A 144,179-nucleotide genomic window follows, 5' to 3' on the forward strand; every position below is an offset into this window, starting at 1 on the left:
AAACTGCTAGCTATACTACAAAACTCAAAAAATCACCCATTATGTACCACTTCTATAAGCCATGAAGGTCTGAGATTCACCCCTCCTTCCAGAATTAATCCTGGTTTTGCACCGGCTACTGTTCTCCACCGTGCATCTCAAAACTCTTTCCTTAGATAGCTCCCCTACAACTATCTTGTTTCCTTTTCATTGATGATCTGTGTAATAGAAACATACTCACTATTCCCTAGTGTTAAAAGCAATTCCCAGCTTTTGGAATCCACGACAATTATAGACATAACCCTACAGATGAGTTCAAATGAAACGGTAAATATCTGAACTTGATATATTTCATTTAAATCTGAAAGCCTACTGAATGACCACTTAGCAAGGACAAGTAACATCTACAACACTACGTATGAAGTGGAAACTACTGACAAATATAAGATCAAAATAACATATCAAATTTAATGGGTATTAGCAGCTCAAACCTAGTAAATCCCATGCACTTAAGGATACACTTCATTGCAAATACACATATAGGCAGATCTACGCACACCCTTAAACACAAACAGATGTTCACTGGACTGGGGCAAAGCATTCAATGCCTTCCCAGACTGCACTTCAAGCACTGTATTTTTTGGTCCTCAGAGACCATACTGGAAAAACAGTTTAGAAACGATGTATTACTTAAGCCATGCAAAGAGCAAATCAGTGGTCAGACAAGGGAATTAGCAATTCTTTTACTGTGAAATTATAAAAGTGACCAGAACCACACATTGCAGAGAATCTGAAGTAGCTACATGCCTCTAACTACACGAACCTCATACTAGAAAAGGTTCTCACTTCTTCAGAGATAGAAGGGCTCTGAACAGTCCAGAGAAAAACAAAACTCTTTTTCAAACAACAACTCTTACATAACTTGACAAGGGAACTGCCTAGTCCAAAACTGCAAAAGTGATGATCCTTTTACAAAGAGATTATTGAGGGAATAATGGATGGATTGCAGGTCTCAGAAACACCTGCCAAATATTATTTACATACCATTTTCCTAAAACACGTTTAATTTTGCAGCGCATGAGGGAAAATGGCTCTAATTATTTAATAAGGCTACTATGACTTTTTATGGCATACCTTAGAAGCCTTGTGAAGGGCATCTCAAACAAAGCAAACACTTTTTTCCCTCTTCCGAATCTCAAGGAGTTTACAGAGCCAAAAGCTGGAACATATGGTCATATATGCAATTCATCAAGACTGATTCATTCTTAATCACTAGATGGTACTCTTGAAGTCATTCTTGCTATAAGTGCAATAGCTGTTGTGATAAGCATTTTACTCCATTTCTTCAAAAAATTGAAACTCCCATGATATTCTTAGATGAAAAATGCTATTTTATTCCTACTCAGATCAGACCTATCAACAGGTCTAATGGCATCCCCAGATGGCATCCTACCATCTTCCAAACTGAGAAAACATAAAGTAAAACAAACTAGTGACATTAAGTTGTAAACCATCTGCATATTTTTCAGGTCACTATGCTCTCCATGATATACAATACTGATGCAGTAAAACAGAAGCCGTTTGAGTCTGGTGATGCTTTCTAATACAAAGATCACTAAAAAAACCATCATGGCAGTTTTATTTTTGATAGCTTAGCTATAACAAAGACAGGACAACAAGGTCAGCATCTCTTCTCTCCCAAGACTACTGTATTAATGCAATCAGGTCACTCAAAAAATCTCTGAGGAATCACAGAATGACTGAGGTTGGAAGGGACCTCTGGAGATCATCTAGTCCAATCCTCCTGCTCAAGCAGGGTCATCTGGAGCACGCTGCACAGGACTGTATCCAGGACAGGTTTTGAATATCTCCAGGGAAGGAGACTCCACAACCTCTCTGGGTAACCTGGTCCAGTGCTCTGTCACCCTCACAGGAAACAACTTTTTCCTCATGTTCAGATGGAACTTCCTGTGTTTCAGTTTGTGCCCACTGCCTCTTGTCCTATCTCTGGGTACTACTGAGAAGACCCTGGCCCCATCCTCTTCACACCCTCCCTTCAGATACTTACACACGTTGATAAGATCCCCCCCTCAGTCTTCTCTTCTCCAGGCTGAACAGGCCCGGCTCTCAGTACTTCCTCATAGGAGAGATGCTCCAGTCCCTTCAACATCTTAGTAGCCCTTCGCTGGACTCTCCCCAGTAGTGCCATGTCTCTCTTGTAGTGGGGAGCCCAGAACTGGACACAGCCCTCCAGGTGAGGCCTCCCCAGGGCTGAGGAGAGGGGCACGATCACCTCCCTCGACCTGCTGGCAACACTCTGCCTAATGCACCCCAGGAGACCATTGGCCTTCTTGGCCACAAGGGCACACTGCTGCCTCATGCTTAACTTGTTGGCCACCAGGACACCGAGGTCCTTCTCTGTAGAGCTGCTTTCCAGCAGGTCAACCCCCAGCCTGTACTGGTGCATGGGATTATTCCTCCCCAGGTGCAGGACCCTGCACTTGCCTTCGTTGAACTTCAGGAGGTTCCCCTCTGCCTATCTCTCCAGCCTATCGAGGTCCCTCTGAATGGCAGCACAGCCCTCTAGGGTAGCAGCCACTCCTCCCAGTTTTGTATCATCGACAGACTTGCTGAGGCTGCACTCTGCTCCTTCATCCCAGTCACTGAGGAAAAACGTGAACAAGACTGGACCCAGCATTGACCCCTGGGAGACGCCACTAGCTACAGGCCTCCAACTAGACTCTGTACCGTTGATCACAACCCTCTGAGCTCTGCCATTCAGCCAGTTCTCAATCCACCTTACCATCCACTCCTCTAGCCCACGCTTCCTGAGCTTGCCTAGGAGGATGTTATGAGAGACTTGTCCTGCTAATCAGGCAGTGGAGACCACCGGCGCATCAGCAGTGTGACAAAGGCTTCTCTCCCGTACAGGTACTGACTCTTGCCAAATGCCCACTCATTTCCCATCAGTATCGCTATGGGAATAATGGAGGGTGTTTGCCATTCAGTGAAACAAAATCATGTGTATTTTCTGTGCTGAAAGCCTCATTTACGCACAAGTAAGCTCATTTCATTTTATTTAATACAGTAACGTGTTGACTTAGCTATTGCTACTGAAACATGGTGCTTGCTAGGGAGGCATGTATATGCATATATGTAGGCATTTTTCTCTGTGTCATTTCACCTTTCTGAGGTTTATTTTGGAATGGAACAGTTTAAGAAGTTCTTCATCAACTTATAATACATGTGACTCCAGAGATGCAACTGCCCTGAAAGACTGAACCTACCCATTCGCAGTTTTTGGAGAACGGAAGTCTTTGCCTCAGATCATTCTGCAGAGGTGAAACCTTCTCAGCCTCACCATGATTGCCATCTTCAACTGCTTCTTACAAAACAGATCATACATTATTAAAATAAAAATAAACACTTTGCCAAAGATTAATCACTTGACTGTGGTTGATTTCTGTACAAGTAAGAAAAACAAAAGAACACCTTTCTGCCCAATTTTATAACGCAAAAACATATGCTTGTACGTTTGTAGCAAACAAGGGATTTCTTCTGCTTCTGACTGTCAGGATAGTCTTGGAAACAGATACAGCATACTACTTCTTGGCACAGCACTGCTTAGAAGCAAGAAAAAAGGAAAGTCTTATCTGAACTTTTGGGACAAAGTCCACAATTATCAGAAGCCTCTTCTTTCTTTGACTTTCAGACGTGACAGAGTGAAGATGTTCCAAATGCATATGCTGAAACAAACACACTATCAAATAAACCCATTATTTACTGCCTTCATATATCTGATGCCTTCAGATATAAGTAGCAACATGCCTTTCTTCTGATCTATAAATGAAACCTGTACTATCTTCATGCACAGTCTTTAGGAAAAACAAGACTTCAGCAATTATGGGAAGAGATTACTAATTACTCCCCCCTTGAAAATTAAACATCTGACATTAAACTTTGGTTAATAACGTGTTCAGTCACTGGCAGAGAGTTATTTTACAGGCGAATACTCCCCATTAAAAACAAATATGTGGGCTTTTTCATAAGAAACTCCAAATAAACCAATACCCTAAACGTGTTACGAAGCTCATTGCCTGCTGCAATGCAGTGAAGGGTGCTTTCCCAACAGGACCTAACACAGCAGTTTTAACAAATTCAGCAAATTTCAGGGGGGGATTCAAAGAATTCCTGCAAAAGGAACCAATTAAAGATCCAGTGCAAAAAGGAATTCTGAATGTATTGCTGTTGAATAAAACAATGTTTGAAGAAGGAAGTGAATTTGTTTATGAGACACATTGTTGGCTTTGCAGAGTTTTACCACCACAGCTTTCCTCCAACAGGAAATACAATATTAAACAAGAAGGAAGAAAGCCTCTATCAATCCCAGTAAGGCAGCTTAAAGTTAATATCAGCAATGACATTATAAGGCTCTTCTATCAGAGGTTTATTTGGTATTTTTAATTATAAACTCTCCAGAGCTGCCAATTTCTGATTTAGATCCAAATTCCTTCAAAAAGGTTGGGATTTTGACTTGAGCCTGTTACATAGACTTATCTGTTATTTTTAAACTTGGGTTCTTCAGGGCTTGGACTGGCCTTTTGTTATACAATTTACAGAGCCCAGTCCCCACCGCAATACAAATAATAATTTATTCAGCACAGAAATTTGACCCTTTAATGTACAGTTTTAGAAATTACGCTATCAGGTGCATCTACCAAGAAACAGGCCCCAGAAAACAGGTCAAAGACTACAAACTATATGCCAGAATCAGATAATTACATTGTATTATAATGAACTAGCACAGTTAAGCATCAGATCGGCCTTAGTGGTTCCTAACAGTAAAAAAACTGAATTAGTGTAACCTCAGAAGTGTGTCATTCTGCCACAGAAACACAGCACTAAGCTTCCGGCACTTCTCTGTTCCTGTCCTCCTGCTCCTTCCAGTAAGGAGACCGCAACGTGCTGCTGGTTCTGTAGATCAGACCCGTTTTCTCCTTCTCTCCCGTGGGGGCTGCAGGGAATTACCCAACGGGGGGGGTGAGGGGGGGACTGGAACAGGGGCCTGCTGAGACCAGCTCAGAAGAGGAAAAAAAGAATGAGGCTAAGAGAAAATAGGGAAAAGTATAAGAGAAATAATATTGGAGTGAATGATCAACATTAATGATTAGTTTCTTAAGCAAGAGAACATCAAATTGCTGTTGCTGTATCAAACCCTGCTGGTGCCTCCCTCCAGACACACAGAACAGCAGCCGCAGGGCTGATGGACTTTCCCTTAGCAAAGGCAGAGGCGGAGGACGACTGCAGCAGCTCCAGCACTGGAAGCAGCAGACCAGTTAGGCACCGATCCGGACAGCAAAATCCAGGTAGCTTTGCTTTCAGAAGCCTCCTCTCTGACGAGGTTATCAACCATACCAACTTAATCTGATTCAATCTTCTTTTTTTCTCTTCTCGTCTTTTTTAGTCAGCATATACTGACATAGCTAAACACATAACAGTCCTTCAAAGCACAATTTGCCTTTCAAATTTTACATGGGTCTGCTAGAGCACAGCCCAGTACTAAAAAAATGCAGGAAGCTTTATAGAAGTCCCACACTCAAACAAGTCACCCTCCTTTCCTCACTCTCTCCATAATTCCCTCTCTGCTTGTTCATTCATTTAAAGGACTCCTGTGCTACCGAGATCAGAATTCAGCAAATTCTCTAGCCTGTTCCTTTTTGCAACCAAAATAAATAGCTCAGCTCTTAGCTGTAAGCACATCCTAGTCAGAGTCTCAACCAAGCAGTACCTCTTCTTTTTTCTCTCTCTCTCTCTCAAAAAAAAAGATAAATAAATAAGAAAATAAAAAAACACACAAAGTTAGCCCAACTTCCTCTGAAAGTTTGGAGCCTTGCTCAGCTCATCTGCATCAGAGCCCTAGCTCAGAGCCCTCTCCGGAAGCACACTGAGCGCCTGGCTGCAGTTTAAGTCAAGGCAAACCGCACTGCTGTGTGGCCCGGCAGGAGTCCGAGCCCCTCATAAAGAGGCATTGAATAGATTCCACGCTCCCTCCCCATAAAAGCTGCACGCTGCTAACGAGATGCAGAAGCCAGGGATGAGATTGGCCCTTTGATTTCTTTCCGCAGAATGTATGGAAGCTAAGGGCATCAGCAGGGTTTGATACAGCTTGCTCATCTAAGCTTTGGAAATTAAAAAAAATATACCAGAAAATGCTAAGATCACAAGACTGTATTAAGAAATAGAACTGCTTAGATTAATAATATGCAGACTAATAATTAACAGCGGCTTAGCATTACAAGCAAAAGCTTCTTCTAGGAATTAGGAATGAGCACGTGGAAACAACGGTTGTTGAGAAAAGCGAAATTGGAGCTAGTGATACTGAGATAGATTGTGCCATGCAGGCAGGTTCTGCAGGAAGGGGCCAGGGCACATGGAGGTACACAAGCAGTTACTCCAAGCTTATCATAGTTGGACGTTAAGCCCACACACCTTCCCTATTTGCAGACAGCTCCTATATACTTATGGCAATACTTGTAGTCTGCTTGTCAGAGCTACAGAGCTCTTCCTCAGTGACTGGCGTAACTCCTCAGCGCTACAGTAGCTCACACTGCGTGCGCTAGCATGCCTTCATCTTCTGCAATAGCACGCAGCATGGATCAGTTTGCTTTTGGCTTGACATCCTTTCATACATAGCCAGCTCACTCTGCCCTCCCCCATTTTGTTATTTTTTAAACTTCCATGTGCTCCTTGTGCAGGAAATTTCTGCACTGCACAGCTCCAGGACAGCATAACTGAGCAGGACGTGGGTGTAATTAGGCCCTAATTCCCCTTGCTTCCCATCTCCACCTCCCTACCACAGCAGAACTAGAGAACATAAAATATCTCAAAAGGCTCCATGCTTGGGATGTGTCCCTGAATGCAGAGAGAGACTCAAGTGTTTTCCCTCTCCTGAAGAGTTTCAAAATTACACTAAAAAAACCCTCCTAAAACCATGTTTGTTTCTTTTCTTCTAAAAATAGTAAAGCATTTATTTTTATTACCATTCTGCTTTTGAGCCCTTCTGGTTCACATTCTCAGCTCAAGGGCTTGATATCTTTTTATTCCTGAATGAGAGTTGGGTTTCTACCAGAATAACACGAATTCAGGAGGTGGGATTTTAAGAAAATACTCTAAACAGTGTGAGGTTTGGGCAAATTGGCAGCCCTGGGGCCCACCCACAACGGAGGAGGATCCCTGGGGACTCGCAGTAGAGTGGCCCATCTGCACTGAGCCTTGCCACCCACCAGCGCTCTGAGCTCTGTTCCAACCAAACCTTGCTGCCAGGCACTCGCTGAGGCTGGCACATTCTCAAATCCTCTCTAAAAAGAGATTCCCTACTGCAGAAGATCCTTTCCAGAGCATGTAATACTCCATCTCATGTTCTTGTTTCTAGGTTCCTCTCTATGGTCAGAAGAGGGACTATCTTCATCTTGGTTCCTCCTCTTCTGTAGGACCCATTCCTCGTCCCAAATCCCATCCCATTCCCGCTGCACCGTCCTTTGCATGGTGTCACTTAAAACAGGAGGGAATGGTGTCATTTGGATTCCCGTTCTTTACCCTAGTTTTAAAGAATGGTGGTTGTGGTCCACGCAGATGCAAAAGCACAGATGAAGGGTGGATGGGTGTAACATACCATATTTGGAGACCAACTGCCTAGCAAGTCACCTCACCTTTCCAGTGCACGGTCATATTCTCCATGCCTAAATTTGAAAAATCCATATTGCAGATACAAGGAAGGGAGTCACCACACTCTTCTGCTGAGATTACATGGGCTAATCACAGTTAATACTGATGACCTGTGGAGATGTTCACTGCAGACTTATTATTACAAGGGATTTCTAGATTTTACTCTGAAACAAGTCACGAAATCCTCTTAGAAACAACATAGAAATTGTCAGTGACAGGATAGGTAAGCCATTCAGTATACTCAGTTTCCCCATCCTGCTGTCCTCATGGATTATTCTTTTTGACCTCAACCATGAAGATTCACATACCTTCTCTTCAAAATCATCAGACACCAAGAGAGGGCAACATGCAAGTCTCCAGAGAGTGAAAGAGAGACAGAGATTTTTAATGTTGAGGATACATCTGAATGCCCCATCCTTCCTTCAGAGTATGCCTCACAACGAATCTCATGTCAGTGAATCTTCCAGTATCACTACTCCTTCAGTGATAAAGAAAATCAAAGCTTTGACTGGACAAAGTATCATAATCTCTTTTTAATTACACAATTTTCTTTTCAGATATCTCTATGCTTATGCTTTACTGACAAGCAAGCAATATACTTTGATTAAGACCAATCTGAAAACTAAATAATCACAGCAAGAAGGGGTTCCTGCAGATTTACCTGCCGGTTACATCTCATCTCATCTCACTCTTTAGAGATAACAAAAGAACAACCAAGACAGGATCGTGACAGCATTTTGTAAATTTTGATTCCTTGAGTTTGCAATACGGACAGGCTTTTAACATTGCCATTCACAGGCCCTAAATATATGGTTTAAATCAGCATCTGTATCACTAAGGAAGTTTGTGTCCTCTATATCTTCAGAGCAGATGTCTTCAGTTTCTGCAGAAAACCATTGAGCTCTAGAGCTTTTGGAGGCCTCCAGTACTCCCTTAGGAGTAAGAGAACCAGCACATGAGCTGAGATCTAGGTTCCCCTGAGTAACATGTCTAGAGCGTTTGCGTTCAGCAGTATCTGAAAACCCACCTGCTGTGCATAGCCTTGTCTGCACGCCACAGTCTTCCCCTTCCAATCCCTGAAGCTGACGTGAACTGTAACCAGCAGATGGAGCTTCAGGGCAATCCAAAAAGAGACTTTTTCCCATTCCTTACACTGCATCTACTTTAAAGTTTCTGTTATGACATAGCCACAGCCACCCATGCAAACCTTCCTGCCAGAAAAGCAAACCAGTCCAGAAAACGGAAGCCAAAGTACTGTAATTATTATCTATCCAGACACTTAATCAATAACCTCGATCTAGACAAATGTAAGCCATTTTGGCAGCTGTTTTATCTGCTCCATTGAATGCATGGCAACAGAATGGGCTACAAAATTCCCAGCAAGGTGACATTGTCTCTACCAATTTACTGTGTGCCTCCTTTTCTCAGTTTAAACAGCGGCGCATGTTTAAGCTCATTTTACCACATGCACATCCAAAGCAATAATGGAAGTATTATCTCCATATCTTTTCCTTCCTCACAGAACAAAGGTTAATACCTACAAAACCACTTCTGCTTCAGCTGCAAGTGTGAAAAAGGAATTAGAAGTTAAAGTGAGTAACAGTGGGGAAATCCTGTCCTCTACTACCCTTGAATATTTCCATCTAGGTTAAATACATACCTACAAGTTTGTTTGAAGTTACTCTCACTGAGTAAAGTTTGTTTCTGATTTTTTAAAGCACAGAAATAGCTAGAAAAATATTGGTTTTGCTTGGTTCAGTTCTACAGCTCCCCACTCCAGCACCGCTCTGTTTATCAGCGTTCAGGCACTGTGTGCCTCCAGAGGGAATTTACTATATCCTACACTACCGGCCAACATTCAGTGCTACCTACTTCTTTTAATATACATACGCAGATATAGCACTCTTACAACATCAGCTGCTCCGTGCAGTTTTCTCTTTGCAGTACAGCCCTCCATTTAAATCCTGAAAGTTTAACTGAAATGAAGAGGCGCGTACAGGTATATACACGTGAGTGAGAGTGAGGGCTGTGGAATGGCTATGGTTTTCAAGTGACTAATGATTTTGGATGGCCAAATTAACCCAGAAAGGGCTACTTTTTTCACACTTGGAAAATCTGGCCCTTTTGCAGGCGTACGCAGTTTGCCCCTCCCCACGCTCCCCAGGACAACCCTGAACTCTTGCTGCTCTGCAAACTCTTAGCCAGAGCCAGAGCAAAGCACCCACTCTCCATTACCACATTCAGGACCTAAAAAAGTTAACTTGTTTTACCTAGGCTTGCTTTTTTCCAGGCCCACCTTCCTTCAGTTCAGCTTCTTTCTTCCAACCTTTCAGCTTATCAGCATTGATTTATTTAATATAAAGTAGTGAGGTTACCTTAGATCAATTATATCCTTTTTTCTGTGTAATTTCCAATGCTTAATACATCTGTTACTGCTCAGCCGCAGGGACAACTTGTCCAGCTGGATCCTAAATTATTTCAACCCTTAATTCAATTGTATTTTTGCCACAGCCCAGCCAATGAGCATAATTCTTTTATGGCTAAGAAGCCTCTTCAGAAATAATCCAATAGCCCATATTAAAATATAGGTCATTGTGAAAACTGCCAAGTGCCTGACTTGTCATAACTTCAAAGACAGCCTCTGAGTCTCCTTCGGCACTGTTGATTCTTACGGTGCTTGGAGGCTTAATTTTAAAACAATCAGCTCGACAAAAACAATTTACTTTTAACTGTCCAAATTAGTCAATGTTAGCTGGGAAGCTAATTTGCTACTTGGTGCTACACTTGAATAAATGCTACAACTGGGGGCAAGTGGAGGTTTCCACATACTGCATCAGTTCACAACCCTGCTTACCCGGCTGCTGCTATAGAACTGGAGAGGCTTTGGACAGAGAGAATAAGTAAAATCCGCTCAAACCCATACATGATGTGACCACGTGAAAATACATGCAAGATAAACACGCAAACTGACACTAGGCAAACACAAGCAAAAGTTTTTAAACACTGAGAAAAATTACTTTTGGCTCTTCAACTAATACCAGCGACTAGATCTGGACCTTTTGAATGTTTATAAATATTCACTTTGTTTTTAAAAGAGAGAAAGAACTGGTCTTGTTCAATGCTTCAGAGAAGACTATCTGCTATTAGCTACTGGTTTTTTCTCTAGAGATGGAACCACAATATCAAAAGCTTAAGGAAATCAGTGGCGTTATGACCACTGGCAGACTTTTTTTTTTTTTTTTAAACAAAATTTTACTTCCTTTCCCTCCAGCCACCCCGACTGGAAAGTTAATTGTTTCTAGGCAGATAAAGCGAACCTGTCTCCAGTGCACGTTCAGCGTTTAGCACAACAGAATCCTGACTTGGACATAACTGCAGTGGAAGTACCGGACAACAGAAGTGCCCCTGGCATGCCTTCTCTTACGGAAAAGGCAACTTGTTTATTGAGCACAATTCACTTGTCTACAAGCACTCTTAGAAAAGCCAAAAATGACAATTTAGACAAGTGACGCTTTCATATCTACATCTCCTCTTCAGATCTGTGCATACCATTCTCACTGGCCACTCTGTTTCCATACTAAAGGAAATAAATTGGTCCCAAATGTTAATATTAAGGCTAGTAGAAATCACCCTCATTGAATAACTTAAATGTTCTCACTGTTTGTTTGGGCTTTAGTGTAATCAGTGAGATCAGTTGTTTTGCATAGGGAAAAAGAATGATCTGTCAGTCCTATTGTGTCTTCAGATGTAGGTGCAGGATACCTCTTCAAATGAATGAGACTGTGTAAAGATTGGCTTTGAATGTGTTCAATAACCAGTGGAGTATACAATAAATTTAGGATCAGAAGCCTATGTTAAGGTGCCTGTTTCTAACTAAGCAAGCTATCAGTGCTCATTCTCAGTCTTTTTTTGCAGCCTGCACAACTGGACGCATTTTGCGTGCTGTACAAGCAGAGATATCAGTGAGGGACTGGCACCAAGAGAAAGGGCAGGTCCTCCCGGCAAGCAAGGATAGATTGTTTCTGGTTTTTTGCTTAGTCTTTTCAACGGGAAGAAAATAATTTCCAGCACCGTGTCATCAGCAGTGCAGTGAAAAAAAATTAAATATTAGGGTCATCTGAAATTCAGAGAGCTTTCATATGACATACTTTGGGTCATCTCTCAGCATGGCTTTGGACATTTTGAGAGGTGTCTTTTTTAGGGTCTGCAGGCAACAGAAATTATGAAGTATCTTATGAAAGCCTTGCTTGAGGGAAATAAACATAATCCTACAGCACCATGGTGTTCCCACAATTCTTACAAGCAACAAGTTAAAACACTTTTCAAGAACTCCCTCCACAGGCATACAAGGACAGAAGACTGCTACATGCAAAATAAGCTTCTCGAAGGAAGCCAGAACAATCCAGTGTCTTATTCTGATAATTGCTTTTTATAGAAACAAGGAAAATGTGGTAGACATAATCTATCATGACTTCAGAAAAGCAGCTGCTACAATGACACTTGTAATTGTTAGTTTGAGCACAGAAGAGGAGATAAATAGAATTGTTAAGACAGGAGAGGAACTGGCTAAAGAGCATATAATGCTATCTTGTGCTGTAAGGTTGATTACAGACTTGGAATGAGGTTACTAGCTCTGAAAGATCTGCTGTTGGGAATGGTCTTATTAAATATTTGCATTAATTACATGCACACAAAAAGTTTGTGTTTGCTAATGAAACTTGGAGATGAAGTTGGGAGGCCCTATCAAATCAGAGAAGAATGGGACTCACATAGGGAAAAGTGGACGTTCTAGAATCCTAGACTGAAAGAAATGGGAGGGAAGTGCATGGAATAAAATGTTAAACCTGGTCTTTAGGGATCAGAAACACGAATTTGTTTTGTAAGCTAAGGGTTCATCTTCTGGAAATGACAGAGGAAAGAGACTTGGGTATTTATAACCTGTCTCAGGACAAATATTTAATACAGGTGTGAAAAAGGCAAGCGAAATCCACAGATTATCAGCCACGAGTTTCACAACAAGGTGAAGTACTACTGTTTTGCTACATGATTGTAAGTCTTCATGTGACATCTAGGTCATCTTTGTTCAAGAAAGGTTTGTCCCACGTGGTAAAGAGAAAGCTTACGTGGAGATACAACATGGTGAGCCAAGAGGACGGACCACACCGCATCCAGATGTGCTATTTCTCTTACTGCTCAAAGCGGGGACTGGGTCAGTGCATGCCCTGGCTCCCTTCTGGACCTGGCACCTAGGTTTCCCTCCTGCACAAGCTGAGGTGAAGGGAGGTGGATGGTGTGCACCTCATGCAGGGTCAGATTGAAATGGGGAGTGCTCCCAGTTCCACCTCACTTATTCACCACTTTGCAAATCGCTCTCATTCAACCGTCCTCGGGGCAGGGAACAAAGCAGCTGTTAAAGCAGCACTCAGCAGCAACAGCTGGCAATTCAAAACAGGTAGTTAGCAAAAATATTGTTCAAGATGAAACTTTACTACCTCTGGAGTTGAATATTCCAAAGTAGATTTATAATTTGAAAAAGATAAGAAGCGTTGGCAGGCTGGAAAGAGACTGAAGTGAGGTGAAAAGTGTGTGTACGGAGAGAGGGGGCAGTGTGAAGTCCTGCAGGGTGAACCTGCTGGACTTCCACATCACCCTCCACACACACCCACACACAAAACTTATTTAGGGGCTCTGAACATAATTTTGGACCCCTGCAATGGGTGTTCTCCATGCTGATTGAATGGGTCCTGGCTACTTCAGCCATTTTGCAAAGAGCACTATGCAGCTACAGACTCCCCAGCTAGAGCCTGCTTTTCCTTAACTCTAAAATGAAAAAAGATACCATGGGATACCCTGCCTGAGTCATACTGATAGCTCCCTTGAAGAAGGCTCCCTCGTGCCCAGGTGTAGCGGATCTAAGCTTGGGTAGCTTGTAAGTTGCAGAGATCTCAGGTAACACGATAGTGGCTCAAGACTTCCCCTAGAGCTTTGGCTTCCTTGTGCAAGTGGAATACCACGACTTCTTGGAGAGCTTTTGTAATATTTATTTTCTGTTTGAAGGCACTTTGTAGCATGATACACTCAATTGTCAAAATATAGGGTTGGATCAAGAGGAAGGGGCAGAAGAGACACATTGCTTTGGCTTTAGGGAAGGGATACTATTACGACGTCCTACTAACAATACAACACAAAGCTTTAAAATACTAAGTAAACATTGCATTTGGAATCGCATCGTGATTGTAGGGATACTACTAAGCAAACCTGCCCAACCCACTCAAAACAGGCCAAGAAGCTGGAGCTGACATACTGACTGTCATCAAAAGGTGCCTGATACAGTCTACAGTATAGTACCCTTCACTTGCTAACCTAGAAAGATGGGTGCCCCTGCTACTGCCATGTTCCTGTCACCAAGAGATTGCTTTAACATTGATTCAGTAAGAAGGCTGTTGTCAACTTCGTTCCTACAGCAACTGGCTATTACCTGAGTTTCTTTTATCAAAGCACAACCAAACCTCACTTCATTCAGGTTATGCAGTTCATTTGAAAAATGTTTAGTCTTTCAGTGCTGGTGAGCCTCAAGGCCAGAATGAGCTCAGAGTCACTGTGGACACATCAGGGTTGGAAATTAAAGAAGCGGTATATACATCCCTTGTCCTTTTTTAATCTTTTCATTATATATGGGATTACAACAAAAAAGGAAATAATGCCCTGGGTCTACAAGTCCAGAACCCTGCAGTCACAGGCAACTTCATCATACAACCCTGCTCAAAAAGCAATTAAATTCCACCCTAAAACCCAGGTGTTTAGCTCCCACTGTACTCACTGCTCTGACAGTTAAAACTCTTCTCCTCATTTCCCAACTACGTTTATCACAATTATTTTGTCCTTTGGTTTAAATGTTTTTTTTTTTTGCTTAGTGATATTTATTTATAAAGCAATCATACCCCCTCTCAGTCATTGTTTTGATTGACTCAACTGCCAAGCTCCTTCATCAAATACATCAGACGTAACAGGAAGGCAAGAACCTCTCAGATGCACCAAGTGTGAAGTGCCAGTTCTAACACATCTGAACGCTGTTTGCTCTAGCCCTTCTTAACAGCAGCTCCTGCACTTCTGCAACATCAGTGACAGAGGGCTGGGCTGTGCTGCTGAAGGTTGTGAATTCAAACCCTACTGACCACAAACACAATGAGTCTTCACACCAGCTGCAAATGGAGATGTGAAAGGAAAACACTAAATTGCTGTCCATTAGTTTTCTCCTCATAGACACTAAGGTATGAAGGTTACATTCCCGGATTACTTTTACAGTATATTCCCCTAGCCTTGCAAAGAGAACGATAGACATGAATTTGAATAACGATGCCTAACCGAACAACACTTAATTGTTTTCTAAAGTAAACTACACTCTATTTCCCAGTCAATAGTGGAATATCACTAACAGCCTGCCATCTTGCCTGGCTCCATTGAGGTTTCTGAATACAATATTCCCTTTCCTGACTAACTCAAACCACTGTCAGGCTCTATTAAGCATAACAGGTTCCAGACAGATTCAAGATTAAGCAACTTTTTTTTCAAATCCAATTGAGGACTTTCTTACCTTGAGGGTGCAGCAGATATTACATTAACCAGATTGCGCACACTTTCCATGCAAGAGCTCAAGAACTGAAAGCATATATTTATACATATATATACACACATATATAGAGGCACAGTGATGTAATTCTCTTTGGAAATAAGCAGGGACTTTCTAGATTCCTCCCACCACACACATCATGATCAAGTTCAGGTAATTGAGACCCCTGTAGGAAAAAGGATGTTCCTTAGCAAGGCCTCGTTTTTCCAGAAGCAATGTGAGAGTGGTGGTGTCTCGCAAAGGAAGTCTGTGCAGACTATTAAGAGCGTAATAGTCACGTGGAGAGAGGGAAACCAGGTTTAAAAAGCTCCTTCCTGGCTAGGCTACAGCTCCAGCTCCCAGAGAGATTGCAGTTCCAGAGTGGTGGAACCACAAAGGAGAAAGCCCCTTTCATTCATCTTCCCCCGTCTCTTAGGCGCCAGGGAATGGGACAGAGACATCCCCAGTGCTACCTGGTGAGTTTGGCAGCAAGACGGCTTCAGCTGGGAGCAGAGGCTCTCCTTTCTCACACCCGGAGGCAGAGCTTGCCCTGTGTTTGATATGTGAGAATGGGGGTGCAGGCTCACTGAATCTCAGGGGAGCGTGGGCACTAGAGCTCTGGGGGCACTAAAGCATGGCACTCTGTTGCTCATGCCACTCACTGGCAACATGGTTATGTATTTGATGCATTTGATCGATACGATGGATGGTATGAAGATGGTGTTCTTAGGCAGTGGTGTAGTAAAGCAAATATAAATATGTAAATGTAAACATGTAAAAAGGTGGATTGTACAGCATGGGCAAACGGTGTTGATAGGACATTTTGTAATACTGTGCACGTGAGAAGTATTTGCAGCATCCATGGTGTGTGGTGTCAAAGGAGATACAGAAAATGGTTTTATGCGGTATATTCAGGGAAGATGAGGGCAGGAAATTGTGGAGTCACCAAGAGAGAGCATGCGAGCCATATGTTCTAAGCATGCAACTGTTCTACAACAGCTCAGCCACTGCTTATTTTGTCCAGATGCGGGCTTTAGGATGCAAGTCACAGCTGAGGCACACACAAGCTCCGGATGATGCCTTTTTGTGATGCCGAGAGCTTTTCGCAAAGGTAGAAAATCCCCAAATTTGCAATAGCTGTCTTACTAGCATCTTTTCGGTCTGGGGCCTAAAGCAGAGAGGGGAATATGTGAATTTGCAAACTTTAATTCTCTCTGAATTGGGGTTCTTTTTCACACTCTGAGTTGGGAGAGCAACCTGGTATTCCTTTCTACCTCTGACTAGCACCTCTAAATATATTAGTATTATAATAATATATTATCAGTCCCAGAAGAGTGAATAAGACTGGCAGGCTGTAACACTACAGAGAGTCCTCTGTGATCTGACCTGTTCTCCTGGATGCTAGGCAGAAGCAAAGCTATTTAACATCGCGGGTGGGTGGGTGGGTGGGGGGGGGCCTCCTATGCTCAAATTTTATTGCCTAAACAGGCACTGAACTGTCAGTTACTGCTCACAGCTGTAACAAGAAGTTCCTGAAAATCCCTTTCCACAGCTGTAGGAAGCTGACTTCTGGCCCCAAGCATTGTCATTCTGCTAGCTAATTCTTTGCTCATTTTACACCTAAAAGACCCAGGTCTCCTATGTTTGGAATAGCAGCAAACAGTTAATGACCTGCAAATACTTCACCCTGACAAATGAATCCTTCCAGGCCCACGCTTTCCAGGAACGAGAAGGCTGGACCTCCATCAATCCTGCTGTGCGAGCACTAGCAGTGTCCGGCTCTGCCGTTCACGCTGCATCCCGCTAGGGTCCGAGCTCGAAAGTCAAATTCTGCTGTTAACTACAGCCAAGCTGGCAGACGGGGAAAAGCTGCCTTTCCCACAGCAAAGGCAGGCACGGGGCAACCCAGCTGAGCTATACCTGTTGCCAGCCCAGCAGCCTGGGCAGCCTGCTTGAGCGGGGCTGGGTATTCCTCTTCGCGGGAAGGAGAGGCGCCGGGCGCCCGGCAGCCCCTTGCAGAGGAGCGCTCGTTTGCCGCCCCTCCGCTGCAAGCGCCGCCGGCGCCCCCGATGCAGCGTTGCGGCGGGTGAGCGCGGAGCGGGCCGGGGCCGGTGGCGGGCCGGGCGGGCAGCCTGCCCCAGGTGCGCCCGCGGTGCGGCGCGGCGCGGCGCCCGGCTCCCGCCCCGCTCCGCTCCCCCCGAGGCAGGGCTCGGCCAGGCCCGCTCCCCCGGGGGCGCCCCGGCGTGTGCGGGCGCTGCGGGTCCCCCCTCTCCCGCCTCATTTGCATGACTCTTATTACGGCCGCGCCGCGCTCCTGCCGCGCTGACACCGGCGGGCTGGGGCGCGGAGTCGCCGCCAGCGGGAAGTGCGCTCCCGGTAGCCCGCTCCGCACCCCGCCTGGCCGCCGCCCCTCCGCAGCTCGCTCTCTCCGGACCTTTCAGGCGAGGATGAACAAACAGCTCCAGCCCGACCGCAAAGTGTCGGTGGTGGCCCCCCTGCCGGAGCGCGCGGGGCAGCCGCCCCCGAAGAAGGACGTGGAGCTGCTGCTGGTGAAGGAGCACAACGGCGTGCAGTACACCAGCAGCAGCCTGCTGCCCGCCGCCCCCGCGCCGCGCCCCGCCGCCCGCCGCGACAGGGAGACCTGGGGCAAGAAGATCGACTTCCTCCTCTCCGTCATCGGCTTTGCCGTGGACCTGGCCAACGTCTGGAGGTTCCCCTACCTCTGCTACAAAAATGGAGGGGGTAAGAGCACCGCTTACGAGGCATTGCGCCCCGCGTCCCCCCCACCCGCCCCGGCCCCAAGCCCCAAGGCTGCAGCTGCGCCGGGCACGTCCCGGAGCCGGGAGGTGAAGCCGGGAGGGCCGCGGCCGCCCGGCGCCCTCGGTGCAGGAAGAGGGGCCGCGGCAGCGGCGCGGGGCAGCCCGCGGCCCCCGCGCCGCCCCAGCGCGCTCCCTGCGCCCCTGAAAGCCACCGGGGAGCCACCGCTCGCTCAGCCTTCCGAGTGCAACTTAGTTGTGAGCACAGGCGTATTTGCCTGCCGCAGCCACTTTAGCCTGCTTAACACTTTCTCATTTAAGAACAGTGTCAAGAAAAGAAAAAAGAAAAAAAAATAAAGGAGAAGCCTTGAGCAGTAAAACGGCATCTCGAAAAGTTACTGCTGGGCCAGTGAAAGGTTTCTTTTGGGCAGTTGCAAGGTGGGCTCTAGGTTTCTGCACCGGACTGTGCAGTTTGGGGGTTATTTTTCCCCTGGGTAGACAGAAAACTTGTTAAAAACAAAACCTCACCTCCTGCACGTTTTGGCAGGGACAGCAACAAATTAATGACACACAATAACTACAATTAGCTCAAATAGCCTGGCACATCTTTAAGAAGACCTTAATTCCACGAGGCCCTTTCATTCCCTGAAATACAGTGTGTTGTTGGCGGTGACTCCGCGCTGTGATGGAGTAACACCATCTGCAAGCTGGGCAGGTGCCTGGGGTGCTTGCAAATCACGCATAGGAAGAACAGACCATGCCTGGCAGATGGAGGACTGTTTGTGTGAATGGTGAATGATACAGATAGAAGAACTGCTAGATGGAAAGCGTGCTCTGTAAGATAGCTATGTATGTCTTGCTCATGTGGTTGCCTGGTGATAAAGGCTAATGGTTCGCACTTGTAACATAAAATATTTGCTTCCTATGAAAAAAGGAATGCAGGACAGGAAAATCCCTATCAATTAACACCGAGTTACACCAGGCCTTAGAACTTAAAAGGACTCTAGAAAGGGCTGGTACTGAAACACTTGGTCTGATTTGGTACCTCCAAAACCTCTGAGGAGAGCCAGATAACCTATCCACTTGCCACCCAGAGAGGCTGAAGGAAGTAGTTAGTATAGAAAAATAAACTCCGTCCTTATGTCCAAAAATAATTCAAGCAATTCACACTACAGCTGCACAATTCACATCCATTCCCCATGAAACCAGGAGGCTTCCATAGTGTCAAGTGCAAGTTTAACAGAAGTGTCATTCGTGCAACTCTCTCTGTGTGCCCCATTCCCTAAAGACTGCAAGATGACCAGATCTGAGAAAGAGATATATGCCCCTATTTCACACAGGACAAGGTGACACCCACAGCGCTTCAACTCCTTTCTGTCATACCTTGGAACACTTTTAATCAGATTCCTAACTCATTTCCTTTATCATTTGCTGCTAGTTCTGGCAGAGGAGGTAACAGTGCAGTCCCCTTGCATTTTGTTTACTCTCTGTGTGTTATCTTCTGTCAATTCAGCTAAAGAAACCTGGATCTTTGTTAGCGTCTTTTAATTTAAGTACTTCCAAACTAAAGTGGATAGACAGCTAGCTACTTCGCAGGTACAAGAGGCACTTTTCAGTGAAAAGTTTCCACAAAGTCTTCCACACCATCATACTGGATTCAGGACCTTTAAAAGCAATGGCGGAAGGCCCTATGCTATCTGACTCTACAGAATGATGGAGAACTGCTTACAGAAACTGAGATTATGAACAGTACTACATTTCCTCTGCCCTTCCATAGCAAATATATTGCAGTATGAAGCATCTCAATACCTAGGACACCATTTTTAAACACATACATAATGCCACAGCATTCTTTACTGGCACTTGAAAAGGTTTAATTTACCATGAAATCAAAGATAGAATAATCGTGAGGCTCAAAAATCATTAACAACAAGCTTTTCCAGAAGAGATGTTCCCAGGGAGGACATTAGCTAACAAAGCTGGATGAAGAACCACCAGCTTTTGCTAATATGAAGACAAACTAATTTTTATAATTTGATTGTGTTTGGTTTAGTGATGTTTGATCATATGTAGATATTAGAGATTATTTGTCTTTTTCTATGCTGTTTTATAAACCATGGCCACCAGCATATCAGCTCGTAGTATTCAATCATGACAGAATTTCCAGGGTAGACCTTACCTGAGAAGCAAGGAAAAGAAACACAAACAGGGACTGGTTAACAACTTGCTTCCATCTCTTTACAACAATTCTCTCTACGGTACCTTAAACATTTCCCATCCATTGCCTCCATGCTGGACATATATATCAATCTGATCTAGTACAAACTTTTGTTCTTGTTCTAAAAGTACTTTCTGAGTTCAAGCCAACTCAGTTCCTTCTCTCTGTCAAACTGGGTTTGGAGGGCTGTTTGCTCTATGGGCAATCTTACTGCAAGAGCAAAGAACAAGAGGCAACGAGCAGTGAGGGCAATGGAATATTGTTGGCTTTCATTGCCATCATTCCAGTCCTTTGTCCACAGATTCTCTTAAACATCTTTTTTTCACACTGCTCCTGCAGGAGGGAACCTTACTAGCACCGGAACAAGTTTTGCTAGCTCAAAGAAAGAATACAGCAGGTTTCATATAACTGCTGGCTTACGTATCTGTATGGGAGATGTCATAAAAATAGAGGCACTAACAGACATGGAGAATCATATGGTTACACTGTCTTAGTACTTTTGCTGGGCTGCTGAGCAAGCTAACGAGACAAAATCAGGCAAGGTTTCTGGTGCTGGAGATGATATGCTTTGTATAGACTGCTAAGAGCTGCTCTTTAAAAAAGTTTAAAAGCAGCTCACAATAGGGTTACAGTTCACCTTTCAATATTGATAAGGAGCTACTAGATAAAGGAAAATACTGAACAGATGAAACTTGAGTTGTATTAAATCAGTAGAAGGAAAAAAGTTTCCTTTCCTCTTCCTCCCTTAGTTTCTCTTTATTCTGAAGCCCACCAATTGCTTACAACTACAGCAGACTTCAAACAAAGGTAGTCAAATGCGGCTTACAGAGCTGTATCTTCAACAGATTGATTTGAAATAGGCAGTGAAAAGCAAGTTTCTTGCAATGCCAGAAGTTCTAAGCCACTAAGATATTTTAACACTTCTTTTGTTTTCAGCATAGCTTGTGCTATCTCAGCAAAAAGAAATTCTGTTATACTTGCAAAGTCTACACTCACGAAGGTTATACAAGGGCTGTTAGATGTTGTATCACAGCGTTTAAGGACATGTAAGCACACAAACCTAAAATAAGGCAGAAAATGCATCCCCCTTTACATTTGAAAAGGGTGACCTGGGTGACTTGACGACTGTTACATACATAGCCGTACACTGGCTATGATTAAGATGCCATGAGACACACTTCTGGCCTTTCCGTGCTTGTAACAATAAGTGGTTCTTGATAAAGGGTGAGAACTTAAGGGAACTTAGAAGGAAAGTATAAATACACACTGTATTCCCTCATTCAAAGTTGGATTTACAAGAATGTAGATGTATATACTCGCCCACCTCTTATTAGCCAAATCTTTGAGTTTCTTTCTTTGATGAGCTCCAGGGAAGTTTCCCGATTAAAAACTAGACACACAGCCGATTGGGTTAGATCTTGGGAGTTCCACACACACAAAAAAATTCCCGTTAGCTTATTTTAGTGAGTTTTACTCATTCTAGGTGTACACCACCCAGTGGCAGTTTTATAAACCTTTTTTAATGGTGTGTAACTTTGGAGACAGCACTGGTGGTGTTAATAAAAATCTATTTGCATTTTAATAAGCTCCTAGTAACAAAAAAATAGAGAGTAAGAAAGATCCAGCAGCACTCAAATGCTGAATGAATAGCCAGAAACATCTGTGTTTTGGGAGTAGCCTGCTGAGACACCCCAATGGGACTTCTGCACAAAGATAGATGGCAGAATGTAACCCTCATGTGAACAACTGTGATTTCTGGAAATATTCTTCTGCTATAAAAAATCTCCAAATCTTTAGTAAGATCTAAAAAGCTAGTGTGCTTATTTTTTATACTGGTTACTTTCTTTCATAGCACTTGTGTGCCTTACAGGGGCAGACACTCATACAGTGGCCGCTTTGTAACGTGAAACAGGCCGCAGAAAACTTTCAAGCCAGTTTAGTAATGAGCAGACTGGGTGAGATCTTGCCCTCACTGATTTCTTTGGAGCAGGATATGCCTATGTGCTCTAAACCACTTTATAAAACGGCAGGGAGGTGACATACAGATGGCAACTTTCGGCAAGTTCTCATTAAGCAGATAAGGTGATAGTCCAGAGGGGGGGATTCTTGCATGTTGCCTCATCAGCTTGGCTCATCAATAAACAGTGCAGATTACATACATTTGACTGCTCTTCACAACACAGAGAAAAAGTACGGCTTGCAGCAGATCAGACAGTTCTTGTGCAAACTGTTTCTGTGAGTTTAAAAGAGCAGGGCATGTCACTGGAGAAATCATCAAGTTCAATCATTTCTACTGGCTCCGCTATTCTCACAAGCGCTATATCCTCATTAGAATTCATTTCTGGCAAGAGCCTTCCTTAGGAAAAAAAAAAAAAAAAAGAAAAGAAAAAAAGACTTCCAAGCTGACTCCCAAGCTGTATGAGTCCGCTTTTAAGCATCACTGCTACAACATCACTGTATTTAAGATAAGTCTTTATAATACATCCAACCTCTTAAGTGTTCCCCAGTTCAGCAAGAGGCTATAGTGAAGTACAGAATGAGAGGAGTATTAAAATTGGATTCTCATCAACTTAGGGAAGGATTTACCCTGATAGTTTGGAATACATCTAAAATTATACTGCTGCCAAATGACATTGAGTAATGCCTGGTATGATTAACTCTCTGTGGGGGAGGACGATGCTCAGTCTTAGTTAACAAAGCTATTGTAGTTTCTGTACAAGACACTCTTAGTATTAACGTTCATTTTTATTTAGCTTTCCTGTAGCCATGGACAAAATTAATATTTCCCACTGAGATTTCTGAAGAAAGAATCTATAACAATATAGCACTTCTTTTTGTGAGCCAAACTATTAGCAAGGTCAGTCATGTTCAGGCTATTCATTAGGAAGCATGTAACTGTCAGATTAGTCACTAGAGACTTATTACATCATAAGAATCAGATTAAGCTTTTCATGAATTCAGAAAAGGGCTGCAGATAAATACTTAAACAGTTCTCTAGCTGTAATAACATATACTTTTAATCTCATCTGAGACGTTTTCTTGAATATCCTTAGAGAACAACATTTCTAGGACAAATTGTTTGCTTCACAGAACAGTCCACCAGCAATCAATACCTTTCAGAACAGAGGTATCCTATAGCTTGTCCCAATGCTCCCTTTCTTATTTCGTCCTTCCACAAGCTCTAATGTAGCACCTAGCAATCCACAGCACAGGTACCAAAGACAGCATACAACCAAATCTGAATATCCCTGAGCAGGGCCAGCGGGGAGCTGTTGCACGCTGAAACAACACCTGCGGAAGGAAGCATTGCCTCTCGCAGAGCTGGGAGCCTGGCCAGGGCGCCACCGCACACAAATACAAGATACTGCTCACCGACAGCACCTTGCCTTTTTAAGAGTCTCTCCTGCATTTTGCTGAGTCTCTGCCAGCAGATTTAATCACTCATTTGAGAAAGAATAATACAATCTGGCGCATAACCCTTCGAAGGTGGCTGACCCTAGTTTTGGGTTTTACCTTCCAAAATAACAACAACAATGATGATAAATCAACTTGGAAGTAGCTCACAGAAAAGCCTACGCCAAGAGTTTGATTCATCAGTCCATCAAAGCTTGCATGAATATCTAGTGACTTTGGTTTCCTAATACAGAGTTCTCAAATCTCATTTGTGTGCCAAAGCAGCGCTCTCATGCAGCCCCTAGACTGCTATGCTGATCTCCACAATGGAGACACAAGCTTTGGGCTCCAAGGCATCATGTGACATTTGGGACAACGCTCCCTCCGTTATGTCACGTTACAGTCCCTCCTGTCCCGAGCCAGACTCGTAGCCACCTCACAGTTGCTCTCCCTCTTTTCCCACAGGACTTCCATCACTTTCCTTTCCTTCCCTGGCTTCGTCACTAGGCTCCTGGCGGATACAGAGCGCTGTTTTCAGCTAGGCTCGCCAGGCTGGCCGCTCGAGTGCCAGAGGTGCCAGCTGCTCCTCAGCAGCTCCTTGCTATTCTCCTCCACTTGCTCAGCAGTCTTGGAGGCTGTGCAAAATAGCTCTGCAGAACTGCCATGCCTCCAGGGTTATGAGCTGCTGCACCTTACACGTATTACATAGGAAGCATCAGGAATACTCAATAAAGAGGAGCTGAATCTCTCTTCCCCAAACCCTTCATCACTTCTGAACCTAGTTTCTGACTGTGGCGTAAGGTGTTCCAAAATAGCGTACAAGTGATTAGCCCATAACAGAGGCTCCCAGCTAAATGACCTGCCTGAATGGAAAAATTATCTGTCCCAGACCAATTCTAATAACACTTAGTTTGGTGATTATACAGTTTCTAGAGAAAGTTCATGATATTTAAATTGAGGTTACACCTTCAGAGGACAGTCCTGTGATTGATGCAGGGCAAGGATTCGGAACGGATCTCAGGGGCGCGCTAATCAACCACCAAAAGCGGTGTACCACCTTCGCTATTCTGTATTAGCAGGGCAACAAATCAAGCAGGTGTGAACCGAACAAGCTGTTCTGACAAAAGCAAAGAAGTCCCATTTCTAACTATGCTGAATGAACACATTTGGATTATTATTCAGAAGTGCTTACTCCAAAGTCAGAGGCAAAAATAAATAAATAAATAAGGCATCACATAGCAAATCAGTGTCTTAGATCAGTTGTTTGGAAATTTAAAATTTTTATTTAGGGTCCCCTCCCTCCCATTCCTGTATGCTCTTGTCAGTTCTGCCAAGAAACTAAAGTACCAAGAGACCCCTAGAAAGCAATTCCAATAGGATGTATATCCATGTTGAAGAAGGCAGTTCTAAAAGTCACATTTGGAAGCCATCTATGTTCATATAGATAAAGGAGATTAAACAGATGCAGGAGGTTCCTTAGAGTTTGGCTAGGGATCTCAGGTTTTGGATACTTATCCAAGCTGAAACAACAAGCATCCAAGCTTCATCTATTTCTAGTCTATTTTCCCACTAATATCTTTTTAATCTATATATTAAATTCACTTGGAGCAATGGAAAATAGAAAGGCCGTATTAGGAGTGTAACAGTCAACAGCCCTTCTTTACTGCACAACCCAAAATACCCATAAGGAGGCTGAGACATAGTCTACATGGTTTTGAGCAGAATCTCTCTTTCAACTTTTGGCTAAATATCACAAACTTGTGTGTCAGTTCAGTGAATATGTGAGTACAGTTATAACAGTCTAAAGATGGTTATTTCAAGACAGATTACTTTCATCCCTGTACTTGCACCAGTACGAAACAGAATGCTAACACAACTACCTCCACATAAGATGAGGGAACATACAGCTTTAATGTGTGTTTAGATATGCTGTGAGAGAAATCATGATCAAAATCAGACCACAAAATAGTGAGCCTCTCGCTGTGAATTGAAAAGGAAACTAACGGATTAAAGAATTTCAAACAGTTCTGAGGAACAGCAGTCTTCAATAGGCCAACATCAAACAGCTCATACCTTCATTTTGCCTGTGTTTAATGGGAAGCACATCAGCTGCTGCCAGTTCTAATGCCTTTGTCCCAGGTGCCCCAATTGCTTAAATAGAGTTAAAAACCATAGTATAGCTTTCTCGTATCAGTTTCCACTGTAAACATCATAGCATTTAGATATACTGTAATTATTAGATAATTTTGTATCTAATTACTCTCATAACATTGCAAAGTAATAAACTGTGACCTAGCACATGCTATACTTAGGGACATATTTATTTTAAAATATTGTAATTCAGGCAGCAGGAGACAAGTTTAAAAGTCTTTTGTAATACAGCTCTAGATCTTTTAGTACTACCTCACTCCTACTATTTTCCATCAGCTCTGTATCAATCATATTCTTCATACAGAATATTTAAAAAAATGATAAAGAGTTATGATTAATTTGCAACTAACTCTTGACTTCTTGGCTTAAAATGTAACAACAAGAAATGGTTATTATTAAACTTGCAGTAAGTTGTATTCAGGACCACCTCCTTCCCTGCCCATCCAGCTCCAGTGACGATTATGTAAGGATTCCAGGATTATCGCAGTGATTATAAGCCTTCAGTTCCCTTCCTTAAGGCATCTGGAGACACAGGACCCATGCTAGCAGCCTATTAGCTGCGTCCTGACAACCTGTAATTCCCTCCTCCAACTACAGCTCCTTGATCTTCCCCTTTCCTTCTCCCTGCCTCTGAGTTAGGGACTGGGCCTTGCATGGCAGGATTTCATCCTGATTGTGTAAATCCTATGCACTGGTGCCAAAGTCAAAAGAGTTTCAGATGAAAGGCTTTATACTGACACTAACAAAACTTGGTTTCCTAAAGACCTAAGAAATTTAAAGCCTTCAGGAAAGCAGCACCAAAAGTGCCTAGCCTGCCAGTAATGCTGAGCAACCCCTGTTCTCGTGGAAATCCTGGGAAGGTAACTGTAGTGTAACTCACCATCTTAAATTTTATATGGATTCAATCTACTTAATTTTAGCCACACAAATTTTGAAACCTTTGTCTTCTTTCCATAAACAACCAGGGGAAGACGAGGGAAGGTGAGGGGAAGAGTTGAGTTCCTTGCATTGTGACATACCATTTTTTTCACATCTTCAAGAAATCTATTTCATGAAGATCATAGGAAAGAACCTCTAAACTACTTATCAAGGCTATTCTTTGTTTTATTTTCACTCTTCCTTCTCCTTTCCCCTGTTCTATATTTAAACGAGTTTTGCAATGTCCCTCCTGAAGCATGACAAAGGTGACAACACAGTGCTCCGCTTCAAGAATTCGGGTCTATCATTCAGAAGGAGAGTCTACAGAGCTCTGGCCACAAAAGCTATGTATTTCTTTATACTTATTTTCATCCAAAAGATGTTACCAAGTTTCCAGTGCACCGAATTCCACGATACCACCTTACTAAACAGAATTCAGACAGGAATGGACAGCCAGCTGTCTTTTGCCAGTCCATAAACGTTTTGTATGACTAAAGTTCTGGTTGCTGATAAGCAGTAAAGTAAGCTGCCCTTATTATATAATAATACTTTTGATAGAAGATGGTAACTTCCAATGCTCCTACTCTTTGTTTAAGGTTTTATGAGCACAATCACTCACTTGCAAAAATACAAATGCTCCCAAAAGCTGTGCTCCTAATGTGTATTAACTGGTTGCTATTGTTTGGCTATGTTACTATTGTTTAGGAATATATGCTAATTTAAACATTCAAAATAGGGATCAGACTGCTGTTGTTAGACTACTCAAATATAAAGCCTTTCTTAGGCTGCTTTGTTATAAGCTACTTCCCTAGAACATGCATGTCCCATTAGCATAACAAACACAGGCTCAGGAGAGCAGTACTGGTTTGATCCTGTCCCACTGAAGTGCACAGGAACTGTGATTTCAACAGCAGAAGAATATTATTCCTTTACAGTCTTTATTCCAGAGCTGGATAAAAGTATTGCACGATTTCCAAGCACTGCAATTACTGACAGTGAACAAAAAACCACAACTTGCTACAGTGCTGTTATTTGAGAAACAGCTTTTGGGGCACTGCTGGGCAGGCAGGATTGTGGCTGAGTAACTGCCCAGCATTCGTCTTTACTGAAGGCTGCAGGATTGCGGGAGGTCAGCAGCTGGTTTGCTGGCCCATCGGAAGCGTGGAAGGCTGCACTCTATCTGATCGTCTTCCTCACCATGCAAACAAACTGTTACCATGGGTCTATCGTATGTACTGAAAAAATCAGCCAAGTCTTGCTGTAGTGTGGTATCGTGTTTTTTGCTAGCTAATTATAATTTATTCTGTACCTTCTGAACTGTGTATACTGAATAGCACTCTTCACTGATTTAACTTTTGTTTCTCCTTCTCCCTTTTCTCTTCTGTAATCAAACATCTCTTGCAATGTCTATTGTGAAGCAGGCCAAAAGTGACAACACACAGCACTTCCCTTTAAAATCTACATTTCTTGGGGCAAGCATGATACTGATGTCAAATTCTAGTTTAATGAAAGGAGAGAGGCTAGGCTTGCTTTCTGACACGCTGCTCTACAGATAGAAAAACAGATCAAAACTTTTTTCAGACCACAAGGTGGAGTAGTAGATCCTTATAACCTGATAATTAACGTAAAGGCACTTTATTGCATATATAGAAACAAATGACTGGAGGACCTAATAAGGTGGCTCGTGGCTTTCAAATACAGAGCTGCCCAGTAATAGCAATGATTGTTCCCACACAGACTCTTCTTGGGTTTCCTGATTCATTTCATGTATTAATAAACTCCAGGAACAGCAGCTTTCAGTGATGCCTAATTCACGTCAAGGAGTTGGCTTCTCAGCGTTTCCACAGAGATAGCAACAGCCACAGATAAGATTAACTCCATGAACCCACCCTTTTTTAAATGAGTGCAACTTTAAAATGGAGATACTGTCTCTTCCCTCCAAAGAATGATACAGGAAGAAGTACTTCCTCAAAGACTTTAAATTCAGGAGGTTGGTTGTTGCAGTCCCCTTACCTACTCAAAAGATTTACCTTTCGAAAACAGGCAAGCTCCATGCAGACTTTCATGACCTTTCTAGAATAAAGAGCCATACCCTTCCATTTGCTTTTTGTCTTAATGTGCCTTTCACAGCACTTCTCAGCATGTTGCCTTTGGTGCAGAAGCATCATTATTTCAAAATACCAGAAAATGAAGCGTTTCAGTGAGCAAGAACAACTAACTATATCAGAATAACTATGATATTAAAAATTTCAAGTCAAGCGTTGTTGGAACATCAAGATTACAGGTTAGGAGCCATTCAAAAGTGTCTTTGTTACATGAGTCTTCCTCAGTACATAAGACACTATCTGGCCAGTGATGACCAATGAGCCTGATGCTAAAGAAAGCTCAAAAGCTCTTGTGCCCCAAAATGAAGAAGCGATTAGTGATGGGATTGTTGCAGAAATAGCTGCATATGGGCATTTTATTTATAAGTTTTATCACAAAACTAAGGAAGAGCTTGTGCTCTAGAGTGCTTTTGTCTCCTTTCCAAAGAGAAACGCAGATGTATCAATGAGATCATGAGGCAGGTGTTGGCGAAAACAGAGACACTCCAGGACTTTGTTTTGGGGAAGAGTTTGATCATTTGTTCCTTTCCTGCAGTTTGTTTCTCATTTGTGTATGACTCTACAGCTTTAGTTAAAATCAATAGATGCATAAATCACAAGGGAGAAATCCTGACCTAGCTAAAGTCAATGGGTGTTTTTTTCCATTGACGTCACCAGAGCCAGAATTTCAACCCAAATAACAGACGTGGCCTCTCTCAAGGACGAAGTAGACAGAATTTCCAGACTGAGAGTTATGTGAGAAGAGAAACAGAGGAAAGGAGTAGAAAAGCATTCAGACTAAACTGATATAGAAGACTTCCACTGACTAATAGCTGATCTTCACACAGTGCAATAGCTCAGGACTTTACCTAATAAGCAGAATGTCAGGACTTACATAGATGGTGGTCATTATTACACAACCTGAATTTACTCTGTGAAAGTTAAGCTATGACCTAGGCACACAACATGGGGTTCAAGCAATAAAAACTACTATTTTAAGAAGTGCTTTTTACTCTCACAGTTTCATAGAGACAAATGGTTAGGTTAAGAGTCTCTTTCTAGCTCTCAAGGCTAAAGAGAAAAGCTGGGAAAAGATAAAGTAAGTACAAGACACTAAAAGCCAAAAGGCAAATAAAAGGATTGGATTAGACATTCTTATATTATAAGGCATTTTAAATTATTCTGGGGCCTGATGCATTTAATTTTTTTGAACTTTTGGATTGCTGAGTGTAGGAATACAGCTGGCATAAGTTTCTTTCCTTTCCTTCATTCTTTGCTAAAAGAAAGTGACAGAAAACAGTTACCAGGCTATTCCTAAATTACGGCTTAATCCTTCACTGACGTATATTGAGCCTGATGATAAAATCACTGAAATCACTGTCTCTCACCTTAAGTTAACAGATTTGGACATCTTCAAGATCACTTAGAAAAAAAAAAAAAGTAGGAGGAAAAAATGTTTTTTTTTTTACAAGAATAAGGTATTATGTCATTAAAAACTGTTCAGAAATATGAAAAAAAAAAGCTGTGTTTTAAAGATGTTTTAAAAACACCAGGCTCACCCATACTGATTTATCATAAGGTCTGTGTAATGCAAAATTTCCCCACAGCCTAACCTAGCGAAAGGTTGCCCTAGGATGAAGAAAGAAGGATTTTGCTTCAAACTTTTAACAGGCCTCTGTTTCATCTTAGCAGTGAACTATCATGGACCCTGAGGTCATTTTCACATTCTTCTATGGCATTTCAAGCTAGGGGGCCCCAGACAGAATGGCAGCGATAGAGCATGTACTGGACACTTTGGACTGGGGAAAACGTACTTTGTTCCTTACAGCCGATTAGGAAAATAGTCCATTAAATAAGGACAAACCTAAAGCTTAAGTTTCAGTGGGACAGGAAGCGTGAAGGAAGGATGTAGCTAGTCACTATAGCCAGGCTGTTGTAGCAAGATTGTGCTTGGAGATTGGTTACTGTTACTGAAAAGTTCTGCTTTGTGTCCACAGCGCCTAATTTCTCAGAGACTCCACTTGACGGCTGTGCATTGCATCCAGAATATTATCAGTACTACCCTAGTCCAAATTACAAACAGGATTTTTCCGAATGGAAAGGGTTTCTATCAAAAACGTTGGGACAATCTTTGTGAAATTCTTGTGTTCAGCAGTGCTAACAGAAAGGTACCAGGTAAAGAAACCACAGCCATTTGGAAAGCACCTTCATCTAGACCTTTTAAAATTTCAGCACGATCTGATATTTAGAGGGCAGGGTTTTTGCATTGCTCTAGGCCATCGGGCAGCAGTGGCCATCACTGTAATGGTAAATTTGCCAAAATAGTTGCTAACAGCATCACACACAGCCACAAAAGTTTACAAATAAATTAAAGTGATGTAACATTTATCTCGTGTAAATAAGAAAAAATACTACTTATGGTTAGATAACCTACTTAATTTTAAAATCTCTGTGTAAAATACATGTGTACTCTGCAGTATATATAGCATGCTTAAGTAATATAGATGCACCAGAAAACTATAGATAAAGAATATTTCTTAGTAGTGTTGACAGAAAACATATGTGGGCTTTAATAAAACATGGGGAATGGTTTTAAACTGTATGTATCTTTGTTTGCCTTCTACTCTAAGGCCCTGTATAAATATGCACTGTATTTAGTTTATAGTATGGTTAGTCTGCTTCCTGTACTGGCAGTAGAAAGAATATTGGTCCTGAAGGCTTCATTTGTAATGACTACAGTAAAGCTGCGCTTTGATCTACGAGATTTCTTACAGATAAGAACTTATAACTGTCTTATACTTCTGTGATAGAACATATCCCTTTACTGACAGCAAGAATTTAGAGGATTGTGTTGTGCAAGAGTTTGTAAAGATTAAGATAGTGCAGAAAGCATTATAGTATTAGAGATAAATCTCTAATAAAGCCTGAAAGGAAAAGGAATGCTTTGTTTTGGTCACTGAGTCCAAAAATTGGACTTACAACATAAAATTGGATTAATCACTAAATGGTAAGGCAAGTTTTAAGTGTACCTCAGGATGTTTATGCTTGATTCTTCTCTAGTAGAATTTTAAAGCATTTACCTCCTATTGGTTTGTACATTAATCCTCTTGAAAGCTGCCTGGCACTTGTCTAGAGCTGATTTAAGATGTCTTAAGCACTTTGTTTCATCTTGGCACAGTTATGAATCTCATGCTGCCTAAAATGGGTACTGCATCCTCTCCAGAGGGTGCTTGACTCTGGGGCTGTTTTTTGTTTTGACAACTGAAAAAGAAAAGCAGTCTTTAAATGAGACAACCTCTGTTTGATGTTGTGCTTTGAACCAGAAACCGCATTCGGTTATACGCGCACAGTGAAGCTGCATTTGCACTGCCTTGTCTTGCTGTGCGCATCAGCTCCTGTGGATCTAATTAGCTCTGCTGGGGCAGTCCTGTCACCTTACTTTAGGCCCCCAGCACAGGTGCCATAAGTAGGAGGTGAGGGGCCCAATGCACCCATGTATGATGGAAAGCAAGCGCTGCCACGACAGCAGTGCTGAGAACATTAACTGGGACCTAGCTCCAGGCTAGGAACACCAAAGCAAGGATTCACCCTGCCTAAATGAGGGGTGAAATCCAGAGGATTCATCCCAAGTTCTTTTCTAGTAAGGGGGGAGAACATCTCAGGGAACCAGTTCAGCATACCTAAAACATTAAATACACCGCTCAAAGTAGGTACCTAACTTATGCGGATACTAAAAGTGCCCACGTAACTCTTCAACCTGCCAACATGTGAACCTGCTACACTAAGAAATACCTCTGAACAAGGAGGGAATTTTAGACAGAAAAGCAGGAATCGCCATTAAACTATAATTCAGTAGTTCACTGTACTCAATCTGTTTAGATTAAGAAAAGAAGGCTGAAACACTTGATAGCAGTGCTTAAGCATCTTCACAGGGGGAAAACAGCAAGCATTACAGGGCTTCTTAATTCAGTGGGGAAAGCATAGCAAGAATCAAATGTCAGATATATTTGAAATATGGTTTTCTTTTTTTTAAAAAACACTGAGGGGTGCCAATGGAATAAACGACCAAAGAAAGCAGAGGAGTCTCCTGGTATCATCACATCAGGACTATATGTCTTTCTGGCTGAAACGCTGTCATTTATGTTATATAGGAAGTCAGATCAGAGTATGTAAACAGTCCTTTTCAGCATCAAAATCAGATGGCTACATGAATAGTGAAAACATTTATTTTGGTTTACAGCTGAGTGATACAAAACAAAAATGAACATACAGGTTCTCCGAGAAGGAGACAGGGAAAGAGAGAGAGTAAACTATGACTAACAGTCTGTAACTGAACCAAAGTAAAGGCTGCAGTTGCCAGCATCTCCCTGGCACCAAGCAGGGACCTCTCTATATTAAGAGAGACAGCTAAAGCTGCGTACATCAGAAAATAATTTTTCAGCACATCACATTTCAAGGAAAACCTATCACATCAGGTGATAGGATAGGTGATAACCTAACCTATCAGGTTATGTTATTAGGGATTTTCCAGTGCCGGAATCCAGCAAAACCTGCTTATCCTGATCTAAAAGCTCATACCAAGTGGGTTCTGATGTTTTCACTAAAAAGTATTTTTTAGCCAAGGATGTTCTGCCTCTGAAAAATCAAGGCACGCTTTGATAAACACTTTGATTTTATACATCTTAAGTACAGCCTACAGACTTCATGGGTGCTTTTGTTCATTTGACTCATTTGCAGGTGAATATATACTTCTGTCACCCCTAGTGATTGCAAGGTTGGGATAAGGCTACCAACAATGGCACAGTCTTACTAATAAAATGATACGAGGATATTTTTCCTCTTAATTTAACATCTCTTCAGCTCCCAGCCCTATCTGTTGTGAAGCAGCAGCCTCCTCTATCTGAACATCTGCTCTGTGACCCTGCAGTTCAGGACCGCGCACTTCCCTTCTGAAAAGCTTGGGAACGAGAAAGCTTGCTATTTTTTTTTCCCCCAACTGTGTCAGCTTCTCTAGGGGAGGGTACTACCTCTCCTCTCAAACCCGGCCCTATTGAACATTAGCAATAGGAATTTCATAAATCACATAACAAAACAGTCTACAGGCTGGCTCCACACTCCTGTTCACTTGCTGCCTCTCTCTTACTTCTTGTTTAAACTGGTCATGTTGTTAAAAAAGAAAAAGGTGCAAAATCAACAAGATGGATTTGGGCAGGAATGTTAGCAGCTAGACCTTCACATTGTTACAAACTGTAGGCTATTTACTTATCAAACAACTGTCAAAACTCACCTCCATCCCAATTCATTTATTTAGAAGCAAAGGGGCCAACTACTTTAACAACTCAGCCAGAAGGAGGTATAATGTAAAAACAAATGCTATCACTGCAGCCTTGCAAAGCAGGAGACAGAGTGGACTTTCTTCACTCACACTCCCAGCAGAAGATGGGGTTGGCTTAATTCATTTCCTAAGCAAGCAGCAGTGAGCGTGCTGTGAAGGTGGGCAGCAGGAATCTGTGGTCTACATTACGCAGGAGGTCAGATTAGAGCATCAAACAGTCCCTTCTGCCATCAAAATCGGACAGATCCATGAATGGTGAAACCATTCATTTTAGTTTACAGCTGAGTGAGACAAAACAAACAAAAATGAACAAACAGGTTCGGAGGCCCAAAGCCTCAGCTTGTTCCTGTGCTACCATTGCCACACTGGCCCTCTCAGATCAACCTGACTTACAGTCTCTCAAACCCATCATGTTTTCGCTTTATTTAGTCTTCAATTTCCCATCAGGCGACATGGGCCTAGGTTCAGTTCTTGTGGATGTCTGTTCCTGTGATTATCTTCAAACTATGCACCGTTGTAAAGTGTGATCTTCTCATTACTTTGTGCAAATAGGACCTTAGCCAATGACTTGGGTGCTATTTGTGAATGAATCATGCTGCTCTGAGTAGCTGGGTCTATTTAACTCTAATTTGTTCAAAATAGCGACTAACGGGTTTCTTTAACTCATTACTCTTGTAACAAAAAGCAAAAGAGATGATGGGGTTTACTGGAAGAGGTCAGGTAATTCCTTCTGTTACAACCCAGTGACCAGTTTATAAATGGACTGCGCTTCAAAGCACTTCAAGTGATGTCAAGGCAGCAGCAGGTTAACAACTCAAGACAAAAAATACAAGCTTGAGTTGACATCAGCCCATGAACAGCATTGAACCATTTCTGGAAACTATTTGTTTTCACTTTCTTCCTGAGTGAAAGGAATTCTGTAAAAAAAATCCTGGAATCTTGGAAAAACTGAAGGCTCTGAGTCTAAACTGAGAGTAGAAACAAATAGGTTCAAGTCTAGCAACAGGTTGTTAGAAGGAGTAGCTAAACATAAGGGCCTCAAGAATACGTCACTCATGATGGTACAGCCCCAGTGGTTTTATGGTTCAGAAATATTTTCCATAAAAAAGGTTGCATACTTAGCAGATTGTATTGCATACTTGGGAGAATTAATACGTGCAAAGAGCTGCTGAAGTTTTTATAGTATGTTGTGTGATCCATTTTGCAGAAAAATGTTATTTTTGACTACTAAAATCTACTGCTGGCCGAGCTCAACATCAGCATACAGGTGCTGCTAAAGTCATCTTCTTGGCTTTGACGCTGCAGCTACATCCTGTTCCTTTTGCAACTCTGACTTCTCTTTTGCTGCACCATGCAAACCCTTATTCGTTTTACCCTACAGTCAGTAAAGACTTAGAGGTCTACACTGCCACCCCTTGTTCGCAGGAGTCAGCGGCCACCTCTCTGTGCTGCCCTATCACTGATGATCTTGCATAACCGAGATTTCAAGATCTCTGCAGAAGGGACTTCCTTTTTTATTCGTAGGAGTCTGCACAGATTACAGATTCCACACATCTTCCTCATTGTCCAAGCAAACATACTGTATTCTGTCAACTGTTTGCTGATATTGTTTCAAGTACTATTCATTCACAGTTTGAAAGAAACAAGTAATGTTGATCAGATATGGAGATTAGCTTGTATTTCAATTTGCCAATTGGAAGATCATTGTTTTTAGATTAATTTCCAGCACAAATACTGGAAACATTCCTATCTGAAAATATACCGCAATATTTGTTCAAAGTTAGGGAGATCTTGGCAAGCTTCACAGCTGGTTTGAAGTGCTAGCCAGACCACATGCCCCGTAAGAGTCCAGCTGGCTTGGGCTGTACAAATCTGACTGGCCCTTTGGCTTCATGCAATTAAAGCACAGCAGCTTCTGGAGCTAATGGCCCTAAAGGGAGTGACATACTTGGCATCATGTTTTGACTCTGTAGACCAAGACCAGGTAGGTATTAACAGCAAGGTTACCCTTTCATGGAAATACCTAATGATGCTTAAATTAACACCAATGGACATCTAGCAAGAGGCCTATGAGGATGCCAATCAGTCTTCTCCCTTGACCATAGGTCATTACGAAACATACACACACACACGCGCACACACACGGAGGACAGTATCAGGTCTCCTTTCCAAACAACACCTCTAGTCCACAAGACACTGCACACAGAGAAGCCCTGTGATGGAGCCTCTGTGCAATCACAGAGTGAGGCTGATCATATGTCACACACATGTTGTTTATAAGCATTTGCACCCATTTTAGTTTGCAGTAATTTGGATGATACTTTGACCATCACCATATTTTCCTCTGAAGTGCCTGTGATCTCAGAAAGGGTTCAGGGAACACCATGAAGTAGCTGTGTTGGTATAGATCAGGAAAAACATACTAAACCTTCTCTGCAAGTCTCAGACTAGGTTTAACACATTCCTCTTTTTATTTCTGTTTGATTCTGGATATCGGCTAGGAAGAGAAGCGAAAATATCAAAATATTAACAAAACATCTTTTTATTACTTTTGAATCTAACCAGAAGCTGGTGAACAAGAAATTGCCAGAAGTTTCCAAAACATTTTTGAGACAACTTACTGGGAATAAGCACCTTTACTCTGATATTCATCTGGACGTTAAAATACCTCACTCACCATCTTACAGTTACCAGAAAGGAAACCCCAGCTATGAAACTCTGCCATATTGTGTAACTACTCTTTGCTGAAAATTACAACACACCTTATTAATCTCTCGTGGGGGGAAAAAAGAGGGGAAAAAATTCCTGCAACTAAAGCCTGAAAGCCTGCAGCCAAATACGCATGCTTGCTTAAGCATCATTTAAGTACAGTACCCTTCACAGTTCATCAAGGTATTAGTCACACTTAGAAAACACATACTTTAAACTACAACTTCAAATTTATGTCCACTACACATCTCCAGGATTAACTTTCACAAATATAGATTTCCCTATTTAATTTGTGGCATCATGGTCTCTTGACATTGAAGTTAATCAAATAGCACTCTGTGCAATATCCAACAACTAGCTCCCAAATACACCACACTAGGTTTGTGAGTCAGCTCCACACACTGTAATACTACCCAAGCGAGACAAGTACAGCAATTGAAAGGCTGTCGTGTACAAGGTCTATGAAAGTAAACCCACCTGAAATGCTATTTTTAGATACTGGATATAGTAGAAACAATATGTACCCTTCCAGCTTGAATTAGCTGAGTGTGTTTCAGCACTGAACACAATTCAGAAATACTGGATATCGAGTATTTTTTGAAATACAAATTTTTTTTCCATGTACAATACTCAAACACAGGACAGTTCAAGTAGTACGCTCACAGAAGAGGGCTTGTGAATTAGACTGAGGTATTATTAAAATATGTATCATTTTCACTGTAGTAGTTCCTGTGAACGCAGGTTGCATTCACACTACGCTTCATATGAATAACTCAAAAAAGATTCTTCCCCCCAAAATGATATAGCCAATATAATTCAGCTCTTATGATACATTTTCAAACCTCTAAGCAATTCTTTGTTTCTGTTAATATACCTTGTCTCTCTCTGATTCATTGCAAGACTTAAATTTTCAAATGTCTAAACTTCTGACTGAATGCAGAATACCTGGTCCTTGTCATAGTTACATAATGCTACCCTCAGAACTAGATTTGGGGTATGACTAAGAAAACGGATTCTCCAGTGCGTACACAAAATTCCCTCTCTCGATAGTCATGTTCGACAGCTCACAATACTAATATCTGTGAAAAGCAAACATGAAAGGTAAAGGAGTAACAACTCTTCAGTCTTAGAAACGTGACAGTACTTTCAGAAGTATTTTTAACATATTCAATTAATCCTGCTTATTGGCATGTTTTAGATGGCTACAGTCATACTTTTAGCTTTTATATTTTTATCGGCTCAATGCACCTTCTGTTAAGTTTAGAAACTGTGCAAACTTAACGTTTCCTTTTGCAAAGGAAGTTTTCAAATTCATAAACCAGTACAGCAGATTTTAAGGCTTTGTATAGCTTCCTACTACTTGCTGTTGGGAGGAAGGGAAAGACAGTTGTTCCTGTTTATTTCTTCTTTCTTTTGCTGAACAGTTTAACCATAACATTCACAACTTATTTTCATTCTGATAGGTGACTCCCAAGGAGACCAGTCAGACATCCCAGATATGTCGTTATGCTATCAATTTCTCAATTATCATGACAATCTGCTTGTTTTTTACACACACACCTTTTAAAAGAATCAAACTTTTCTAGACCAAGTAAGCTATGCAATAAAATAAGAACTACACTTAAAAGGTACCACAAACCAGATGAATGACAGAGTATCCATTTGTTGAACATCATACCAGCTACAATTGTTTTATGGTATCATATATAGCCATGCATTTTGGGGAAGTCTTGTGTCTGTGGCTCAGGCCATATAATACAGCTAAAAAATTTTCAGGTAGGCTCTACATTAAATTAGCCTTTCACTTTTCATGATAGTAGCACTGACAGCAGGATTTTTCCACAGTTGACAGTCTGTGTGGTAAGAATTCATGGGATGAGAATCCTTAAATAAGTAGAATTAGGTATTTCAGGAAGTTGCAAGCTGGCCTTGGGCTGTCCTGCTGCAACATTGAGATAACTGTGTTTTTGCCTAGCAGGGAAGCCAGATCAAGCATCATACACGCTCCACAACAACAGTGATCAGGATCACGTCAGAGAACAGGTTTTGTCTAACACATTTCATAAAAATAAGGGCAATTATTGTAGCAACAATCAAAATATAGAAGTCCAGTTCCCAAATGACTGAACAGAAGTCGTTCCATTTGCAAGCCAGAGGATTCCTGCAGGCACCTTACAGTGTGATTTAAACTGCACTTACAGGAGCTTACACAGCCATTTTTCTTTCCATTGCTGGCCTCAAATGGTTAAATAATCCTCATGAAAAAGGACCCATACTCCACCCCTTCTCAAGACACTATGCCAAAAGAAGCCTGAGAGAATTTTTCATTATCCTTTTCCCTTTTAGTTCTGCAAGTATGTTCTGCATTGCTTTTTTCTGCAGTTAAGGATTAATTTCCAGGGACAGTTTTCCCCTTTGAAAACAAAAAGCAGAGGGGGGACATTAGGGGGAAACAGGAGCCATGCTCTATACCTTTGCTCAGGGATTCGGTTTTTGAGACCTTAAAAAAAAATACCAGAAAGGGACAAGAAAACATGGGTTCTTCTTTCCTGAAAATTTCTTTTCTAGTTCCCAAAGGCAGTGGCTTTGTCTCTAGTCAGTTAAAAGTGGAACAGTAGGGAAAGCTAAACGTAACCAAAACGTACAATACTGTGTCTAATTATTCTATTTCCAGGTGCTTTTCTTATTCCTTATATCCTCTTCCTAATCATTGCTGGAATGCCCCTGTTCTATATGGAGTTAGCGCTGGGACAGTATAACCGAGAAGGGGCAGCCACAGTGTGGAAAATCTGCCCGGTTTTCAAAGGTAAGTGCCCATCCGCGCAGCAAACAGAGCTGGGAGGGTGCCACACGCTCGGGACCACAAACGCAGCAAAGGTCTCCCGCCTCTCTCCGCACACAGCATGATATTTGCTGACCTTTTCCGCAACCCTTAGAGTCAGTAGCCTTTTTGTTATCACAAGTGGAACAGAAAATGGGAGAAGGCACAGGAATCATCTTCAGGGTTATCCCTGAAGAGTGCAGTGGCAAGCAATCAACAGAAGGAGCAGTTCAGCCCTGCCCTCCCTTTTGCCCCATGCTGGGGAATGAGAGGAATTGGCTTTCTCTGGGTGGAAGGAGGGGTTGCCAATGCAAACACGCAAAAACACCCCACGCGGGTCATTTCAGTCCTCTCCCCGCCCAGTGACTAACGTATCCAGTGACTCCATTCAATTCATTCCGTGGAGCTTTCGTTGCAAAAGCTAATGCACGACAGTGGTAAACCACTAAAATGGAGTTTGGAAGACTTTAATTTGGCCCCAAGACCGGTAACATCAAATAAATTATCTGTGCCTTGGTACCTCGGTTTTCCTGCCTATGAAACGGGAGTAATGATTCTGACAGACTTTGTAAAGTGCTTTTCAAACCTAGCAATGAAAAGTGTTTATTAAAACTTCACATTATTATTACCATTGAGTATTTTCTGCTATGATTAACTCTCCAGCATCACCGAATAAAAGGCTGTGCAGTGTTGTCCCATGCACTGAGTTGCGACAGTTCTGCAACCCAAAGATAGCTGGGATCAGGTGTCTGGGAGCATTGACCAGAGCTAAAGGGATCCCCCTGGGTAAAAGAAACTGTACTTTCTGAACATGAAACAAGTATGTGTTAAGGAACTTCCAAGAATTGTTTTTTAAGAACTGTTCACCAGCACATATTGTGAGCCACTCTACGTTTATAACAGATTCTATCTAAAACCTTAAGTGAAAGCCTTTTCAACCCAGAGCTATCTGAAGTGACTGAAATGAAACCACCTAAGCTCAGCTGATTTACTGATTTTCTCAGAAGCTTAAAATTCAGGTCACGTTCATCCCATGACTGACAAAAGCTGAAGAGCTTAACAATAGCAATCCAAACTTGGCAGATCCGGTACTTAGATATAGGTTACACTGAGTAAATGTTAGACTTCTTTCTCAAAGTACAGCTTTCTTCTTTAAGGAGACTAGCATTGCAGAATAGGAGAACTACAGATTTTTTTCTCATCATTCAAACCCAAAACTCACAGGAGAATTAGACATATAAAAAAGATAAGTAAACAAGCTAAAAAACATATGTGCCTAAAAATTTGAAAATGAATTCACATAGATTTACCTAACCCTGCTATAATCCCCTCATGGGAGCCTAAATCCATCCCCAGTGCCCAGGAACCTGCAGGCCCTTGCTCAATCAAAATTCCTGCCAGTATCAGTTAATACTTTTGGATGGCAAGGAGGATTTTGAAATCCTAACTGCAAAATTAGACTGTAAGGATCTCACAAAGTGTTTGAGCCAAATACCACTCAACTCAGAGGTAGTCTATCTGTTGACTTCAGGATTGAAAAGAAGATGAAAAAGGAAAACAGAGCTTATTTCATGTATAGCCTTGTTGACATTCCGGCTGTGTTTTAAGTTGACATTTTCAGGGTGGACTAAACATTCATTAATGTTAATTTTGAAATGTTCTTATTACTGCGATATACAATATCTGTAGCATAAGTTATTTGATTCTAAAAAAGTATGAAACATTGAGTGTTATTTGCATCTCAGCAGTAGTATAAACTCAGCAGCACCGTTAAGGTTTTGATCAAATCTTCTGATAAAACATAATTATGTTTTACCGCTAAAGCCTTGTAATGCTTTTGACATGTTTCTGGGTTAACTCAAATCTCTCACTCAAATGAAAAGTACACAATCTACACTCAAGTTTATAACAGCTTCTCTAAATGAACAGCACTATAGTACTAATTTTAGCTATGAATATTATTGCTATGAACTCTAAGAACTCTACTTCTAATGAGATGCTCTCATGCTGCATGTGATTAAAAATATATCCTGTAACCTTTGCAACACAGTCTGTTTTCATCAGTGCATTTTCCAGGGTTTATTTTAGAGTGTGGGTGGTACAGCATTACATTAACAAAATGTTAGATCTAGAAACAAGAGAGCAAATTCATTTCTGAACATTCTTATGATCTCAGAGGAGTGACATTTAAGATGCATTTGGTCCAGTATTTTTGAACCTTTGATATTAAATGTCATTGTCCTCCTGAACTGGAGGAGCTTCAGAAACACTTCTTTTAAACAAACAAAAAAAAATCCAGTTTCAGTGCAGTGCATATTATTTGTACTGAATGTTTTAATATTCATCCTCTTGGATGATTTTTTTTTCCTATTCTATTTATTGTAATGTATCACTAGAGTTTGTATGCTAATGTATCGGATTCATTTGAGCAACAAGGATTTGAAGATACAGATCCATCTTTCTTTTCATGTTAGAGATAAGCAAACTGGCTTCTGTATTAAAAACCTCCTGAAGAGCAAAGAGCAACTCTGGTAGAGGCAGCAGTGTCTGAACTGCCGGCTCCTTCTGAGTCTGCACCTGCTCCTTCTGTTCATTTCAAGCAAAGAGGAATATGCAAAGTGTATGCTCTTCCCTGCTTTATCAAGCGATTGTTAGGCCTCCAATACAGTATCTACATCTAAACTGAAGAAAATTAGAATAAAGGTTTCCCCCTAAGTGTTTGTGGTACTGCACTGATGACAGCCATGAAAGAGCTCTATAGTCACTACCTGTTAAACAAAATATAGGTGCCTTTGGGGTTGGATTCAGAGAACAAAGCTGCCCACAGATTAAAGGGAGAATCACACCAGCTAAGGTAAAATAAGCTTCCTGAACAATTCTGACGACAAACCTTTGTTCTGCTGTGGTATTAGTACCAAATCTTCCTCTCTAATTAGTGGAAATGTCCCTTTTCACAAGGAGAACACTCTCCGGCGCTCTCGCTAGACAGACGCTCCAAGCACGCCTCACCACGCAAAAACACAAAATACATGTTCAAGGCCAACAGAGTGGGTCTTACAGTACAATTCACCAAATAACATGCCCAACAATTAAGATCTAGAGTAAAATTTTTCCATGATTTCTATTCCGTAATCCTGAGGGAATAATGTAATGGTTTGAAGGTCCAAGGACAGTTTGTCCCCAAGCCTGATATTCCTCCAGGTTTACTGGCATGCCCGAGTACCACAGAGTCCTGGAGTGGAGCAGCACAGGCTTCATGTCTTGTGCACGTTTGGGACGTGGTTACAAAGTGGCGGAAGCCAATGTGGAGAGTAACTCTGAGAATGAAACACGAGAGGGATTGTGGTCTGTTGCAGACCAGCTCTGCGGGGAGCATGAGACACAGGGAAGCTTTCCCAATCCTTGAGCTTTACTTTTCCATGCAAAGTTGCCAAGGTCTCTGGCATTATGAACTGAGTTTCACTCCTAACATGGGCTTGCTGATTTTCTTCCAGTGCAGAGGATTGCAGTAGAGTTGGACAAGTGCAGAATTTTGTCACTGAACTGCTTAATTTCCATTTTCTTGCAAACACAACTGGATTTGCTAAAAAGCCAGTCTTCTCTCAAAATCATTAATGTAATTACGTGTTTTAAGGTCAAAGACACTGTGTGTGCACATGTGTACGTATACATCACGAGTTCTTTTTAGTGTGAAGATCTAAAATGAGTTTGCAACTAATATATGGCTTAATTTTTCTAAACTACAGTGTTTGCATATACTATTGCATGTAAAATACAATGTATAATCTAGTTTTCCTTTGTCTTTAGGTGTAGGCTATGCGGTGATACTCATAGCTCTTTACGTGGGTTTCTACTACAACGTTATCATAGCTTGGTCTCTGTATTATCTGTTTTCATCATTCACATTTGAGCTCCCCTGGACGAACTGCGGCAACAGTTGGAATAGCCCAAACTGTACAGATCCCAAACTCCTCAATGCATCAGTGCTTGGCAATGGCACCAAGTACTCCAAGTACAAGCTCACTCCAGCTGCTGAATTTTATGAGTAAGTGTTGACTTGACTTTGCTATTCCTTCCAATTTCTGTGTCTAAGAGTGTTTCCTCTGCAAGGTAAAATTGCTTAGCATCCAGCTTCTAAAATAAGCATCAGAACACTAAGATTAAAATGCAGTTGTACTGTCAATCTTTGTCTGTTTGTGACTAAGACTCTTGCCTCTGCGAGCTTCAGTTTCTCCAGTAAATATACAGTATTTGCCACTGAACCATATGGACTTGGACACAAAAGACATAAATCTTCCCTCACGTTCTGCTTTTGCTTGCGCCAGCTTTGCCAGAACAAGGATACATAGCAATATTATGAAAAAGACCATTGCATGCCTAACTGAGCTGACTAAGGTTTGAAAATAATCATTTCTTCAACAGATTTAGCCTGTTTCTGCCTCTAAAATATCTCAGAGCAGACTTCTGTTTGCTCAGCTGCTCCAGTAGTTCAATGAAGTGAGATGAAGCAGTGAGTAAGGAGGAGAAAGCCACAGTTGTAAAAAGCTATGCCTTTTCTAATTCCTGAGTGAAAGAGCATTCTGCAATACGGGCTAAGACAGGCAGAGGCATACTCAAATCAAACAACTGATGTCAAAAGCAAAGAGGTATGCAAATGAACAAATGAAATACAAAACAAGGATAGAAACCTGTGAATGTATTCGCATCCTGGGTCCCCAGGGGAAAATGGGGTTCGATTAGGGTCAAAAAGAAGGTGGGCATCAGGCTAATTGAATCAGCTGTTGAATTAATCTCAATGACCAATAAATATTTTTGTATTGGGAACGCAAGGATATCAGGGCATATATCTGCTGAGCTGTGAGTCCTATGCTGCAGTAACAAAGGGACACCAGCGCTACCCTAAAGAACCTAGTGTGTGTTACACCATGCCTGGCTCAAGTATGGCAGGGAGCTTGGGGTCTGTATGTGTAACTCTGAAACATCTGTGCCTGCTTTTTTTTCCTCCAAAGATGGCACACAAAGATCAGTAGTGAGATTGCAACCTGTCAGTAGGGGTGTGGGTAAATAGTGCTCTGAAAACAACTAATAAGGGGGTTGAATTCAAAGGAACACACTACAATGCCAGATAGAAAATCTACTGCCCTTACAAAGAAACTATATGATGTGGTGATAACTTGAAAGGAAAGGAAGATTATTTATAGCAGAAGGATACTGTACATAGTCAGCTAAAGAACAGGACTTTGGAGTGAACTATGAGAAGTTATATGATCAACAGCCTCAAATGAGGAACTGCAGTGCTACGCAGCTTCCATACGAACAGCATTTAAAAAAGAAAAAGTTATAATTTGCTTGTGTTCAAGCCTTTTTAAAACAAAATGAAATCCCCATATTCTTGCTTTGCTTCTTAATGATTTAAAGTGATTCTATCCATATGCCCATTATTTCATGCTTGGGGTACGATTTTGCATTTGTAGTGGGTGAAGTAAGCATTCATCAATCTATTCATCATATTTTAATCTGAGTTAAGTTCCACTGATCTGTGGGGCACAGCTCAACTTGTGATTCTGCCCATACGCTGAAACTTGAAGCACTAGGATTCTTTCCTTACCATGAAATATATTCAAGGTGCAGTTTTGAAAAGGTACCTCAGTCAACCAAGAAAAAAAGGGGACTTCGACTTTTGTTATGATTTGGTCCCTGAATTTTGGGGCAGTACTGAAATCCTTAGACCCTGTAGTTATTAGCAACTAGATTATATTGCAAAAAGGCGAAGAATAATCACTCAATGCAGTCTATGAGATCCCCTTCCCCAGCTGCAAAAACAGGGAATCTCAAGGGCCAGTCTGTTCACTCATCCAGTATTTGGATTAGCTCACCAAGTCCAGCTGCAAAGCTCAGGTGTGGACACAAATTTATGCAAAGTTTGTGTTTTCAGATCCAACCTAATAAATAAACAGAACCCAATTCAGAAAATAGTATTTCTTCTCTTGCTTATAACAACAAATAACCTAACTCAGTCCCACGATCTTTTCATAACAGGGAGAGCTGAATCTCCCAATTGTGAAGTTTCATACTGTGTGCAACAGGGTCAGGAAATAGGACTGATGATGTAATGTTAAACTTGCATCAGTAGTGGGTTTGCAAAATGATCCATCATTTTTGGTTGCAGTATATTGTTACTGATTACTATTTTCTCCGAAAACTTCTTAAAGGAAAGTTTGAACGCTGATAGTTCAGTTATATTAGTCTTTCTTGGGATTCCTTTATGACTACTGGATGTCCTTACAACATCTTGCACTACTGCTTCAACTACTGCTGAACTTCACCTAAGTGTTCGTGTAGAAATTACACCCAGATCTTCCTGGAAGATAGCCACTAGTCATTTTTTAAAACAAATCTTTGCCAGAGGAGAACTGCAGTTACTGATAAGAATAGCGTGTGTTAGGTCAATCTGCTCCTTACCTTACAGCCAGAAATCCTAAGTTTTACACTGAATAACTGGTCCTTCCTCAGTAAGACGGTACAAGAGTCAGACGGTTGAAATAATATCATCATGAAGACACTTGTTTCCAAATTATTCGATCATGTTTACTTTCTCAAGCTTTGTCCTGTTATCCAGAGTTGTGTGATATAAGCAGTAAAAGAAACAATTACTTTTCAGGCAATAGATTTAATATGGCAAATTACAAATTTTGAGTTTTGATTAGTTATATAGAGAAGCAAGCAAACAGAGCAACTACTTTTATACAATAAAGAAATCCTGACAAACCATGACACTGTAAAACTTCAGTGGAAGCCTTGCCTCTGCAGGTAGACAACAGTGTAGGATAATAAGGGTTATTAAAACAGGGATCAAAAAAACAGCATTGGTGCATACTGTGAAAATTTTGTAGAAAGGGAGTAGGCTTTATTATTTCAGCAAACTAGTAATTTTGTCAGTGGACGTGAAAACAAGTTCCATTATTCTCCTTAGTACTTAAAGTATACATGGAAGACCATCCAGTCTGGGGTATTTAGGGCTGTGTTTGCAACCAAGTGACCAGCATAACAGGAATGTGCTACTTTGTGCTACTGGGATGCACAGGAGCTTGTGGAAAACTTCATGGAATACTTGCTAAGGATGCCAACAGCCCAAGCAAAGACTTAAAGATCTGCAGCCTCATGACTTTATGGGAAGTGGTACAGCTTGAACATGGTTCTCTAGGTTGGGTATTGACACCAAGAACTTACGAAAACTTCTGCCTTCTGGTGGGCAGGCTGAACTCTAAGCAGGGAGAACAGAAACACTAAACATCTATTTTGTTCTGGGAGAGTAAATGAAAACAGGTACCTCCAAAACAGGCCACAGGCTGACCACTGCGTGGTTACACTTAAGAAAAGAGACAGCTATCAGCCTTCTCCTCTTTGGGAGAAGTCTTCTTCACGCAAAGCTGCCCTGAACACTGATTTAGAGTAGCTGTTTTCCTTCATCAATGTTTTCCTTCAGCTGCCAGAGCTCACTCTCCAACTCTACCTCCACTAGCACAGAGATAAACTGTAGGAATAAGCGAGAGTACTCTGACCTCGTATTTTAATAAGTCTGATTGCAGTCCTTCACGCTTAATTCAGGCCAAGATCCCACTGACGTCAATGGGAGAGTTGCTCGCAACAGGAATACAGGATCAAGTAGGCTCTCTACAATACCTCATTAGAGATGGCTGAAATCAATTATAAAATATTTACACACTGAAAAGTTAGCAAAGAACTCCAATATCTGATAGCAACTAGTGCTCTTCTTCTAGTAATAGTAAGTCATAAGAGAAATCCAGTTAGGAATCAAATGTGAATTCCACACTGCTTTGGAGACACGCGCTACTTCAATTACTTCCTCGGGGCTTGGAATTAACCACACAGAATGCAAATGATCTTCTCTCCATTCAATATATGTTAAAATGATTCACTAAAAACACATTTTTTGGAAGAACAGAAATGTATCACTGGAAGAAAAGTTCCCATACCAATTCTACCACTCCTATTTAAATATTTTATCTGAATATGGACATTATATTTGCTCTCTCAGGTCTTGTCTCTGGGAAGAGTTTGTTACCATCTTGCTTCTCATTTAGACTGATGATCCAAAAAAAACAATTTGGACAAACAAAAGCACTATTCTTCTCATAATGCACTTTTCCTGTAAAAATGATCTACTCTATGAACAAATCCTGGCAGCTTTTTAAACAAAATACTTAGTGAAACTGTCAGCAAATGCATTGAGCTACAGCTATTTCTTCTGATAGTACTTTTTTCTCAGGGCTGTAATCCATTCTTTCTGCGTAAGAAATAAAACATAGTTTTATAGGGAAATTTTCATGCCAGACTCAGTCAAGAAAGTTCACCGAATTCGCAATTCAGTGAAGGCAAGACTGCCCGGATACAAGTAATTGTTAAAAAAAAAAAAAAAAAAAAAAAGAAAGAAAAGAAAAGAAAAAAGCTGCGTAAGCACATGGAATATAGACAATGTTGAGTCACAGCAGTCTACGTCTACCACATTTATAATCATGAATTTATGAGAAGAGTGTGAAGCAACAATATCCTGCAAAAGTCCTCACCCTATAAAACAAAAGTTACTTTTATAAACCGACAAGCTGGTGGTTTGGCATACAAGTCTCCATAGAAAATACCATCACAGACCAGACAAAGGGGCCACATTGTTCAGTGGCACGTCAAATGTAGTGATCTACACTGTGCTCCAAAGGACGACGCAGGAACCCCTCCCCATGTAAATAACTGTGAAGTAACCTCTCCAGAAGACAGAGCACTTTCCTTCGACCTGGAAAATCCACTGGAAGTAACTGACTTCAGTGGGCTTAGAATCAGGTACATTACTAAATACTGCATCTGGGCAATTTATGGCCACATTTTCCCCCCTGGAACAGCCACGAGCAGAGTGCTTCAGATATTAAAAATATATTGATTGCACTAACCTATTTAGTAAATGCTTGGGCACGTTATTTATGACTCTGTGGTCTGAGACTTACACATGTGCATCCCTGTGCATTATATATTTATTTACTTTTTGACTGTATTGACTTTTTTTTTTTTTTTCAATCGGCCAAATACCTCAATAATCTTTCTCTTTTTTGACTGAATGCACAGAAATATCTGGTGCAAGCATTTATGTGCACAAAATAAAAACAGCTATTGCACAAATACTCACACATGCAGCTTTGAAATTTGTTTTCCACGTAGGTTTACATCTTCACATTTGTTGACCATTCACTTACACAAAACGAAAAGAAATTAAATGTGAGTACCATGGAAGTGAATCCATATAAGTATGTACACATGTTTGCAAACTTTGGACAGCTTTATGGAAACGATTCCTAAACCACAACGAGCCTTTGTGTAGCAAATCCGAAAAAGCAGAAGAATGACCACTTTGCCAACTTAAATTTCCAGAGAGTTTTTATGAGGTATGGCAAACATCAGGACAGGCACATTATGCTTTTGCTGCACGCAATAGGCGTGCTTTGTACTAACTTGTAGGAGGAATTCAAACTGCTGACTTTTACATACAGAGTCCTATGTAGTTTGGCTACCTTAGACTGAAATCTTAGCCACCAGAGGCAGAGTCTCTTCTCTGTGGAACATCGCCACCTGCACACATGGCTAAAGGCAAAGCCAGTAGATGCATCATGCATAATTAAACAGCAAAGAGCCATCTCTTTGGACTCACTTGTCCTTCATCAAACGCTCTCTATGAGAGAGTACTGATGTTGTGTCACAGCTAGTGTTTTGTTTGTTATTCTCTGTGGGGCAAGCTTTGCTCATCCAAAACTATGACATCTAAGCATTAATCCAAGAAAAGGTTACAAATTTGGCTTTACTGTGTAAAGGACCCGGCATTACAGCTGATGTTAAACCATAAAGCGAGCATTCATTTGTTGAAAGGTGTCAGCAGTCCTTGGGGTGCACGGGCCTATTCCTGTAGTTGACTTTCTCCTGGCAAATTTGTCTTTCATGAGTTGAGTATTCATTAGAGCAGCTGAGGGGCCAAATTAAAATCTTTCCTTTCTAGTTGCAAATCTCAAGATAGTAGCTGTAAAGGCAGATTTTGAAAACCTCTTTTTCAGAGCGCTGCGCAGACATGAATGTGCTAAAGGGAGGCACAAACAGGAAGGGACATCAGCACTGTTAAATGAGAGAATTAAGCAGAGTAAAGACTTCAGAGAGAATCATTTCAGGATTATCCTGCTTCAAAAAGTAATACTTTTTTAATTCAGATTAAATAATGATGTAATATGTCAACTAGTGGTGCCACTTGCAAGTTATCTTTTGGCAGGTGATTCCCAAAATATAGCATGAAGTCCCTTACATAGCTCCATTATCCAACATAAGAGGGAGCTGAAATATCTTGAGAAACTGGAAAAAAAACATTGGTGTTGGTAAAACACAATGCAGTGACATGCCCAGCCCAGAACTGGAGTGAATAGGTCCAGGTGAACTCAAGCTGTCTCTTGCAGAGTCGCTGGGCTACTTCTGAAGCATGCTGCCCAGTGCTCCAGGTTATGAGAGAGGTATTTAGTGCATGTTTTAGAGGTATTTAGCTCCAAAACTATAGTGCTGAGACACTAGTATTAGATATGTATGGAGCCAACTCAGGTCTGTAGGGTTTGTAATACAGGCTCTGCGCAGCTCAGATGCAACTATACAGCTTGTGGACTCAAACTACCATGGAAACAGTATAGCTGAATTTAAGCTGTGCTGTATCTGAACTAATAAACCCTGGAGCCTGGCAAACTCCATCCACAGATGCTTAATCCAGATAACCTTCCATAGATAAAATGAGAACCAACAGTATTTTATACACTGAAATAAACTGGCAGCAGTGATGACTGAGCCCTGGTTGCTCAAATATATAACGCAATAGATGCATGTAGGAGAATCCTCTAATTGAACACAATTAGCATGCTTCAAATTACTTTCTAAGTTGGGTATGTACTCTAATTCCTAAAGACTGCACACTGTATATAGTGTCAGTCCTTTTAGCATCTTCAATCTACAATTTGCATTAAGTCATAAAAAACTAGTCTACCAGAATAGGCAATACAGCTCAGAGACATGGACTATATCTATTTATATCTTACCAATTTTGCTGGTACTCATTCTATGAAAGGCATTTGGGTTTGATCACTCAAAAGTGTCTACTAACTTTTAGAAGCACTTGGCCAACTGCTTAGACCTAATTTTTCAAAGCCATAATCTATATACTTTGCATTTGCTTGTTATGAGCAGATTTTCATGTCAAAATGTTATCCTCTAAAATTGAGTATTAGCAGTCATTTATTGAAGACACCTCTGCACTCAGAAATGATATTCTCAAACAGTAAGAGGAAACAATTTTTTTTCTAAAAAAACCTTTCTGTCGTGAGAATCTTATTCTGTCAAACTATAAGATATTTGTTAACGTCTTAATTTGCTTATAAGTTGATGACATTTTTGCCATCTAAACAAATCTGATCCAACACACACAAAACTTTTTTTGATGAATTACCCTCTTCTATTGGCCACAACAAATTTAGGTCGATAACTTTTATCTTTTAAAGAACAAGAAATAATGAGGCTACACAGATATGTAAACATACTTGAATTTTAACCTACAATTATAATGACTTTGGATTGGAAAAAACAAGGCCTACTCTAAGACATTTAACTATACCTGTTCGTCCAAAAACCTACTAAATTTCCAAAATACAAACTTGTATATCTCCCTAGACATGAATTACATGAACGCCTTCTTAGAAAGAACCATTCTATGAAACAAATCTAAGAGAATTCTACATCCAAAACTCTTATCTCCTGTTTTCTGCCTATGGATGAAATATACAGAGTAATTTTCAGACCAAGACCTGCAGCATTTTTTGCTCCATTAGGTTTGATTCCGTATGTAGACTCAGATATTCACCGTTTCCATAAAGAATATATTCTCAATTGCTCAGAGTGGAGACAGAGCAGAGAGTTATAATAATTCTCATTTCACATAGATGAGTACACTGAGGAAAGAAGCAGCGATTTGTTCCACATTACCCATTCCAAGAGCTATGACTACACCCTTCAGCTTCTGAGTCCCATGAGCAGCCACACACTGCCTCTCTGATAATTTGTCTTTAGTAGGAGTTATCCAGGAATACCCAACAGCTGGGCTTCCTGTTAGCTCTTTGGGATCTGACACCAAATCGAAGAGGACCCAAGCGCTGCATAAACACAAAACAGGAGAGCGCGGTACAGCAAACAGTCTACTGGTTTCAAGAGAAGTGAACTACCTTCCTTTGGCTGAACGTGGAGGGGAGGCAAAAGTTGGTGACAGAGCTATTGGGTGACTAGGGATATCTTCTCAGCAGAGAGGAAGGTAAAGAGGAAGACTAGAATAAAGTCTCCCAAAGAGAAAAAGCAGAATCTCTGAATACCACCTCAAGCTGAAATCCCTTCTTATTCCTGCTCCTGCAGATAGGCAGAAAAAAAATTGGGATCTATATTTACAGTGATGTACAGTCTTGGGTGTGTAAAAGGGTCACAGAGTCATTGCAGATGTAATTTATACTCCTTTACACAGAAAGTGGTTTTTGCACAAGTGAGGCTCCTTTGCACACATCCATGATAAAAGTGGATTTCTGATCTCTAGTATGTGACAGTGGAAAAATACGGGACAAATACAGCCACGTGCATGTTCTTCGATGCTTGGGCTGCACTAACTACATATTGCTATAAGTCGGACTAAAATATCAAATAGCTGAAACAATTCATCAGCTCTTATTGTACTTTTCTCAGCATAATCTAACAGGTCACTGTTCTACTTTATCAGCTCCATCTAATAGTATCTGTTCTCAGTCCTTTTTCCCCATCAGGTAACATTTTCTTCTTCCTTTTGCATGTATTTTTCATCTACTTTAATTCCTTCTTCAATAATGATAGTCTGCAGGCAAAATACTAATTCCAGTTGTCTTACTGCCTTTGATTTTTGCTTTCCTGCTTTCTCTGTGGCTCAGAGTTGTCAATTAAGTGAGTTTATTTTGTTAGTGGAACTGGACAAATATCTCTATTTCTGAAATAAGAGTCACTTTCAGAAGCTTTTACTTAGGACATTCGCAGTAGGTTTAGGCACACTTTAAAGAAGTTCACAGACAACAGAGACTGTGTTACAAGTTGATGCTGTATGTCTTCTGGTTCCCTGACTCACAGATTTAAGAGAAATCAACAACAGGTCTACTCTGGAATAAACGTTCCAGGTTACATCCACCCAATTGACCTGTAAAGCTTATGCCATTTTGACTGACTTGTACATCTCTGTACAGCGTTGGGATAATTCTTCAGTTAGTAAGGGTGATGAATGGGTGCTGGCCAGTTTGCATTATTCTGCTGCAGTATCAGAGGGCTAAGAACTCGGGCACTTTGACCTCAGAGCTTCTTGAATGGGGAATCCTGAAGTATCTCTTACTTCACGTTTCTTCTCCTTGTAGCCAGTACCAGGGAAGTGACTGTCTGTAAGATAAAGGATCTAATCAGGGATTTATCACTCTCCCTATCTTCACAGAGACAGGGTAAAAGCACTCTCAGCTGCTCCTGAAATAAAGTACTACTCGATGTGAAACAAGAATAAGTGTGGCATAACTGAGCTGCTAATTGGGTTTTCTACAGCATCATAGATGTATGCTAACTTGGATGAACATGATGAACGCTGGTTTTCAAATCTGCCCCTTCCCTAAAAAAAAGTCTGCTTTGAAAGAACATCACAGACCTATATCCTTCAAGCCAAGAAGGTTTAATCCACCTAATGCTTTATCAGTTGCTTCTCTCCTCCATCTCTTCAGATGTCAGCAGATATTAGCCCACATGCCAGTCTTAGCACTAGATCCTTTACTTTGTCATGCAGCTGGAACACGAATATAGTCTCTAATAGAGATTTATGAACTACTTCCCTGCAACACTCAAAAAGGGCATGTTTCAGAAAGCTCCTACAACTTATCTTCAGAGGTCACCAAAAAAAGGGGGGGGGGGGGGCGGGAAGCAAAAGTCACCTTGGGATTAGAGAGCTCAGGAACAGTAGTTGTCTCTAAAGATTTCCTCGCTTAGCTGCTCAGCTATACAGCCATTTTGACTGGACACAAAATATTTTTTCTCTTCCTATTTTATGAACCCTTGCCCAGATTAACAGAACTCTTGGACGGGAGATTCTCCTGAAAATCCCTGGAATCCCATGCATGAAATGGCAGTTCTGTCAAGTAGACCAGACAGTAAGACCCGTTGCTAGCTGCTTCTTGGAAAGCTGACACACAAGGGAGCAGGCTTCCTTAGAAATCCCGAAGACTATTTGGAAAAGAAAAATAAAAACTTAAATGGGCATAAAGAACGTAAATTCAGATTTAATTTTTCTGAGGGTGCATCTACATCTCGTAATCTAAAGGACTTTCTTTACAATGTCCAGCTCTGATAGTTATAGCAGTTTAACTGTAATAGTACAGACTGTAAAATCCCTCCCAAGATCCTGGAGAAATGTTATGATTTTGGGAAACCTTTCGCAGCTACACTGTTATCACTGCCTAAAGTGGAATCAGGCACCTTGTGCCTGAGATCCTGTTATAACTTGGGATCCCAGTGCAAATATACTTTATCAGCAGAAATGTTGGTTCCATTCACACTTTAAGCAAATATTGAATGAGACCCACCTATTTATTAATTTACATTTAATTATAGATATTGTTTTTTCAGATGAGATACCAAGAAGCCCGCCTCTCTCTATGCTTTATTGTTTCTACAGGTTATAGCTGAGGAATCCAGCTCGCCTTATTTCTAAGCAGAAAGTTTTTGAATACATGCCACAGACACATGATCATTACCCTCTTAATGCCTCACTCGTTACTAGCCTTACGATGCAACAGAAATAGATCAGCTGCTTAATTCAGGAGGTTGCTTACTGAAAGTATCTTTTATCCCATCAGGACTAAAATTATAGAACCAGTCCAAAAATATAGCATTTCTTATCAAACATTATAAACTACAAAGCAGACCTATTTCTTAGCTGATTGTATCTTTAGGGATCAAAAGGGAATTGCATGCAGCGCTCTCATATTACTAGATGATTTGCTCTAATAGGTCTTTTTTTCCTCCAGAATGTTTCTACAGTTTAAATAATTCAGACATTTTTCAGTTTTCCCCCATTTAAGTTGACATAGCTTTGACCTGTCTTGGGACTTATTTAACTCTGTCTCACTCGTCTCTGGCTCAGTAAGACATGCTTAAGTTAACTATGAAGCATCATCTATCTAGTAAGAGATTGTGCATGGACAGAGAACAGAACTGGAATTAGATGCCTCAGGCTTTAGTCTCTACCTGTCTGCAACCATGGGCAAATGCTCAGTGCTTCAATTTCTCCAACACGCAGTTTCCTTCCTAAAATATGTCAAGGTCCTCTAATGAAAAGTGCTTGTTCCTTGATTTCTTTTGTTAGTACTATCACAGTGCTAAGAGAGGCCAGCTGAGATCAACTTCCTATTTTACCCAAGCAGCGTATAGCAAATAAAGGTGAGAGAGAAAAGGGAGGAGACAAGAAGGTTATGACCATTTTATCTGGATGGGAACTGAAACACAAACAAATTGAATCTCTGAGCCAATAGCCTGTAGATCTGTATCAGAACCAGGAGTTAGCTCTGCAGTTCTCCTCCAGTGCAGAGCTCCAACTGCAGCGCCATCCTTTTTTGGAAATACAGTGTTAGGTACAACAAAATATTTCTGCATTCTTTAGATTTTAAAAAGCAGCAAGAGACTCTTCCAATTCTGTAGAACTGAGATCCATTATAACATCTAGCCCATATCCCTGTCACTTACAGGATGTGTTTTCGACAACTCTAATTGTAAACAGCCTTTTCTACACTTCAATTAATTTCACTATATAGATCTCAAAAGAATTAACCTACCCCGGTAAGCATCAGCATCTCTTCTACCTCTCCATTACCTCTGAACAACACAGAGCACTATACCTATTTTAATTCACTCACCATTGCCTTTCCTATGCAGGCACTTTTCCCATTTTGAGACTCACGATAGCCTATTCAAATAGAAATCAACAGTAATTTTGGAACCTGCTGAGGAGCAGGTAGCAGCCAGCCACTTGCATATGTAGAATCACACAGTGAGTTATGTTGAAAAGGATCTCTGAAGGTCCTACAATTCCCTACTCAATGTAAGGCTACCTTCAAAGCTAAATCAGGCTGCTCAGGACCTTGACTAGCGAAGTTTTAAATGCTCCAAGGATGGAGACCCTGCAGCCTCTCTGCACATCTGTTCACTGTTCAAGCAGGAATCCATGAATGATACTTCAAAAATCCCCAAACAATTCCACTGAAGGAGCGGAGAGAGTGCTACCCTTATGGCAAAGATACCTACTAAGCAGACACTGACAGGCCACTGAGAACAGAAAGGCATCACAAGAAGCAGCGCAGTACGTGGCTTCACAAAACTCTGATTTCAGTAACTGCAAGTGACACTGCTGGAGCACAGCATCCCTTTCTGCTGCCCCCAGAACGAGAGATATAAAGGCCTTTTCCCCCTCATGACTTGCTTTGTTTCTGTGCGTCTGGTACACAGGCGAGGAGTTCTGCACCTGCATGAAAGCCGTGGCATCCACGACCTCGGCTTGCCACGCTGGCAGCTGTCCCTCTGCCTCTTGGTGGTGGTGATCATTCTTTTCTTTAGTCTGTGGAAAGGCGTGAAGACTTCAGGAAAGGTAAAGCTAATATTCTCCTTCTATCTCAACTTTATGTTCTTGGTCTCTTTTATTAAGTCTCCTAATTTTAGAAAGCAAGAGACTAAATCACTGCATCTGAGGGATCCCCTCAAGCGGAGGGGAGATCCTTTGGGAGAGGCCTTTGCGTTTGTACTTTACAGCGTGGAATGCACGCTTCAGATTCAGCCTTTATTTTATCTTCAAGTCTTATTTGTGTGATGTTCAAACTGGAAATTTTATTGGCCTATTATTTTCAATTCAGCATTAGTGGTCTCATCCAGAAAATACTGAAGATGCTTTGAATAGTCTGACATGTGCCTCCTATTCTTGGACAAGTCTACTAGTGTTTTGACAGCTTAAGATGCTTTGCTTATATGACACAAAACGTTGTGACAGGAGAAATAATGCTGTGACAAGAGAAATACCTGATAACCTTGCAAGTAATTTGCAATTACTCTTTGACATCCCTCAGAAAAAACTTCACCAGAAATTCTAGGGTTGGATATATTTCAGAGCTCTGTGTACATTTTCATGGAAGTATCACCACCTAACATCAGGCAATCACCGCACTTATGCTGTAACCCATAGCTGAACAGCTAATCAGCAGTTGAACACAAACACCAGTACTGTATAAACACTCCAGCAAATCTTGTTTGACAAAATTGTCTCCTACTAACATTCATATACATACATATGAACTCTTCATAATACCTAACAGCACTTTTCTCTGAGACAGGCTATAAAAACAAACCAGGAACTTCTCCATAAAACAGAATGGACAAGCGCAAGAAAGTGTTACTTGTATTTTTCACATATTCTTAAAACTTTCATAATATCTGATTAACTTTTGGGATCTCTGTTGTCCGCAGGTTGTGTGGATAACAGCCACTTTGCCTTACGTTGTATTATTTGTCTTGTTAATACATGGCATTACCTTGCCTGGTGCATACAATGGAATAAATGCATACCTGCACATAGATTTCAGAAGATTAAAAGAAGCCACAGTAAGTGTACTCTTCTGCTCTCATTCCCTATTACTATTAATACTGTTCCATCTATTATTAAAACTGTAACTATTGAAGTTCTGAAATGATACAGCCATACTTTCGCTTTTGGGTACTTGCTCTGATAGGCTAAATTTCCAATACCCTCATAATGATGGTAACAGGAATATTTAACTGGAATTCAAATTACTCTGATCACTAGAAACTGTCTAAGGGCGGTTTCAGGTCTGGCAGTCCCTCAAGTAGTACATGCTTTGACTGTGCCCTCAGTAGATTGCCATATCCTTTATACAGGAAGATTGGGTCATACAAAAAATTAGCTATCAAAAAGCTACGAGTTCCCTCAAGAAGGTGATTTTGCTTCTTGAATCACAAAGTTAAATGTTAACATAGTGAATAAAAAAAAAGAGGCATAGGAACACATTTGTAAACATATTAAGTCAGGATTCACCCACCAGACCATTGTACTTTAAATGAATGAGACTTTCATTTGTAGGATGTTCTTATCATACTATTGAAAATAATGTACTTTTCACTGTATCATTTAATGACATTGTAAGACATTCTAATGAAATATAACCAAATCAATTCAATCCGTGGAGTACTTCAGGACTAAGAATTAAGTTCTTTCATCCATTGTAAAGCAAGACCTACAATAAAATCAATAACTCATGAAATCATCAGCATCTCAGCTCTAACAGCAGAGATCAGATGGCTAGAGATAGATCTTACCACTGTGCTACTCTACAAATATCATGAATCACTAAGAGACCTCTCTCTGCATCGGCTACCATACTATTCAAATGGGTACGAAATAGAAAAGCAAGGACATAGTTGTACTAGAAGGAAATAAACGGCCTTGGAAATTCACAGCTTTCAGAGAGATGCGAGGGTAGTGTGCACGCAGGTGCACTGTGCACTTCCTCTGGATCTTGATTTTACTCTGCTGATTTTGCCTGAGTAATTAAAAAGGCAGACCAAGATGTCTTAAGTGTTAGCATCCAAAACTATTTCATACAGTGTTAGCTTTAAAAAAAAAAAAAAAAAAAAAGGAAAGAAAAAAACTGAGGAAGGATTGTTTGGAGGTAATTTTAGGAACTTGGCATAACCCATATTTGGATTCCTTCAACAAGAGAGTTATCACCAGAACCCAAACGCCAGCTCACTCCAATTTGGAGTACTCAAATCCTGTTCAAATACTGCAGTTTGATCAACCCGTATCACCAAAGCACTGGCCACCTCAGTGGTTCACGTTTATGCATATGCATAAATCAATACAAAGATGCAAGTCTGAGTAAAGACGCTACTTAATTTTTTCTTAGTATTTTAAGTGGTATTTGGAACAAAAACGTTACAGGTTCAAAAAGATGTCTATGGAACTGTGCCAGCTTACATCAGCTCCAAGTCTAGGCCTCCAAACTCATAACTGCCTTCTGCTTTCAAAAGGATACTTCTGTGCACTGCTCTTTCTTGGCTTAACATTTGTGCAGCTGCTAGTTGGCTGACCCTAAAGTTATTTGTTTCTAAGACTAAATGTTTCAGATGACTTAAAAAAAAAAATTGCTGTAGAAAAATAGAAGATCGAAGATGAGTTTTAAAGAGAACTTTCCCAAACTGCTGGTCACATCAGCCTTCTCCTGTTCAGAGACTGGGTCACCTGCCGGTGCAATGGATTTGCACATTTAATTTCTTTCCTAAGGCCCCAAAAGAACAGACTCCTGCTTCAGTTCCAGCCAGTGTGTCCCTGAATCTGATTTATGAATTTTTTCCCCCAAATGAACTGTTATCCAAAACAAAAATGTCGTAAGTCAAACTTAAACAGTGATGGCCCAGTGATGGGCCAGTGTTCTTACAGAAGACATTAGAGCACCCTGATCACAAAATGAATGCCCCCCTCATCTCCTAGGACTGCGTCCTTCACAGAACTGAGCGCACCCTGAGACATCACAATTGTCAGTGGTATTTGAACCCACAAAGGGTAAGCTCTATAAAAGAGAAAAAATTCATCTGAGGAGTTCTTAATTAGACCAATGCTCAGCTCCACTCCCTTGCTGAAAGTCCAGGAGCTACAAAGAAAGCTGTAATACTCTTGGTGCCACTGCACAAGTGAGTAAGTTGAGCACCTGTGTAAAATGGCAGCTCTGCTTCTGTTCTACAAAAGGAACAGTATTAACCACAGAGTTAAATCAGACAAATCAGGAATTCTAGGTCAGGAAGGAGGCACTTGCTCTTTTGTACTCAGTAACAAGTTTCCTGAGGATTACACTAATGTCTGGGGGTGCACATGAAGTTTTCTTTCCACAAAGCACAGTACTTCTTTAGATCTACATATGAACGTAGAATATGCACAAGAATTACAACAGTTTAAGCAAACAGGAAGGCAGCTGGAAAGACTAACTATAACCTCCTGTGAAACATTTTTTTTCATTTTCAATGCATATAAAGAAAACCTAATATCCTACCATAAAATGTATTAGACTACACGTTATTTAGAAGACATTCAGTTGAAGCCAACATAGCAACGTGAGTGTAAACAGCAGAAAACAAGCCCCACCGCCTCTGATTAGCATCCTGTTTTGTTGTAACAGAGGGAATGTTTTGCATTTAATCTTAGTTCTAAGGGAATTTCTGGTTTCTGCTCCTTGTTCTTTCACCTTGATCTTCTCAGCAGCTGATTAGAAAACAGAAATTATGGGCCAAAACTCTTACTCAATACATACTTAAGCATGTGCATAGCTCCCTTCCTAGGCAGCAGGTGCTAACCTCTTATTTGAAACAACAGGATTCAAGCAAGTATTTAACAGTGCTGGAACAGTAAGAGAGCAGAAGTATAATGCGTACAATTCAACCAGTAAGACACAAAAGAGCTAGAGAATCACTAAAAACCCAAGTATCTTATGGTGGCAGTATGTTGATCTAGTTATAGTTTAGACTATTTATTTTTAAAAATTTCATGCACTTCACTATTAACACCACTTATGTAAAGTTTTAAAAACACAAGCAAAATCGTAGGGGCTTTTGCATTCCTCTACACTTCCATAATATACATTAAATACTCTTCGGAGAGAATGACCCTGTCTGATCTCCACCTTTGCGTGGAGACAGAACATAAAGATGCGACCGGATATAAAAGGAATGAGCAAGAAATTCATTTTACAGAATTTTTGCTGTTTAGCGAGAAATCCTTGACACCTAAGCCCCGAACTGCAATTTGAGAAAATCACATCTATGTAGCTATTCTGATCCGCAATGAAGCACGCGCCTCATAGACTTTTTATTATACTGTCCTTCGAGCAATTAATAACTCTCAATAGCCCATAAAATTAAATTTCCCTCCAAATGCAGTAGAATTCAATGAATGGTTCACAGTCCTCAGCAGGCAGTAATTGAGAGCATCTATGTTGAGAAAAATACATAATTAGCATAAGTGCTTTCAAATATCACGTCAGAATGGGATACACCTCTCTTTCTTTAGATTGAGCCAAACATGAAAGCTTAGCACAAAACCACCAGGGCATGTGGAATTCATAAGCTCCTTAGAACTGCTAGTAAACCACTGCTGAATAAATTCATTGGGGATGATTCTAGAGAGGTGTCTTGAACGCTTGGCAGATTTAGCCAAACCTTGAGGATCTCATTTTGGGAAGTGCTAAGGACTATTCACTCCACTGATGTCATTACCCTTCTTGAATTTAGTTGGAAGACGTTTTGTTTATTTAAATATCTCTGTGTAATAACTGAATAAATGAAACCCTCATTAGCCAGAGAAGACTATTTTCAGGCTTGTAATTCTGGAGGCCAGCGCTGTGGCGTCGTTCCTGACGGCTGTCTGCACATCTCGAGTGGATGTTGTGCTGGCGATTCTGTTCAGAAAATGTTATTCTTACATAGCATTAAAAACATGTTTTCCCCAGTGGACAATTCTTAAAATGACTCAGCTACATCAAAACTCAAATTTAATGACTATCACAGGAACAACTTCTCCAATCAAATGGGAAAGAAGGTGGCAGATATCTTGGATGGTTCTGTTCACAGCACGTCAGTCACGCTCCAGCTTCTGAAGCGAGAAAGCTTCATATAAAGTGTATCAACAGACCCATGAAGAAAGCTCTCTTAAGGGAAGGAAAATGTTCTGCAACTCCTGACCTGTTAACTATTTTTAGATTCCTAGCTGTACATTTGAAAACTAACTTGGAACCAGCCGTAGTAGAAGTGTATTTGTGTCACCCAGAAAAAAGATCACGTCATCATTTCAGTGCTTGGTCAAAGCTCAGAAGTACCGATCCACGGGGCATGCCCCACTGGGGGAGCAGCATGCATGCACTAGGAGCTGGCCCACTCCTCAGGCACTTACCACTTCATGGTAAGCAGTTTCAGAGCATGACTATACTCCACGTGACTGTTCTTGGGGGCTGGAAAGCACTACAATCTTGTGAGTGTTGATTATGTCTTTTCACAAGACCTCTAAAGCCAGTTGTCTTGCACAGTTCTTGCATTTCCCTGACATATCTTTTGGACTGAACTAACTCTCTAATGATGTTGGTCTTATTATGCAGGTATGGATTGATGCAGCCACTCAAATATTTTACTCCTTAGGAGCTGGGTTTGGAGTTTTAATTGCATTTGCCAGTTACAATAAGTTTGACAACAACTGTTACAGGTATGATAGGCTATTCTTTCATTACTGCTTCAGAATGACATTATTTTACCCTGTAACAACAGCTAGAATAAGTATTTAGATATCTTTTTATCTTCAGTCATTTATTAATGATTGTCAATCTCGTGTGGACATAGCAACCAACCCAAAACTTGAATCGCTATCTCCCTTGCTGAAATTTTAGCAACAGCAGCCTGCCAAGATATCTGCTCTTCTGCAAAACAGAATGGGATTAAGTTTAGACTTTAGACAGCTGTGTAAACTGTACTTGTGTTTGTCTTTCAAAAGTACCACTAAAAGCAACAGTGAACATGGGATGGAATCTTATTGGTCCAGAAACTAAAAACCAGGATTCCAGTTTTCAGAAGTGTTTTTAAGCTTTGCGGTTATGTTTCTGCTATTTTATGTTGGGATCTAATTTAAGAACGCAGTTTAAATCAAGTCAATTTATAAGTCTTTTGCTGAATCATTGCCATGGAAATTTGACCAGAGCCACTTTGGTGCTCTGCACCTTCAGAGAACTTCTAACATTTAAAATTTTGTTATCATTCCATTTTGGAATGAAAGCAAGTATCCTTTAAACGTTTCCCATGAAATATAAATTCAGAAAGTACATGTATTACAGACACATTGTGAACTAAGCAACAACAAAAAATGTTAAAGTGAAAAGGTAGAAGAGAATAAATGGACTTGAAATGCTTTGAGTGGATGCGAAGCCAAAATCATGGAATATTTCCACTGATTTTAATAAGCTTTGTACTCAACCCAGAATGACTAAGTTCCCAGCCAATTAGCCAGACGAGGTGATTTACTAAGGATAACCCTTCAGATAGAACGCTAGTCATATCAATCTTCCAATATGACATTTATTGTCTCCTGCAAATAATTTTGCATTACTCTCATAGCAGCTTCCCACATAATTTTGTTCTGTATTTGACTAATTTTGCTCCTAAATTACAAGCAATAGACTTGAAACTAAGAAAACACCACAGGCAACATATGAAATCATATTATTCTGTTCTTCGCTTATTACATTTGCCCAGTGTTGCTTTACTGGTCTTGCCTTCCCTGTACAAGTAACGTGTAGCTTCATGAAACAATGCTTCTATTCTAACAATAAAAGCAAGCTTTAATTCAATGATGCAAATAATGCAAAACACTTAAAACACTTGCAAATACCCTTCTTTTGGTAAAATAACTGCAGAACATTATCTTAGTTATAACCAAAACACTTTCTCGTAACAGAACAAATTGGAAATAGTACTGAGTTTCCAACTGAAGGCCACAGCTCACCACTGTACTGCCCCATCTATACCTCAGCACACCTCTGTGAGAGAAATAACGTCAGTAACGTAAGCCAGAATAACAGTACTGAAAATCAGCGCCAGGAAATATGAAAATCTGTACCTGAGTGACCCCTCAGTATTTTGCATGCATCTCAGCTCAGTTTATAAACAGATGAGCATCACTTGATCCAGTCAGCGACTAAACGAAAAGAAACGTTACTCATTTGCATGAGGCCTTTTTGAATTGTGGAAAACAAGAAATATTGTCGTTTTGCTTTATCAGCGACAAATATCTAGCAGTTTTCTTTAATAACTGAAAAGAATTTGAGTTTATGGGTCCAATTTGGTCCCTTTTGATCCTGCAAGCCTTCCCACAGGGGAACATTTTAATGAGAATTGCAGGACATACTAAATTCTTCAATGCTATTAAAACATAGTAACATCCAGAAGAGGATAAAACTTAGTATATAGCACCTATGTTTACTGGTAGGGTAACTGATGATAGGAAATCATATTTACTTTCTTTTTATTAAAGCATTGTTTGGCATCACTGATGTTCAGAGGCACGTCCTCTGTTCTAAAGGTCATATCCAGCCAAAGCCTACATATTAGTCTACATAACCTGGGCAGTATTATCTAAATTAGAGACGTTTGGTGGTCTGCTTATCAAAGAGCTAGACTTGGCAACGTGGCTTGTTAATATACATGAAAATTCATGTCTATTATAACACCTTATAATATTATAATTGGCAGATTAATTGGAAAAACAACCCCACAACTTTGTTATAATAGTCAATTTGGTTTAAAAGTTAAACATTATACAACATTTATCATACAGTAATGACTGTGCAACTTGATACACAAGAGTGTCTGAATTTCAGAAAAGCTGAGCCAACTTCATAGATGAAGGGACCTTCTTACAAATTCATGATGGCCATCCAGTGTCATCCTAATGGCAGCACAATCTGCTAAAAATGCATTCCCGGAGCTACCTGAAAATCTTCCCAAATAGCTGCTCACATGGATCGCTCCTGAATCATGTAAATACTCCCTAATGAAGCTCGCTCTTCACTTCAGGCCATGCTCTTGCTATGTTACAGCTACCAGCTAGGATGATGAGCTTACTCTTTAATATTTAACATACTTTTTTTTGTTTTAACAGAGCTTAACTCCAAATCAAATTAGTAAACAAAAACAGATCATTTCCTAGCACAGTATGCTGATATGAGCTTTTGATCATCAGGATAATTGCTTAATTAGCATTTTCACCAAAATCTTCCTATCACTGTAACACAATCCTCATATAGTTCCTAAAGTTTTTTTTTTTTTCACTAGCTTATTCTTCTCTCCATCATATTAGGGACGCTTTGCTGACTAGTACCATTAACTGTGTCACAAGCTTCATCTCAGGATTCGCAATTTTCTCCATACTGGGCTACATGGCTCATGAGCACAAAGTTAAAATTGAGGATGTAGCCACTGAAGGTAGGAAGTGAACTTTATACTAGTTTTACCCCTTTTCTTCCATCATTTATTTGCAAATATGTTTACATTTGTTTCAAACAAGCAAGTGAAAAATCTCATGGAAGGCACCTGAAAGATTACTTGGGCTCTAAAAGTCGGTGTTTAAGTACCTTGTTGAAATGTGAACTATAAGTGGTATTGATTGATGTCAGCTCTACTAAACAGAGGACATCTTGTCCCTCATGAGACCAGCTTGTGCAGCAAATAGGCCTTTCCACTGCACAGTACCTGGGGAAAATGCTGCTGTGCAGTGCCACAGGCTACTGCTTTTAAATGGTTCTGGGTGAGCTTAGCTGTAGACTTTTCCCCAGTAACAGGTCACCCACCGTTTCTGTTCCTTTCTCTCTTTTACCACATCCAAGAATTCTCCTTCCAAAACAGTGGATTGCCCTTCCACAGCATTCCTTTTACACTATACAACTGAAAAATAGCTAGTAAGATTTGGTGAGTTCCTGTCTCAAAGCTTTGAAGGTATGAATTGCATAAAACATTGAGAAGTGTAAAAAAGTCAGAACAGATTTATATAGCCAAAACTGTCCTGCAAAGTGCCTTATTAAAGTATTTCATATCCATTTCAGTATAATGCAAATCTTTGTTCCAAGTATGATAAAGTACTCACAGACTGTGATGTACACTGATGTAACAGCCAACTTGGTCATAATTTATCCTATTAAAATGAACACTTGAAAAGTTAAGAAATACTTTGAGAAGTTTAGTAAAGTAAATATTATTTAGAACTTTTTTTTCTTTTCCATTTCAGGAGCTGGTTTAGTTTTTATCCTTTATCCAGAGGCAATTTCAACTCTTTCAGGATCTACGTTTTGGGCTGTGGTATTCTTCATCATGCTCCTTACTCTTGGCATTGACAGTTCTGTGAGTATTTTTCCTTCTGGTCATGCTGTTTTTCTTTACTATTATCTTCTATAACTGGAGAGGTATTGGGTCTTAAATAGGGGGGTTGTTACATTTCAAATACATTTTCTGTACACTCCTTGAAACTGCTTTCACAGTCACAGCCGACACACCAATAATGTTACTCTTGGCAGTATATTTAATTAAAGACTCATGTTATTTAAGAGGTTTAGGAAGAGATCAGATAATTTACAAGCCAGCAAATAATATTCACTGTTTCTTTTTTTTTCTTTTTTATGACCTTAGGGAGGGGGCCTGTTCATCAACAATTATTACTATTTAAAGAGTATGATCCAAGAGCACTGCTATGAACTGCTGTTACTACTACAAACCTGCAGTAAGATTTTGAACCCCAGTTGTATCAGGTGGCACAGTAACACGCATATTGGTTTCTAAAAGAGATTGTCACATGTGCTGAGATTCACTAATCTACTGAAGACACAAACAATACCTGATGATAGCCTGATCTTTTTTAGACTATAATACTGAATTTACTGCAAATTTAGTCACTATTTAATAATCACACCAGATTATTTCTGCACTGATTTTATTACACTTATTTTATTCAAAAACATCTAATCTACATAAAACAAAGATTAAACCTGAAGAATAAGATATCTGTTTTCACAGCAAGGGAGTAACAATAAAGAACTAGCAGTGAGAAGATTTGTTTCATTTTGGAATTAAATTCAGTATTAGGCTTGGTTTTCTGGCTGTCACTCAGCACTAAAGACCATTCGCTCTTTCTACAAAGAGATGACTTATACTGTACCATGGTATTCAGGATCACAGAAACTGTAGCCGTACAGGAAATATGCTAAGTACCCTAACAGCCTTTGCATTGCTTTGTTCTTGCCAAAGGGGCAGCCAGACATCCAGTAATATTTAGGTTAAAAGCTAATTTATTTAGGGGAAAAAACAAATGGAGTCTCAAAGAACATTGCCATGAACAATCATTAATCATGTTTAATAGGGTGGCTTTTTTTTTTTTTTAAACTATTCTGAAGCACAAAAGCCTCTTGTATAGTTCAGAATCTATACAGCTGATCTAGGAATTTGTTGCTGAAAAAGGAAAAAATAGCTTTTCTGTTGCTTGTAACTTCAGAAAACTTCATTCATTTTCAAGAACAAGAAAGGAAAAGAAAGCACTGGCTAAAAAAAAAAGTTGCAGAAGGAAGCTTTTGATCATCACTGACAAATAGGTGAATGAAATCTTGTGGATCAAAATATGAGCTGTAAAGCTCAGATCCAGGTCTAAATGTTTCTCAAGTGTTTGGATGTTTGAATTCCAGCTCAGATTCATTAAAGTTTGGCTTAATCTTTACACTAAGATCCTATTCAAAAGCTTGAGGCAAGATCGTATCTGGCTTTCTACTTCTGCCATTTTTCAACCATAAGCAACCATGAAGGCTGGAAAAGAAAGATTTAGCATAATGGAAGGGCATAAGTGACCAGAAGAAACAAGGCAGAACTAAGAGAAAAACACAGATAAGTTTTTACATCCCATTTAACTTTGCTAGTGCAGTAAATTTAAGGCTGTGATACATTTGACTGAGTAAAGACATAGGGTTTTAGACTGCAGAACTCTTTTGCTAAGGAAGAAAACCTCAGAGCTAACCCTATAGCTTTGGGGTAGGGATTTGCTTATTTGTATTTTCCTCAGGATTATTCAATGTTATCCAAGTATACTCAGCTTATGCAATGTTTTGTATGGTGGTCTTCTCAACTCTCTCCTCTGACTGATCAAATCCTTGAGTGGAAAATAAAAATATTAAAGCTTAAATTTAATTAATTAAAATCAAATAATACCCAAAATTAAAGATGAAGAATAATACATAAATACTTTACTCATGCATACAAATTAGTTTTCTATAAATGAATTTACTCAGACACTGGCTCAAAAACACAGATATCCGTACAAAAGTAAAATTATCGAAACGATTAAGGAAAGCAAAATCTAATTATGCAAGTGCTGGCAAACAACAATGAGAAGGACAGGAAATGGAACAAACGTTTGCAAACACAATATTTTTGTGGTATGTATCTAGCTTGCCATGGGAAATGAACACATGGAATAAGCACAGCCATACGCTAAGAAGCGGCGCCTAGCCAAGAGAATCCAAAGGGTCTCTTTCCATTTCCAACTTCTCCAAGTCTGTTAAAGTGCTAACATGGCAACCATTTCTGAGACCATCAACCATTAACCTATCTTTTAACTGTAAGGCACTCACAGATGTTCCCTCGGCAGCTTGAGCGAATAAAAGCCAAGACTAGGTTTTGGACCGTTTCACTTGTGACTGTTAGTTTCCTTTAAAAAAGCAAAACAAAAATCCAAAACAATCAAAAAAAATTGCAAAAAACACCTTACTCTAGCACCCCCAGCCATTTGGCTCTAGATTGGAATCACTTGTTGTATACAGACAATTCTCAGCTACTGAACTGACTCGAAGAGAGATGTTGATTTCTCCAAATTCTTACAAGAAAAGGCCAGACTATGCCAGTACCTGCTAATCAACTACTGTACTGCACCAAGCACTCCAGGTTTTGTCATGCTCTTTCAGCACAAGAAAAAGCAGGGAATGCAGCTTTCCGGAAGGACTGTAAAATATTAAATAAGTTTGTTCATCACTACGAGGAGGCTTGAATTCATTTTCACAAAACTTCTTGGTAGGGGAGGGACAGAATGCTTACATTAGTGTAAAGAAATTAAAATTCAAAACAACCTACATAATATATAATAGCAATTTCAATGGAAACTTGGAAAGTACTCTGCGAAAAGGCTGTGAAAAAGCAAAGCACTAATGTTCAGCATTTACTTCTAGAAAGCAAAGTAAAATTCCTTCATAGTGTAATCAGAAAAATGAGATCATGCTGACTACATAGTCTGACAAAGACCAGGGAACATGACTAGATTTGGATAACCGATGGCTTAACTGAATCTTTTTTCAATAGATTTTCCCCGGGTGCTTGTTGTCTCTCTATATTAAAAGTCTCTTCAGGAGTTAGATCAGTTAAGCTACCAGTTTTTCCCAAAGTTCATTCAAATGCATGCTGTTTTTCCCAAAGTACTCTTTACCCACTATCCCAGTGAGTCAGCAAAGGGTCAGTACAGGATAGGGCAACCAAGCCAACAACCACGGCACTTTGATGTCCGGTTCTCTAACTATATCCTCAGGTCTCTACTGACGAAAAATAAGTTGCACTTCAGCATGCCAGTCTTGTAAGGCTGCAAGGTGAGAAACCATACAGAGTTTAGGAATGAATTACAAGCTGATTTACATTCTTAGATCTGTGTTTCAACTGTTCGTCAATCCTGTTTAACCAGAGCTCCTGCCTTCCTTTCCTCAGATGGGTGGAATGGAAGCTGTCATCACTGGCTTGGCAGATGATTTCCAAATTCTCAAGCAGCACAGAAAACTCTTCACCTTTGGTGTTTCTTTTGGCACTTTCCTACTTGCCCTGTTTTGTATCACCAATGTAAGTAGAACAAAAGTTTCCATCAGCAAGCTACCTTAAAAATGTAGTTAATCCCATCAGATAGAAGTAAGTGTCTCTCAGGTGGCCCTATCTTTTTACTATTGATAATTTTAATTCTTAACCAACATTCTGGCCAATATATTACTTTTGAGTCTTACCTACCATGATGCTTCTTCTGGTCTTTTTGGTACAAGATTATTAGGCCTTAACTGAACCCATAAGCATCCGTTCCAAAGAAATTTGTGCACTCCAGGTGTTATTTTATCGTATTTAATTGAACTGCATCAAGGGTCTAGTTCTGTGTGAGGAACTACGGATTTCAAGTAGTCACCTAGCTTTTTCACCTAGCTATTCTCTTCTTGAAGACAACAAAATTTACCAACAGAAGCATTTACTTCTTGTGAGTTTAGAAAAATAATCTCCTCCTCCTCCCATATGTTCCTTAATGTACCTATATCTGACCTCGTACTGCTAACACCATAAAAAGCACATTGATAACCTATCCTGCAAATCTAGTGTACTGCATTTATCACAACCATCTTCTGATGTTTTCCTCATCCTGAATCATTTGCTGTACCAGGCTTTTGACAGTTAAACAGACAATGAGGATTACAATGTTCTAGGTTGGATGTCCTGCAGCAAGCGCGCCTTCCTATTTTTGGCAAAAAGCCCTGTAGGCAAAGATGTCAAAAGTGTCAGAAAACATGCTAAATTTGAAGTTGCCACAATGAAAGTAGATGTGCTCAAACCCCTCTTCTGCCCCAGGAATGGTTTTCAGATCTATTATTGAAATTCCTGAAATAGCATGAGTTTACAAGTTGACAAAGCTCTTTTTTACACTAAAAGAATATCTCAATAACTTTACTCTAGTTTTCTCAAACTAGAAAGCATTTGAGAAACAAAAAAAATGTATATCATATTTTAAATATCTGTCCTTTTTATACTGCACTGTCCCTATTGTTATCTTAAGAACTTGACATGCTCATTCAAATGCTCGACTGGGGTAAAAATTCCTGAAGTACGAAAGAAACTCTTAGGCAAGAGCCTAAAGCAGGTGCTCCCGGTCAGGTAAGAGCCTGAGACCCTAAACAGGTACCAATGGGTGCAATTCCACTGCCTTCAAGGAAGCTAAAGCAGGTAAAGATAGCAATTGAGCTCTCAGAAATAATGACACCTATGTAGGATGAAGTTCAGCCAGCCAGCTGGTATGCACTGAACTGCGCAGACTTGTTCAAATATATTGCTTCCCCTAACTGAAGGGCATTTCTAACATGTACATGAAACACAGAAAAACCCTTGTGATACCATCATATTAAAATAATCTGTTTGATTTTGCCCTCTGAAATCTTGAGACTGTATTTCCAAAACATGTTTATTACATAATCGTATTTGTTATTCACTTTGCTAACCTTTGATAGCAGAGGCATTCATTTAGAGCAGGTGTAGAACAAAAACAGGCGAGTCAAAATGAAACGGCATTCAAGCAACATTTTCTTTCTAACACAACAAAAGTTCATTCAGTTTTCAGACAAGTCTTCACAGAATTAAAACTCAAGACATGGCTTGAATACTGTTCTCTATTTTTGTAAAACACACATCTATTTCCAAAAAATTCATGTTTTTAATCAGTAAAAAGAAAATATTGATTGATTGCACAGATTAAAATCACCTAGAGAGCTAAACAGCACAAGTGCTATTTATACCATTGATAAAAGATACATAAAATAGTAAGTAGAAATAACAGAAAATAATTCCTTTCCCTCCTCTTCTGAACAGACATATTCAGATTAAATTTGGTTGTAATAAAGGATTATCAACTGTAAACATTGTAGTTATTTTACATGCATCTTGAAACACTTTATTCAACTTAATTTTGAAACAAGTAAACATACCACACTCTTCCGTTCCTCTTAAGCCCACACTCAGTAAAATGAGGAGTAATTTACACAAATCCCTACCATATTGTAATAGTGAGCTAAAGCATAGTTAAGTTGTGTCTGGAAAGCAATTAAGCATGACTTTAGTAAATCCAGTTACAGTTCTCAGTCATGCACTGCTGAGACGTGCTTTTGTCAAGAAAGATGATCTGGGTTGCTGTCTCCACCAAACAAAGGCGGGCTAACGCTGCAGCCGCCGAGAAGGTAAATTTTGCAGGGCAAAGCTGCCCTGTTCCCATGCTGGCTGCTGAAAAACATTTTGCATGCAACTGCTCCTTTTGCAGCAACATGGGAAAAGGGAGATGTGGGCACGCAGGCAAACAGAACCAGTTCTCCGCCTGCAGAGCGAATCTCCGACTGCATTAACTGGACTACAGAATAATTGGCCTTCAGAAGAAATTGAGTGATAATGGCTTGTGAAAACTCTTGTAGCACTCCATTCCTGCTGGTAATTTAAGATCTTCATTAACTGCCGTAGACAAGCCCAGTCTCCCAAGCTGCTGAGCACGCCACTAGCCAGGCAGGGCCTTCAACTCCCACTGAAAATACCCTGAGCGCTGAGAGCCTTGTTAATCAAGCTACACTGAGTTTCCCAGTTCAGTGAAGATGTAGGTGAAAGAAAGACTACATAAAAGAGCTGCAAGTCTGATTCCACTGTTTTGCATACAAATACAAACCTGTGTGCCCTGCTTCCACACATGTATTAGAATACTTCAGTTCAAATATTTCAAGGAAAACAGATTTCTGCTAACTAGAAACTAAGCTAAAACGATTCCATTTGTGACTTTGTTTTGATGCATCTTTTAACTCCTCAATGCTAGGGTGGAATTTATGTGCTCACACTTCTGGACACATTTGCAGCTGGGACTTCTATATTGTTTGCGGTTTTAATGGAGGCAATTGGCGTTTCCTGGTTTTATGGTAAGCACTTCATTTTGCTCCTGCGCAATCTTTTCTAAAATTCCAAGTGTGCTCATGATAGGCTTGTGTGTTGTTTTAAGGGAAAACAAAGTAGCCTTATACACAGGAGAGCGTGACAAGCCAGGTTTCATGCAATGATTTTCATCTGACTTACAAATAGTGACAGGAATGCAGATGTTCAATGGGCCAAATTTTGAAACTTAGCACAAAGCCAAAGAAAACTGCCTTGTGAAGACGACTGCAAAGGGAAGAAAATGCTATCCTTCTTGCCAGGACTTTGCAGCTGCTAACATAGCTGATGACTTGCAGTGGCAGGTTTATACCCCTATCGTGGTTTCCAAGTGGATTAGCCTAAACACAGATTCACATGTTCCTCCTTTCCATGATTTCCCTCAGGGCCAATCCCAAGCCTACATGCAACAGGAAAAAAAAAAAAGGCAGTTTGTCTTTACAAACTTGTAATAATTTCTATATTAGTCCCTTCAGTTTGAGACAATATTATACTTAATTATAAAACACTCCAGCTGAATTTTATCTTATCTCACAGCATGAAATGGAATATCCAATAACACCCTAGAAATAGGATTAATATGTACCACAAAAAAGGAGTAAAGTAAATGGTTTTATCCTCAGTATGACAGCCTAGTCTAGGAGCATTCAGTTCACCGGTGGTACTACGATGGAATCACTCTATGTCAACTAGATGTGCTATGGTACTCTGAAAAAAAAAAAAAAACTTAACTGTTAAGGCAAGCCTCAGAAGATGCACCCAGCTTCCTTAATAATTGCTCTAACCTTATTTTGTCCTTAATACTTTTCTCCTCCCCAAAGCAGTAACATAAACAAAAGCAACACATTAGATGCATAAGTCTTGTAGGAGAGAAGAAAAAATATTTTTTTCTTTCCTGCTGTATAAATTACCACAATATTGGCAAACAGCCACTACTCCTCCTCTAAACCCATATGAATGCACCTGGATAGCCTTAGCTGGGAAAAAAAACACCACACACCCCAAAATTGTGCTTTCAGCCACTACAGTGAGTTTGGCAAAATAGCAAGACACCGAGTCTGCCTGAGCTCAGTTCTTAACCTCCAGAAACTTCAGTCTTGTGAAGAAGCGTCCTGCATTTTCTAATTTCACCAAGGAAAACAACACAGTCCTGTGGTATAAATGACAAGAAAATTGAGTACATCTATTCCCAAAGAAGCAAAACAAAAAGGTTAAACTGCACATTGCTTACAGAAAAAATGTTTCAAGACTCAACTAAATCTCTGTTTATAAAGTCATAAAAGAGAGTGAGAGTATAAGAGAAATCCTGCCCTGTGGTGTTCTACCCATCCCTATTCAACACTGAATAGGTGAGGAGTTTTTAATACCTGGAGCCTTCATTTCGAACATTTCTATTCCTCCCTCTCCTCCCCCAACCTAGAGGACAGATCAAACATTTAAAACGTCACCTATCACATAGGAAGATATGGGGATTCATCACCTCAATCTTACTCACTGGAAAAATTCCACCTCCAGAACAGTGGAAATTACAAAATCCTGTTAGTCATCAAATCATGCAGAAAAAAAATTGGATATAATTAGGTCAGTCTGAATTAGGCATATCTTGCTAGAGAAAGAGTGCAAAACATTCACTCTTTCTTTCGGGGAGGATACTATCAGTTCTTCATCTAGTCACAGATGGTTGGTAAAACTATAAGGATTTCAGAAGAATATCTCATTTGCTTCAAGTTGACCAATAGGATTTTCTGGATTTCCTCCAAAGATTCCATATTGAATATTAAAGTGAGAAGCCCTACAGTATGCCAGCAGAGAATTTCTCCAGTGTGTAATTATTCTCCAAAAAGGACAATCTTCTAACTTGCGAACATGAACTGTTGGCACGGTTGTCTTTGTAACCTCACTGAATGTGTTTCCAGTCACCTTCACAGATACTCTAAGTTCTGAAAACATGCTTCCAAATTATTTTTCCAAACTCAGTACTTATCTCTCACTACCACTTGCCATTAACAGCTGTGCTTATCCACTTTCAAAACCCAATATACACTCCAGCTCCCCCCTCCACACTCAGCCAAGCTCCTTGGCTTGTTTTTAAACTTGTTCTCATTTTATGAGATCCTTTTCAGGAGACACTTTTTTTTTTTTAAACCGGTTCTTGCAGAGCCACTGTAAATATTTTAGCAACACAATGCCAACATCTTGTAGATGGGTAAGACATAATCAGTTCAGCAATGCTATATTAATCAAAAACCTATCATTAGCTCAGTGACCCATCTAAGACTGAAAACCTTGGGTCTTACAAGTCAGCTCTCTGCAATGATCCAAACCATTGGTCACATCTGAAATTGCTTGCCACTAAACCTTCAGTCAAATCAACTTTCTTGGGCTATAAGTTTCCCATCTCCTCTTAATTCTCATGTCATACTTCCTATTTTGTCACACTTTTTCTCTTCATTATCAGGGTTCACAAGTGGCAGTAACCTGCAAATCTTTTTCCCATTGCAGTCTGTAGTGAACTAGCTGCCCTGATTTTTGATACGATTGTTCTCCCTCTAAGAGTCACCTTCATTTCTATTCAGAGACAGTGTTTATAATAACATATGAGTCAGTCCTTAGACATCATCATTCTTGCTGCCATTTACCTCCCTCAGTCACTGACTTAACGCCATCTGTACCACATCACTGTATTCTAGTCACTCTGTCCCTCCCATTTAAAAACTGCTGATGAGTGAATGAGCTGAAGGAATGGTATCCATGTGTAAAGCTGTTCAACCTACCAAAGCAAACAGTTTTAGTCTTAAAGTACTAATTGTCCTCCAACATCAGTATGGAGTTAGCAGCTTATCTGCTGTTTTCTCTCAAATTAAGTGGAGGCAACTATTTTTAATGGATGTAAAAGAGCTGAACGTAGAAAAGCGATCATAGCTTAGCTTGGAAGTAGAGGTATAAAAATACCACTGTTCAATAAGGGCAAGTTATTATCTGCTGCTATTAAAAGAGGATTTACTGTGCTTTACAATGGCTAGGATTTGGATGTGGTTCACAGAGTAACCCAGCCAAGCTTGGTCAGGTTTCATTTATTTGTTGTAACTTCTGTTCTCTTCCATCATCCCTTCCCTTCTTCTCCCTCCAACTGGGAGAATATCTATTCATTTGTCTTAAGCAGCTGACAGATGTTTTTACTGACACAATACGACCTGTTGCTTTATAAAGAACAATTTATTACAGCCCCAGGTGCTATTTAAACTGTTTTGACTGATTAAATCTGGCATGATCTTGTCTACCTCTTTTTCCTGATAGACCCCAGTTGCCTTAGTGACCCAGCAGGAACATTAAGCCAGCCTGAAGGCAGGCTGTGACATTTTGGCACAGACCAAAAAAGTAGAAATTTTTATAATTTGGTTCAAACAATCCTTATGTTCATTAACTGTGAAGTTTCTTCTTGCAAAAAGCCACCCAAACCTGCAAGAGATGGGGGAGCCAGTTTGCTTTAGTAAACAGATGCATTTTAGTTAAGACTGCTAGCATGTTTTCCTTGTGGGCAACCCTGAGCTCACTGCTCTGATATACATGCTAAAGAAAGGCAGACAGCACTCCCTGGGATACAAATCTGCTCCTCGGCTTCACTTGCAGGAAAATCTCCATTCAGTCAGAATCTCTAACATGAACATCTCTCCAAACCACTAGAAGTTCAGTATGAATTAGCAATGATCTTCAGCCTCTATTCTATTATCTTCCATTAGTGAAAGCCTTTCTAAAGAAAATCCTTTAGACTGAAATTTCATCCTTAAAGGTCAATTTGTTTGAAAAAAAATGAGGTAAACTATTTGACTTGGCGAAAGGAAAAAGAGAGAAATTAACCAAGTACTGACTGCTGTCAGGCATTCTTTGCTCACACGTTTTAGTATTGATACACACGCCTGCCATGAAAGACAGTCAAGAAAAAGTATGATCACACAAACCACAGAATGGAAACATAAAGGAGACAAGCACAGATAAGACCCTGGTTCTTACAGGAGAAGGTGTCAAGGTAACTTAACACAGGTACTAGATGTGCAACCAGGAGCGGCGCTTTTCTGGATCTGCTGCTTGCAGTCAAGGAAGAGCCGCTCAGGAACGTGGCTACATGTAAGTCGTGGCTACATGTAAGCCAGCAGTGTGAGCTGGCAACAGAGAAGGCTAACAGTTACCGAACTCCATCAGCAGGAGCATAATCAGGAGACTAATTCATTCCTCCCTTTTACTTGGTACTTTTTGAATCAGACCTGGAATATTGTGTCCCATTGTCGGCACTCCTAGTACAAAAAAACATTAAACTCAAGAGAGTCCAGTGGAGGGCCACCAAGATGATCAGGGGACAGAAGCATGCGCCCTCTCAAGAAAGGCTGAGAGAACTGGACTTGTTGAGGTTGGAGAAGGCTTAGGGAGGACCTGGTAGCAGCCTTCCAGTACCTACAAGGAAGGTTTTGAGAAACAGAGCCAGGCTTTTCACTTAGGTGTGTGATGGGAGGACAAAACACAACAGTCATAAATTGAAAGAAGGGCAAAAAAAGAATTCTCTAACAGGATAATTGCTATTAATAGTTCTTATTATTTTCTTATTCAGTGTAGTTAATTTGATTTATTGGTTTCACCTAAATCAATAACTTTTTATTTATTGGTTCCATTTAAATATGGCATTATTATTATTTTTTACTTTCCAAATTAAAAAAAAGTTCAAGATTAGAAAAGAAATACATCACATACATAGGCATGAAGAGTTAAATAAGACAGGAGGGTAAAGCAACATATACAAAAATTGCCTGTAGGGCTCCAGATGAATGTTGGACACTACTTTTTGGAAACATGTGCCACTGTGAGCAATTTCACCTCAGGGCCAGGAACTGCACAAGAGCTTCTGTGCAACTGAGTTGGCTGATTCCTACACAGCAAAATGACTTATGGAGGTCTTAAAGACAGACAGGCAGATAGGGCACAAGGTATCAGCAATGTCTAGACTTTCATCCTATCTGAACTCTGATCTCTCCATCACTGAGCTGAAATAACATTGTTCCAATATTAGGAGGATAACTTTGATTATAGCCAAATCTATTTTTCAGTTTCTTCCTAATCAGTTCTCTTTTGCCCATTGATTTAATATCCTTGACACCACAGTAATATTTACAGATAAAACGGGTCAAGTTTCCTGTGCTGTTTAACAGGAAATACAATGGAGACGTTCCCAAGCAGCTTCAGTGTTTGTGTATTCAGAAACTACACAGAAATTCTCTTTGGGATTAGTGTATTGAACCCAGGTCTGATCATAAACTCTGTTAGCTGTTTTTCACTGAAAAAGCAAGGAAATTATTTCCACATAGGACAACCAAGTCTCCAGGCAAGTAAAGTAATTTGGAGTGATTGAAGGAGTCACCCAAAATGTAGGCTTATCAGTGGGTTATCTCACAGAATCACAAGGAAACCAGGTAAATCCTTTCAAGAAACGCAGAAAAAAACCCAAGCCCTAAGTACTGCCATATATAGTTATAGCTATGTTCTACTTTACAGGTTGATTCTTAGGATGGTTATTTGAAAACATATAGTATTAAAAAAGCACACTATTGAAAAAGCAGTCTGAGAGCACAGACTGTTTATCTCCTGTTCTTGGTAGAAACGGAACATGAAGCACTATTTGAGCTCTGGGTATGTCTGTCTGGGACTTCCAAAAGTTTTATTTATAGGTTACCTAGTCCTTGCTTTTGACCTCTTGCACAATGATAAATTTCACTCTCAGGATTCACCGCACTTGAAATTCAGTCACTTTAAAGTTCATAAAAGGCATTGTAAATAGAATCACATTAAACTCAGAGTATTTGCAAATTCTTTCTTAGATTTTGATACTTCGCTTCACCTGTACACCTACTACTTTGCGCTGGGTGGAAAAAAAATTAAAGTGTGCACTCAAATGTCCAAAGCTGCTAAATACATTTCTCTGAATGTAAAGGGTCAATCAAGCTGTCTTGTCTATTCACATTAAATCTGTTACATTAAATAAATCCTACTGATCTGATCTACAGGAAGAGAAGCAACTGTTGTGGTAAACTCTTTACTATATCTCTAACAAACAAGTATTCAGGTCAAAAAGCAGCATTTCTGCTGCTTGCCCAATAGAGTTCACGATTAAAAGCAAACTCGCTGAAAATTTCTCTAGTATAACAACATATTACAAACCAGTAGTCTGACATGACAGATTGCACTAACCAGAGAAATACTTAACTCTGAGCCAATACCTTCAAGACTTTAAAAAGAAAAAACACCTCTGATTATAAGACAACTATGAGCGAGACATTTTTTCCAAATTCTAATAGCAGCAGTAATCATTCAACTATAAAAAACAACAGGAAAATAGTCTGTGCTTAGAATAAATTTTTGCAAGATAATATCTCATACCGGGAAACCCAACCAGAATAAAATTAATTAGGAAAACTGGGAATAAAACTGCCACTCAAATGGATGTTTTGACAATCACTGTAAAAGGCATATTAGCTTTGTGTGGTAAATTATAGCCAAGTGTCAGTTAATGCAGGAATACATATTCAAAAAATATTACAGATTGGAAATGTCCCACTGGAGACTACCGTATTTCCAGAAAAAAATCAAGTTCAAAGGATGTGAATTAACATGAACTAATATTACTAGAGTAAAAATAAAAAAAAATACATTCTTCTTACATATAGAGAGCTTAAGACTGGTTTATTGCTGCAAAGCATGGAAATACACTTGCAGACTACTCAAAATTTGTAGCTCTGCCAGACCAGTGCCACTGGTAGAAAGCACATTTCACTTGTGCTAGGTTTCCTATGGTATTCAGAGATGCAATTCATAATGCTGATGCAAATCTGTAAAGCCATAAGGAATTAAGAGACACTGACCCGAGATTCTTCTTTCTCATTCACTGCTGTAGAACTCAGTATGTCTTGAGGCACCCAGGATAGCAGACTTTTGGTTTTCATAGTGGCCTGTGATAGCATGAACAATTCTCTGATTTTGAAGTTACTGTTTAGACAACGTTTTTAAATAGGCATCTACAAAGGATCTTCCTTTCCATTTTGGCTGTGAGAAGAGATTTGTACTGCAGCTATTCACACCATATTTGTTCAAAAAGAGCATTTCCATTTTCATACCTATTAATACTTCAGCTCTCAGAAGCACTAAATTATGCAAACATACACATGCGCTCTCAACATGAAGATACCAAAATGTGAAAAATCTCAGACCAGACACTCAAGGAACATTGAAGACTGTGTGAAAACTTGATTAATTTGAGAGGGCATTTGCAACTCTTCTCTCCTCTAGCCAAACTTTGTTCTGATGCCTTCATTTCTCTATGCTGTGGTGAACAGTGAATCCCAGTAGAGGTAGCTTAACTTTTAAGTGATTTTGCAGGGGTTGTTATGTAGTTTGTATGACAATGGAAGTTTTGTACACTATTCCTTGCATGTTATATATGCAAAGTCTTACACTGAAATATTGTATATTACTAATATCCAGGTTTTGATACTAACCAAGCAAACAAGGTCATCCATGTGTTCCTAAACCCACAGTATATATTTCTGGTACAATTAGCAAGACAGATTTTTGATTCACATCTTCACTTCATAATTTTCTCATGTTATCCTCTGCTATATTAATTACTTCAACAGGTAAAAGTTCTGACCGTACTCTTGGCTTTTACTCACATGAACAGATCATTTACTTTAAAGGTATCTACCTTAACAACAGCTACATTAAATTAGTAGATATTAAGCAGCATACAGCAGTGACAATTTAAGAAAATTGTTTGATATTATAAAGGGGCACTGGATACTTAAAAGAGGCCACCAACACCTTGTTGCTACAGTTTTGTACATGCTTACACATAACAGAAGCACCTACCCCAGTTCCTTGAAGAGGTGATAAAAGATGAAGTGTCATTTATTATAGACATAATGCATATTCTGTAGTTATTTCGTGAAAATACTTTGAAAGAAAAGCAGTATGCCATTAAGCAGAGCAAGTAAGGCCTCCTTTGGAAAAATCAGGAATTATATTAATTTACCTCATTACTAGAAATCAGTTTGTGTAAGGGTCTGGGTTTTCCTTCAATGTACCCATGAATGAGTCCTGAGTACTTCAGTTACAACAGTTCACAATCGTAATGAAAAAAGGTGTGTCCATTTCATAATTTAAATGCTAGATATTTGTGAAATGCCTCTTTTCCATAGTAACGCTATTTGCAACAGACTTGCAATACTCATGAGCATTTAAGTCTTAGATATACTGATGTCAAAGAGATTTATTCATTGAAAGGAGATCAGTGTTGTCCTATATTTCTTCTGATTTGGAAGTCACTCATTCCCACTTTCTGAAAGAGCAGCAGCTAAAATTTGGGTATGCCAACAACATGACCAGTTTAGATATATGCCAATCTGATATTCATATGCCTTCTGTTTCTTTTTACCTCACAGGTGTGGACAGATTCAGTGAAGATATCCAACAGATGATGGGCTTCAAGCCAGGCCTCTACTGGAGACTGTGCTGGAAATTTGTTAGTCCTGCTTTTTTATTGGTAAGCGTTGACAATTATTTCTTCAAGGAAAGAATACTAGTATGTTGCTTCCTACATTACAGAGTAGGTATCAAGAGCAAAACACTCATTGTTATCCCTGATATTGTCATGACAAATAGAAAACAACAATTTCTTTTCTCTCCTCCATGGCATTAGTGGTATTTTGTATAAAATATTTCAGTTGTGAAGCAGCAGCTAATTGTGGGTGTGGTCATCTCCTGTTCCTTCACTTTAGCAGACCTTGAAGGAAGCAGCTTTTCTTAGGAAACACTAACAGCTTAGATTCAGACAGCACCCCCAGCACCCATGGGTATTAAACACAAATCTTCCTGCTAGAAAATAAAACTGAGCAAGGATAAGAGACTGTGCTGAGAAAAAAGGCTCTCTGAGTCCACCTGTGATTTAGTTGAAGACATTAAGCTTCAAATTCCCATACCACTAAACCATTGCATAATTTTACTCTACCCCTTGATAGTAAAACAAGGGCATGAGGGTGTCATAACTTGGGTTCACCACCCCTCCCCATTCTCATTTCAGCTGCTATGGATTTCAGTTTAAAACTACAACCTCTTGTGGCTGGCCTCATCTTGGAAACAAGAACAGGGTAATTCTAAAAAAGCTGGATTTACAGGGCCTAAACACTATACAAAATGGAGAGTGAAAAAAATCAATGTCACCACTTAATACCAAATCAAATCAGATCCGTTATATGGAAGGCATCATGTCACACTTCTCAAAGATTTCAAATTGCTTAATAACTAAATAACGCTTTTATACCAGCCTTGCATAAGCCCACATCTTTGTTACCTAGATGACAATGGAAAGAAATAATCACACTCTCTGTGCTATACAGACTACATATACCTATGCAAACAGAACTGAGACGTAAGGATTCTCATCTTTATCTTGGAGCTACAAAATCATTAACTTAAAAGAAAGAAAAAACACACTTAATTAAAGCATTCAAACCCCAGGTTGACCTTTCCTATTTCCAGTAATTAGATGCTTTGAAGACTCTCTCACTGGGTTTTGGGGTAAACAGAAATACATTTGATCACTTTTCTATAATCTGGATCTGCTGCTTACTACCATGCACTTGACCTTCTACTTCCAGGTTTGCACATTCTAATTTTTATTAATGGCTAGCAGATGTCAAATCAAATTGTATATAAACCAACAATCTCTTTCTTTACACAAAGAGGTGTACTGGGTAGTAAGTACGTTTCCAGGCACTCAGGCCATTCAGGACTGCAAAACACTTTCTTAAAGACAATTAACAGGCTTTGCCCTCCTGCACTGAATCACTACTACATTAGGATGGTAGACTATTCTAAATTTAATAGCAATCAAGAGCAGATGTTTCAGTGGATGATGCAATGACTCAGAAATATTCATGCAACAAGTTACCCAGGAAGGATATTTTTCCTAACATGCTTGGTAATGGACATTGTATGTTCTGAAACATGGGTACTTTTATCGTTGCATATAGTATTAAGTTCAAACTATCATCAGATTATAAATGAACTTTGCATGTAACAAGGTAAGTGCTTAGTATAAAAATGAAAAGTAACTGAAAAAGTCAGCACTCTTTATATTTTAAGATTGATATTTTATTACTAGATTAAAAAAAAGTTCAAAGTAGAAGTGTTGGTTGTATCACTGGAGCGATAAAGAGGGACAGACATATATGCTGTTTTTATATCAACTTGATCTTTGGCTAGTGCAGGTCATCTACTCCTCCAGCAGTGTCTTTTCAGTGGCTCCAAACCACATATTATTGATTATATCCAGCAGCTCAGTAAGATAAAACCATTCTAGGAACTACTTACCACTAGATTTAACTTGTCCCTTTCTCTCAAAGCATGTATTATGTGTACCACATCTTGAGACACAAACTTTTAAGGGGTGTGCTTTGTCTCTGAATACAAAAATTGCAACAATATACTCAAGAACGTTACTTGATTAAAAAATCATTACATTTGTAATATGTATTAGAACACATCTTCCAATACTAATTTATATTTCATTGGTGGACACCAAGATTCCAATTGTGGAGTGACACCCTGGAATAAGCTGTATGCAATTACTCCCAGTGGTTAGCTGTTTGAAACACTGAAGAGATGTATTAAATATACCTTGTAAGCTGCCTGATGTGAAAAAACACACACAAATGCTTCATTACATTTGGGGAAAAAAATCCAAAATGTGATCATGGCATTTGGTTATTTTGTGCAAAGGTTCAATTCAGAACAAAACTACAATTTTACATCGAGGCCTTCTCCTAGGCTTATTTGTAAATCAAAAGGTCAGGGTAAGCATAGGGAAATTTGACCTCACTATGATTTTAGGATATTAATTACATTAAAGCTGTGCTTTCTTAAAGCAGTACTGATGTACCCAGTACACAAAGATAGCTTGGACAAGCTTTGATGACACAGCCTTCAGGCCCAAATTTATTATCAAATTTTTTGTTTCTAGCCCCAATTAATTGGTTAATTAAACATCTAGCAAGCAGGTATTATCCTTCTAAACACTGTTCTGTAAAGAAACCTAATATGGAACTATAGCCTGCAGCACTTCAAACTGAGGCTGACAAGTTATAGAAAGGGAAAGGGCTGCACCAAACATCCTTAGTTTTTGCACGCTAGGAGATTGTTGAAGTTTGAGTTTTAAAATTCGAGCACAGCTCTAGCAAACTAGCTAGCAAAAACTGATGTGATTCTCAGTCTAAGCTTTCAGGAAGTGTAAAATTTGGGGGGGGGGGGGAGGGGAGGGGACGGACAGCCCCCATGCCTTCTTACCGAAGCTTATAAGTTGCAAGATACAGCATAAGGGTCCCCAGTGAAAGTGTCAGTGATAACATCTTTCTGCCATCATAACACACATTTTTTTTCCCTTTGGAAGGGCTACAATTGAGACATATCAGCTTAATTATTAGGTACTGATATATTTTAAAACCTGTGAAAATGGGATCCTCTGACTCCAGAGTATTTTTGTTATGTTTTGTATGCAGTTTTATGACTGTAAACTGTAATGTCCATACGGCTTTTAGAAATCTTGATTTGTAGGGGAAAAGTAAATTTAAATATACCTTCTTAAGCCTATCTTTTGGTTTCTGCATTGAAGACATTAGAAAAATAAAGCAGATTAAACTGACCAAAATTAACTTATAAATTAATAAGTGAAAGCTATAAAAATAGTCATTAGGATGACAAAGGTAGTCTTCTATTACCCATTAGAATTTAAAAATGCAAACTCAAGGAGATTAGTCACTTGATCTAAGCAATAGCATTTCACATCTGTATGAAGCATATGGAGTGCCTCATCACAAGAGATTGAGGCTGTAAGTACCATAAATACAAATGCCAAAAGAAAAGTTATAATTGCTTGATATATGCAGTTTAGGACAACATGGAAATAATTTGCATTAGAGAAGCTCCTAACGATAACTACAATTCTCCACAAGGGGAAGGGACATTGAGGTTGTCCAGATACCCGGTATTAGGAAACACCTCCTCAAAGCCTTTTCTCAAAACTTCCTACAGCTATGTAACATCACCCAAAAAATGTTCTAAATTAAATCAATATTTCATTAATGGCACTTCACACTATTGGCTTCCTTTAACCTATAACTTTAGTCTCCTTGTGCAGCCTTTGAAAATCTAATCTTAAACTATAGTTTAAAATTACTAGATGGAACAGAGTATAGAGGTCCAGAGAACCAAATCAAGGAGCTCTGCCCATAACCTGCACAGATTTATCAGAAAGGAAATGGGGTGGTACCCCACACTTTCCTTCTTATCCCTGGTATACATAACACATTTCTGTTTTCCAGGCCTTAACATTACATGACCTTCCCCCAGTAAATGCAGCATGCTGAAGCTTGCATCATGCTTCTCACTGGAAAATGGGTACAAAACTTCTCTAAGAAAGCAAGCCTAAGCCTCTGGGAAACGAGAAGAAAAATAGTTGCTAAAGACGCTTTTTTGATACAGAATCTCTTCGTTTTACATCTCTACCACTACTAGTTTAAATGAGGCAATAACAGACAGTCACCTGATCTTCCCACCAATAATCTGTGTCCAGAGCACATAGAATTAACTTGCTGTTAGAACCGGTACACGCAGCAAGAGTTTCCGCAGTTTAAGTAACGAAGGGCAAAGTAAGCAGGATGAAGGTAAATAATAAAGTTGGGTTGAAACATCCCTTAGGGTGGCTGTCTCATCAAACAGATGAAATCTGTTTTCCATTCCATTCAGTTTCTTCATATCTCAAAACCATGGTTCTTTTTATTCTTTCTTCTTTAGTTTGTCGTGATAGTCAGCATAATAAATTTCAAACCTCTGACGTACGACGACTACACCTTCCCTCTCTGGGCAAATCGTATTGGCTGGGGAATAGCATTATCTTCAATGATACTTGTGCCTGCCTATATTATCTATAAATTTATGAATGCACGTGGGACCTTTAAAGAAGTAAGTGGAATGCTAGCAAAGTATCATGAAATGTTGTAATGAAATGACTGGATCTACATTAGCAGTTTGTTTCTCTTGTTCCCCAAATATATTACTTATGAGTGACCTTTTGGATCCAGCTCTCTGATGGACTGGCGTTTCAAGGTAGGATTAGTGCATCCTCTTCCAGTTTCTAGATAGAAATTACCTTTCCAGAAAGCACTATGATTACTTTAAAAATTGTATTAATTTCTGATGCATATAATTAATCTAATTGGTGAGATGTTCTTTATTAATAAAACATATACAAAATATAGTATCTTCATGTTCAGCTCTGAGGTATGGTCTTCATGCAGCTGCTCTACCTGAATAGTTAGGTCCAAGGTACACTATGTCACTGCATTAGAGTACTGTAAACTGTTATATGTACAAGGTTAATTCAGACCTCTCCCACCTTAGCATTATAATAGTCTAATCACATAACCATGTGCTTGGGGCAGAGGTGAAAGATTCCCAAAGGAGCACCGTGTGCAGGATGGGCTGTGCTCACTTAATGAGCATCCACTCAGAACATAAGGAATGCTTTACTGGGTCAGAGCAATAGCTCCCATTTAGCACAGTATTCTGTCTTTAACAGCAGCCACGCAGTATTTGGTTTTCTCTGTTAAATGTGTGTCCCTATTTCCTATTTACTGAAGTTATTTCAGCACTCTGCCAAGGATAGAATTAATTTCCTTGCAGATCTTTCCATTGTGATCATTGCTATAATAGAGTGCTTGAAGAAACTATTTATATTTGGAAATTCAGAAGCATTCTTAAATCCTATAGTACAGGCATAGCTTATGGTCTCATCATCTAGCCTCTGGCTTTTCAACTACTGCAGTGAGAGAACCAGGATACTAGAGAGCAACATCTTTCACCACATAAACCCACTTCACCCATAGGGTATGCCCAGTCTGTGCACTGAATAAAGCAGAAACTCTGAAGGAGAAACAATTTGCGACCATGTAATTAAAGGCAGTAATATAATAAAAAGATACTGAATTAAAGAAACCTTAATTCTGATGATTCTTAACTGTAAGTCCAAGTTAGACTTTGCAACATTTATAGTCTTCTTTTAACATCACTTATATGTGTAATATTAATATATTATTGTTTTATTTAAAAGGAACCTAGTTTCTCAGTGGAAAAACTGCATCTATCTTTTCTTATAATTTACTCAAAGTAACATTTCAAAATGGCACAAGATTAAGGCTCACTGATCATACTGATTTTACCATCACTGTAACTATAAATTCTTGTCTGTGTTCTTAAAGCTTCTAATGGTGTTTAGAAAGCAAAACTCTTCACCACTGTACAGCATCAGTTTTTGTCCCTTCATAGTGGTAGTCATTTTCTAAAGGAATCAGCTTTCTAACTTGTATCTAGTTCCGCTGCTCTCCTGTACTACATCTAGGGCTACACAAGGCCATAGAGTAAGACATTGAGGCTCTTCAGCAAGTCACCACCATACAGAATTAAACAGAAAAAAGGATCTCGCCTCTGCCTAGATAGAGCACATCCCCCTTATAAGAACCTGGCAGACCTAAAGGGTCTTCTTTCTGAAATATGACAATCACATCATTTAGGTGCCTTACCGATATAAGCATTAAAATGGAAACTCCTCTTCCCCTGCCCTGTTCTCATCAGCTCCACCATCTCACTTACACTATGCACAATTTCTAGCTTTCGTTTCCAGCAATTTTAAGCCCGTTATTTTGTTCCTCTCCCATGGGTTTACAAACCCCTTTTTCCAGTGGCAGCTAAACGTCCAAGAAGAGTTTATAGTGGCCCAACGGGCTTTTGCCAGCTTGCAGAATTTTACTGATACTGGGATGCACAAGCTTTTGGTCAAATTCACATTTTCTCATTAATCAGTGTTAGCAAGATTTTTGCAATTCACATGGAGGTCGTCAGTCTCTGCATGAAAAATACAGCAAAAGCCTTGTATGTTACACCTAAATGGCCATAAGATATGATGGACTAAACTGTGGCTATTAAACTTAAAGTAGGGGGGGCAAGCTATGCACTTAGTCTAAGTTAACTGAAAGTCCATGATAAACCAAAAATCTGCACATGATCCCAAATGGAACCACAGGGACAGCCAGGGGACAAGGGGGATGAGCTGGGAACAGTCAGCACCCCTTTTCCTTTGCCACTGGGACTAGCCAATCCCATTTTGACATGAATTTAGGGGATGTAAGGCCTGTGACCTTCTTCCATATGCACTTGCTAAATATTTAAACTCAGTATTTGCATAAGCTTTCTACTGTTGCTCCTTATATTAAAGGCTAACGCTAAGGGGCTTATAAGCTCGTTCTCTCGGTGAACGAGTTAGACTCATGACTCAGTGACATTAAAGATTTAAGTTACTGTTCTAAATAAAGTTCACATTATTTCCCCATAATTACAGATGTAATCCCACTTCACATGGCTGATTTTTTTTTCCCCTCTTTTTCCCCTCTGGTTTAGAGGCTAGCTTACTGCATCACACCTGAAAATGAACACCATCTTGTGGCTCAAGGAAATGTCAGGCAGTTTAAGGTTTGTACTTCTTTCACCATGCTTCTTCTTGCTATCAACCCTCCCCTGTCTTTGGCAACAACTGCAGCTTTGCATCAATCTCCTCAGCGTGGATCCTTTTACAGGTCTGTGGTTCTTTATTTTTGCCAGCATGATGCGATGCAGGAGGCTCAGTACCATGCGTATCAACTGTTGGAAGGCATTTAGCACCTTCCTTCCACCACTAAAGAAATGACTAAGCAGAACCCACAAGGTTACAGATCACTTTTATCCAGTATTTTAGGTTATATCTGAATACAGTGAGATCTCATCAGGGGATGAATTTATTTCCAGACCACCAGGCATATCTGAACACATGTCATATCCTCTCCTTCACAGTCATTACACAGCAATCTGAAGTCATGTTTTCTAAACTCCAAGTACGTATTAAGGCATGCTAAACAGTTAAGTATCCAGTGTCAGAGCTCAGACATAACGGTCATGATGAAATGATATGCTACTGAGATGGAATTGGCTTTCCCCGCAGGCCTGTAGCCAATTGAAAACACTGCTGGAGACTCCTTAAGACTGCTGAATAATATGCTATAGGTTTCCAGATAGTGCTTTGCTTCTAGCAAAAAAAAAAAAAAAAAAAAAAAAAAAAAAAGAGCTTACTGAAATAACTCCTTTTTGTAGAAGATAAAAAGGATGCAAATAAGAGGCATGTACACTTATCAGCATTCATGCCGGACCACTTTCTGCCTTCATAGTTGAAAGCAACTAGAATTATGCACGCTACCTGAAAACATGACCCAGATTTTATAGTGGTGCTTTGTATGTCGATATTGAAAAAACAAATCAGAAAACGTGCCTTTTGTTCACTTTGAAATAAAGTTAAGAACTATAATGGGAAAAATGCTGTTTGAAGTATAATATTTTTTGTATTTTAAAGGAAATAATCCAAATGTAGATTTATGGGATGCAGAAGGAAAGAAGGAAGAATAGGCTACCCCTTTCACGATCACAATTTATGTGATGTGGCCACGGTTATGCAGTAGTAGAGCACCCCTTCCTGCCTTCTCATTTCCCCATCTCTGTCCTCAGTTATCTAAAGACTTTTAATGCTCCAGCTATAACAACTTGATTTTCAGAGGCTGATATTCCTGCACTAATGAGATACACACCACTGTTCCTACACAGGTCTGGTTATTTAAATCCAAATGTATAATATCAGAAATAGAAGCAAGTGAATTTTGCTTAGTAGAGACTATACTTTGAAGCAAATGCCTAATGATCCTTTAAACCACATGTCTAATACTAGGGCATCTTATTTTAACTTGTTGCTATCTTCAAAGAACAACAAGGATTAGCTTTGTTATTGCTAAAGCATAGTTAATACTTCATTAATCTTAAGTTTGTAAGCAAAACACTGACCACAGTAACTAAATTAGCACAAAAGTCTTTTATATATATATATATATATATTCAGCAGTTCTGAATTTTAAAGCTGAACCAAAAGATAACTAAGTAACCTTTAAATTGAAGGTTTCTCACCTCCAGCTGGAATTCACAGGAATTTAGTTGAAATCTATCAGTTATTTTGAGACCACCTTGTAGCTCTACATTTGTCAACCAATGTATTTAAAACTTCTCTCATCACTATCACTTGAATCAATAATGTTACTAAGCAATTACTTCTGTTCCCTTACAGCTTCAACACTGGCTAACAATATGACAACTGACAGGTTGAGGAAAAAGCCAATATGTTAAGCAAAACTGGGAATACAGAAAATTCAAGTTCAAAGCTCCCTCGATTATGCTTGGACCAGGCTGGCTCAGACCTTATCTACTGACTCTTTGAGGGAAGATATCTGCTCTCTGTTCTCAATGCCTCCCCTCTATTACCTGGCTTTAAATGATCTTTAAAGACCGAATTTAATTTTTCTTATATCTTTTGGTGCCATGAGATCCCTACATGAGCAAAACTTGTGAGCTTTGCTATTGGTAGAAGTGGAGGAGGCGGGAGCAGAGAAAAAACATAAGTTAAAGGCTCTTTTATCCTGGAGAAGTGTATTAAACTTTTCTGACAGTAATAATTACTTCAGATATTCATGCCACGATCTGTTTTCAAACAACAATACCTGAACGCTCTTAGATCTTTAAGGAAAGAGCGCATCTGAATTGTAAGAAAAGAGCAACTTGAACTATGTATTAATGTCATTAGCTTTCTTGCCATACTATCCTTTGGGATATGAGTTTGCATCCTTCTGAAGTGAAGACTCAGTGCTTCACTTTCAGCGGTTTGTTATTAGTCTCTTCTCTTGGTGAAGAAGGTTGTCTTTGCTGTATATGTCCGTGCCATTTTAATTTCTGTGCAGTTTAACTATACAAGCTGAAGAGTAACAGGAATGGAATTTCTGTTGTGGCTACTGAGTACAGAATACAGTTCATTTCCACACTGTACTTGAAACATATTCCCTTATGTCAACAATTAAAATGGCTTTATCATAAGATCCATACTCTACAGACTTATTCAGTTAAGTGCCAAGTTATATACAATAGCTTTGTTATTTTTTGTGCCAAATAATGTACAGTATATAAAATAGTACATAGGAATAGAGATAATGATTTTTAGAATAAGCTGATCTACCCAGAGGCACCAAAATACCAAACTTGGGCTTTACTCTGCTGTTGTGGGCACACTATTACAATATCATCTGGATTCACCTACCAAAACATCGTAAGACTGTGTTGAACACCTTAGAAGATATTTTAGGCATACTCAGCTCTAGGCCTACTCCTGCTCTTCTCTCTCTCCAGTAGCATTATGCAAGCTAGAAGACATAAAACAAACTCTGCATTTGGGTGCTGTTCTTGTTCTCTGTCATCACTTATCATTATAGTGTCTTTCCACTGATCACTAGACTCAGTAGCTTTAAATTACTTCTTATACTCATCGCTAGATCTATACTAATTTTCAGAGGCAGCAGCTTCTCAGTTGAATCCAGCCTGGAGTTTACCTCTGAACCTTACCTCTGAATATTTTTGCCTCTATACATTCAGTTCAGTTTCTTACCTTCTAAACATATACCGTGCTTCCTTTTTTTAAAGGACCATTTAAAAGGACGGTGGGTTTTTTTTACTATACAAGAAAAAAATATTTTATAAAAGCCCAGCTTAAAAGTCCAATGTTAAATGGGAAAGAGCAAAATCACTTGGATTTCTGTCCAAAATAATGGAAGCGAAACCTCTTCTTTCCTTATTCATACTTTTCCTCCAACAGAATCAATACTTCAGAATGAATCGAGTATTGTCTCTTGCTTAAGAGCCTATGTAACAAAGCAGTGGTTTTATTTAAGCAGGGCTTTAAGTCCAAAGGACACTGTCTTCTAATCGTAAAATAAGTCATATTTTCTGGCCCAAGTGATGGCAAATAACATTTCCAAATATATTTTAATAATAAGGGGGTTTCAAATGTTGCTGTTAGTTTTATAATGACATGAAAGTCCAAACAGTGAAAGTGTTGAGTGCTTCAAAAAAAGAACCATCCCCCCCAACTCCATGCTGAATCCCATTTTTATTGTTTGCTAAACCCCATAGGGATCACCTTTCATTATTATAAACCTTACTTTTCAATAACACAGCTGTTTCAGTCATGGTTTGACATATCTCAAAAGTTTCTTAGCATAGATATAATTATTAAGTTTTGAAAGTCTCGGGAGCTCTTTAACATGGAGTTTTAATGGCCTATCACATTTTACATTGTTTAGTTCGCACATGATCATAAATGCTAACAACCTACATCAATGTTCACTTGTGAAAACCCACCCATCTATAGCAAAATCCACATATGGAAAGTTACATTTCATCACCACTCTGCTCTAAAGCTTGGGTGAAGTTGGGAGTGAAATCAGCTTTACCCAGCACGTTAGGGTTTGACTATTTGTAATGCCAACTCCTAAAGCAATTACCCACTACATTATTTTTATTTCTAATGCTGTATAACTTATTAGGTTAAGTACAGTATTTATAGCTCAGGATGCTGCACTATTGCCATCTTGTTCTGAGATTTTTTTTTATAGGCAAAGAATTTATAACTGATACAGAAGACAACAGGCAAATCTGAGGGATAGCAGGAATCTTATTACCATGAATAGTCCTAAGAAATACTTCATACTGAGGGATTGTGCAGCTGGGCTTTAAGAGTAAAGGTGTTGCCCAGAGGAATTCTCTCAGAAACATCGTGACTTTCCTCTGTCCCACAGATAGAAAACAATGTCCTTAATTCTCCATGGAATAAGATGCTCAACTACCTCATGCCTCCTGGATGATAGGTGATGCCATTAAACACCAACCAATGTCTATTCAAGAAAAATAGCTTTGTGAAGACCAGGTTATACTCCTTTCCTCAACTCAGCGATGTGGTACAGACAGATAGCCCAATAAAGAGTCACAGCTCTGTCACCCAGCTCCTTATGGGTACCTGCTTTGAGCTTCCTAATGTATTTTCAGTATGGAAAGGATGAAGTGTCATGAAGATGCTCATCTCCCTTTTCTTCAGTCACTGTAGTTACAGAGATCGCCCAATCAGGTTCTCATTGCTCACGTCATTTCTTAACTGCAAATCATCTAAGTCTGTCTTGAATTTCCAGCTAAGCAGAGGCTGTTTCCCTTAGATATACCTGTTTGGGGGAGCAGACTAGTTCCACAAACGGGTGCTTTCCCAAGGTAATACACAGAAGGGTGCCATTCATCTCAGCCACATGCTCACTGATGGAAAAAACTCAGGATTAGCAGAGCTTGAAGTCCCTTCCTTTGCCACAGTCACCACCTTTTCCATGCTCTATCATCACCGTGAGCTTTTAGCCACACTGCCAGAAATATTTCCTGCTTCTACATTAGATCTCTTTCAGAAAAGAATGAATGACTTTGAGCTCAAACTTTGGATTTCCAGCCTCTCCTGAAATCCTGAGATAAGCAGATGCTGGTGGAGGAGACAGCTCACTTCCAAAAGTGGAAAATTTTGATTACAAGCCTATTTAAAATGCAGTATCGTTTGCTTGCTAGTAGTTCTGGTGGCATGCCAGTAGAAAGAACTGAGGGAAGCAATTCAATAGCTCATTTGACAGCTCTAGAAAACAGTCTTGTAAGCCTTCTTTAAACCTGATAAAGGGGCTTATTGTACATTAGTCTTTCTCTCCTGACCAGTCCTACCTTCCTCCCTATAACTGAAATATGGGCCTACCTGCGATCCTTACTGTTTTACCAAGCAACGTAAAGTTAACTAGTACCAAGGAGAGAGATCTGCCATTTTTTTTATTCCTTCTGCTGCCATTCAGTGGGATAGAACATAACAAGTATTTGAAAAACTATAGCTACATTAGTAAAACTCCAGAGATTCAGATTTTTAGTAGAAACACACCAAGTCCTTCATGTGCAGCAGTCCAAAATCCACTAGTGCTATTTAGCGTTTGGCCTCTGTTTGAACCATAAAGTGTCTTTCTTGTGTTCTGAGGCATACACACTGGCAACACTTGAAAAGTATCTTACTATAGTGAAGGACTTTGCAGGAAATCCAGGATCAAACATGATATTTTAAATATAGAATGTAGGAGGAGAAATACTTGGCTGTTGCTATTATACACATTCCCTAACTGCACGTGCAATGTATGTTGTATGTAATTTTCCCAGAGGAAGTTCCCTGCAATTGGTCATTTCTTCTTGGCAAGATAAAATACCCTTTCAATGGTATTATTAAAAAAAGTAAAGCTCAAACATTTTGTATATACATCCACTTCTTACTCTATTGTTTTGACATGAATTAAGTTTATTTTGCCCTGTTAGGTTGTAGGATGGGGGCACGTAGAAAGTTATTTTGTTTTTAAATGTCCATTTTACATATCTTCTGATTCAGAGCAGTTGCTAACCAATATCTACTTTTGAGGGAGTAGGTAGCTTTCATTCAGTACCCCAAACTGATTCGCTACATTTCACAAGGCATTGGTGAACACAATCTCTTTCCTAAGAGCCAAATATAAACCACAGATCAGGAATTTCAAGAAATTAGAGACCTGCAAATGTTTTATTTGCATTGCCCAGTTAAAAAAAAAATTTTAAACAGGCTTGAGGGACTCAGACATAATAAAGTTATCACGACTCAAATGACAGCACATAATCTACCTACAGTAGTTAGGTGCCTGTCCTGAGCCTCTCACAGCAGTAAAGTAGAATAAATATATTCTATCACATTTTACTCTGTTTTCTCACAGCTAAGAATTTTTAGAGTCCACAGATCAGCTAACATGCAAGAACTCAATTTCCCTAAATTAGAGGCCAACATGATGTTTCAGACTGAAAACCCTTGAAAAACAAAGTTTAGAGCGCCAGCTATAGTACAGGGAGAGCGGGGTCTTCTGGAAACTCCTCCGGAAACTTTTCCCTGAAGGAAAAGGCTTCCTCAGTCTCTCTTCCTCCGATTCCTACCCATGCTCCTATCGGTGCTCGTGGCCTAAGCTGGCTAATCAGTTATAAGTCAAGCTGTTAGAACATGAAGCAAAACCACTCAGATTACCCAAGTCAGAAACAGGACCTTGATGTGACCTTACCAGGCTCATATCTATATACCAGCTAGCACATGGACTATTTTGCGCAACGCTGTCCAGAAACTACCATGCAGGACTGAATCAGTGAGCTGTTTGAAAACCCAAATTATTAGAGATCTTCATTTACTAAACCAAAGTCTGGTACCCGAGAAAGGCATAAAACTATTTGTATGTGCTCTATGACAGAAGATGCTTTTTATAGTAGTGTGTAGAAGTCACATGCTGGCTTTCTTGTGGAAAAATTTAGGCCAGTATCACGTAAATTTTTGGAGCAGAACTTTTTAGAGCTTAATTTATAAAAGGTAAGCCTTCAGTAAAGCCCTGTTACTTCTGTGACCCTACACTCAGTTTCACAGAGGCTCATAGGCATGGAATAGTTGTATCTCAAAGATTTGTTTTGAGCGTTTCTGTACTGTGGAGATAGCCCTTTTCGTTCAGCCGTTTCACCCCCCTGTACCTCAGATTTCAACAACATTCCACTACGCATTTTTCTCCCTACAGTCCATACTCTTTTGAAGGGCAGTTTTTGCTGACAATCAGACATAACCGCTCACAATGACTAAGTAAGCATGCACGTGTTCTTTAGCTATGCTAAAAAGTGCAATTATTGAGGTTTTTGTCACTCCCAAAGTAAGTTTAAGCAAACAAAACTTGTACACCATGCACACAGAAACCTTTCCTAGGCATAAAGATGTCAGATATTTTGTACGTTGTTACTATTAAAAATATCAACATAGGGCCAAGATCTTCATCTGGTTGTTGATTTGCCTGGCAGTACTGTTCATCGCCTGCGATCAAATTTAGATGCACCTACATGCATCAGATATCGACTACTTATAGAAAACTAGGTGGCAGACAACCATTTCAGCCAGCAGAAGAATGTTAATCAGGTAATATAGCTGCTTTTAATGACAGAATTTGATCAGTTTTCCTCTTGCCATTTAAAAAGATTATATTTAGACAAACTTTTATCACTGTCTGACTGAGCAAACAAAAGCACACTAAGAAATAAAAGACAGTCAGAAGTCTAGAGGTAACACAGATATCGTCACTGTGTTCAATGTAACCAATTAACCAGCTTAGGAGAACGTGTGAGATATCCAGATGCAAGTGCTGAGGTAGCCTTTTGGGGGGCGAGGGGGAGACCAGGTGAGGCTAAGTCTCAGTCCAACAGTGTAGCCTTTACGTAAACCAACCATTATTGCCATCACTTTTGATGTTGAGAACAGCAGGCCTTTTGCTTAAGGCTTGCGCTGGCTGCAAGATCAGGCCACCTGTGTACTTTGCTTTTCTCCTTTCTAAAAGTGTCTCTTTAGCTGTAATGCTAAACAAAAGTTCCTTGATTTCTTTAGTGAGGTAACAGAATAAATTCAATGAACTAAGAAAGTTACTAAGCCTTAATCTGGCTCTTTTAAACTTGTCTTGTTGTTTCTTAGTCACTGCCAAGAGGCAGGTGACCTGCATTTTTGATTTATTATGTTGCACTCTCTAAGACCCTATCCGCAAGACTGCTTTTGTGCGCTAGGGGTAATATCAGTTATAAAGGGAGAATCTCCAAATACTACATTTTAAAAATAACTTGTAATAGGTCTAATCAAGATTTGCCTTACAAATAAGAGCTTTATAGCAAGCATTTACTCGGTTTACACCAGTGTTTTACTTAATTTTTAATGCCTTTTTATAGCAGTGATAGACTTTACCTTAGATAATGGTACCTCTGTATAGGAAATATTTTACTATTTTTACCAGTTTTTTTAATTTTTCATATAATATAAATGTATATCGTAAGGCGATAAATTCAACTTTGATGTAACAAGCTTATCACACAGGACCTATTTCTCCATTATAAGATTTTTGTAGTTAACCAGTCTAGTTCCATAATGTTGGCCTTTGATCATAAATGTAAGCATGCGATAAAGGAGAATAAAACTTTATCAACAGCTAATGCACATTGTAGCACAATATTCTCCACTGCTGCCTTAATCTCATAAAAGGAAATCATAGGTTTTTAATTTATATTCTAAAAAAGCCAAAAAACAGAGCATCCTTTGGCTGCAGTTTTGTGTTGTTAGAGCACTTAATATTAAACCAAATAAATTAGCATCCAATAGATCTACTTCCAAAGCAAGAGATCACATTGCAGTTTTCAAGAACACATTTTCAAAGGAGTTCAAAACTTGCCACTAGTAAAGAATATTCTCCAAAGTGCCCCAGTGACCAAAAGCGTCCAAACATAGCCACTGCATTTTCACATCTAATTCCGCTAACTGTGCAATCTGCAGGTCTCTCTGCCTATTTTTTTTTTCCTTTTTGTATGTCTTTGGTTATCTGGGAGAAATGGCATTTCAGTTTTATTTTTTGAAGGGGAGACACCTACATGCTCGTGTGTGTAATTAGAAACAACTACATTTCTTATAAATGTGGATGTGTGTGATGTGTGCTGGTCAACTATAATTAAAATGCTGATAAAGATGGTGAATGTATTGTCCTCATTCCTCTGTCTTTCTGTGATCAGGGTAAATAAGAACTGTTTTAAGCTGTGCATTAATGTAACAGGTTATTCCAATATTGTGTATAAAATTATTTAAATTAATAAATAAAATCTGACAAATATGCACAAAAGGTATAAAGAATAAAGTGTCTTATGTACCAAAAATGTAGCTATGGCAGTCTCAAAAGCTGCGATGAAAATTCTGCTCCGTTATCAATACTATTGCCAGCTGTGGTATACAACCTAAAGCTTTAGAGTGATAGCAGGCCCTTGGTTCTGCAGTCATCTCCCCAGAGGCGGGATGCTTGCTCAGGAACAGGACATTTCTGAAGCAGGGCTGCTTAACAGCAATGCAGAGAGGCTTCAAAAGCCACTCTTGACCTCACTCTAAAAACTGGAAGTCAGTTAAAAACAACAGCCACAAAGCAGGAACTCAACATACCACTCAACCTTCATGAAGTAGTTCACATCTTTTTAGTGTCCAGTTAGTGCAGTGATTAGGTTAATTTCTACATTTGCATTCCTTTCCAGAACCTAGGTACAGTAATGCAATGAAGCTCTCCAATCACACACTGAAAGAAAACAATCAAAACCTTTTGGAAACATGAATCTGTCTGAATGCATGGAATAGAAGCTACAATTCCCCAAGGCTAAATTGTTACCCTTTTGGTAAGCAATTCCTGTTGTTTATATACTTGTTAAAAACATCATAATTAATAGTAATAACTATAATAGCATTATTCTTAATTTATCAATCAGCCAGGAAGAAAAGGCTAAAGAGGAGAAGTAGATAGAAAGGGTTTTTACTACAGCATAAACCATTTTCTTAACATTTTTCCATGCAGAACATCCCAAAATTATGTGAAGCACCATTATCACACAAGGGTACACTTTATTAGGCCATTTTGATTTTCTACCAAGTACAAATCTTCGTACTTGGCAGGTGCAGAGAAATCTACTTTGAGCTTTTTTTTTTTTTTTTTTTTTTTTTTTTTTTAAAAACACACCTTGATGTTAAGGTATGCCATTTAATTTTTGAATTGTTTAATATTCCTCTAACCTTCACAGAAGTAAGAAAAAAATGATTTAAATTTTTAATATAATTCTGAAAGTTTGAATAATGAAATTTCTGTATGTCAGTGTTTAATAATGCAAAACAGAAAACTACAGGGCAGTATTAAAACCAAAGTTGATTCATTTTAAAACACTTCAAGTATTTTGTGAGAGTTTCTTTTAACCTATTTCGCTATTCAAAAGTCTCTACAAAGTTTTACATTTTCACTTCTCTTCATCCTCCCATTTTACCCACCCATTTACCATATTACTTCTGCATCAGCTTCAGTCAATTGGTAAGTTTCTTGACTCAGTATTAGCATACTATTATGAAAGTGAAATTAGACTAGGCTTAAAATAGAGGAATTTTATCCTCCTAAACATACTGCAGAAACCAAGTTTCTTGTTTGCTTTGGGCTAACCATATTGTCACTCTGTTATTCTCCTAACTAACTCTAAAAGAGGGAGTCACTTTTAAGTTACAGCCTTTTTCAACCCCCTAAAAAGACAAAGCGGATTAGGTATTGATGACACTTGTTTTAGCGGTAAAGACAACTGCCAGGAACAGTGATGCTACCCTTTACTTCCAATTCTTACAAATAAACATGAAATATCAATTTGCCCTCTTTTACCAGAGCTAATGCTTACAACCTAAGTAAATTTAAAATGCAAAAGCACTGCAAAACCTTTGTAGCTTGAAGAAATAAAATTGAAGGCCAAAGTCAAAATATATTCTTTTCTTTTCATAACACAAATCAACAATGCTGCCAAAAAGTTAGGGCATTACACTCATGTAAATCCAAAGAAGATGGAGAGAGAAAAACAGATGAAGTGTTGAAAAATAGTAACTACAAGTAGCAAACACTGCTTACTTTAAAAAAAAAGTTCAGAGAGACCAGTTTGGCTTCCCCCCGTCCTCAAGCTACAAGCATACGGCTGCAATTGGCAGAAAACCAGAAATACTCACTCGCATAATACAAACCAATCCATAATTCCAGCACTAAATCAGTACAGTAATTGCTAAAGAAGAATCGAAAGGCCCTGTATTTCCCCAACTGTAAAAGCAGTGATAATATTGACATATCTATGAAAAGTTTTGTGAGATCTTAAACAGTACAGCAATGGCATACACCAACCAAACATTAGAACTCATATTTATTAAAGCTTACTAGCACATAAAAACCACAGATTGTTGTACTTGAGTTTTTCATCTGCTTTTTACAACCTTAAGCTTCGGAAGGAGAGGCATATGTTACTTATCCTGCCAATGGTAAAATAACCAGATAACATTTGGTCTCCATGAAAGCCAGTAAGAAGCATGTAAAAACACAAAGCCATAAAGAGATCTGAAAGCTGATTTCAACGTCACTAAATTGTGTCACTGAGGAGGAAAAAAAAAAAAAAAATCTATGACCACATACAGTTGTTCAGTTCATTCCCTTTGATTAAGGGCTTCTTATGCTTCTAAAAAATCAAAATATTTTGGATGACAGGTTCCTGAATTACAAAAGTTAAACACACTGAAAACAATCTCTTGTGAGTATGTTTCATACTTTGATTTATGGTGAATCATATCTTCAGATTATTATCCTTATACATTGTATATTCTTCATATTATCATAAGCTCCACTAGTTTATCTGGACTCCCAGTCATTAAACATACAATTTTAGTTGTGCTTGCAAGGAAATATTTCCAAGCAATTATTGCTGATTCTGTAATAAAAAACCACGGAAATGTTCAAATTCTCATTTAAACATAAAGAAAAGGTATATGAAACAGTGATATAACTTTCAAATGCTTTTCTCTGTCATTTAAACCACCACCACAGGTCATATCCCCCAAAAGAAGCCCCAAATGCACAATCACAGGAAGACTCATTCTGGGAAAAAAGTGAGCTAAAAATAGAAATTTTTTAAGGTAATTCTCATATTCTTTAGGGAAAAAATAAAGACTGTTGTCTCACAGTAACTTTGTTAACTACCACATGAAAGTGATTTCGCTTAGACTTCTGTGCATTAGAGATGTAGAGCGTTTAGATTTTCACCAGCTCTAAAGCAAGACACTTGATATGTTTGTCTGTTCATCATTCTTTTGGACTAATAATGAGAGAAGTCATTGGTGTGATGAATAGACACCTAGAAACGTGCAATCCTGTCCTAAGTTTTACAGCATCCACTAAACTTAAACTGAACTCTGTCCTATATTCTGGAAAGAAGTTCACTTCAACTTTCTTTTATTACATCTTTGTTGAAGAATATTATGTTCACTTATAGGTTTGAAATCATTAAAGTAGCAAAAGCTCTTTACCTCTGAAGGATCTGCATTTTATGTGCTTTTCCAAGAAAACTATCTGCTGATACTTACTTCCTCTTATTCCATTCTAGCTATGTGCCTGCTTTCTTATTGCTGTTTTCTTTGGCACTGTTTCCAAAGTCACCTATAAACGGTAGGTGTTTTTTAGTCCTCTTCTGAGCATAAGAGTAGCTTCTTTGTATCTTTATCTGCATAACAGCCTCATAACACACCCTAATAAGAACGTGTTTTATTCATACCATTTCCAGATAATATTTAGGCAGACAAAGGTCCAGATCTGCAAGAGGATTTATCAACCCACAAAGACAACCTCAGGAGTCCAGCATCTCCTCTAAGAGGCCTTCCTTTCCATGAAGGTTTTTTTCCCCACCATGTATTATACGAAGTTTATTGTCTAACTCAGTTTTGTAGGTTCTTGACTTTCAGACTGAAATCCACAGAATTATGTGGAACTGAATCAAGTACACATCCATTTATTTAAAGTGTTGGGAATTCAAAAGGTTAAGTTTGAACTTAGACAAAGAGGATATTTTAAGAGCCACTGCCATGTTTTTCTTAAATCAACATGACTTTCCCTAGCTTATTTCAGTCTATAGCCTAGCCATTTCCCATAAACTCATCTTTATACTCTTGCTACTGGATTAATTCTTTGGTGGGCGCTTTGGTTGGTGCCCACTGTGTTCCTCCAGAACACTTGAATAACACCATATCATACGTTTACAGCCCCAGGCAGCAACTGCATCCAAATACTGAATACTTTTCATTGAAAACTATTCTGGAATATATCAAACTGTTGTCCATTAGAATCTTGGAGCACAGTTCACTCCGAGTTCACAGTAACAAGGCAAGGAATCTGCCTTCTAGTCTTATAAAAAGCTCATTAGATTTAACTAGCAAACTCGGCCAACAACGAAAACATTGAGTCAGTATGGACCTCATTAAAGGAGCAATACCGTTTACATAAACTCACACAAAAAAGTTGCCGAAGGGAGCAGCCATTATATCTTCCTTTTGCAGATTCAAAAGGAAGTAACGCATTCTAGAGCTGCATAAAGTTGATAACTGCCAAAAAACCCTTTATGCCAAATCCAAGCACAGTCTGCATGGCTGCTTCTACTTCAGATGGGAAAACGCCAGTGGCAGGCAAATGTACAAACAGAATCTGATGAGATGTGACAGAAACATAAACAGCTGCCACAACTAAATAAATTATTGTGCTAGATTGATTATTTTCAGAATCACATTTGCAGGGTAATCTCTTCATAGTTTCTCCTCATGCCTCTTTCATGGAGAATTCCTTTTCTTCTGACTTAAACCTTCAGTTTTACATCCCTAAAAAAAATACAGAAAGAGACAGTGTCCTATCTAGGCATTACCCACCTAAAAGCTTGAAATACGTAAGAAGTGTTCCAGCCTCAGGGATAGAATTGTATGTTCATACCACTGACCACTAAACAAAATATGCATAGAAAGCCAAAATTCAAAACAAACATTTCAACTGGAAATAAATGTTTTAAAAACAAAAATGTAAAAAAAAAGTCAGGAAGTGTCAAGCTTGATTGCTTTGCATCAACAAGACCAAGCAGAGAGGGAAAAAGCAGCAAACCACAGAAGAGTTAAACCAAAATATCCAGCATTTGAGAACTAAAAGGGTTTTCCTTTTCATTTTTTCTATCATTACAGTCAGATTAAAAATAGCTAAAAGAAAAATTAAATAGTTTTGATGTCTACCCACCATGATTCAAGTTTAGATCAGTCAATAGCGCTGTTTTCAAAACAACTGTTTCAGCTTTTACAGAGCTCAAGACCTAAGCTGCTCTGCCTTCTCCTCCATTCATGGGAATGAAATAATTGCAAAGAGTAGCTTTTTTTGAAATCAAGACAACAGGTTACAAGTGAAATATTCTAGAGGTTCTATCCACAGTATGCCACTTGTGAGAGACAGCAGTTCACACCACATGGGGAAAGCTGGTACTCTTTGGATGTCTCTCAGTGTAGAAGAGTTCTTACTTGACAAATCTTCAGGTTCAACTCAACATATAAAACATAGATGAGAAAGGCATGTTTCATAGCATAAAGGAGCTAAGCAGAGAGAATTTGAATTACTGAACAGCAAAGATATAAGCTGCAGAGAAATGCAGAAATTTTGGCAGAACTGAAATAACTACAAATAGCTCAGTTTTCAAACAGGATTAATTCTATAGCTTAAAGCCTCCTAAACTGCCTCGTAATCCCAAAGTATTTTTGGAAGTGATGAAAATATGATGGGTTAAGTAAGGACAGCTACTTATTCAAATATTTCAGCAATTCAGAAGCTTGATACATCTTGCAAATTAAACAAACATTAATAGGATGTGTGTCTGCAAACATTGAAAGAATTAAAAGGGTAAGAGACACCAGAATAACACAAGAAGTGACAAGTAGCAAAATAATTCTCTACAGGCACACTTGATTGATGTATGTTTCAACATAATGGCTAATCAGGGTAATGGACATCTCAAAGTATCTTAAAATCAGTAGATCAAAGTGATATGTAGAAGCTAAATAGTATCATTACTACATGTGCTTAGATTTTAATAATGCTAGTTGTTCTTTTTCAGATCATTGTATCTTACACAATGACAATTCGCACCATCTTGGGTAGAAATTCAGCCACATAGATCCAGAGCCCACTTGACATGCAGAACTCAGCTAGAAAGTGACAGGGAAAAGCAATTATTGGCAAGAGGAAGACAGGTAAATCAAATGCCTCTTTAGTCTTCAAGAATTTTATTTTTTCTTGGTTGAGGAACATTGCCTATTATTTGAAACTCTTTGTAGATAAACTGTTCTTTTTCTTCAGGGGTTTTTGTTGTTATGTCAGAAAAGGAGGAGTAACCAGTACTTAAATACTTGAAATATTTATTAAAACACTACATTTGTTACTGTATTTGAAATTAGATGATCTTTACAGACATGTGAATGTATGTATTTCCCATTCATTTGAGTACAGAACAGTTCAGCACTTCAAATTCCAATCATCTGGGGTCTCAAGATCTAAAAGGGAAAATCGTTAGTTTTTCTAAGGGAAGGAGTGGGATCTATTGTTCCCAGCTCTTTTCGCTAGCACAGAGAATGATCCAGCTCTCTGACCAGATAGGCTAAAAGCAAACTTTTTTCTTATAAATTCAGGCTTCTCTGAGCTTCATTTGTGACATCTTGTAATCACAGCACAGAAGAATTTTAATTCCCATAAGCATCACTATCCTGCTTTGGATCTGTACTAGAAAAGCAAATCCACAAGGCCACAAACTAGTCTACCATGCTGCAGAAACATTACTGTTGTGTTTACATCCAATGACACTGTCAGCTCAAAATGTTTACTTGATCCATTCAAAAACATTTTTCTGATGTATTCTGAGCCCATTTCCTATTCTGATGCAATCTTAAAACGAAACACAAGTAGAATCATTTCCTTGTTCCTCCTACACAGCTTTCCTAAAGAAAAGTAGCTTGTTCCTCCAGCACTCAAATCACAAAGGTCAGTTTAAATCTGCGTGACCCCCCTGCAGGGACCTGGGCTACTCACACAAGCAAGCATTGCCATTTGGTGCTCGTCATTAAACTTTTGATGTCTCCACTATGAAACACGAAAGGAGATTCTCTGAACAACGTGTGCTGCATGATTTACTCATTTAACTCCCACCTACCACTTGTCATCCTTTCCCTCAGGCTTCATAGTAACACCACCTGGAAGCGACGACAAAAGCAACTTACAAAGCCAAATGAGGTATCACACTGACTGCAAAGTCAGAACTACCCCAGAAAACTAGGAAGCTTTTTGTTTGTTTAATAAGTAAAGCATTTCCTCAAGATTGCATTGAGAATACAGCTTAAGTTACTGAAGAGATGTGGGTGTCGGGGTTTGATTTGATGTAGACATAGAAAGCCAACGGAAGAAGAGGTGCCACCAGCCCTTTTATAAAGCATTTAGGAGTCAATAGCACTTGTGCAAGGTGCAGGACATCCAATATTAATTCTTCCCTTCTGACAGTCTGCAATAAAGGATCACCAGAAGGCAAAAGAAATATAATATTATGCAGATGCCTACATAGTGTCTGTGGACATATTTACACGTGTTGATGGACAGTTATTTCCCAAGGAAGTAATTAAGACAAGAGAATTACACATAAACGCGTCCTTTGAAAAGGAGAACTTAATACGCTGATGTCCAAGAATTAATGCAGTAGAATTCAAAATCACAAATAAAATTACAGCTTGTCTGGTTTGTTTGGGAATTTCTAGTTCAGAGTATTTGCATATTTCTTTTTTCAAATGGGAATAATCTGGAGTGTTCCACATGTCTCCTGGTGGAAGATATGGAATGGTGGAATCAACATGGTTGGGACATGGTGGAATCTTGGCTGTAAATCAAAATCAAATTTGAAACACAGAGGCTACCAAAAAGGAACATTTTGATTTCAAGATAGGCACTGAGGTTTTTACACCAGAATTGCCTTCTCAGTTTTATATTTCATTTCCATTTAATTGGCATTTACTGTAGTCCTACAGTCAAATAAATGATTTAAGGTCAAGGGCAAACGAATCCCTGCTGCTCTGTTATTAAAAATTAGAGTCAAATTACTACATACATACAAGTCTTTGATGCAAATACTGGTCATAGACAGATGCCGCTGTTTTACAAATGAGTAATATATATTGCCCACTCTACTTTTGAATAAGTGTACATATCCTCTGAAAATTTGTTACTCAAATCACAATTATAGACCAACAGTAAAGCTAAAGAGCACCAGCACGTACTTCCCTTAATTTCTCCTTATACACATCGTAAGACCTATACAGTCATCTCTTAAATGACAGAAAATCTTCTAATTTGCTTTTAACAAGACATCTCATGCAAAAATGTATGGTGAAGCCATTGATTTCCTTTTCAGTAAAGATTTAATTCTCTGATTACACAAAGAAAAAAATCAATTCTAACCAAAAATATATTACACTGAAAACATTCAGAAGGCAACAATTTTTGTGCTTTATTAGTTGCAGTCACCGAGGTTTTGAGGAAAACAAAACACAGTAAGATACCTACATTAATAATGAAACATTTAAAAATGAAAATCCATTTTTTGTGATTTTCTTCCTGCTAAAACAAAAAATAATCAAGCAGGGAATACTGTTGGTCAATAATTTTTTTTCTTTAATTAGTGATCATAAATTGTCCACAGACTGGCTTGTAAATCAACACTTGAAGTTCAAGGTATCTTGACCAATTGGCACACAATTCTATGTCTGATAAATTCATGAGATTAATGCTCAGAATTAGGCTTTCAGCTTTATCCAAAATGCATTTGCTTTCCACAAATACTCACATGAAAACTATTGCTTCTAAAGATATTTCTGCAAGTGACTATTTGCTATAATATTAACAAATGTGAACACAAAGGCTTGCAAACAGAGCACAACTAAAACTGACATTTTGGTCCAAGTGGTTATTCATGAACAATTTTGGGAAGTATTTGCTCAGCTGTGCCCTCACAGTTCACACAGCCTGGAGCGCAACACCAGGCTGCTCAGTTTAACAGTTTGATTTTTGGCCCTCACACCCACCTGCACTGCTCATGTTCACATCTCCATGGCTATAAAGGAGTCTTCTAGTCCCTTGAGAACTTCCACGTTGCACACATCTGCACTTACACTTCCAAAAATCACCGAACATTGCATCAAGTTTCGTAATAGCCTACTTTATTCTAACACACAGAACATTTTTATGATTAAGTGACTTGGGTATATTCAGGGGGCTTTCTCCTTCCACATCAAGTATGCACTACTGGACCACTTTTGCAATTCCCTGATTCTGGGCAAAAGAGCAACTCATCAAGGCCAAGGAAGAAGTCAGAGTACCTTCATATGGAGTCTTAATTGTACAAATTACAAATAAGCTGACTAGGATTTTCCCAGCAACTAGCATTACGGACATAGGACCATTTCTTCTTTAACTCTCCAGGCCTGTTATGTTGTGGATGGTGAAGAGCCAGCTACACCAGCGTAGTTCATATGAGAATTCTTTTACATTACTCATTAAAGATGCCTTAGATTGATTACACCTCCTTTTTCTCTAGATTGTTTGGCTTCAGTGAATGTAAGACAGGTAGAATTAAGACCACATTTGACCTATTGGCTCCCAGTTCAGCTTGAAAGATCAAGAATAGAGGATAACATGTTAAAGCAGGTTGTTGTCTTTTTAGTTCAGTGCAATTATTTCAGTAAAGAGAGAAAAAGATCTGTGAGAAGGAAGAAATATTCATAACCTCAATGCTTCAACTTAGCAGTTCCAATCCAGTTTGTGCAAGTATTTGTTTTTGTAATATTTGTCCTTTAAAAGTTAGATTTTCATACAGAACTAGGCTTGTGAAAGAACCTGACTGGCTACTTGTCCTTTAAATAATGAATTCAAGTCATGATTTGTTTATTGTATAAACTGGACAAAAAAAAGGAGTATTTCTAAAGAAGGGTTCATAACAGCATGCTCTGTGCTACTTTCAAAGGATAATTATTCACAGACTTTTGTGACCTACACAAACAAATCATTCCCTTATTAAAAGATGCATATGACATCTACACATTCACTACAATGACTGATTATGACATTTTTAAATAAATAAATCCTACTCTGGAATTTTTTTTTTAAGCTATGCATAGTAGTTCATCTTAGACATGCCAGCCATGAGTGGCTTTTCATCAAGCTATCCTCTGAAGACATAATAACCACTATTAAGATCCCAGCAGACATAAGCCACACGTGATAACCTGCTAACAACAATTGGTTCTAAAGCTAGTGGTTATACTGTGCTACAGCAGATGTCTGAAGAAAGAACACCAAAATCTTAAAAAAAAAAAAAAAAAAAAAGAAAAAACACAATCTTATTTCCCAAATCACTAATTAAATTTCAGACCAACAGTTTTGTTTCCCTGTAAAAATATAAGAATACCCAATGCTAATCAGTTACTGGATAAAAAATATCTTCTGTAAAGTACATAAATCATTTTAAAAGCAAAATCTTCAGATATAGACAGTCTAGAAATCAAGTCTTATATCCCAGGTGATTATTCCCACCATTACATACTGTAGTACAAGCAGCGCCTCCCAGTCATTGTTTTCTAGAATTGTTAAGTCCTAGTCAGTTCTTTCCTGGAAAGACGACAGATTCTAGAGCTGCGATGGACTGCAACACGTTTGCAGATTTGAGTTGAAAGGTCTATGATTTTGGACACGTTGCTATGCTGAGTGTTTCTACCTTGGTGACAAGCTGTGTGGTATGCTGGCTATTTTGGAATGCATGAGTCACCTACCTTTCCTCATATGTTATCTATGGGATCATTAATTCTGGACACTAGAAAGAAAACCGGCAACTCAAATCTGTGCTTTGCCTGGGCCCGACTCAGAGGGGGAAGGGGATGAATTTTGTTCTTACCTAAGACCTCAGTTTGGCTCAAAGAAAACAGGACGGGGGAAAAAATTGGTTTCTGTTTTTCCCTCTCATGCATGCAGAAACTGAATTCTGCAGTCTGAATTCCATGATAATAGTATAATGGAGCTGGAAGCTCAATGTAACAGTAACACCACATTTCTAGGTACCAGGCAATTTATCCAACATGGTATTCCAGACTCCTTGCCACTGCATAAATTTGATTTCCAAAGGAGGATCTTGCAATTGTAAACGTATGCTGCAGAGACACCCATATTTTATCTTCTGGATGATATCTGGTGATCAGCTGAAAGTGGATCACTCTGACATACGCATGGATCATCATAAACATGCAATGGAGAGGAAAATACCAGTCCATCAGTGGAAAAAAGCACTATAGCCCAAACAACAAAACAATTGTACTCAACACAAAAAACTGATAAAAATCGAAAAATGATTATTTCACAGGTTAACATTCAGAGGATGAAAAACAGCAAAACTAGGAAAATTTGTTCATGCATCTAAGGTTAGAGGAACATTTGCTTATGTATCTGTACAGTGAGAGAACTCTTAAAAGTAATCTCCAAGTAAAGCGAGAAACTACACACTCAAATGAAAGACAATTCCCATACAGGTACATATATAGACTTATTAAAGTAACAATTCAAGTATTTATATCTTTAAAATACTTTAAGAGATCTATTCACAGTGGTTATCTGACTAAAAAAACACTATTTTGACCCTTGAACAGCAGATCAGGAGTTTACAGGGACCACGCTAAAACCATACTAGCCTTGTAGCAACTTTTTAGGAAAGCAACATTATGGCAGTACGGTAAGAAAGACTTCAAGAATAAAACCGCTGCCTAGACACCAAGTTAGTAAGTTACTTCCCACTAACCTTTTTGAATTACCATAACATAAAACTGAGTAGATTGGGGGGGGCCTGAAAATAATATATATTTAAGGCAACACTAAGACAAGATGCTGAAATTGGAGCACTCTCCAATTCAGCACTCTATATACAAAGAAACAACACAAGTATTATGTTATTGAAAAGTGCCTAAGTTTTAATTTTTCATACATGCTCATATAGTCAACAGTCCCAAAGAAAGAGCATGAAGTGTTCCTCACTCCCCCTATCCAATTGCCTGATGGGTAGGGCACTCATACAGAATGCAAGAGAACTAGGTTCAAATCCTATTATAATTCAAGCAGACTTGTCTCTACCTCACTTTCTTGTTGAGGTAGTTTGTCTATATAAATAGTAATGCTCAGTGTGATTCAATGCCACAGACTGGCTTTCAGCCTGAATATTAAGATTTTGAATTCAGTAGAGTGAAGACTTCAGTTTAGGTTATCTACAATCTGTCCATAGCCTTGATCAGAAATGCCAGACCCTTTGAAAGTTTCACCTACACCAACACATTTCCATTAAATCTTGGCTTTCATGACTCATTACTTTTTACCCAAACCTTCCCAAACAGCTACAGTTGAGATAAAGAAGCACAGATATCGAAAGTCACAGAAGGCTTATTTCAGGACTAACTTCCAAAGAAGAAATGCTTGTCACTTCATTCTGTAGTTCCTATGAAAGCAAATCTTTGAGAAATTTGGATGTTTTGACATTCATCAAGACTGAAAGTGATCACAGTTATAGCTATTCAATGGCAAAATTAAAAGCTTCAAAAATAATACTAAGTCTTTTCAACCATTGCCTCTAATTTGGAAAAGTGAAAAAACCTGACTCTGACAAAAATACAGTTTACAAACAAAAAAGAGATACTTCTACTAGAATCTCCACTCCTTGCAATTGCAGAATTCTCTCAGACAAGTATTGACTCCCCTAGTGAGCCCTGCCAATCTGAAACTCTCCGCAGAGAGGCTCAGATACCTTCATTAAACATGGAGAAAAGCGCTCAAGTATTCAAAAGAGTAGGACGTAAAATATGGGACTAAACTTACCCCGTCCTCATAGTTCCTTCTCTTCTCTCACATAGCCTTAAATAAACATTTATTCACTTCTATCCAAACTTTACTTGGATAATCTATGGTCTGAACAATACTGTTAACAGAAATTACAGAGAGAAATCACTTACATGTACTATTCCCAACAACAAAGAACTTTACCTCCAAGTAAATCATGTACCATTATTCTTTTGAACATTAATGAACATATGAGAATAGCAGGAGCCACACGTTCTTGTGCTGGGACTGTCAGAATTCTCCTTTCCCTTCTGGTGGAAGGATACTGGGTGCTTCACTAAACAGTACTTTTAACATTGATACCAGAAGAGACAATTTTGTGAAACAGCACAAGCTACAAGGCACTACTTGCCATTAACAGAATCTTAAATCAGTAGTATTGCACATAATCAGTAGTACCACACATACCATTATTGCACATAGGAAGCCTATTCACAAAAGAACAGGAATGTCAAACAAGTTTTAATAACAAAGAGAACACCACACATGTTGGCACTACCTTTTAAAAGGCCTAAAGCAGCTTACCTCCACAAGCAAAGCTGTCTCTGTATTGCTGACCATACACATTACATAAGTTACCCATTACTCATTATTCATCTGCTTATAAAACCTCTCTGCCAGAACAGCTGAAGCTCCTAATTTGAAGAGATTGATCTATGTGTCAACAGCATTTTATTTCATTGCCAAGTATCTTTCTCATTAGTGCTTGCAGCTGAGAAACTGTTGCTTGTGAACAATGTAGGCCACCTTAAAAACATGAGCACATCTATTTATCTTTAAACAAATAAAGTTATTTTAAACTTAGTTATCCTACACATTTTTTCACATCTGGACTAAGTTCTTTGAGTATTTTACTTCTGATCTTCTGCCACAAACTAAAGTAAGAGTAGTGAATGCCTAGTTATAAAGATGGTAGAGTTTAAGGATAAATTTTCCCTTTATAAAAATCAATCGTTTTATTCCCCAAATAATTTTTTTTCTTCTTTTTGAAGACTGACCATACACCTTGCAAAAGATATTTCAAGTTGTCAGGATAAAGTTTATGACCCAAAGAAAACTGCACCCACTGATCAGCGCAAATAAACACATACACACACATACACAAAGGTGCACAGAAAGAATAGAAAGTCAGAAAATCTCTGTAAGATCAAAAGATCCATGTGTGTCATTATGACCATTAATCACCTCCAAGTCAACTGTAACTAAGTAGCTCAACCTAAAGCTTATACTGCATTTCACCCAAACAGCAGACCACTGACATGGAAATAAGATGGCAGTTTTGACATGTTTATAAGAGCCTACGAACTGAATACAGCAACCATCTGAGAACATTAGCTTCCTCCTGAAGAAAGTTTTGAAATCCAGTCCATAATGAAGCAAGGCTTCATCTCCAATGTTATTGCTATCTCACAGGCAGACAGTGACTGCCACAAACCTGACAAGATACCCAGTGTTGCATCAAGTGAAAAATTTGATTGAAGAAATACACTTTAAATTACTAAAATTTAAAATAATATCACAAAATACTGTTGCTCCATTCCTATGTTTATAAGTAGAAAAAACAAATCACTAAAATAGGATAAAAGTGAGACCTTTTGATCTATTAGAAATGACTACTGATCTTTTTGCATCAGGTTAGACTAACCTGAAAGATTCCCTACAAACACCTATTCTGCTTATGGAATAAGAATGACCAAACAGAGTCAGCATTTTGGTAATTGACTCAGAACACCTGGCTCAAAGGATATTTTGCATGCATGCAGCCCAGTTATACAGAAAGCTTATCATCTTTCTCAAAATGCAGTATGAAGATGAAATAGGGAAATCTGCTCAATAGATACTCAACTAAGGCTAATTCCTCTTTCCCTGAGGAGAGAAGCTTATCTTGAATCAAAGCCTAAAGTAAGTATGGGTGATTTGCTGGCACCCAGATACACATGTAGCAAAACAGTTTCCTGACTTACATCCAAACCACGCATTAAAAGAACCACAGACTAAAATTACTGAGCCTGAGGTGAAACAGACATTGCAAGATAATGGATCTCATCCCATTTTTAGTTCCTAGAATGGATTGGTTTCTTTTCTGCCACCCATTGTCTTCATTTGAGCTTTGACCCTGAGAGCTGAGCAACATTAAGCCTTCCATGTTCTACTAAGAGGTCAGTGACAGCTTCTCCTAAGCTCTGGCTCTCACATACTAAACCTGATAGCAACGGGTACACCGATTTAACTTTAATGCCAAGTTTTAATTCTGCTGTAACTATGCTTTCACCATCAGTGTTGAAATTACAGAAGGGGACAAAGGCGTTCACCAGAGGAAAAGTAGCAAGCAGAGTGAGAAATAACCCTTTTAGTCTTTTCAGCAATGTGTTGGATGTGCCCAATTAAACAGAGTTGTTTCAGCTATGCTGAGACTCAAGACTTATATTAAAACAAGACAAAAGGTGAGAGCTGAGACTAACACATGAGAGAAGCAGATTCAAAAGACATCAGCTAAGACATGACAGTTAGAGATCGCATCATCTAGCAACAAGCAGCAGGTAGGAAAATAGAGTTGTGAAGGACTCCCACAAAGAAAGAAAGGCAGAAGGAACAGAGAGCAGCAACAACCATATTGTGCAAAGGGAAAAGTCTATTTAGAAGACAGTACTCAACAGGTTTAAAATTTCCAAAAGAACAAAGGAGAATAAGAACAAGTAAGGACAAGTATCAAGTATGATGAATATGACCCTCAAATGAGCAGAATTCAAAGTGAACACTGCTGGTTGTAAAGAAAAAAGTTTAAAAAGTATGTTTTAAATTCTAGAAGTAATTCTAAAAGAATGAGCAAGTTTTCAGAAATTTTACTTGATACACACAAAAAGGCGTGCTTGGCCAAATGCTCACACTTTGCTAGTGCAAACACCTACTCACTTTTCTTACAGGGGATAATGTCTGTACCAATACCTGACAAATACATACACTATTAAACAGAAGGAATCTGCAGGCCACATATCTTGCTTCCTATCCCCCCTAATCAACAAATATGACATAAGGAAAGATGGCATGAATGCAATAGGATTCAGAATGAAGCTTAAAACTTTCCATAAAACACTCCAGAATCTAGGAATACTCAGATAAGGATCCACATTTGCAAATTGCAAAGTCTGACCCTCAAAAAGAGCTGGTTTGAGTTCATCTGTTATCACACAGAACGGCCAAGGTTGGAAGGGACCTCTGGAGATCATCTAGTCCAATCCTCCCTGCTCAAGCAGGGTCACCTAGAGCACATCACCCAGGATCACATCCAGACGGCTTTTGAATATCTCCAGGAAAGGAGACTCCACTACCTCTCTGGGCAACCTGTTCCAATGCTCTGTCATCCTCACAGGAAACAACTTTTTCCTCATGTTCAGATAGCGCTTCCTTTGTGTTTCAGTTTTGCCTCTTTTCCTGTCACTGGGCGCCATGGAAAAAAGTCTGGCCCCTTCCTCTTGACACTCCCCCTTCAGATACTTGTAGACATTGATTAAATCCCCTCTCAGTCTTCTCTTCTCCAGGCTGAACAGGCCCAGCTCTTGCAGCCTTTCTTCATAGGAGAGATGCTCCAGTCCCCTCATCATCTTTGGAGCCCTCTGCTGGACTCTCTCCAGCAGCACCATGTCTCTCTTGTAGTGCGGAGCCCAGAACTGGACACAGTACTCCAGGTGAGGCCTCCCCAGGGCTGAGGAGAGGGGCACGATCACCTCCCTCCACCTGCTGGCAACACTCTGCCTAATGCACCCCAGGAGACCATTGGCCTTCTTGGCCACAAGGGCACACTGCTGCCTCATGCTTCACTTGTTGTCCACCAGCACTCCCAGGTCCTTCTTGGCAGAGCTACTTTCCAGCAGGTCAACCCCCAGCCTGTCCTGGTGCATGGGATTATTCCTCCCTAGGTGCAAGACCCTGCCCTTGCCTTTGTTGAACTTCATGAGGTTCCTCTCCGCCCACCTCTCCAGCCTGTCCAGGTCCCTCTGAATGGCAGCACAGCCCTCTGGTGTGTCAGCCACTCCTCCCAGTTTAGTATCATCAGCAAACTGGCTGAGAGTGCACTCTGTCTCTTCATCTAGGTCATGGATGAATACATTGAACAAGACTGGACCCAGGACCGACTCCTGGGGGACACCGCTAGCTATAGGCTTCCAACTGCACTGCACCACAGACCACAACTCTGAGCTCTGCAAGCCAGCCAGTTCTCAATCCACCAAATGGAACTGATGGCTCTTTCATGTGTCTATGTAAAATATGCATTTTATAACTCTGATCCAAATAAACTAAGCAATCAAACAGAACAAACTCTAAAACTCTTCATAGTTAATAGAAATGTAGCATCTTTACGAACTGTTGGAAGCTCTGCTCACTTACTTCACACATTAGGCTGCAAAACACAGCTATCAAGCTGTTGGTGACTCACAAAACAATCCTCCACCTCCACTGCTATTCCTGGTATGAAACTTCTGTTGAACACATCATAAAATCCTTGAATGCATTTATTGTTTGGAATTCTTTCCCATTGTGTTTTTCAGCAAGTTTGCTTTTGTGGATCCTTTGCAAACAGTTAATTCAAATGTACACTTATTTACCCACGTCATTCAATAGTGTTTGCATTCCCAGGCTGCCCATCTCTGAGATAACATCTGGAAACAATATCTGACTATGCATCCAGCTTTTCTTCTCACTAAAGACTGTACCTTAAGGTTGATGATGGAGAAATATAAATTTTGGTGGATCAGCTGGGATGCTGTTTCATTTAAGCTGTGAATCCACCACACCTTAACTGAGGCTCATAATTAAAGTACCTAGGCTCTAGGGTCCTCTTGATGAAGAGCAAAGACAAAGCTTTCAGAAAGCAATTCAGCCCATTAAAGACTTTAATTGCTGTCTTGCGATGTCCTTCTACTGACTAGAGAGGGAGTCTAAGTGTATATCTATATTAATATTTTAATTCAGATCAGGACTGTATTTTTTAAAAGTATTTGTCTGCTCATGTGTTTTGGCTTGCATGAAGCAATCTCAGAGCAGTCTTCAGTGTACTTTACCTTCTGTAGTGGTGTCTATACAAGGTTAGGATCACAGTGGTTGTCCTTATTATATTTAGTATTTGTCTTTCCCTATGGCCTTAAGGTAAAACGTGACACAAAAAATGAAGGCAGTGTGGTTATCTAACTTGTTAACAAAGTGCATGTTTGAACAGTTTAGTGGTTCTAAATTATCCTGTAGCAGCTGGATACAGCAAATGCTACTGGTAGAATGAAGTTAGCCATTCAGGAGCTTCAAGTTTTTTGAGCAAAATCCTGCTCATGTTTGCAGAGACTTGTCTGTTCCAAACTTCACTATGGGTTCCAATGAATATTGATGTTGGAAGTTTCCCCTCTATTTCTTCTGCCCTATATTTTATCTGCATATGTGTGCTTGTCAACATTTCAAGGGATATTGACTATTAGGTGAATAACCATGCTTGAGAACTTTCTGCAGATCTTCTGAATGCCTTTCACTGGACAGATATGGGCATGTTCACGCAGCTGAATCTGAGTATATTTCTGGGTTGATATTTTATAGCAGTATTGCAGCTGTGGAAGTCTTAGAAAAATAATGAAAACCCTTCTCTCTAGGGATTACACTAAGTATGGTGAGTGGATTTGAGTTTGTAGTCTATTACAGCTAAGTCTAATATTAAGAATTTTCTCTAGCAATAAACATGCATCAATCTAGTTGCCAGTGGGTAGGCACACAAAGTACATAAACAAGAAATAAGAAAGCAAACTTCAATTGCAATGGGGCAAAATTGGAATAAACTACTCTGAGATTTGGAGAAAGCTGGTACAGTAGTCAAAAGCTTTCACAAAGTTCCTGTTTTGTGGAATTTTTCTGATGAAGAGTTTAATAGCTTTCTATAAATTGGCCCATTCTATTGCTTGACATCAGACTCTTCTGCTATATTTCATATGTATTTGTATGTTTTACATATAAAACATATTACAGGAACTTTAGCTTCAGGATTACTTTGCATTCCAGGAGATTTCTTTGCTACATTGAATTTTGGATGGTAGGTAAATCTTAATATTTATAAATCAGGGAGAGGACACTTTTATCAAAGCTTGTGCAAGACTTAGATTATCAGTATGCTTGCACACACTTTTTCTGGCTAGATGTTTCTCATGATTTTTTTTAAATATAGTTTGAATATATTCAAATAAGATTAGATGCAAGTTTTTGAGAAAGGGAGCTTTTAGATCAAGAACCAGACAGATTAATGTTTTGTGAATTAGATTAGGGCTGAACTTGTCTGAATGAGTTTGATATGAGACAGCTAACCAACTTTTTTTTTGTCTTGAATTGGATTAAGCTGTTGTAGTCATGGCAATTACACTGTGGTTTGTGGCCAGGTTGCTGCCTTTTATTATTTAAATAAATTTTAAGGAATTTTGCGAGTTTGACATTTAGTAACATCAGATAGCAGCAGGAGGCTGGAAGGAAACCAACTGGCTAAAGAAATGTTGAAATGCTATATGCTTGAGAAAAATCTAATAGTCCATTATTGAAGATGGATTGTACTAAAACTGCAAAAGATCTTTGAAACCTCTCAAGTAATTCTAAGGGATGCTTTCCTCATTTTTGGTGTTTGTTCATATCACTTTTTGTTTACCGCTCTGCTAGAAATGAAGCCTTGCAAATTAAGAAATACTGGATGGTAATTATTGTTCAAAATACTTTAATACCCTCCTGACGCTTTGTTTTAACCAGGTAATATCTTTGTATGCAAGTAGCATAAGCAGACTGTTAAACAAGATCTTTTGGAAACAGAAAGAAAAGGTCTATGGGGATGTCTCCCAGTCCGTCTCTGGGATTTGTATTTATCATTTTGACTTATAAAGGAAATAAGCCAGATGAATTTAAATAATGATGATGCAAACCTGAATTGTGAGTGCAAAGCTGGTTCAAATCCTATACAAATAGAAGTGAAATCAGTAAAGAGTAACAGCAATAACTTCCTGCTGGTTTTTTGTTTACAGGATCAAAATCTGCATGGAACAGTTGTGTGTGTGCAGTAAAATAAAAACCTTTATAGGTCTTAATTTTGGTTTTGGCCCAGAAATGGGACTGCAATATGAGTTAAGGGACCTTAGTCAATAAAATCATTTAATTTACTCTGTCAGCTGTACTTCATATAACATTTCCATCTTATGTACATGAGCACAAGTTAGCTTTTAAATATACATAAAAGGACATTTTTTGAAATTGCACCAAAATTTAACATGCAACAAGTCAGTAAATACTCTCCCTTGCTTTGGAAAAAAACAGATAACACAACTGTCCTTTCCTTTCTTATGGAGAAAGTTTCAGAAATAATGTCTTGGGAGAGCCAGCTTAGTATTTTAGACAAGCTTTAACTTGTTACCTAAAACTGCTATCTATATTTGACAAAATATTTAGCTCATAAGCTATTTTTTGTTAAATTATGAGACCCTTATTTGGCCAGTTCTAATTTTAATCTTCTGGAGTTAAATTCTCAAACAAGAAAATAATCCAAAATGTGTATTCTGGTGTAGCTACAGGACATGTATCTAGGTTGAAGATATTCCTGGAAACAGACCTGACATCACTGATGGGTAGGAGCTAATGATAACTCATTTAAAGCAGCAAAAATTGATTTGTAATGGGCTCTATCTCAGAAGCAGAGAGAAATTAAATATGTCTCTAGTATAGGAAACTGAAATATCTCAGAAGTTTGTGGGATGGGCCCTAGATGATGCCTAAAAAAAGATATTTCAAGGAATATTACCTAAAGCAAAACACTCGTAAAGGGTGGTAGGTTTTTTGAGGTCTTATCATGCATGGAGCTACTGTCTCTGAAAGAAAACAAAATAGAGCCTGAACTGAACTCTTTCTGCCCTGAACTTGCCTACTATCCTAATTTGTATTGTGAGGAATGTCAGTGCAGATAACGTCCAACAGGGAGGGCTCTGCATGGAAGGGGTGAATAGGAGCAGAATTGGTTGATCACAATTCCTTTTTTATTTTTTAGTTGCTTAAATGTATTTTAGCTTTGTATTCAGTGACTTTTCTGTGCTATCCTCTTTGATGACAATAGCCTCATGTACTTAAAGGATAATGTCATTTGAGCTTCAGAAAGCATTGAAAAGTCAGTAGAAAATGTGAACTACTGAACTGGCCTATTCCAAGGACAAAAACATCAAATCAGATGACTAGAAAACGGCTCATGCTGTTCTTAGATAACAAAGAATACTTTATTCTACATGCCTAGCAGGGACAGTAGTATTTCAGGTTTAGTTTTTAAATAAATATATTAAAAAACAAAGAACAAAACAGTTCAAGGGATACAGGGTCAGTGCAGTAGGTACATTGTTATTTGCTCTATAACATGCTCAGCAAAAAGGAAAAGAGCAAGACAGACCAAGAGGGTAATTTAATGATTTAAGAATATGATTGGCAATTCCTAGGTTTCTTCTAAATGTATTTTAAGCCAGAGTAATGTTGATGCGAGCTTCTGGCCTATTTAGGTAGGTGCACTTGCACCCAACCAGCACTCAAGCCTCTTGCCAATCTCTTGACTAAGACAACTAGAAATTGAAAAAAATCAATCTGTTCTTTTCCAAAAATGGAACCAAAACAATTCTTGTAAAGTCAATTCTTAGCCTAACTTACCATCCCATTAAGAATGGGCCTATGCCAATTGAAACCTGAAGCCAAATTTAGTAAACACAATCTGGCAAGGGATGTCAAGGACAACAAGAAGGGCTTCTTCAAATACATCAATAGCAAAAGGAAGACTAGGGAAAAGGTGGGCCCGCTGCTGAATGCGCTGGGTGCCCTGGTGACAAAGGATACAGAGAAGGCAGAGTTACTGAATGCTGCCTTTGCCTCAGTCTTCACTGCTAAGGCCAGTCCTCAGGAATTCCAGACCTTGGAGACAAGAGAGGAAGTCTGGAGAAAGGAAGACTCTCCCTTGGTTGAGGAGGATCAGGTGAGAGATCTTTTGTCCAAACTTGACATCCACAAATCCAGGGGCCCCGATGGGATGCACCCACGAGTGCTGAGGGAGCTGGCGGATGTTATCGCTAGGCCCCTCTCCATCATCTTGGAAAGGTCCTGGAGATCAGGAGAGGTGCCCGAGGACTGGAAGAAAGCCAGTGTCACCCCAGTCTTCCAAAAGGGCAAGAAGGAGGAGCCAGGAAACTACAGGCCTGTCAGCCTCACCTCCATCCCCTGGAAAGGTGATGGAACAGCTCCTCCTGGAGGTCATCACTAAGCATGTGGAGGACAAGAAGGTGATCAGGAGTAGTCAGCATGGATTCACCAAAGGGAAATCATGCTTGACCAATCTGATAGCCTTCTGTGACGGAAGGACTGGCTGGGTAGATGAGGGCAGAGCAGTGGATGTTGTCTACCTGGGAGATAGTGTCAAAAGCCTTGCTGAAGTCCTTTACATCCCCATACGTCCTATACATCCCCCACACTCAGGAAGTGTGAGTGGACAGTGCAATGTGCTCCAGATGACCCTGTTTGAGCAGGGGGATTGGACCAGATGATCTCCAGAGGTCCCTTCCAACCTTGGCTAGTCTGTGATTCAGTTCAAGAATATAGCAAATGAATATTTGATCTAGACTGTAATTATTCCTATAGTTTCAGACTACATGTGCCTATTTTGGCATTCTGTAATATTTTACAATAATAAAAATATACTTATACAGTTAGCTTGTCATTTGAGGTAGTGGAACAGCATTTGTCTATTCTGTTCTTCAGTCCACTGCAGTACAGGCCTTGTAAAACAAGTATGTGACAGAGTTTTCCAAACATTAAGAACCATATATTCTTTCTTTCTTTTTCCAAGGAGATATGACACTGTCTTTACTCCAACAGAAAGCAAGGTCTCCTCTCTCTCCCAGAGAAATGTTTTCTGGGCATATACAAGCATGAGGTTATTGGCATATGATTTCAGTACCAAGAAGAAAGGTGAAAAGGGGGAGCTTCAGCAGTTGTTGCTGGATTTTTAATTTTTTCTTTTGATCCGGAATAGTCACTATTATTAGAATTCTAAAAAGCAGCTTTCCTTTCCCCATCTTTGTAGTATCAGACTACTAGGACTACAGAGTTAGACTACGTTCTCTGCTAGGAAAAAACCCTCAGCCGTTTATAAACAAAATTTACTGTGGACTGTGCAATACAATCCCTATAAATAGCAACCTTCTTGTCAAATATCTATCAAAGTACATTACTAAAACATTATTAATTGTTCCCAAGTCACTAGATTAAAATGTTTAAACGAGTTAGAAGCACAGAAGAAAATCCTACTCCTGCTATACATGGGCAAAAAATGTCAAGCCTGTGTCATGGCAGGCAAATGCCTGAAGCACAAAAAACTACAACCTTCCAACCTGACCACTCGTCCAAATAAACAAAACTTGTATGCAGACAACTGACAAAAAGAAATCATTGCTGGAGAAGTCGGTACTTATCCTAGAGGTAAGCTAATACACACATGCTTTTGGTGCTTAATATGACAGCAAACAATGCTCGCTCTATATATTTTCTGGCTCACTGACAAGTGCCACGCAATTAAAAGATGTCAAATTAACTCGCTTGGCAACTGCTAATAGTTTTCACATATTTGGAAAAGAGAGCAATTGTTGTCTGCTACAAATTATTTAAGGCTGACTCATTTTCACGGTTTCGTAGCACCATAGTGCTCTGAGCTTTTTTGTGACACTGCTTGACTTTCATAAAAACACCAAAAAAATTTTAGGAGTAATGATAATAAACAAGCCTTACGTGACTTGCTGAGTTTTATTACAAAAAGTACTTAAACAACAATATCTTGAGGCCGAGAATGCTCTTTAGGAATGTCAAATAATTGTTTTTTAGCCTCAGGAAGCATGTAGTATTTTACTTCTTACCATATCCCATCCCTAAGAAAATTTGGGCTTAGAAAAGATGCTTTGAAGCAACTAACACTACAAAGATTTTCTTGCACATGAAATAGGTGTTATGGAATTTTAAATACACAGCTTATACTGAGTATACCTCACCAAGCTGCTTAACATTGCCTAAAGCTACACTCAGACACATGGCATAGATTTAGGTAACCCTACTATGCCTTATTCTTTCCCTATAAAATGCAGGCTATGTTATTGAATTCCCGCACATAAATAAGCTTATTCATACAAGTTTGTAAAACCTCCAAAGGAAAAACTGAGTTTAACACAATTACTCAGCTTCTCTGATTAATATGCTGTATACAGTGGCATTCTTGATTCATACCAGTTACAGCCTTCTGTGGGGAAAGCAAGCAGTGTAGCACCTAATGAAGAATTCACTTTTTTACTCCAATTGCTTTTCTTCCTTATGCAAACAATCACAGGTTACAACAAATATTAGTATGTTTCATACAATTGAAATATCTTAAGTTACTACACATTTGTTAACTTATATTGGGGAAAAACTAGCTTAACAACTCAAGTTATTGAGCTTAATTCTACACTCAGCTCAACCAGGGAAAACGCTAGCTAGCTCCAGAATGACGACAATAAAACCAAAAGCAGAATCAGGCCTAATGAAATTATATGAAGGTTAGAATCACTCAGAAGCTATGGAATATATTAGGAAGTAGTTTTAACATAATTATGGTGTTATGATGGTTGAGTAAAGTGGGTATTTTATACATAATACATAATTCAGTTGGATAACCAGAGGTTTAAGTGGCAATGGAAGATGATAATTATGACTAAAATAATACTTTCAGAAAGCCAGTGGGGCTTCAAAAATCCCATCTTTTATTGGTTCAGCTTAGGAATCACTCCTCAAATTCAAAAGATTAAGAAAAGAACAAAACATATGGTTTGAAGTCTCTGAACTTGGAGACTTTCAGTAACAGATCAGTGCTTACCACCCCATCCAGATCTAACACACATCTACAGATCTACAGCACATCACTGCCTTCTCTTCTGTGCACAAGTCTCAATCACTTAAGTCAGTATTTCCCCTTGGTGGGCCTTCAACAGCGTAGAATTTGATTTGTTTCAAAGACAAATCTGTAAGTCTTGGTTTCAGTGATTCAGACGTATCATTTAAGTTATGAATGAGCTACATGGGGGGGGGTGTACACAAATAAATCATTCTTTTATTGAAAGTTGCCATTAGAGACACACTACTTAACATTGACCAGAACAGCAGCTCCTGTTGAAGTAAACACGGCTGAGAAGACAAGAAGATAATAGACCTTGAGATGTAAAAACTATGTCCCATTAATCTATGGGCATGGGAATAAATAAATTCATTATTTACATTGAGAATGAATTTGGTAGTGAATTCTCCTATGGGCCACTGTAACTCACTGACTTCAACGGAGTTACCTCAGGGATGAATTTGCCTCTCAGTTGTAGTGATGCTCTCAATTCCTGAGAGACCTCATCTGCCAACGTGGAGCTGAACAGAAAGACTGGGTCAATAACAAGCCATCTCCTAACTTAGGCTATAACAACTCTCATGGCCTAAATGAGGCTCCTCAGGACGGAGCTGCTGGAAAAAATATAACTGTCAGGACTCAAATGAATTTTATACTAAATTTGACTTTAAATGCCCCTTGCAAGATAACTTTTTTATATACATAGTCTGTTACTAGCCTTAACTCCTTCCAACTTTCAATTCCTTGTTTTGTCTTTTCTTTCCCAACTCTGGCAATCACCTATATATCCGTGTACATTTAAGAGTGCTGTCATATCTTACCAATTCCTTCCTCCTGGTGGATTGTTTAGAAGCCTTCCGCCCAGCATTTCTGACATCCTCGTTAGGCTGGAAACAACACCTCCAGGAAAGCCAGACTAGGCCAATATTATTCTACTCAAAGCAAAACTCAACCCCTCCAATAACGCAAGCGAAAAGCAAAATCCAAAGGCACCAGAAAACCATGTTACCCATCTGCTCAAAATTTTAAAGGTTTGATTCAGACCAGCTACAAGTTCTCTCGTTTAAGTAAGGCATCCTATGACATCCAAGCCAAGAGCCTGCTCTGGTAGGGAAGCTTCCAGTTCAGTATATTTAGTAACTATTAGAGCAATAGGTATGTTTCAACAGATACAGAAATAGTAGTTTCCAGCAGCCCTCTAAATACAAATGATTACAGAAGGAACATGTGACTCTGAAACAAAGTTCTATACACCACAAGGCAGGTCACAATCTCACTGCTTGCTCACTCAACTAGTAAGACCCACTTATACCAGAATGGGAGGCTGCTATGGTCTTTCATAGAGGTAAGGAAGCAGCAGACAAGCAAAAAAATGGGAGAACGGGAAATAAACTGAATGGCTACTATGGACATCTTAGCATCTCACTTTTTTCCCCATGTTAGAAAGCCAGCCACACACTCCCCAGTCTTTTTAATGCCAGGACAGCTGAGCCTGAAAAGCAAGGGAGAATCAAATGCTGGAGGGTAACTAAGTCATTGTCTGTAAGCAAGCCCTTTTCTGTACATCTATTCGCTACCAGGGCAACTAGTGTTCAGACAAACATTAGACAACCCTCAGCACACTTTGCAGGAAATAGCTGTGACAGGACACCAGTGAGCAAGAAAAGCTTTATGCATCAGAATTACTCACACTTTGCTGCCACTCAGCAAAAGCAGCCACAGCACCAGTCACAAATATGCTTTAGTTCTGAAAATAGCTTTTAACAGCCATGCCCATAAAATATGACAAAATATAATCAAGTGATGCCATAAGATTTGCAAATACATTTATGACATCTAAAGATGGGCAATCTACATTCTTCAAATCTTCTGTAATATTTTAAATAAAGAACAACTTATTTGGTTTTACATCTTGATTTTAATATAGAAATAGCACTAAGGTTGCTACCAAAACAATGCAATACAATGGCTATGTAAATACACACAAAACTAAAAAAAACTTTGCTACTTCAGACTGATTTTTGTTGAACCTAAGAAGTTGGAAGACTAAAAGCTGCAAAAAGATACAAGTTTAAACAATACAGAAGTATGCTCTGAAACAAGAAATATTTTTCAACATTCAGTCCCAATCATGTTCAAACTCGCCTCATTTTTATGAGTCTTCATAAGCAGAACCTGCTACACACTATGCAGCTAGAGCTATAACAACTGGCAGTTTCAGTTTCTGGAAAGCAAGCCATTTAGAGGGTTATTTGTTAAACCACAGACTGTAAATAGTTCTCCCAGGAAAAGCCATTCTAGAACAGTTTAAAACATGGTAAGAATTCTCCCAATCCCCTCCTTCCCATAGAATCTCTAAGAAAACACAATAGGAGGCTATGGATTTGTTTAGGACATTAATACTTACGGCACCCAAAAATATATCCTTAATTCTCAAAGGGTCCCTATTCTTAAGGGAGCTATTTAGGCATCACTAAAACCGTTCTATTCAAAGGAGACAGAAGGGGGCAGAGAAAACCACAGAAGGATTTCATTAGTACACCATGGGTGCCTTCCAAAGAAAAAGCTACTTCCTCCCTGCCTTCTAGTCAAGGATGAACATCCAAAGCTCCTGAGCCTTGCCACAGGGCAGGGGGTTTGTCTAGATCAGTATTTCTGAAAACTTGAATATGGACAATATTACAGCTGCTATATTCACTTCTTTCTGGCTGAAAGGACAGGCCGACACTCCTTACTGTCACTGCTAGGTCACCTACTGTCAGGAGCGTTGCTTCAACTTCCTTGCTCTCCTTCTGGATTTTATAACTAAAGATGAAAAACTAAATGGACCTGCGTAATCCGCTGTAGTAATAACAATAATCTATCAACATTTACTCCTTACTGAAAAGTGTATGACATCTAAGAGATTGCCATAAAAGGTCATCTTTTTAGTCCCTATCCATTACTGAGAAATCATGGCACTATTTACAGGATCCCACAGGAAGATAATAGCTGGACAAAAAGAGCTAGAGAATAACCTTATCTACCAGTTTCAAAAGTCATCATAGGGCATATGAGGTCAGTTTATACCCTTATGTCTAGTGTCTCACAGCATTAATCTTTCCACAACAGAGGAAGACTAAAGCTGCTGGGAAAACCTGCAGGCACCACAGCATCTCCAGCAGCATTTTAAGGCCTACGGATGCAGCACAATCAGTCTGTGTAAAAGTGTGCTCTGTACAAGTTATTTTTCTCCTTCACCTACGACCTTACTTGCTCCCCTTATAACTTGAGAACAGCCACAGTTATAGCACAGCACTGCTGTGCTGGGTTCCAAACAGCTTGGAAAGGCAAGGGATAGTAGTATCAAGAGGGAAACAGGATAAAGTAGAGACTTATAGCTACAGTTCTTCTGTGGAAGAAATAGGCCTGAATGACCTCCTTCCTGTGACAGTCTACACACACCAGATTGCCCTTCTCACACACAAGTGTCTTTGCTAGCTCCTCTGCTCCCTGCAGTTTGTGCAGAAGGCACTCTTTTTCTTACCCCCCCCCTAAAAACACTACATAGCTCCAAAACGTTGGGATCTCTATACAGTTTAAGAGTATCTCTGATCTAGAGGCAGGGGCCATAGTACTTATTATTGTATGGAAGGCAGAGGGCAGATGCAAACCCAGCCCCCCTTCTCTTCCAAAGGGATTAAAGGACAGGAGATGTCAAGAAGATTTTCTCCTGATCTCTTCCATTGATTCTGCTCTGGGAAGGGGTGGGGGGGCCATGCATTTAGTTTTTGTATTTGAGCCCACACATCATCTGGAAGACCAAATGCCAACAGTCACCCCGCCATTCTCCTCTACTGCTCACATAGATCCTCCCAGCAATCTCTTCAGAAGAGCTGAGGACACTGTCCACTGATTCTCACCTGATTTTCCTCAGCTCACTCAGGTCTTACTCATGAATCCAAACTACTTGCCCAAGGCTGTGATCATTTTGTTTTCCTATTCAGATCTCTCCACGACCTTTTTCCTCTGTTGTCTATCCATATACTGTCATATACGGATCCTTCCGTTTTGCCCATCTCTGTAGTACACATGAATGTTCCAGGATTTCATATCACAACATCCATAGAGAGTCATCTTCTCTGTAGCCTCTGTCCCTGGAAAATGATTCTGGCAAGAGTGTACTTCTCCAGCAAAACTGTTTGCTGGGTCCTACAGGACATACTTAATTTTGATCCCCATTAAGTCAATGGCAAACTTCATATCATCGGACATACATTTTAGTCGCCTTACACAGGAAGACATTTCAGGCTAAACTTTAGATAGCAGGGAGTCTCAAACATATGGGCATTTATGGACTCCTGCAGGGGACCTTGACTTCACTTCTCCTGGGAAGTTCTAGCTAGGTGGGGCTGCTGCTAACGAGCTCTCTGGGCTGCCCTGGTCAGAGGGAGTTGGGGCTTTTGTTTCAGGTGGCTCCTGATTGGGTGGGTCAAGCACCCTTGTGAGTCACTGCTAGGCAGAGGCCTATATAAGAGCCAGGCCTAGAGCGCAGCTCCCAGAGCGCAGCCAACAGAGGCAGCGAACAGACGCAGCAGTTTGCGCAGCAGTGTCTGGGCTCTGCCTGGGCCTTTTGTGGGCCTTGTTGGAAGTTGTGGAGACTTTCTGGGGACCCCCGAGGAACTAGACGGTGCTTGCTGCTAGCAGGAAGGGAGAGCTGGGCAAGGACTCCTGCAGGGGACCTTGACTTCACTTCTCCTGGGAAGTTCTAGCTAGGTGGGGCTGCTGCTAACGAGCTCTCTGGGCTGCCCTGGTCAGAGGGAGTTGGGGCTTTTGTTTCAGGTGGCTCCTGATTGGGTGGGTCAAGCACCCTTGTGAGTCACTGCTAGGCAGAGGCCTATATAAGAGCCAGGCCTAGAGCGCAGCTCCCAGAGCGCAGCCAACAGAGGCAGCGAACAGACGCAGCAGTTTGCGCAGCAGTGTCTGGGCTCTGCCTGGGCCTTTTGTGGGCCTTGTTGGAAGTTGTGGAGACTTTCTGGGGACCCCCGAGGAACTAGACGGTGCTTGCTGCTAGCAGGAAGGGAGAGCTGGGCAAGGACTCCTGCAGGGGACCTTGACTTCACTTCTCCTGGGAAGTTCTAGCTAGGTGGGGCTGCTGCTAACGAGCTCTCTGGGCTGCCCTGGTCAGAGGGAGTTGGGGCTTTTGTTTCAGGTGGCTCCTGATTGGGTGGGTCAAGCACCCTTGTGAGTCACTGCTAGGCAGAGGCCTATATAAGAGCCAGGCCTAGAGCGCAGCTCCCAGAGCGCAGCCAACAGAGGCAGCGAACAGACGCAGCAGTTTGCGCAGCAGTGTCTGGGCTCTGCCTGGGCCTTTTGTGGGCCTTGTTGGAAGTTGTGGAGACTTTCTGGGGACCCCCGAGGAACTAGACGGTGCTTGCTGCTAGCAGGAAGGGAGAGCTGGGCAAGGACTCCTGCAGGGGACCTTGACTTCACTTCTCCTGGGAAGTTCTAGCTAGGTGGGGCTGCTGCTAACGAGCTCTCTGGGCTGCCCTGGTCAGAGGGAGTTGGGGCTTTTGTTTCAGGTGGCTCCTGATTGGGTGGGTCAAGCACCCTTGTGAGTCACTGCTAGGCAGAGGCCTATATAAGAGCCAGGCCTAGAGCGCAGCTCCCAGAGCGCAGCCAACAGAGGCAGCGAACAGACGCAGCAGTTTGCGCAGCAGTGTCTGGGCTCTGCCTGGGCCTTTTGTGGGCCTTGTTGGAAGTTGTGGAGACTTTCTGGGGACCCCCGAGGAACTAGACGGTGCTTGCTGCTAGCAGGAAGGGAGAGCTGGGCAAGGACTCCTGCAGGGGACCTTGACTTCACTTCTCCTGGGAAGTTCTAGCTAGGTGGGGCTGCTGCTAACGAGCTCTCTGGGCTGCCCTGGTCAGAGGGAGTTGGGGCTTTTGTTTCAGGTGGCTCCTGATTGGGTGGGTCAAGCACCCTTGTGAGTCACTGCTAGGCAGAGGCCTATATAAGAGCCAGGCCTAGAGCGCAGCTCCCAGAGCGCAGCCAACAGAGGCAGCGAACAGACGCAGCAGTTTGCGCAGCAGTTCGCGCAGAAGGGCGCCAGAAGGCAAAGAAGGCATCTCTCCATTTTGCACAGTGGTGTGTCCTTCCCCAGGCATGGTCATGACACGCCGCAGAGCACGTTCCCCAGTGGCTGCGGGAGGTGCTGCATTGGCTGTGTCTGAGGCCTCAACCCAGACAGACCCTCAGACAGCAGATGCAGCTCTGCAGGTGTCAGGCTGCAGGCAGTGCCTGGGGCCTCTCCGCGAGGCCTGGGCTGACAGTCAGCTCTCCTGTGTGAGGTGTGCTGTGGTTGACCAATTGCGTCACCAGATAAAGGAGTTACAGGAGGAGGTTAGTAGGCTGCGTAGCATCCGAGAGGATGAGCGGGAGATTGACAGGGTGTTCTCGGAGATTGTTCAGCTCCGGGAGTCCCCTGCCCCGACTGCAGCGGAGGTGTCAGAGGGCTCAGCACTGTGTGTAAAGGTGCATCATGACGCTGTTGAAGAGGGCTGGAAGCTGGTGACCTCTCGCAGAAGGAGAAAGGCTCTTGCTCCTCCTCAAGACTTACCCTTGAAGAACAAGTTTAGCACCCCCCAAGCCGAGGAGGAGCTGGGCATGGCTCCAAGGGAGGCAACTGGCCTGGCAGACCCTGTGCCGTGCAGGAACCCCCGGAAGAAACGGCGAGTGATTGTTGTGGGTGACTCCCTGCTGCAGGGGACAGAGGCACCTATCTGCCGACCTGATCTCTTGTCCAGAGAGGTTTGCTGCCTGCCAGGGGCTCGAATAAGAGATGTCGTGGAAAGACTGCCAAGGCTTGTCCATGCATCAGACTACTACCCTCTGCTGATCTTCCATGTGGGTGCTAATGACACGAAAGGCAAACTGGAAACCATCAAACGGGACTTCAGAGCTCTGGGAATGGTGGTGAAGGGTCTGGGAGCCCAGGTCGTTTTCTCCTCAATCTTGCCTGTGAGGGGAAAGGACAGGAGGAGGAGTAGACGAGTTTTCCAAGTTAACAGCTGGCTGCGCCGCTGGTGTTGGCAACAGGGCTTTGGTTTCTATGACCATGGGACCCTGTTTGAAGATCAACAGCTGATGGGGAGAGACGGGATCCACCTTACCAAGCGGGGCACGCGCGTCTTTGCCAACAGATTGGCCAGCCTGGTAAGGAGGGCTTTAAACTAGGCAAGATGGGGGAAGGGGAGTGGTATAGTGGCAGGGGAGTCAGTAAAACACCGTTCAAGTCAGGATGCCTCCAGCGGGTGCATACAACCAGGGGAGACAGCATGCAACATGGCTATGGAGGATCCTCTTGCACCTCTTCTGGGAAGCCTGTGTGCTTGACTGGCTCTCTCAAATGCCTGTATACCAATGCACGCAGCATGGGGAATAAGCAGGAAGAGTTAGAGATCTGTGTGCGGTCGCAGGGCCATGATCTCATTGCAGTGACAGAGACATGGTGGGATAGTTCACATGACTGGGATGCTGTCATGGATGGCTATGTGCTTTTTAGGAAAGACAGGCCAGGAAGGCGAGGTGGTGGAGTTGCTCTTTATGTGAGGGAGCAACTAGAATGTATGGAGCTCTGCCTCGGGGTGGATGAAGAGCAAGTTGAGAGCCTATGGGTAAGGATTAAAGGGCAAGGTAACATGGGTGACACTGTTGTGGGGGTTTACTACAGGCCACCTGATCAGGAGGAAGTCATCGATGAGGCCTTCTACCGACAGCTGGAAGAAGCCTCACGATCACAGGCCCTGGTTCTCATGGGAGACTTCAACCACCCTGACATCTGTTGGGAAGACAGCACAGCTAGGCACAAACAGTCAAAGAGGTTCCTGCAGAGCATTGATGATAATTTCTTGACCCAGGTGGTGGAGACACCAACGAGGAGAGGTGCAATGCTAGACCTTGTACTAACGAACAAAGAAGGTCTAGTTGGAGATGTGAAGGTTGGGGGCAGCCTTGGCTGCAGTGACCATGAGATGGTGGAGTTCAGGATCCTGCGAGGAGGGAGCAGGGCAATGAGTAGGATTGCAACGCTGGACTTCAGGAGAGCTGACTTTGGCCTCTTCAGGGACCTACTTAGGGGAATCTCCTGGGGTAGGGCCCTAGAAGGAAGAGGGGTCCAAGAGAGCTGGTTAATATTCAAGCGTCACTTCCTCCAGGCTCAGGATCAGTGCATCCCTCTGAGGAAGAAGTTCAGCAAAGCGGGCAGGAGACCTGCATGGATGAGCAAGGAACTCCTGGCCAAACTCCAGCAGAAGAAGGAAGTGTACAGAATGTGGAAAAGGGGACAGGCCACTTGGGAGGAATACAGGGACGTTGTCAGAGCGTGCAGGGATGCGACAAGGAAGGCTAAGGCCCAGTTGGAATTAAATCTGGCAAGGGATGTCAAGGACAACAAGAAGGCCTTCTTCAAATACATCAATAGCAAAAGGAAGACTAGGGAAAACGTGGGCCCGCTGCTGAATGGGGCGGGTGCCCTGGTGACAAAGGATACAGAGAAGGCAGAGTTATTGAATGCCTTCTTTGCTTCTGTCTTCACTGCTAAGGCCAGTCCTGAGGAATTCCAGACCTTGGAGACAAGAGAGGAAGGCTGGAGAAAGGAAGACTCTCCCTTGGTGGAGGAGGATCGGGTGAGAGATCTTTTGTCCAAACTTGACATCCACAAATCCATGGGCCCCGATGGGATGCACCCACGAGTGCTGAGGGAGCTGGCGGATGTTATCGCTAGGCCTCTCTCCATCATCTTTGAAAGGTCCTGGAGATCAGGAGAGGTGCCTGAGGACTGGAAGAAAGCCAATGTCACGCCAGTCTTCAAAAAGGGCAAGAAGGAGGAGCCAGGAAACTACAGGCCTGTCAGCCTCACCTCCATCCCGGGAAAGGTGATGGAACAGCTCATCCTGGAGGTCATCACTAAGCATCTGGAGGACAAGAAGGTGATCAGGAGTAGTCAGCATGGATTCACCAAAGGGAAATCATGCTTGACCAATCTGATAGCCTTCTATGACAGAATGACTGGCTGGGTAGATGAGGGCAGAGCAGTGGATGTTGTCTTTCTGGACTTCAGCAAGGCTTTTGACACTGTCTCCCATCACATCCTCCTAGGTAAGCTCAGGAAGTGTGGGCTAGATGAGTGGACGGTGAGGTGGCTTGAGAACTGGCTGGATGGCCGAGCTCAGAGGGTTGTGGTGAATGGCGCAGAGTCAAGTTGGAGGCCTGTGGCTAGTGGTGTCCCCCAGGGGTCAGTCCTGGGCCCAGTCTTGTTCAATATATTCATCAATGACCTGGAGGAAGGGACAGAGTGCACCCTCAGCAAGTTTGCTGATGATACTAAACTGGGGGGAGTGGCTGACACACCAGAAGACTGTGCTGCCATTCAGAGGGACCTGGACAGGCTGGAGAGGTGGGCGGAGAGGAACCTCATGAAGTTCAACAAAGGCAAGTGCAAGGTCCTGCACCTAGGCAGGAATAATCCCATGCACCAGTACAGGCTGGGGACTGACCTGTTGGAAAGTAGCTCTGCCGAGAAGGACCTGGGAGTGCTGGTGGACAACAAGTTAAACATGAGCCAGCAGTGTGCCCTCGTGGCCAAGAAGGCCAATGGGATCCTAGGGTGCATTAGGCAGAGTGTTGCCAGCAGGTCGAGGGAGGTGATCCTGCCCCTCTATTCAGCCCTGGTGAGGCCTCACCTGGAGTACTGTGTCCAGTTCTGGGCTCCCCAGTACAAGAGAGACATGGCACTCCTGGAGAGAGTCCAGCGGAGGGCTACCAAGATGATTAGAGGGCTGGAGCATCTCTCCTATGAAGAAAGACTGCAAGAGCTGGGCCTGTTCAGCCTGGAGAAGAGAAGATTGAGAGGGGATCTCATCAACGTGTACAAGTATCTGAAGGGGGAGTGTCAAGAGGATGAGGCCAGCCTCTTCTCCGTGGTGCCCAGCAACAGGACAAGAGACAATGGGCAGAAACTGAACCACAGGAAGTTCCATCTGAACCTGAGAAAAAACTTCTTCACTGTGAGGGTGACAGAGCATTGGAACAGGTTGCCCAGAGGGGTGGTGGAGTCTCCTTCGCTGGAGATATTCAAAACCCGTCTGGATGTGATCCTGGGCAATATGCTCTAGGTGACCCTGCTTGAGCAGGGAGGTTGGACGAGATGATCTCCAGAGGTCCCTTCCAACCTAAACGATTCTGTGATTCTGTGATTTATAACCTTTTTGATCTTCATAATATATTCATTTTATATGGGCATGTAACTTGTTCCCCGTTTCTGGTGCAACACAAGATATGCAACAAAACAATACACTGAAGAATATAAAACAAATTCTTTATTTCACTGAATTGGAGATGGCTCATACAAGCCTTTTATTAAATAGTGTTCACCTCAAAGAAAAAAAATCTTTATTTTAATTTCATGGGAGATTGCCTTTCCCTTTTCCTTCTGAAGACTGAAAAATGGCAAGATCCAATATCAACCAATCAGTTGAGCACAGTTAGAGAACTTTAGACTCTTCCCCGCAGGCACAGAAGCCAGGAGATCCCTACCACACATTCTACTCAAGTGAAGCAAATCAGTCAATTTGGCAGCATCACCATTAGAAAGACTCCCACAGCCTCAGCAGGCACTGAAAAGAAACCTCTAAATTCTAAGAAAATAGATAAAATCTCCATGCCACATTAAAAAAAATCACATTTAAGAAGTAAAACTAAAACACCAGGTGTAAATGAGTCAAATGGAATCTAATAACATTTTTATACATGATTTCTATGCTGCTAATCTTTAAATAAAAACAGCAATTTACTGAACAGGAAATTGACATTGCTATATAAACTTTTTTAAAAAAAGAAATCATAGTTGGCATTATCTTAGCTTATCTTCCATTCAGCTGCAAGCCTCAATTTTTGGATTTAAAAAAAACTAGTAGGTAATCTTTTTTCAGTTCAACACTATGCTACGGGGCCACAAAGGGATTTTGCAAATAGCAATAGCAGCTTATGCTGTCTCTTCTGTGAAGAAAGCCAAGAATAGACAGAACCAAAATATTCTATACATTTGCTGGAATTCCTCATTCTGCAAAGCTGCAACCCAGCAAAATTTCATATAAATAAGTACACTTTGGCAAGCTACAACGTAGCTATCAATGGCAAGAAAATGTGCTGCTTTGTTCAGCCAAAAGACATTCACATAAACTTTGTTTCACTTCCCCACATGAAAACTGGGCATGTTTATTCCTTTCACCATGCACACAGTGTAAGCTATATGAAGCTTTGGGGTATGGATTCTTATGCTAGGCTTTTTATTTTGTGGGGCTAAAATGGGCACTTAGGAGCCCATAAGATTTAAATATACTGCAGGAACTGTCTTAGAAGCATACATGAAACAATGGTAAAACTAACAGTGAGGCAGAAATAAGTGGCACTGAATGAATTATTTCTTTAGCTATGCTGATTTTTCCAGTATCTTCCTGGCAGAAGTGTTAGTTCAGTGTCATTTATGTTCAATGCTATATTTAAAGTTTTTTTCCTTTCATTTTAAGCTTTTCATTATTGGTCATAAAACAGTGACTAATTGAGCATGGATGGAGTTCTCTATAGGGAAACCACAGCTGTCATCTTCTAAAATAGTTTGCGAATAAGCTTCTCTAGTCTCTACAAATATCATAAAAACTTTCTTCAAAATGCTACTCTCAACATGCCTTTTGAAAAATGATCATTACCACTCAATTTTTTAAACTCTGAGAATTAAGGCACAAGGGAGGAAGGAATTTGCAAAAGCCCTAATAAGGAAATTCAGGGAGTAATGAGGTCTCGCAAGCTCCCAGCCTACTACTTTTGACTACTAAAGAAAGGTTTTAATACACATTTCCAGAACAAAACAAAACACTTCACCTCTTGCTGAGTTTTTCTTCCTGCCAAGAGCAAAACTCAAATGCCATCGGTAAGAAATAAGCACCCATCTTTAAATGGCTGACCTTATTCCACTGACTGTGACCATGAAAATTAAGAGTTCTCTTTTTCCCAACAGTTGTAGTCTCAAAGAGGCTGCCATTTTTCAAAGATGACCATACTGCCAATAATTTGCTAAAAGAATTCAAGTGGAGCATTTAAAACAAACAAAAGCTCCAACAATCACTATTAAAATGTCAGAACTCTATGGTAAATGCTGAAACTATTGACATTTTAAAGAGAAACTATTTAAAAAGTAACATTATAGTAGAAGCTCTTTATCATTTAAAAGGCACTATCCATTTTTTTAACCTCATTTGTGGAATTTGGTTTTAATTTTCATCAGTCCATTTGAGACAGCATTATGTACAATTTAAGTCAAGCACGTCCCAAATCTAGATTATTTCATTTTCCCTTCTGTGGTAGCCAGACAGAATTAAGGCAAAGCCCTTCTGGTGCCATTTATAACAGTGTCCTCACTTACCCTCCTTCTCCCTAGAGATCATTTATAATGCGCAGAACTACAACTGTGCATTTCTAGGGCGGAGCGGATAGCAGCCTTGTCACCACTAATTCCACAGTGCAGCAATATCTCCAAAAGCATTCATCCTAGACTCAGCCTTTGTTATCATTCATTTTCATTTCAACAGGAGAAATAGGACAATACTAGCCACGCTTGAAAACCTCCACCTAAAGTTTGAACTGAGTGATTTAGGAAATGCCAACACACAGCTCTTTAAAATAATATACAAATTAATCCTTATCTTAATACAGATCCAATCCCGAGAACTGTTCTGCACAAGCAGCCTTCCTTGCATGCATTCCAGGTAACAGAGTTCATGAAGCTTCCGTTCCATGGACTCCAAAGACCACAACTGATCAGACTACCTAGGACATTGAGGAAAAATCTCTTATTTTGCCTATCTTTAAAAAAAATAATTTTGTATGGGAAGGAACTGAGCCACTGCAGGATTCTTCCTGTTTAACATGAATCCTCTGCATCAGGGTCTTTTCTTATTTCCTCCCATTCCTACACTGTAGCTAACCACCCTGTAAGTGGCATTTCCAAGAATGACCCATGTTGTTAGATGACCAGCTTCGAGTCGTTCTCAGAAGAAGTGCCTTGGTGTGAGGTTAGGTAATAGGTAAATACTGTAGACTGCACTCGCCCTCTCTAGTACAGCTTATACGCTCTCTTCACCAAATCCTGATAACTTCCCTCTAATCTGTAGCTTCATTTCTACAATGCTTACTAAAACCTCTAACCAGTATTTATAACCCCTTTGTGGGTTTCTGCCCACAAAGCTGACATTTCAGTTGCCTTTAACAAATTCAGACCATAAGAAAACCAGGCTGGAGAATAATGGAGAAAATACTCTGTTCAAAACAAATAAACACGGGGCAGATTATGTTTTAGAAGCAAACACAGAAGGATTTCCTGATAACGATGGATAAAACTGCAACAATCTCAGACTGGATGGTAAAGCATGCAAATGTACCATGTGCATTTTTAAATTACAAGACGATACATATTTCAGCATCAAAAACTAGGTAATTGTACAAAACTTACATCCCTCAGCACAGATGTATTATAGGATCTGCAGAGCATTGAGCTATTTAAAAAAAAGGAACTCCAACTTTGCTCCCATATCTGCCTATGTCACAGCTATCATGAGAAGAAAGTATAGATACTGCATCACAGTAGCTTTACTGCCTTTACCGCACTGCTACAAGTGATGCTCACACCTCATACTTCCACAGAACCACATCTAGACCAAGAATTAGTTGCATTCCTGACCACCTCAGAGTTCACTAACTTAGGCAATTAATAATTTACTATCAGCAGAAATACTGAATTCTGAAGCTTGAATTAAAATGGTATTACACACCATCTACAATCTTCCTTTCTGGGCTCCAGTTCTGCTCTTTGCCTCTTTTCTTCCCATTTGCCAAGTACGTTCAGAGCCAGATAAGACACTGTTCTTAGTAACATTCTTTCTTTACTCCTTCCCTGAGTCACAAGTCTTATCCATCTTTTCTCTCATGACTGACACAGATTTAGGGCAAAAATTGATCATATTTTCATACAGACCAACTAGGGGCCTCCGCTAACATTTCAGTAAGATAGTGGCACTTTTCTCCTGCCACTAGTTGCAAACCAGAAGCAAAAAAACAAACAAAACCCCTGACTTATCTCCCTCACACAAATGCCAAAATACAGGTATCTGAGTTTGGAATGAAAAGGGCTGCTAAAGCAGCTTGTTACCTCTAAATCTTCATGTATAGCAGACCTAGATCTCATTGTCAAATAACTTAGAATACCTTGAAAAATAAAAATGTGTCAGTGATTGTAGTTAGTCACTGCTAAAAAAACAGATATTTCCTACTGACCACATTTCCTTTGCTTTTAGCTCTGATCTATGTAATCGTCAAAGTGTGGGGCTTCATATTCTAAAATTATTTAGATTGCTTAAAGATTGGCATTTCTCAAGAACTCAGCTCCTGCAATGGAGAAACTGTTTGTAGCGGCTTAGTTACAGTTCAGTCTGTGCCTCCATTATCAGTCTTCTTTCAGAGGACGATTTACAAAAACGTAAGTACTTCCGTAGAGCTGAACATGAACACAGTGTGCTCTGCTTCAGTCCATGCTTCAACATCACCTAGGTTTTTTCCAGGGAAACAGACCATTTGCTTCTTTTCAACTTTAAGCTGCAGACACCTGAAGATTTATTGGATCATTTGCACTTTAAGGCCTTTCCCAAAACAGAAATCCAATCTTTTATTTTTGAGACTTAGAGAACAGAGCCCACAACATTTGCATGCATGACTGCTGTGATCAAGTACAAAACAGATTAGCATACTTTGATGATCATGCAAGAAAAGCTGAGTTTAGACATCCACTGTATGTTTCGCATATGCTTTCTCACATAACAGTATGTGAACCCTGTCATTTTCTGGGGCACATGCCCATGCCCAGCATTTTGTAAATCAAACTGCACTCCACTCCAATAGTGGAATGCCCCGAAGCAGTGTCTAAAAGCCTTTTAAAATAGGCTACTTATCTGTATTTCAAGTAAAAAGCATTTCTCACAAGAAACAAAGCCAAAGGCTCAAGCTAACCAAGTTCTCCCCTCTTAGTCTTCTCCCAAAACATTTAAGACAGGAACAAGATAGAGAAGTCAGTTGTCATACTTTTAACCTCCACATGGTAGCTTTTGTGCTATTCTCCAGCACCAAAGGAGCCACAAATTTGGGTTTATCACTACCAAAAGTTCCCTGAGCACATAGCCATTCTTCCTGTACTGCCTTTCAGTAGCAGCAGGATGCCAATGGCATGTCTAATGGCATGTCTCAAGCAAGAGCGTGCTCCAGCAAAAGGCCTCTTCAAGTTCTGAAATCACATCAGAGAAAAACGATTCCCAAACAATCCCAAATGGGAAGCCACCACTGTCTTTCTGAGCACTTTCACGGAGCCTGGGGCAGAGAAGCAGCACTCGGTTAATAGAGGGGGCTCTAACAAAACAGGGCAGCAACGCCACAGAGCTGTATTAGAAGGAAAAACATGGAAATTTAAGAGCTTAATTATTCACTTATTTCAGCTCCTCTCAAAGCAGGGGGAGTGGATCTGCAGCCAGAATAAAAACAAACCAGTCTTCCTAGGTCACCAGAAACTGAGACACATTTGATTTCAGCAAAGTCAAAAGATCTGGTTAGGCAAGTCACAAGGCACTTAACTACCGCCACTTGCGACAAGTATTAATTCCTAAACAATATTCTCTAGGAAGGTAACAAAGGTATAGGTGTTACATCCTTTAATAAAAACTATTAGGAAATGCCCTGCAACTTCTTTAATGCTAATCAGTTCTCACTGAAAAGAAATCCACACACAGACACAGTATTCTATTATTTTGCATGTTCCTTTCGACAAAATTTTACTTACGCCACTAGAATCTCAATTACAGCTTTTGGCTTAAGTCAGGGAAAGGACAGTATGTCTTCAATGTTCAGGGAGCTGCATTACCCAGAATCAACTCATTAGTTTAAATCTTTTCCACCTCTGGTTACCATGAACAGCTGTAGTTTCAAATGAAATACAACAAAAGAAAGCTCACACGGAGACCAAATATGTACAGTCTGATCACCTTTGGTAACACCTATAACAAGGTTTGAAGCAAGTAGAAAGGGTATATTCTCAAACTTAGTGTTAGACTGGCATTGGAGCTGGGAAACAAGTTCCAACCCCACGTCACTCGTCTCTGACCTCGAAATGACTATAAAAGGCCATATTTCCAGGAGGACTGTAAGGAAGGCAGATTTTCAAAAGATCTTAAATATGATCGGATGCTGGCCCCAAATCTTTGGTTGTTGATCTGCATATATAAAATTAAAATAAATATTTCAGCTCCCTGCCAGCTCTGGTCTGTCAATGTTGCACGCTGTAAACTTTGGAGGCTGATGTTATGCATTTTTAGCTTTGCATAGCACAATGGAACTAAGATTTATTAGGACCTCTAGCCACTACCCTAATACACAGAATTAAGATCCAAAGAAAATTCCCATAACCCCCCCCACACACACACTTCAAGTGGCTGTTCACTCACTGACAACACAACTCCAAGAGAGAGACAAAGGAGAACAAACAAAAAAATATTTGCCTTATTCTTTCAAAGCAGCAACCAATGTCCCACTGCTTTCATAATCTTTGCTATGTCAAAGGCCGCTTATGTTTAACTAATTAAAAATAAAGCCAAGAAAGAACAAACCAGCAGGGTAAAAGAAAATGGAGAAAAGAGTTGGGAAGTACAAACAAAATGGAGCAAATGTGAAGCAGTAAAGGCTAACATGACTCAACAGCACAACTCCCTGATGATAAACACACACACACTTTTGGATACAAACTTATGAAAGAAGTCACATTAAACAAATATTACCCTTGACGTTTTTCCCTCACCACTTTACACTTTTTCCTGGAATTTTCCATAGCAGCTTCAGTTCAGTCTGCAGCCAGAATCCATTAGCAACTTGAAATATAAACCTTTGTGTTTTTTTAAGCAGTAAAATATAGTCCTGCTGAGATTAAATAACTGCCTGATTTACTGCCTTTAGTAATGTCATTTTTAAGTAACTGTCATTTCTGTAAGTCCAATTGTAAACTTGAAATGAACAAGTAAAAGAAAACCTTGGGAAAATCATTTAAAGTGTGGGGAAGTTTAAAGAACCACCACCTCTTTATCTGGATCTTGATCAATATTAGATAATCTATTGAAGTGCCAACAAACAATATTGATACTGTGTGAGGAGACAGGGCAGAGAAAGTATGGGAGAGGAATTAATTCTAATAGAAAACAAACTGCCTTCAGAGTGAAAAGCTGACAGACTGACCAGAACAGTAAATAGTGTAACAGAACAATGCACAGTAGCCTAAAATGGCAAATATACAAAAAGCAAGCTACCAATATCTAAGAGATCACTGTAGCAGAACATAACAGCATTTCTCTTAGTTCCCAGTTGTATGATCAATAGCAAAAAAATCACAGGAAACCTTGCACAGGCTGTTATGGGATTAGTTCCTTCCCACTAACTGTCATCTAGGTTCTTTTCACCCTACGTAAGGGGGTTGGTGTCTTCTTGTATCCACCTAACTTAAGCGTCCATGAGCATACTGCAGCTCAGATAAGCAACTACCCTCTAAACCAAACTTCTACTCCTTACAGCAATGAGCTCCACAGATTGTGAGCTAAATGAAGTATTACAACAACTAAAGGTCCTTTCAGGCTACAGTTGCCGTCAGAACATGAATAACCTTCCTTGGTCAGTGCCTTAAAACAAGCAAACAAAACAACACTGAAAGCATCCCTTTCAGTACACAGTGGGAAATCTGGACCACACTCCAGGACTCTATTTTTGTGGAAGCCAGCTTGCAGGTCGTTGCTCAAGCATTCTCCGCAGGTTCATATTACCGCAGAGTGATTCACAATTGTAAGTCTGGTGAGGTTTGCTACTGTTTGTTCATCAGCAAGGTGTATAAAATCAAAGATATGTAGCTCTCCAAAAATTACATTTCTCTTCATCATTGATTGTTATGGTGACCTAGCTCCAAGGGTGTCCCCAGAAATACTGCCTCAATGGAAAACTAAGCCAGTGGTCAAATGCAGAGGTGGGAACATGCATCCTGCTGGAGGTGGGTGTTACAACACTATTTCTTTAGCTAGTTTCCTAAACCTGAAACTATCACATCAGCAGAACAGGAATGCATGAAAACTGATCCAAACCGTCACAAGATGCTTCTGTGATGCACCAAGGATAGCAAAATATACCACAGACTAACTACTTAACATTTAAGTTTTTGATAGTACATAAAAGCAAAGTTAAGACCTATAAGCTTACTTCAAAGATTAAGGTATCTGGGTTGTTCTATTATAAGTGATACATGAAAGTCAACTATGAGCTCAACCATTCAAATTGAGGGAAAGTTCTTTACTGTAATTCCATTAAAAACATCAATACATACTAAAAGATACAAAAACTCAAATTAACTAATAGAAAGGCCCACCGATGTAATCCAAGGGCCACAAGCTTGTCTGTGTTGTCAAACAACAGAGTAACAAAGACATTTGGAGGGTACCAAATGAAACAGGTCTAGCAACTGGAGAAAATGCTTTGCCCGAGAGAGGTTCTTTGAGTTGTAAGTCCTGAGCCTCATCATCACCCCCACTGAGCAAGTATCTCGGTTAACATGAAGTCCCACTCTGTCCTCTTCTCCAAGGAGCTCACCATCTTCCTCTTCGCTCTCTTCTATCTGTTCTTTCCTGCTTCACCTCTTCACTCAATCCTCAGATCAACTGCACCAGACAACTCCATAGGAAAATAAAGCTTATCCCACTATTCCCAGCTCAGAGTGGCAAGTAGAGGTACCAACAAACCAGTCAAGTGAGGCAACAGACTACAGCTCAATACAGCAGCTGTCACCTGCAAGCTCAAAGCCTTCATCCATGAAGGATCATAGATAGTATCACAGCTTTAATGCATTCACTTTTGGTTGTTCATTTTTCCTTTAGAGGATACTAATCAACTTATCCAATCAGTATGAATCATCTTCAGCTATGGAATAAGTATGATTGAGTCTCCACCATACTGTTTAATGGTTTTAATGTTTAATGGTTCTGCATGATGGTTACACCTTTTTCTTTCTGGGTCTTTACTTACTTCAAAACTAACACACCATTGCCTTGCTCCCACAGAGCTGTGAACAGTTTACAGGAGAGAGACTCCAGATTGCAACCAATAGATGAGAAAGGAGTAGGATCTGATTTTTACAAGCACTGTTCTTGCACGTCTCCACAAGCCAGACTGTCCATAAAGCATTCTGATTCTACATTTCAGTTATGACTGACCTCTTTACCACTGTCTGTGATAACACCCCCCTCCCTAGAGGATCTGAGATCATGCTGGATTGTGCCTGACATGTTCTCCAATTTCATTCTTTTCCTTGAAAGGAAAAAAAATCAAATTACTGGTGACACCAAATAAGCAAGTACAAAGGGACTGGTTTGATTTCAAGAAATAAAACATCTCAAGATATACTGACACCATCACGTGACTACACCAAAGTGGCCGATTTCCTTTCTCCCAACCCAATGACCTGAAATAAATCTATACTTTCCATTGGCGGAGAGAAGACTTTGTTTCAAGGTTATTTCCACCAATCAGCGTAGCTTTACTTTAAAAGGTTAAAGAGAAATTGCAGATACTGACAATAAAACACTTATATAGCATTTTCAAATTTCAGAGGATTTTCTGTCAAGATATCTTCATGAGTTCATTTTTGAGTCCAGGGAAATAGTACTATTATTTCTTACCCAATGAGATGTCATTGAGCTGGATGAAGAGAAAAAAGATTAAACCAACCACATTTTTATTATCAAATATGTTTTTCCCCCCTCTGGGGCAGAAAAGGCATGAATATAGCATCCAGCATACAGTGAAACAGGTAGATAGCATATAATACAGCAGGAAATAAGATTTGACGACTTCAAACTTCCACTAATGCTATTAAAAAGAAAAAAGGTGAAACTTTTGATGGCAAAGTCAGTTTAGCTCTCAACTTGAAGGTGAGCTTCAAAGGTCTGGGGATCTACTGTAACACTTAAGCTTGAACTTTTGGCTGCTCATCTGAATGGTGACTAGAAATCTCTGAGGAGCAGGCATTTTCATGAGCTTTACAATATCTCACAAGTTGGGGCAAGGGTGGGGAAAGAAGAAAGAAAAGAAGTCTCCCATTCTCCTTTACAGTGCTTCAGAGCTATGGATTCCCAAGCTTGGACAGAATCTAGAAGAGAAACTGAATGCTAGAATGAAATGTACTGAAAAGGAAAAAAAAAAGAACATTTTCAAACTTCTAAGTTTGTTTGGTGGAATTCTTGTTTTCTGGCCAGGCTTCACCAAGCAAAATAAATGTTCTTGTTTCAACACTTTTGTTCTGCATCTAAACAAAAAATTAAAACTTTCAAAGGAAATTTTATAAGACAGCAGGATTATAGAAGAAGTCAAAGTCAACTCAGCATCTACAGTCCAGCAGTAGGGCACTCATTTAATAGAGTCTCCCTCTCCTTGTTCCAAGTCTGAAAGAGCAGAGACTTGGATCTAGGTCTCTCATGTCCCCAGTGAAAATTGGGCTGGTGGATACTCTGGAATTATTTACTAAAAAAAAACATTTCTTTGTCTCCCTTTACATTTCTTGGCAAGGGAGTCACAATTCATTTCTATTATACTTCTCTAACTATATAATTTTTTAATAATACAAGCTCTTACAGGGATACTAACAGTCCTACCAACTCTGTACTTGGGATTGCCTTTTTTTGCTCCCTTTCCAGCCAGAGTGGCAACAAAATTTCTGTTCCTGAACTCTTCCTAATATCCTGCAACTTTCTCACATTAAAAATTACAAAGATAATCCTCTTCGTCCAGTCTTTTAAACCCTTCCTTTTTCTGTGCTCTTCCATAAGCTAAGGTTTAACAAAGCTTGTCACCCGAAGTCAACTCTGCCCCCACTCAAAACACTCCCCATTTACAGTACCATTATCAGTCTGGTCTACTTTTATTTACACATTTACTGACTTGGAAAAAGGCTTCAGTTTTTCAGTAAATCAGTTTGCTGCTGCTTCTCTTCCCTATTTTAAGTTGGTTGGAATTGCTATCACTTGCCTTCCTAGAATTTCTCTTTGAGATACAACGGGATATTTTATTCTCCTTTTCTGTGTGTAGCTAGGGTGCATGCTAGCCACACCTACTCTTCAACTGCCATGTTTTCCCAAAGAAATGCACAAAGTGCCTAGCTGGTAATATATGTCAAGGCAATTTCACTTCCAAGTCATAATACATACCAGAGGAGCAGTATTTAACCAAGTACATGACATCTGTCCTTCCACATTCGTCACTAATTTGCTTCTAGAAAGATTGCATAAAGGTTAACTTTACTTAAGATTCCTACTGTAGACAGCTAGCTCAGCTTTTCCACAGCTGATACTACATGTATGAAAAAGCTGAAGACAGCAAAACAAGGTTCTAGGAAATTCCACGTTGCTGGCTACAAAAGACCTTCTTTCAAAGAAAACATTTTGCTTTGCCTCCCCAGGCTTGCCTTCATGACCTTAGTGCATTTAATAGTTTATTCAGTTACATTCTTTAGATTTGACTAGCCAAAACGTTAGAGAATGCCAAAGAAAGCTGGCACACAAAAAGTGGGTATACAAGGATAATGAAAGTATCTCCAGCCATTAGTTAGGGGAAGCACAGAAGTCTCAAATCTTTCTGCTTCGTAGCACAACTTTAGTAGAGAAAGGTGAGGTCAAAAATCGACTTGTTTTTGATGTCAAGTTATGGGGTTTCCCCCATCGGGCTCGTTGACCCAACAGCTTGCTTCATGTGCCGGTTCTGTTCTGCATTCGCATTTGCCAAGCAAATTAGTAAAACAGCATACATTTGTAAATACAAAATCTGTTACATATTCTTTCCAATCACTTTCATTTACCTCTTCCACATACTGTTTTTATTCTAGCTTTTCAATCCCCTAGCTAAAGGGGACTGACAGTTTAAAACATTGTCTTTGATTTTGATTTTTCTTGCTAAATAAAAAAGTATATACTTCTGAGACACATATGCATCAAAAGACATTGCTAAATGTTTCAAAACTCAAGAGGAGAGGAGTGAACAATTTAGCTTGTAGAATAAATAGGACACAAATAGTTATACTGCTTAACACAAATCATCTCAAGCAGGTAACTGCAGCAAGTCAGCTTCAAACCACTCTACTAGATTTGGAATGGAAAGAGATTCAAAATTGCCAAGTAATTACCGAGCATAAAAACAACTCTCAAGGCAGCAAAACCAGCATTTTCTTGCATTGAAAGCATGTAAAACTGTAATGTCACACAACCAAGCATACAGCTAAACAACAGCAGGAAACAGTCATCTGCTGATATCTTCTCCACAACACGGGTGAGTGTACATCTGTACATTATCAGAAAGGCGGTACACTTGCTACTCCTATTTAAGGCGATATGCTTGCTTTGGAACTGAAAACAATTATCTGT

The 144,179-nt window shown here is 39.9% G+C and overlaps 1 protein-coding gene across 2 annotated transcripts; it reads left to right on the forward strand.

Moving 5' to 3' along the window:
* The first annotated feature begins 17,598 nt into the window (after window positions 1-17,598).
* Window positions 17,599-90,871, forward strand: SLC6A2 (solute carrier family 6 member 2). 2 transcript variants are annotated; one of them, XM_068956077.1, is made up of 14 exons: window positions 17,599-18,055; window positions 39,552-39,683; window positions 43,506-43,743; window positions 56,319-56,457; window positions 57,327-57,461; window positions 62,018-62,121; window positions 64,765-64,889; window positions 65,689-65,801; window positions 69,189-69,317; window positions 72,076-72,175; window positions 80,666-80,766; window positions 85,074-85,241; window positions 87,732-87,803; window positions 89,473-90,871. In XM_068956077.1, exons 1-14 carry the CDS (start codon window positions 17,599-17,601, stop codon window positions 89,494-89,496), a joined length of 2,037 nt encoding a protein of 678 aa, XP_068812178.1. In that variant the 3' UTR covers window positions 89,497-90,871. The 2 variants fall into 2 exon arrangements, with proteins under 2 accessions (XP_068812178.1, XP_068812179.1); XM_068956078.1 differs by lacking the exon at window positions 89,473-90,871 and adding an exon at window positions 87,908-88,024 and having other exon boundaries at window positions 17,683-18,055.
* Window positions 90,872-144,179: the final 53,308 nt, after the last annotated feature.

Source organism: Struthio camelus, chromosome 10, assembly GCF_040807025.1.
Source record: "Struthio camelus isolate bStrCam1 chromosome 10, bStrCam1.hap1, whole genome shotgun sequence".
Lineage (NCBI taxonomy): Eukaryota > Metazoa > Chordata > Aves > Struthioniformes > Struthionidae > Struthio > Struthio camelus.

Excerpts from the sequence above, each read along its gene's own strand:
- SLC6A2 (XM_068956077.1), top strand. The coding sequence starts at position 17,599 with ATGACTCTTATTACGGCCGCGCCGCGCTCCTGCCGCGCTGACACCGGC. Across the intron at positions 43,744-56,318 it reads CCAGCTGCTGAATTTTATGA|GCGAGGAGTTCTGCACCTGC; the intron begins GTAAGTGTTGAC and ends TCTGGTACACAG. Across the intron at positions 69,318-72,075 it reads CCCTGTTTTGTATCACCAAT|GGTGGAATTTATGTGCTCAC; the intron begins GTAAGTAGAACA and ends CCTCAATGCTAG.